The 144179-nt window shown below is 35.8% G+C and overlaps 1 protein-coding gene across 2 annotated transcripts; it reads right to left on the bottom strand.

Annotated features, from left to right (window-relative positions):
- Positions 1-67493: 67493 nt before the first annotated feature.
- GABRG1 (gamma-aminobutyric acid type A receptor subunit gamma1) lies at positions 67494-115870 on the bottom strand. Of its 2 annotated transcripts, XM_065737072.1 has the most exons (9): positions 115705-115870; positions 99407-99555; positions 90644-90711; positions 78491-78711; positions 76155-76237; positions 74801-74938; positions 74549-74701; positions 71889-72100; positions 67494-69449 (listed from the first exon to the last, which is right to left on the bottom strand). In XM_065737072.1, exons 1-9 carry the CDS (start codon positions 115794-115796, stop codon positions 69171-69173), a joined length of 1395 nt encoding a protein of 464 aa, XP_065593144.1. In that variant the 5' UTR covers positions 115797-115870; the 3' UTR covers positions 67494-69170. The 2 variants fall into 2 exon arrangements, with proteins under 2 accessions (XP_065593144.1, XP_065593145.1); XM_065737073.1 differs by lacking the exon at positions 67494-69449 and having other exon boundaries at positions 71996-72100; positions 74549-74664.
- Between the last annotated feature and the right edge of the window lie 28309 nt (positions 115871-144179).

Raw genomic sequence — 144179 nt, 5'->3', positions numbered from 1 at the left:
TTGTGCTGTGTTTGGTTTCAGTTTTTCACTTCAAATCCTGTTTGAATACTTACATTGTTAAATTAATTTACAAAGCTGCTACTTAATTTGCAATATTTATGTGTTTCTGATTTTAAGTTCTGTGGAACTTTTCCTGAAATATCTATGTGATTGTAATAAAAGATTGACTTTAATTTTTGAAACATGCTGCAGAAGTTGTGAGAATGCTTCTGAAATCAGAAAGCTTCTGTCTAAACAGAGAATTCATTCTTTGTTTTAGAAATCTATTTATTCATATATGATGACTGAAATAGACCATGTCCCAGAAATATTTTCAAATATATTCATTTCAATCGCATCCCAAGTCTTCCATTATATTGTTTTGAATAATTAAACTTGAATTGTCTCTGATTTATCCTCAGGTACCATAAAATGTTAATATTATATTCTTGATGCAGTGCATGTTGACCTTAATAAGGATGCAATTATCTTTGACATAGAAGGATGTATTTTCCAACTTCCTCAAAATATGAAAGTATAACTGGAAGGAATATCCTTAATGTTTGGATCCACCTGTTTTGTTTTTCCAGAATGACAGTCCATAAATTCCTTAACTTACACATCTTAATATTAAAAACAATATTATTTACTTCTTTTTCATTCTTATTCTTTTCTATTACTCCATTTACAAGATGATAAATCCATCCTTTTTTTTTTTTCCTAAGAACATTCTGTTTTTTAGATTATTTTTATTCCTGACTAGTTTATATCCATTTATATGTCATTTGTACTTCTCTATTTATACTAGAAGAATCTCACTGGATTACTGTGATTACATATTTCCTTTCCTAATACACTATATATCAATAGCTTGAAGTGGTCTTCTGTCAGTTATCATGTGGAATTTCCTCCTTTATATTATTTGCATGAGCTTAAATTTATATCAGAACTTTTCATTAGAACAAAAATCCTTCATGCAAATGAAGTCCTTTTCATTACTGCTTCATTAAAATTTACTAGTCTCACTAGTACTTCATTAAAATTTATCTCCTCACTGTTACTCCATTCCTTGGTATCATCTGATTCTTTCTGTGTGACATCTTGTATGCTGGTCTTGTCTGGTTAATATAGTGAATGCTACCTGATCTTTTCAGTAAATTTTTCCTGTTCTCTTTGTTATTGTTTGGTTTTGGTTTCGCTTTTTTTTTTCTTGTGTGAATGAAAAGGCTGTCATGCTACCTTGCCATTTTGTTACTGAGATTGAACACTAGAAAACACTGATAAACACAGGATGAGGCTCATCTGGAGAGGTAAATTTCCTATGTATGCCTTGACAATAGCTGCACACATAAGTCAGGATGCCTTGTTTCAATTAATCTTTTTTTCATAACTTCAAGGTGTTTGTTGCATTTTTCACCATCTTTACCTATATTCTGCACAAGCTAAGCAGTCTGCAATATACATTTAGCAAAAAGTACTAGCTGATGACTGACACATGGAATAACTGGAATTCCTCCAAAAACAAATGATGCCAAACATTGCCTTCCCTTTATTGTCACCAGCACTCCCCCTATGGAATGCACTGACTCCTTGTATTAGTCAGCCAAGTGGAGAAGTTCCTTTATATATTATTACAAACTACACTGTATCATAATCTGATGCATGTCTCATCCCTAGCTGGCAGCATTTTTCTTGTCAAAATAGAAGCAGAGTTATAAGAATTAATCCTAGCGCTGTGCCATCCTTTCCCTGAAATCAGAGGGAAACGTGAACTTGGAATACACAGCTCATACCTATCTGTCATTCTCTTCAGGAGAAAATTCTTCCAGGCACTCCTTGTTAGCACAGATGCATGTGATACGGTTCACATTACAAGAGACTTTACTCATAGAAGCTGGTGAGCTGCATGCTGTGCTGTGGGATCCTATTTAGGGATTTATGCTGGACTACCTCTTTATTAGCAGAATGTTTTCAGTTGCTCTATGTATGTAACCAATGTTACAAAGGTGGCATGGAGTTGTAAATCAGTGCCTTTAGTATCCCACACAGCTGACTGCAGAGCTTCCTTGACTGTCATCTGCTCTTTCTCACTGTGGATATTAACTCAATACCTAGTTGAGCAACCTTTATGAAAAACAAACCACTGCTGCTAAGCCTTCTATGGGATTTTTGAGAGTTCTTTTTATAGTTTCCAGAGGGAAATTACTGATTTATGACAGTAATTAAAATTACATGTTTAATTTAAGCCAACCAGCTAAAGCTGTAGTTAATAATATTAAAAAAAGAACTCACCTCACCACCCTGAAATAGATGCACAAGGCAGGTGGGATGAACAAACTGCCAGGGCTGCCTGCACTGAGCACAGAGGAAGCCAAGACTAACAGTAGACGTCGAATTTTTAAACAGATTACTCTCGGGCAAACTCCAGCCAGTGCCTGTTTATTTGAAATTATGTATATTATAACCTTACAGTGTTTATATGTGATACATCATACCAAAGCGATGTGAATGTCTCCTTTAACTAAAATCCTCTAATTACATTAAAAACTGTACCAACATAATTGGGTATTTAGGTGTTGATTTAACAGAATACACTTCATGATGAGCTGTGTTTAACTGGCCTATCTTCGTGTTCAGCAGAATGAACAGAGTGGTTGAAAGCAGGTGACAACAGACAAGACCTATCCCACTTACAAAAATAGGATATGTTTGTATAGGGGCATTCTACTCCATCTGCTCTTGGTATTTACTTTATTTTAATACTTTGTTCTCATCTGGGACTGCACCCTTGCCTCCCAGGTATTTTTTTATTTTCTTCTGCAAAATTTACTAAGGTTTTTTTTTGTTTTTTTTTTTTTGTTTTTTTTTTTACCTTTTCTGCTCATTCTAGCCACTTGTTTCCATTTTCTTTCTCTTACATTACTTTCCCCCACACACATTTTTCCATTCTCTAAAATACTTTTTCCATCTTTGTTACTTTCTTCCCCTGACTAAAAATCCAGATATTTCCACTGAAAGTCCCACATTCAAATAAAAAGATTTGGAATCCTGAGATGTCGAAGTATAATGTTTTCTTTTCAGACATATTCCTTTATATCTGCAATCTACATTTCCATTAACAAAATGCTTCCTATATATATATTTTACCCCTTCAGACTAATGGGGGTTTTTTCTTGAAGCACTACATTTCTGACTGTCTTGTCAAAATGTTTTATTATTGTTTTATTGAATTTGTGTAGCAAAAATAAGCAGAAAAATGACCTTCTATATTCACAGTAACATAGCTGTATACTTCAAATGAGGGTTTTTGGTTTCTTTTCTTTTAATTCCCTAAGCACAAATACATATAAGGCTATTTTGTATGAAAGAACTAAACTTGCCCTGAATAGCAGCAATAGAAAGGAAAATGTGTTTTCCTTTCTTTTATATTCAAACCATTCTACTGGTAAATTGTAAAAAATACACATATTTAATCCCCTTGAGCAATCCACAACAAGCAGCTGAATTAAATAACATGCTGTTTGTAACTTCTAATACATGTGCTATTTTACATTTCCAATAACAAAAATTGGTCATGAATGTATATCTAGTGCTAAATATCCATGTATCTTTCACTAAGGTAGGGTCAGATTTATTTTAGGTTTTGAATCATTGTGAGGAAAAGAAGTGCAGACACTAGTGAGCATGCTTGCTTCAAGAAGACTGCATTTCTACATGCTCAGAATAATTTTATATTCATTTTGATTAGAGCAAACCACTTACACTCAAGGGGTTGACAAACGTTAAAGATTTCACTTTAGTGGTTTACAATGACATCAAAGTGGCCTTACATCTTTGAAAAGATTGTTTCCTTGGCAACATGAGGAAAGCTGTTCATTTAAGAGGTGCCTACAGAGATCAACTGAGGTTTTATTTTCATGTTAAATACCCAAACTTAATGCAGATAATGACATTGTACATAATATGATAGTGAGTCTAAAAGATGTTCAGTCTAAAGGTAAATCATACAAATATCCACTTTTAATATCAATAATTTCTAATTATATTTGGATGACTATTTTTTGGAAGCCAAACTGTGATATGTTTTCATGCCTGTAAAATCAAGTACAATATAAAAAGACAACAAAAAACAAAACAAAACAAAACAAAAAAACCCAATCAAACAGTATAGTGAATGTTAGAAACCACTCGTATTAAAAATATTTTATGGAAAAGTATTGCCCAATAGGTACATTTTAAAGAGTTTGAAATAATTTTTCTGTCAGGAATACCTCTATCTACTATACACAAGCTTTTTGCACACAGCCATATTATGAAAAATAGGTTCAATTTCATACAATCTGTAAATGATTAAAACTTCTTACCTTTTCTCCATTAATTTGTTACGCTCTTTTGGTGTATCTTAGACCTTGAACCAGAAACATGTCTCAGTTTGAACTGAGATTTGAAGCAATAAGCATCCATAATGAAGTCTGCTGAGCTAGGGAAAGATTTGAAGAATCACCATAATGTTGTCACAGCTAAAATTATCACACACATGTACATGTAAACGAATGCTCTTTCTCCAACAAAGCATCTAAATACCTATCAGAACATCTCCACGAAGGATATAAATGAAACACTCCAGTTATGAAAAATAATCACTGAGCTAAAGAGCTCATAATTTATGGGAAAACAATTATCACTTTTTGTTGATACTATACATTTCACTTATCAGAAAGATCCAGGAAGATATTTCATATAAAGTAGATATAGTAATTTAAGCGATGAAAACAGTAACCGTTACAAGATTCAACATGGCTAGATACCCTTGACTACACCTTAAAAGTACAAATTACACCTTAAAAGTACACCTTAAAACTTAAAAAAAAAAAAAACCTTAAAAAAGTAAAAAGTACACCTTAAAACTACAAATTTCTTACTGAGGACCTGTGTTGGCAAGGTGTCACCTTACCAAGGTGAATCTTTGCATAGGCTTAACAAACACTGAGAGGAAGCCCTACTTAAGAGATCTTGATAAGGAGCCAGTTTCCTGCAAAGAACTCTCAAAGGTGCTCTTGGGCTGATTACTATTTATGGCGCAAGGTGATTAACTTATAGTATTTAGTATAGGCATCTACCAAACCAGTTGTCTATAATCAGTTTTTTGAACAACCAGTTTGAAACAGAATTGTAGTCTTTACCCGTCTTTGTGGTAGCTCAGTTATCAATCCCAATAAAGGGCAAGGTCTTTTGCAGCACATTGAATGAGCAAGGCCTTGGGCATTGCAACCAGGGTGAAGGAGGAATAAGGATGGTGTATGGGAACTGTTGAATCACAGCCTGAACCACTAATTGATCACCTGAGGTGAGCACTGAGTCATCCACAGGAGGACAGGTGAAGACATTGTACCTATGTGACCGGAATGGGTGTAGTCTGGCTCCACCTCTTCCAGACCCCATTCAAGGGCTGACCACCACTGGGGAAGGATCTCTTGTTGCAGATCCATCCTGTGTGGAGTTCCAGGTTTGCCCTTCCTAATTTACTTATTGTCTTTATACCATCTCAATAAACCATACTAAAATATACTATCCACCTTCATTATTTTGTGCAGGTACTACTCTTTTAGGGTATTCACCCTACAGATGGGGAGCACACCATCACATATACAAGCTTCTGTACCCTGAACCTCACCTCTCAGCACATGGGGTTCACATAACTCCTCATGATTTATAGTTTGAACAATTCCTTCTGTGGGCTTTACATCAATCAACTAACACAATATTATTCACTGACAGTTTCATACCTAAGTCAATACTGTAGTAGAGTCTGTATAATGCTTCCATGTTTAATGTGAAAAGGAACAGGAGAATTCCCCTCTCTGAGTGAGTAGTTTGAGGAGTGACACCTTCCCCATGAGCTGAACAGAGACAGCAAGAACTATGCCCAGTGTCATGCAGTAGTTCACTGGCTGCATCTGGGTAAAGGTCACCATTTGGCAACAAAGTTGATCATCACAGGCAAAGACCTTGGTTACTGTTCATCTGTTATAAAAATGTCATCTTCAGAACTTCTAATCTTATGTATTCTGCAGAAATTGAGTAGTTTACAAGGCATGACTGCAGCAATGGTGATGATAACAAAAACACTTGTACCGTAGAAAGTTAAATTTCCAGTATAGTCTATCAGTAATGTTTCTTTTGAAGTTGCCTAGACATCAGCAGGAGGCTGCAGTCTTTTTTCCTCTCCACAGGAAACAATTTTTGATGAACAGTACTTTTTTTCTAGTGGGAGATTAACAAGAAAATGATGAAATCTTAATGAGCGATTTTGTAGGAGCACAAGATTTTGCAAACGTTTTAATGTGTTCATACTACACATAGCCACAACTATGCAAAACAAAGATTAAAAGACAAATCTTTAGAATTTAGGACACCTAATCATGCATGAGTTAAAAAATTATTCAATAGTGTAGATATGTTAGTCTAAAAGAGTTAACAATAATGAAATATAAAGCATTAAAAAGAAACAACTATTCAGAAACCATCCATAAACAGAACATAAGAATGTTGAATCATGTTATTTTTTGACTTTTTTTTTTAATGGGAGCCATAGCTGAGTAAAATATAAGATAAAGGTTTAATCGTATGTTTTCTGCATTTTTTTAACTAGCTTATATTCCCTTTGAGTACTTGGTTAATGAATACATTTAATATTTTTTCTTCCCTATACTCTCTATATAGCGAATTTTTCCCCAGATTTTTCTTAAATATTTCTTATTACTATACTTATTATTTTCTTAAATATAAGTATTTCTAAATAAAATGTCATGTGTTGATATTTTTTTCCTTTAAATACCACTAAGAAACTTACCATTGAAAGCATAAAAAAAAACACAGTAGCAAGCAGAATGATTTACTACAAGTCAAATCCATAAAACGTTACTATTAGACCTCTGAGACTTTAATCTTTAGTGTCATGTAGCCTGTTTGCACAGAACTACCTACCTGTTCATGCATATTTATTTTATCCTATGGTGGCTGCTGGTGCAGTTGCAATATATTTCCTCTTGTTATTGAGAAACATTGTAAAAGAACTCCACAGCAATATGTATATATTATTTCCTGAATAGTATACAACAAATACAACACTGGACAATATTGCCAACAGTGTGTTTCAGAGCTTTCACTGCAACCCCAGCTCGATATTTTTGAAACACAAGCATCTGTCAAGAAGGCTACTGTCCAGCTTAATTTCTTTCCATCCAGAAAATATTAGTTCCCTTGTAGGGATTCTATGAAAATAAAATGCCTTGATAACCTTATAAATGCTGTATAAATCTATCTTTGCTATCGAATGTTTTCTCTTTTTCTTTCAGTGCATTATAGCATTTTTCAGCACAATTAGTCATTTCAACTTGCATGCAGCATTTTTGAAGGCATAGCACTGGGAATTCAGGATGTTTGTGCTGACATATGGCTCAGTGGCAGAAGAAAGATTGCCACCAACAAAAAAGCATTTTCTTCTTTATATTTTACCCTCCAGTACTTTTAGAATATTAAAAAATAAATTAAAAAAACTTTATATTTTTTATTTTCCCTCTTCATAAACAAATGTCAACAAGAATTTTGAGTTGCCTGCTTGTGCGGCACATCAGATGCTGTCTCTGCTGAGATTGTTATGTTACAACAAGATTTCTGCTCACTTGAAACTATGTAGATCTTCAGTGATTCTTTTTTTTGCCACAACCCAGAACACTGTTTTCTGCCTCTATGTCCAAGAGGATTCAAATTATTAATGAAAATTTAGAATCAAAAGTCCTCCTTTTATTCTCCCTGCTAGTATCTTTTGTTCTAACTCTACATTTCCTTGATACAATGCAATAACAACTTGTCTGTTCTGGTCATCTCTTATAGGTCTATATGGCTCTAAGAATGCATACTAAAGGGGGAAGTTTTGAGATTTTAGTCTGAAAATCTGAACTGATTTATCTGGTTAGTTCAAGCTAACTAAAAAAAGTATTGAAAAATGTCTGTTTTAGTATTTGCCAGCTTCTATGTACTATTTCTGGAAAATCCTTTTTTGTGAATCCCATGCTTTAAGATTCTGAGTTAATAGTGGTAATAACTGTGATATTAAATTGTTGCTTGTGTGTGCACATTTTCTTATAAAAACATAATCATACAGATGGAAATGATACCTAGAAGTGTTTCCAATTTCAGCTTAGTATAAAGAAAGTGTCTTAGTAAAAGCATCTAAGCAAATCACTATTTGCCTTTTTCAGAGTTTCAATCTAACCATGTAATGCCATAGTTAGCAGTATAATAGCATTACTTGGCAATATACAATAATGCTAAAGCAATTCATAGAGAATGCATTCTACATGTTAAAAGTATACATCACTGCTGATAAAGTAATACCCTAGAATTACTAATGAAAACTTAATTAGCCCTTAAATAAACATATTATAGTTATGATGTGTGACATAAAGAGCAGTGGTGAAGAAAATTAAGCAGTCTCCTAGCTCCAGAAACTGTATCAAAACTTTGTATTTTCAAGTGGAAAGATTAATCCTGGCTATATGCGTTTAATGACTGTCTTGAGAATTAGTCCCTTACCAACATATCAAGACAGGAAGAGTTGTGAACTAAAGTGTATATTCACATCTTAACCAAATTATAATCAATCATTCAGTGAACAAACTAATGAAGTATCACAAGTTAATTATATGAATTTCTAAAAACCTCTGCATTATGGAAAGTAATCAAAAGGCTTCAACAAATGTAAGTAGTTCTGAAGAATAAAATCTTTGTCAGTAAGTACAACATCATAGTATACTTTGTCTGATTTACTATCAGAATCCTTTCTCTCTGAGGGTGAGAATTCAGAGCTTGAAGAGAACACAGGCTTGGTCTTCAGGATTGATAAATACTGCTTTTCTTCCAGAGGTGATGCAGACCCTACATTGCCAAAGGCATTCACCACTATTGGAGGGCTGTAGAAACTGAGTGTGTGTTGTGGTTTAACCTAGCAAATAACTGAGCACCTCACAGTCATTCACTTGCAACTCCTGTCCCATTAGGATGGGGGAGAAAAATTGGAAAAATATAACAAAGCAGAACTAATAAATTGAGACAAAAAAATATTCACTCAGACAAAAAAAAAAAATAAAGGAAGAGGGATAATAGTAACTGCAGTTTTATAGATCTATAAAAAACAAGTGATGCACAGCAATTGCTCACCAATCTCCAATTGATGTTCAACTAGTCCCCAAGCAGCAGCAATCCCACCATTGAAAAATGGTGGGCAACTCCCACCATTTTTCAAGATCTTCCACATGCTATCATATGGCATGGAATATCCCTTTGTCGAATTTAAGTCAGCTGTCCTGGTTCTGTCTTCTCCCAATAGCGTGTGCTTGCTCAGCACCTGTCAGTAGTAGGACAGTACAAGATGCTGAGAAACTGACGTTTCCTTATCTTTATACAGTACTGCTCAGCAACAAGGAAAACATTGGTGTATTATCAACATTATTTTTCTCCTAAATCCAAAACATAGTATACCAAACACTAAGAAGGATAATTAAACTTTGCCCCAGCTGAAACCAGACCAACATGGAAGCATGAAGCAGCCCAACTGTGTCCATCAGAAACAGAAAACAGAATTTCTGTAGCCCACAAAGAGAACAAATATGAGAGACTTCTTCCATTTTCCAGAAGGTCACAGCTTAACGACTGAGTTACAAGAATAATCATAATTTATATGAACCCAAGAAAAATCATAGCCTCCACCAGTAAATAACATGCTTTTTAATACAATTTCCCCTTCATTGCACCCCTACACCCCAAAATGTCACACTGAACCTTAAATCTATCCAGGTTACTGCCTTACCAAAAATTAAAGTAGAAAAGTAAATGCTAAAATTAAACAAATAGCATTGAAAAACGAGCAATGGAACACAAGACAAAAATAAATCACGCATACCAATGTAACACATATACCAAGTTAGGCTGGACAAAGGAGTACAATACAAATAAAAAAAATCTCCAGATTAATCAACTCAAGCCTGTTGCCATTCTGAAAATGTTGCCTACCTTCATGCCTGTTTCTAATTAAAATTAATTAATGAGATACATGCATTCACCCGTACAGAATTTTGTGTCAAGTATTTTTATTAAACACAGATTAGTATAATACCCAGCAGAAGAGATACTCCACACTGAAAGATATATCTTGAGTTCTCAAAGATGGGGACATGCCCCTCCAGAGACAAAAGGCTGTCACACTCAGGAAATGACATCTAGTCTCTTGAAAAAAACCCAAAACATTAACATCTTTAAAAAATTGATCTAACACTGATTAAAAAGAATAAGACTTTCATTTGACTAAGATATATTTTCATTGAGAAAGATTAAATTTACCTGAATGGATTGTAAGAATGGGAATTAGTTGTTTTAGGGCTGGAATGCTTCATGTAAGATCTTTTCTGCATGCAATCTGAGATCTCAGGCTTGTAGAAAGAATTCTTCTGATGAAAGAAATGTCAGAAAAACATCTTTAGGAAGCCATATGCATAAAGAAGGATCAAGAATTTTCATTTCATCACTTCTGATTTTTTGTTAAACCTTTCTAGCAAGATTGCCTATTCAGTTATTACAAGTACTTATTAAACTGACTCAAGGTAAAATGCATCTAAGAGTGATTTCAAGGTAACTGAGTAACATAAAGGCATTTCTCTCCCGAAGGTGATATGACACATCAGTGTATCAAAGTGCTAAAAAACGTCTTCAAAAAATAAAACCATTTTAAAAATACCAAGCATAGTTTGTAAAGTCTTGAAAGATAAACAATACATACCTTGAGCACTGGATGGGCAGTTGACCTCTCTACATGCAGGAAATAAGTATTTTATATTTCTACTGGAAAAAAAATTCCTTATTCTAGAGAGCCTTTATTTTTCCTTCTTAATACCTCACATATTGGCACTGAAAACAAGTCCACATTACAGGTCAGCAGAATCATAGAATTTATGACATGACTAAATTGAGTATTACAATTTTCTTGTTAGTATTGCAATTTAATGTGTGCGCCAAATTTCTCAAAGCTTGTGTCTCCTGCAGAAAAGTATCTCAGCCCTGGGTTATTCCATCACATCTTTACAAAAAAGCCTACTGAGAAAGTTCTACTATGAAGTACGCTCCTGAATTATTTGAAGGCATGTAAAAGAATGTATTATTTTCAGTACCTTGTAAACCCATATTTAAAGTATTCTGATCATTCAAAAATATGACATGCATTTTTCACTTAATGAACTGTTTTGACAGATGCTCAGATTTTGGCCAACATCTCTGAAGTCATATGATTTTGTAAGGTATATGAGGAAGAAATCTGACTTCCTTTGCTCTGGTCCTAGAACATGTTTCCCTCTATGGCAGGACAGATGAAAGTAATTTCATCTGCAAAATCTGGGTTTTATACTGACGTTTTTATAACACAACACAATGGAAAAAAATAACAGCAACTATTCATTAACATGAAGATGACTCCTCTACTTTCCAGCAGCAGCTATTTCGTGTACTCACGCAGTACACAGTATTTTCAGCTTATGTCTTTCCTTTCATCTTCCAAGGAATCACTTAACACTACAGAACTTGAGACTAAAACATCTGAAGTAATAACTACTTCAGTATTTTTCATATCTGCTGTAGCAAGAGACAGTTATGGTTTACCAGTTAAGAATAATATTAAGCTAGCATTCTTCCACATAAATCTGAAAAGGAAAGGGTGAAGATAACAGACTATTTAACGTTATGCAATAGACAATCCTCAGAATACTCCAGGGTCAGTAAGACATTATCTCTAACTCCGCCAAGTTCTGGTCATGTCTGGACTATTTCCAGACTACTGGAACAGTTTCGTTCAGAACTCAGAGAAATACTGCCTTCTTCTTGCCCTGAAATAAATGGATAGCCTTGCTATATTTGGTGTCTACGCAGAGTACTAGACAACACCACAGTTTCTTAACCTAAAGAAAGCATTGTGTGACTACAGTTCAACTGCTACTACCTTGCTACCCCTACTGAAATTTAACTATAGTATACTACCATACAATTTTGCTTTGGGCAGTATACACGTGTCCTCAACGTGCAGAGCAAGTATCCAAGGATAATATTAAGCAGAGACTGTTTTTGTGCTAAGAGGTACTAGAGTAGCTAGGCAAGCTGCTAAGAGAAACTCAGTTCCATAGTGAATATCCTTGCATGCCAGCTCTTCATGATTGTAAAATATAGAGCATTCCAATCCTGAACTTACTCAATCTTGCAAGCACTTCTAGATCCAGTCATTAATGAGGTTTAATCTTATTCTGGCCTTACAAAACTGCTTTGTAGAAAACAAAGATAAAATGAAATGACCAAAAAAGCCACCTCTGTAGAGAGGAACGAACTGAAGACAAGACTTCATTTAGTTGTAGTGATTTTCCTCTAAGAGTCTTAAATATGTTCCTGATCAATCCACTTTCAGAAGGAAAGGTCTTCAGTATTGAAGTCCTAATTGAGTCAACTGAGAGAATCATAGAATGGCATGGGTTGCAAGGGACATCAAGAATCATCAAGTTTCAGTCCCCCTGCCACAGACAGGGTTGCCAGCCACTAGATCAAGTTCTAGATTAAATTGCCCAGGGCCCCATCCAACCTGACACAATAGTTTTAGAATTTAGTTTCCCCAGCATTAAAGTTTCACCAACAAATGATGATCCTATAAAGATACACTTGTGTTCTTAGTGCTTCAGCTCTAACTTGATTCTTTTTTGACAACTTTATGTATAGTCTTGAAGATGATCTATTTGGCATTTAGCATAATAACTTATTTCATTACCATTTTAAATTCCTCAGTCACATCATGCTATATCTGGGTATCCTGGACTTGCAGATGGTCATTCATAGGCATATGTCTTGTTTCTACTGGTATCCCACATCTTAACATCATGCAGCAAGCTATTAGCACTGGAATACAGTACTGTGGAACTGCAAATCCTGGGTCCTAGCTACTGGTAGTTTCAACTATTCTCACATGGTTTCTGGCTCTCCAAGAGGAAGATACGCTGAGAAAAAACAGACTACAATTCACAGTACACCTCATATAATTACTGATTCTGGGTTGGACTAGATGATCTTGTAGGTCCTTTCCAACCTAATGTATCTATGAATCTATGGGTGAAAGAGGTAGAATAACATGGCAACAGGTGAAAACACTCTTCCATTTCTTGTCAGTCTCCCCTTTGTTTACTACTCATAATTCACTTTTATATCCTATTATATTCTTTCACCATTTATAGTAAAACCCGCTGCCCCTGAACATGCTCACATCAGAGGTTCATCTGTTGCTTCTGTGTCCTGTAGCATCCAGCTCAGAGGCTTCCCAGGGGGTTGTGCTGTAGCTCAGGGTCTGGACCATTAGGCTCTGGTTTTTGGTTGTTTTGGTTTTTAGTTTTTGCCTCCTTCTGATTATAATTTGGTAATGTTGAGATTTACCAAACAAACAAACAAAGAAAATTTAGGGAAACCGTTTAAATTTCAGGAAGTCCTTTTTATTGTTTTTTATTATTTTTATTATTTTTTAATTTTCTCTTTATCTCAATCAGGTCACCTCTGTCATTCATGATAGCATCAACTAAACCATGAAAGCACATTAATTTGAAGGATCCTAACAAAATTTTGCTAGTGCAAGGACCTAAATCTCAAGGAAGTTTTAATGTACTACGTAATCTGAGAACATAGCTCATGCTGAGTTTTCAGCCAATTAGAGTGTTTAAGTACGCAAAGTTCTCACAGATCTTAACAGAAATTCAGAACTGAAATTTACAAAGATCAGTAAATTAATTTTTGTAAATTAAGTTTGAGCTTTCTGGGAAAAATAAAAGCAAGCAAAAAAGAAAAGGGAGGGCATTTCATGGTCTTCCTTCACCTTCAGTTAGTCATATCTAATTTAGTGATCACAGAAGTTGAAAAAGTAGTAACAGACATATATATAAATTTATATATATTCTGCTGCTGCTGCAACTACACTTAACTCCAGAGCATACATACAGGTTGGGAGACAACAGTATTCACTAAATATAATTTGAGATTTCAGAAAGTTATCAAAACTTTACTACTTCTGTTCTCCCCAAAGTCAATATCATTTTGAAACTATACTGCCAGTGAAATTAGGGAAAAGGCTGAATGTGCCTGAGGTGATTACCCTAATGATTAAAAGACAGCATAGACAGTGGATGAACTCTTCACCCTTTTTTCTCTTGCAAGTGTCAAATTGGCCATCCATCTCTCACTGTTAATGCAAAACAAAGCAATTAGCTAATAAATATATTCAAGGCATTTATTACTATGAGACTACAAGATAACTTATATTTCCAGAGTCCAGGATTACTTAAAGTTCTGGCAGAGCTTAGATTGAATATTTCAGTCTACCTAACAGCTTTACTGGTCTATGAACTACAGAGACTCCTTCCTTGGGAGACTTTTCAAGATATCATAAGACAAACTCCTGTATGAAATGGGAGTGCAACACAACTTTTCCAATTTTTAATTCAAAGACTGAGCCAATGGCTTTTACCTTGCCTCCAGTGTATAGACAGATGAAAAAGAAAATATCTTTTTTAGACTAACAGTAAAAATCAACAAAACAGTTCAATGATAGCATTGTTTTATTTCTTCTAGAGAAGATGAGAGAGAGAAGAAATCCTACAAGGCAGGTATTGGGCACAGAGATATAAAATAACTCAAAAATATTCATATTCTTAATTACCTGTAAGAGCAGCACTTTCTTTTATAGAACAGAATAGTATCCTGGAAAAAAAAGTAAATGAAGTCCAGAAAATTGTTTTGAAACATCTTAGGTTTTAATCATCTCTTGCACCACTGCCACTGAAATCATTTAACTAAGCTATAACATTGCAAGGACTTGTGAAGCAATACAAGTAAGATTATGATCTAGCAATTTTCAGTGTGCAGAGAAAAATCAAGAACCACTAGTAACTGGTGAATGAGCCACAACACAGCTTTTAACCAATCAAACCTAAGATTGATTGGTTATTGAAGAAGACTTGATTATTGAAGAAGACTCTTCCCCTCTTCCTTGTTAACAGAAGCTTCCATTGGAAACATGCAAATCTTTTGCAGAAGACAGTAGTGTAGAAAGTTTTCAGCTAACCTTTACTACAAAATCTTTCAAATGTCTCTTACTAAGTTAGATATTGAGAAGTACTGGTAAAGAAACAAAAACAGGAAAAATAGGTAAAAATACTGAAATTTATGACTACTATATGACATTAAAACTAGCAGCCCTGAAATATAGTGGTCTGTCTATTCCTAAAATATTAACAAGATGCTCAATAATGTTCCTTATCTATATTTTAGAAAAATAACTATGCATACAATTTCTGATCAATTCTAGGAATAAACATGAAAAGAGAATTAATCAGCACCAGACTTTATCTGCCTATTAATATGATTAATAACACATTGAGAAGGTGCTGACTAGTTCTTCAAAGCTCTCAAATGAAGTTTCAAGGCTGTACAGAAATATTTCAAGTCACTTTTTTTTTTTCAGTAAAATTGTTTATTGAATCTGACATCTTTAATGGGAAGAGTGATCATTTCAGTGAGAATTTTGTCAAAAACCGGGCCTGTTGCAAGAATCTGGAGTCTTTTTGCATACAATTTAGAAGATTGTCACTGAGCCCAGAAAAGCCAAAACTTGCATGCTAATAATTGATCAGTTTCTGTTTGGTAGAGGCTAGAGGATTTGGTTTTTTTCCCCACTAGGAAATAAGTATTTCTAGCTGTGTACCTGGAAACTGCCCCCATCCTATCAGTTGGGGAAATAAAATTAGGAAACTCATTTTCTTTGTTTGCTACCATCTTAAGCCACAAAGTTAAAAGAAATCAAGAAGCCTTTAATAGGTTCTCCTTAAGTCTCAGATATCTGACTTGCTATCCTGATTGAAGTAAAATGGAATACTTTCATCAGGTTCAAGCTTAGTCTTCGATCAAAAAAGTTAAAAAAAAAGAACAACAAAAACCAGCATTTCAATAAATGTTTCAGTCTTGAATCTAGAACAAAGATTGAATGCAGATTGATTTTGATGAAAGGTTATTAAACTGTTAGCGTTTCTTGAAGAATTTATATAATACTGTGTTTAAATGTGGTTTTCATGAATGTTTTTAGATATTTATTTTAAAATATCATGTCCACTACTGTCTCAAATGCAATTTTATAAAGAACATTTTCTTTGTTTAAACAGCAGTAGACAGCTTTCTAAATATTGACTCTGCTAAAGCAAAGCTTTAGATGAAGATCATTTTCTTTTGTGCTGTACATGTTTGCATTTTTAAACCTGATAGATATTAAAGCTAATCATAGATGTCACTTTAAATAATAAACTGTTGTCTATGATAATCAAATTCAGTATTTGAAAGGAGAACTATACTTGATTGCAAAGTAAATGATACACTAGACACGTACTCATAAGTAAGATTCAGAAAGAATACATTGTGAATTTTCTTATCCCTGTTTCTCCTCTTTCCAACATAAATTAATCGTCACATATAGAGAATGAAAACAACCTGGGTTTAGTTCAACAAGATCTGAACAAGCAGAACTACTGACATTGCTCCTTTTGGACAACAGGGATTCACATTCAGCGTACAAAAGGGCTTTCTAACCTTACTGTTTTGTTGTTTTGTTGTTGTTGTTGTTGTTGGTTGTTTATTTTAAAGAAAAGGAGTACCTATATTTCCACAACAGAACTTTGAATATGTTTGTTAACTCAATTAAATTTAAGTAGGTCTTTGCTATCCTCAGGTAAGGAAGCTCATACAGAACACACATGAAAATGAAAGCTGTTTTAACATTTGCATCACATCAAACACACTAATGAAAATCAAAAAAAGAAAGAAAGAAACAAAGAAAGTTCTTAAAGTAAATGTACAGCCTTTCAGGATTTATTGTGGTTTAATCCATCAGGCAGCTCAGTGAATTGGATTGGGATATTCCAGAGAACTGGAAAAAAATAGAAGCCGTGGACTGAGATAAAACTGAGACCAAAAAGGAGAGAGGGAATAAAAACACAACAATAAATATTTGTGCATATGAAGTTGTATATAGGCACTAGATACATCCCCACAATACAATTACTCACTGACATCCCGATAGCAGCATGCTGCCTCACTACTTGATAAGAACAGCTTTACAGCCTTCTGTATGCTGTCAGGTGGTGTGGAATAACCCCTGGCCTAATTTAGGCCCCCTGTCCTGTTTTTGCCCCACCCACTGCCCCACCTCATCATGGTGGTGGCTCTTCCTTTCCAGCCCTGGCCACAAACCATGCCTCAGTAACAACCAAAAACTTTGGTGTGCTACTTACAATCTCTCAACTGAAAGCAGGACAGGATTACTGATATTCAAAGGAAGATCTTCAGATGAGTTTATAAGAAAATCTAAAGTTTAGACATGCAGTATAAGACCAATTCTGATGTTAGTTCAACAAATCTTCCTTTAATTTAATACCATGAATTACAATTTTTGTTTACCGTGGTATGAGTGAAATTGGAATCAAATACTGTATCAAACTAATGAAATCCCTTACTGTTTCAAGTGAAAGGAAAGAAATCAGAGGAGAACAAGGAGATAAACCTGCAGCACAGAAAACACTTTCACATATTCCTGTGTTTGCTTACCCAGTTTACCAAACATGCTGCTCTCTTCAACCCTTCCCATTCTAGCTTTCATAAGCTAAAAGAAGAAAGGAATTAGCTGAATAAAAGACCAGCAAAGAATAAAAGAGAAGGAAAGAATTAAACTAGAAAACAGCTTCTTCAGCAGCATGCAAAAAAGCTGGTTAGAGAAAATTGCATCCTCTACTGATACTCTCCTATAACACTATAATGAACTAATTGATCTAACATCAGTGAGCAACAGCATCTAAGAAGCGACTTGAGACTAAGTAACACTGTTTTGTTTACTGATTTTGTTGATCATGGATTTATCCCAACCATAAGGGCTCTCCTGTATCTCCTCAGTTTCGCCAAAACAAAATACTGATTTATTAGTGGAGTTTGCTGGGATTAGGGTATGACTCACTGCATGAGGGTTTTTTGTTTGTTTGTTTTGTGTGTTTTTGTTTTTTATTTTGCTTCTTTGTTTTCGTTATCTTGTTTTTCCCTGTATGATAAACTCAGAAGACATCTTCTCCTCATGTAACTAGAAAAATAAAATAAAAAATCAGACTTGTGGGGTAGAGGAGTGTTTGTTTTAGGCAGGAATGAGATGACTATTACCAAGCCAGTGGAATCTTAAGCTTACTATCTGTGGGAACTTTTGCTACCAGAACCACTTGAAAAGTAGAAGAAAGAACTGGCTCTGAAAGTTGGGACAGTGTGGGGAGAGAAAACCCTGAGAAGTCCTGAAACCACAAATTCTTTAGCCTGCTGTGAATGTTTCACCCTCTCTCTTTAAAAATGAATCTTGTCACTCAGTGTTCTAATAGTGCTGTACATCATCAAGAGAACATGTCAGATGATTAAGAAATGTGTAGCTGAAAGCTGATGAAAAGTGTTCACCACAAGTGAGGGAGAAGGGTATAATGCAAATGTGATCTACAGGGATCAATACTGTGTTTGAAGTACAAGTACACAGTGAATTAACTGAGCAATCATTCCAGATAAACTATGAGGATAATATAAAGGTTGTAGCATCATAAATAGCAGTAGAGACAGTGCAAAATGAAACAAACAAAGAAAACAAAATAGTGCAGTGTCCCTATAATGATAAGTAGGGCTCATTCACACTGAACTTTTTTACAAGCACTGACAGAACCACACATATTTAATATGAGATGCTGATTAAGTGCTGAAAAAAAAAGACAAAAGTATATACTTCTAAAACATTTTTAAATGTTTTTGAAAGTAGACATAGAATCATAGAATCCTTAGGAAGAGACCTCTGAAGGCCATCTAGTTCCCTGCAATGAACAGGGACATCCACAGCTAGATAAGGTTGCCCAAGGCTTTATCTAGCCTCACCTTGAAAGTCACCAGGGTAAGGAGAAACATAACTAGGATTACTTAGTAAGAGCAGGAAAGTGATTTTCATTTCTCCTTATAGCATGATAAAACCAAGAGAAACATAATGAGTAGCAATGGGGGTTCATGCAACACAAAAACATTACTGCAAAATCACAAAGGGTGCAGAAAAGTATTCAAAGGCTAGAGAAAATACATTTCTGTAGGAAATTTCAATTTCTAAAGAATTCAATCACTACTGTTCATGCAAAAGAAAGTTAATGATAGTGGCTTCACACTGTCATAGAGAGAAAATCTCTGTTATTAAAGGACTTGTGAGCTATAAAAGAAAGGCAAAAACCAATGTCTTGCAGCTGAAACCAGACAAATCCAATATGAAAAGGCACATAGTTTTAATAGTGATTAATGAGTGGAAAAACAATTATCAAAGGAACTGATAGATTTTCTTTCTTTCTTCGTTTCTTTCCATTAAGACTGGGTAGATTGCTACAAATTCAGCTTTAGCCAAATTCAACTAAAGGGGTCAGGAAAGGAATAACAAGATGCACAACCGTTTACTGATCTTTTTCAGACTCAGACATTCTGAGTCTCTAAACACACCTTAAAATTGAGAGATTGAAGGAGGCATTCACTAGCACATGTTCTGCTGGTCTTTGGAAGAGGGAAATGGGGTAAATTTCTCCCAGTATCTGACAAGGAGTTTTCTTTAGTGAAGTTCTTCTGCCTATCATTGTATTTCAAAGTAGCAGCTAGCTGTAGTGCTTTTCTGCTAGACAAGAATAAAAGATTCTATTTGAAAATAATGACAGTCTGGGGGAAAGTTAGTGTACTGTCATGGTTTTATGATTTTTTGTTATCGGTATTCCACATCAGTGGAGGATCCATAGCCATCCTGACTTCAGCTTTAGTGTATGGCCTTTGGTTTCAGACACTCTCTCTTATTTTATTTGATTTATTAGCTTCAACTCCAATTATATTGTATTATATTGTGCTATTTTGCATTCCAATATCTTACTTAGGAAATTAGTTTTCCTCCTCAGATTGTTGCTGATGTTTTGTTTTTATGCCCATCTCTTTACCCACTGCCTTTTCACCCTTCACCTTTCCTGGGGAGTGGGTCCTTGAGTCCTCTGCCCCATTAGTCATGGAACTGGGCCAAACCAGTGCATAAACTGTTGCCACATACTTAAGCCATTGACCACTGCTTTATATGCAGAGGTCATGCGCCATTTCAGAATGGAAAAAGAAGCCCATATTTTATAAGCCTGAACTTTGTATGGCTATAACAGAGGCAGTAATTGTTAACAGTTACCTTTCTTTTAGAGTTAGAATAGTGTCCTTTAGTTTGTACAAAGTTTCATGTGGATATGGACACAAAAACTGTAAAAAGTATGTATTCTTTTGAGAAATATGCCTAAATATAATGACCCATCTTTGGGTTCTAGTGCCCCAGAAATCTGGTCCATGGGTAGCCACAGCATAATTAAGGACAAGAGGTGCTGTCATTATGAATACCTTTGTATTATCCATCTTAGAAAAGATGGATATGTGTTGTCTCTAATGCTGTCAAATATTTGTTAAAAAGGATTCACAATGTCGTTTGTCAATAGATATTTGTTATTTAAACCGCTAGTCACATAGCTGCAGCTTCAGAAAATAAATAGTGTATATATATAAAAACAATCTTCCATTATTCAAAGTGTTAACTATAATCTAGCCTGGGCTTACTTGAAATACAAGCTGCTCTGGGCCTGTTTCAGGATAAGCTTTTTAATAGTTTTAGTAGTTTTAATAGTTGCTGCCTATCTTATTTCTTATTTATTATGTTATGTGAAAGACATTTCAGCTGACAAAGTTCACGATAAATTCAGCAACTGACAATGTAAGTATCCATAGCCATTAATTCACCTGTATGTATCTAAGTAGCAAGATTTCCCCCTTCCTTATAAGGGAATAGCTATGTTTCTTTTCATCTGTCTACTCATTTGATTTTGGATAATATACTGTGTGATTAATGAACTTTGAAAGTAGGAAAACTACATTCCTAGAATACTTTGCAGCACTGAAGAGTGGAAACTGAAGCAACTTACTTTTTAAAATGATGCAGTGATGTCTGAGGAGTGAAGGACAAAGTCATGTATTAACTACCAGGGTATCTGGCAAAATTGCATAAGAAATTTCTGTCAAAATCAGTGAAAAAAAATAGGTCAATTTTAATTTCAACAGCTAGCTTTAAATATATATTTGCATTTTTAAATGAAAATAGATAATATACTTGTACATGCTTGCCTGCATGGAATAACACAGCATACTTACACTGCAGTGATTTATTCACACTATCACCCTGCCCAAACAATACTGCTTTATGTTGAATTCTGATCTGAATCACGCTCTTGGTAGAGCTACATTCTTTCTCCAAGTATAAAGAAGTCTCAGGAGTTTAGCCTTTCTAGGCTAAAGCTAACCTTTATGGATTTAATATAGAAGAGCTTGTGTGCTTGTCATGGTTTTATGATTTTTGGTACTGGTATTCCACATCATAACATCATGTAGTGCATTTAGAGTTAAAGAGTTAATGTTCCAGCTCCATGGATCATCGATAGTTCCAGGTATACCTGTCTCAGAAGAGAAGAAGAACTCCATTCCCCAGAGGACTTTGCGATGCTTTGCGTTCTTATGTGTTTACGCTCAGAGGGAAAGATAAAAACTGTCTGCGGTCACGGGACACTCTCTTTCCTTTGGGATCGACTCAGCAGTGGGTGCTCACTGCCGTCTGCCTTCAGCGTTAGCGTAAGGCCTTCGGTTTATCGGACACTCTCTCTTGCTCATTTTATTTGATTTATTAGCTTTAATTCCAATTATATTGTATTATATTGTGTTATTTTGCTTTCCGATATCTTATTTAGTAAATTAGCTTTCCTCCTCAGATCGTTGCCGCTGTTTTGTTCCTAGGCCCATCTCCCTTTTCCCTTCTCCCTTTCCCCCTTCCCCTTTCCTGGGGCGTGGGTCCGTGGGTCCCCCGCACCAATCGTCACGGAACCGGGCCGAACCTGCCCGTAAACCGTTGACAGTGCTATAATTTAGTATCTGCCCATGAAGAAAATAGTGCTATTTCATTCACTTACTGTGAATTAACTGGTCTATGAAGATAAACTACATGTCACACATACCTTTGAAATTTATACTCACATTTTTAGCTTCACAGAACATCTACTTTCTCATCATAGTCAAACATAATAATCAAAACTTGATGTTTATCATGGTCTAGAAAGCAGCAGTTACTCAAAATTAGTCTTTAGAATTACTCAAAATCAGGTTTTGGAGCAGTTTTCTTTCAATTAATCCTCTGCTAATTCCTAGTCGATTTCCAGTCTTAGCTATACAAAGTCAGTTAAGACAAAAAAGTATCGAATAGCTCACAAATTATATTTACAACACAAGACAATACTGCACGGTGTCAGGCACTTTTTTTCTGTTATGTTAATTTAACATGGATTAATTAAACAGGAATCCTGAGTTTTTAAAATTTTTTGTTGCTATAATGCTTATGAAGTTTGTTATGGGAATAGGGAAAACAGGCATCTACTGAACTCCCAGAGCAGCTGATTTTGATTTGCAGGTCATCCGTCTAGTAGCAAAAATCAAATAACTACATTTATTTCTACTTTTGTTTTGTACCTTTTCCTAATACACGTAAATTGCTTTCACTCACTGAAAGTATTGACAGATGAGGTTGTCATCTGAAATTGTGCAGAATGCTTAACAAAACCAGAGATTTATCAAAGAAAACATACATGATATTGGAAGAGTTTTTTTGTTGTTGTTGTTTGTTTGTTTAACAAACAATATTTTCTTCTATAGCATGCTATAAGTGTTGTGAATCTATGTGTTGTGAAATTAATAAATAACAGTTTATTATTAAGTCTAGAGGTGCTGGGGTATTATTTATGTGCTTGTGTGTTTTGTTGGTGGTTTTATATTCTATGCTTTCCTACTGTGTATGTTAAGGGACAAACATTTTATACGACCAGTTTTGCACCTATGGCTAAAGATCTATACATCTTGCCTGAATTGCTAGTTATGTTAAGAACATTTTATTAGCAAAAAATTCTATGTGTTATCAGATGCATTAGCAAAATTAACAAATGTGTTTCATTTCTAACACTGCTTTAGTGTTGTTCTCCAGACTAAGACAACAGTGAATGTAATTCTTATTAATTATATATAGTTAAGTACACACATAATGAAGGCTTCTGGTCCAAGTACAGACTTTCCATTGGACGGGTAAGGATACTCAATTTGAACCATACATCTGATGCTTACGGATTTGTTATGCAATAATTCTGAGTTTACCAGTCCTGTAGAAACTTTACATAAAATTTGATAACTAGTAAAGGGATGAAAGAGAGTAAAGGCAGATAAAAATAAAATGACCCACTCATGACAGTTTAATATGCCAGGTGATTTAGTTCTGTCAAACTTGCAGCTCCAGGTCTGATGTTTAGAAAACTTTGTAAGTTTAGTAATATCCCTATGGATTTTTGAACAAGCATGTGTAAGATAAAAGCAAGTGCAATTCTTTAAACATTACCGTAGCAACATTATTAGTGTTAGATTAGACTGCTATGATGTTTCTTTTTTAAAAAGAATAACATACAAAGAAATAAAACAACAGTGATTCCTCCTCTTTAGTAGTTCATGAAAAACAGAAAGAATACTGGATTCTTTACATAATGTATTTCTCAGAATGAAAGATTATCATCTCACATAATGTTCCATCACTGCTAACATAGCAGAAATTTGAGTGGTTGGTTATGCGTATTAGAGTTTTAAAATCCTAAAATAAGAGATACAAATATTTTTCTTGCATTTGATCTACAAACAATGATGAAAATTCCAATGAGTCTTGTCATTTTGAGTGCAGATTCAGCATACTTTCCTCCCATTCCTGCAGTCTCTACTGTACACATGCACAGTGAATTTGTTAGGCAGAATTTCTAGTACTTGGCACAAACTACTTCAGCCCACAGATTAGGTACATCAGTATCTACTGCCCTCCTAGCATTAGGACTCATGGAACAGCATTTTTAATTACTGTTTGCAGTTACTCAGATATAACCAATATGATCCTATTTCTGTATATGCTGTACATTTCTGTACATGCTGTGTGCAGCAATGCATGACAGTTACATTTTCTCCCTATTCTAGATTTTTTTTATTACTTTTCAGATGCTCCCTAATATTAACATTCTTTCTTTCCCTGGTAAATTATATATTTAAATATAAATGTGTATTCTTTAATCATGAAAAGGGCGAGAGAAGAAATGTATTACTCAGGAGATTGCTTGGGGGCAGGAGGGGAGATTCATATGCTCTTTTGAATCCTTCATCCTTTTAATATTACATCAACATTTTCAATACATGAAAGATTAACTTACATTAGAATAATATACTAAAAGAGAGTTAGACAACAACTTGGTACTATAAAGCACGCAGACCTCACAGTGAATTGCAATCACAGTTCTCTACAGTGCTCTCATCCACATAGTGCTTGGATAGCTTTGTGTTTCAGATAACTGTTTGAGGTACCTACCATGGAAACTGTTTTGAGAGTAATAAATTACCATAAAGCTGCCATGTCAGCCAGAATGATTGGCACATTGTATGTGTTACTCTTCTTCTTGCATGTACCTCCTTCATCCTAGAAATCATTCTTGTCTGCAAAGAGATTTGAAACATGCTATTATCTGCAATCAGCCAAGAATCCTTGGGGAAAAAAAAAGGAAAAGGAAAGGGAAAAGGGAAAAGGGAAAAGAAGGGAAAGGGAAAGGGAAAGGGAAAGGGAAAAAAGGAAAATTTGTTTTCTATTTTAACTGGAAAAAGGGCATATTTTGGAACAATTTATTGTGGTCAGATTGAAATGTGCAAAAATCTTCATTTGCAAAATCAACTCCACATTTTCATTTAGTGATCTTTTTGCTCTAGTGAGGTTTTCATCTACATGCTCTCCTTTGAATTGACGCTTGTTCTAAACGTGTTCAAGTTCTCAGAATTTGGAAAAACACACAAAAGAGAATTTAATATTTGTTGCTAGGAAATTATTGGATGTTAAGTTCATAGAAGTTGCTAATCCAGAGTAATCGTGTTCCACGAATGTGAGGTGTCAGCAGGAGTGAACTGTACCAGAAAGAGTAAAATTCACTGTTAGACAGCTGTCCCACTACAACACATAGGAGGGAGAGGAGGCTTTTTGATATACATGTACCCAATGGTGAGATTAACACATAATGGGCCAAATGTTAGCCCAACCAGTTTGTTACAAATCCTAGTTGCTTAGGGAGATGGGGAGGGGAAGGCAGGTGATAGAAGAGAGAAGGGAAATAAAAGCAAGGAACCTTTGTAGAAAGCAAGAGAGAGGGAGTCACCACTAGGATTCCAGCATTGTTCATAGTTCAGACATTGATCTTCAGTAGTGATTGGTCATTAGAGGTTGTGTTGTTCAGTTGACAATGACTTTTTTCCAACAGTACAAACATATTTCTAAGTCCAGAGTGATTGAGTCAGCTCTCTTTGGACCTCAGCAGGAACTCCCATCCTCTGGGTCTTGGCAGCCAATAAGGGGGAGCAGGGAGGTGCCCACTTGTATCTTGCCTTCAGAGAATTCAATGGTATCATCCCCCAGTCTCCTGTACCAAGCTGGAGTTATTTGGTCACAGGCCAGATATTCCAATTCCACTAGTAAACACTCTTGGTCTTTCAAAAGTGAAATTGTCTGCAAAGTGATGCTGATTGCCCCACAGAGACACCCACCACTTTCCTCCTAGATAAGTCAGTTAGAGTCTTATCACCAGAAATGCCTCAGAAAGTGAGCTTTGAGACAAAGAAAAAAGAAGGGTTTAGACAACAGCAAGAGACTATGTAACAGAAATTTTAGAAGTGAAGAATGAATCATGCTCTCTGTCCTAGAAAGCTACAGTACAATTGAGCTTTCAAAGAGGGAAAAAAAGAAAACAAAGCCCTTCTAGCAGAATGTTACCCATTCTGCTTGGGTGACCTAGCAGACCACCTCAGAGTTAGAAGGTAGTCAGTGTGCACTGATCTTCTGAAAACAAAAGTTGTCTTTTAAACTCTTGGTGACTGCACATGGAAGAGGTGTAAAAGAGTATGTGTTATACATGAAGTGGAGGTTTTGGTTCTTTAATAATAGTGAACAGATAAGTTCCCTCCCAACTGTATTTCCAGAGATTTTCTAAGCTGATATATTGCAGAAAGCAATGCTGTATTTTTAGTCCGATACATTTGGTTTAAGCACGTTCTTCATTCCTTATAAGGCACAAAAATTTTGTGACACTGACTCAGTTCAGTCCTATAAATTACCTGAAGTAGTAAATTGTTAATAATTACTCCACAGCTGTAATTAGGAACTTAAGATAGCTGCTGGATTACCATACGTAGTCTGATAAGCCATTGTCAATTTCCTTTCAGAACTGCAATTGTCTTTGTAGGTAGCTAATTAAGTATGCAGTAAGTTGGTGCAATGATAGGGATACTGAAGAGGTGTTCTTGGGGCTTCTGTTACCCTACTGTTTTCTTAAAAGCTTCCTTATTCCAAAAATCAGTCTTGCAACAGAGTTAACCTCTTTACAAAGGAATGATTGTCTTGGGTCAGAACAAAGGCCCCCACAATTCTTATCCTCAATGACAATGAAGTTCAGTTGCTGAGGGATGTGTGTTTGAATGGGACAGTCAAGCAACAATGTTCTCTCAGAATACCCTTCTAGCCTTCAATATTTTACCACTCAAGGACTTATTCTACCAAAATCAATACACTTTTACTTAATAATCCTTATGGATTTCACTGATTTGCCCAATTGTTTTTTGAACCTATGCATATGTTAGCAATCACAACATGTTATGGCAAGCAATTCCATAGCTCAATTATCAGTCATGGATAGATGTTCTTCCTTTCGTTTATCTTGCATAAGTCTGTTGATAGTTTCATCTAGCCTCTCACTCATGTACCTCTTTTCCAGGATGTTTGTGTTTTTTATGTATGGTAAACATTGTAATGTTTGCCCCACTTTCTTCACTAAGAGAAAAATCCTAGTCTACCCATTAATTCATTGTAGAAAATGATTCCATGTCCTGGGTCATCCTTGTTGGAACTGAACTTTTTCTAGCTACACCACAGCATTTTTGAGAAGGGAGGAGTGTGGGAGAGGCTATGCATACCACCCAAGATAGAGAAGGACATCAGATTCACACAGTAGGATAAAAAATTTTCCTTAAAAGCCCAAGATTTAACTTCAGAGTACTAGTAGCCAGCTTACAGCACTGTATGTTTTAGATGTGTAGCTCATTCCCTTGTCAGCAATGAAATCTAAATTCTGTTTGTTTACTCCAGGAAAGCACTATGGCAATTAAGTCTTCCTATGTGATTCTGGTGTTGTGTGTAGACAGTCTGTAATATATAATGTTTGATGTCTTTAGTAATATCTCCCTGAGCTTTATGCTACTCACTACTCAGTCAAGAAGAGGGAATAATTGTTCCAGCTGTTCACAGGTCAATGTTATCAGTGATGTAACTTCACTGAATCCAACAGTGACCTGAACAGATAAATTATATTTAAAGGAAATACTGGCTTCTGCTCAGAATCTGAAGGATTTTCATACTATTTCAGTTTATTTCCTTTTGTAAAGTGTACATGGTCCCTGAATTATCTGCAGCATTTTCTGCTTGATTTATCTTGATTATATCATACAGTCCTATTGGTTTAAATATTCCATGTTCTGAAGTGGTGTGCCTCAAACAATGAACTGCTTACTTATATTTGAGTGCAATAAATTTTAATCATAACATATTATGGCTACTATGAGATGTTACTTTCTACCTCAAATCTTAAGGAGACAGAAGTCAGAGCACTGACTCACTGTCATTCTTAAAGATATTCCCGATCTACAAATTATTCACTTCCTTGGATCAGCCAATAGTCACAAATGAGCTCAACAAGAGTTGCCAAGCTTAAAAAAATAAATTTTCCTTTCTGTCCAAAATATGTTTAAAATGGAACTGGATGAGCCTGTACACCAAAACCACATGTAGTTTCAAGCACAGAAGTGGGACATCACTCCTCTCATATCCTATTGAATTGCCTGTTTCCAGTTGTTTCCCATGGTGACTGATGCTCTACGCAGTCTATTTATCATATTATAGTGGGACAGCTCACTGTAAATTCAACGATGCTCAGAATGGCTGGCAAAATGACATTTTGCTTTTCTGTATTCATCGTCTCACAATGCCCTCCAGCTCAATTTTCTCAATTGCTACATAATTTCTCCCAACTGGAAGCCCTGTAAACACATGCAAAATGCATAGGTCACTGCATAGCCATGTTCTTGGAAATTCACTCACAGTAGCACTGAGCAAGGCAAGTTGCAACCCTTAAAACTGCCTTCATACTTCTAAGGAACTCAGCCTTTATGATTATTTATTCTTATTATACTAAATATAATTGAATATGTCAGAATATTAATGTTACTTATAACAGTGTGACACACTGAAGGGAGACATTCGAATAAAAATACCTTTTCTCTTAGTTTGAATTATCATTTTAAAATACCAGTGTAGAGAACCACAAAGCTAAAAAGTGGCACCTTACTGCATAATTTGTATCTTTCAGAGAGAGACTTGAGTTACAGTCAGGAGCAGTTAAAACCCCACTGAAAAAAGAATGTTTTAAGAAAAAGCACTGTAACTCAGGATGATAACTTTTCCATTAGGCTTGGAAACTATGAGTCAGAATCCACTGTAGAGTTGAAAAAGGGAAGTCACTGGCCAGAAGTACATCCATAGGAAGAGCTGTCATATATTTTTTACTTAATATATCTTTTTTTCAAACAAAGGATAATTACATTCAATAAATTCAAGTAGCAGTAGTCAAATAATATTTACATGAATTGTAATGCAGTCTAGATATTATTTTTTTACATTATAAAAGCTAAGCAGTTATTATTTTCATTTTTGTCTAAAAATAATTTGATTTTGTCAGTGTTACTCAGTGTATAATTAACAGTAAATACTGAACTAAATTGTAATTTTTCAACTTTAGTTGGTAGCTCAAGAAAAAAATTAATGTGAAGACCTTGCTACTCAAATTTGGAAATGGAGCAGTAGTTTGTTGCTCTGGATGCTACTCAGGAAAATGGACAAAATAATTGCAATGATTATGTTCTTTAAATCCAATGAACAGTGAACTCAGCATATAAGGAATTCTGATAGCAACGTCAACAATAAAATTCCATTCAAAATGCCACTTTTCTTACACCCCAGAACAACAACTGAACACAGCTGCCACTCTGGGACTTAGTAGCTAACTGAGTTAGTATGTTTTGTATGATGAATTGTTTCCTTTTTCTTGTATTAATACTTTACTTACTTTTTAATCCTTCTGCCAACTGATGTAAGCAGCAATATTATCCTGGTCCCAGGAGATAAGGTTGGTTACAAACCACCTAAATTCACTCACAGCATCTACTTTGAGGAGAAACTGGGGGAAATAAAAAAGATTTTTGAGTAGGAGGAATTGCACATTAATTTTTGGAAACAAATGTTTTCTGAATATAAGAAAGTGCACATTTATTTTCTTTTTATGGAAGGTAAGAAAGCATTTCAGGATAATTCTTAATGTTTTATTTGATACTCTCAGGACAATCAGAACAACAAACATTTCTATACAGTACCATTCTTCTGTATGTTACTCATAGAATCATAGAATAGTTTCAGATGGAAGGAACCATTGAAATCATCTAGTTCTAACACTCTGGTATAGGCAGGGATACCTACCACTAGACGAGGTTTCTCAAATCCCCATCCATCCTGGCCTTGAACACCTCCAGGCTGAGGGCATCCACAACCTCCCTAGGCAACATGTTCCACCCTCACAGGAAAGATTTTTTTTTCTCTAAAGTCTAGTCTACCCTCCTCCAGTTTAAAACAATTTTCCCTCATCCTGTTGCTACATGCCCTTATTAAGAGTCTTTCTCCAGCCTTCCTGTAGTCCCTCTTCAGATAATGTATCCACGCTATAAGGTTTCCTTGGAGCATTCTCCAGGTTGAAGAGGCCCAAGAGCCCCAACTCTCAGCTAGTCCTCACTGGGGAGGTGCTTCAGCCCTCTGATCATCTTTGAGGCTTTCCTCTGGACCTTCTCCAATAACTCCATGTCCTTCTTGTGTTGGAGACTGGACACAGTACTTCAGCAGAGGTCTCATGAGAGCAGAGAAGAGAGGCTGAATCACCTTTGATCTGTTGGTCATGCTTCCCTTGTTGCAACCCAGATTGCTCTTGTGGGCTGCAAGAGCACATTGTCAGCTCATGTTGAGTTTTTCATCAACAGACACCCCCTTCTCCTCAGGGCTGCTCTCAAGACATGTTCTAGCAGTAGTAAGTTGGAAATCCACAGATCATGAAGGTATATTACTGATGTCCTTTCTATGTCAGGAAGCATTGTCTAGCTTTACATAGATATCCCAACATTTCATTCACAATAACAATTTTTGTGTCAATCTCCCTTTCAAGTTCTATAGTTTTGCTTTAGCAAGCATAAAAACACACCTGAGTTCAATTTCACATCAGATCCTCACAAGAACATGAACTCTAAGGACAAGATAATCACTACTCTTTTCTGGAAAACAGTCATCTTTTCCGCCTCTTCCTCAAGAATACAAACCTCTTCTCACAGCCAGTTTCCTTAGTCAGCCATCTCTGACTTTGTGTGGAGTTGCAGTGACTCTCAGAGTCACAAAGTCCTACATAATTAATGTAGAGGAAGGAATATTCCAGTAACTGTATTCCTATCCTGAAACAGGTGAAAGAAGGTGCGTTTTGGACTATTCTCTTACTCCTCAGATCTGAATACTCAAAGATTATTGCTTTATAATTTGTAATTGGAGCTGTATAGTCAAATGTGATATACTCTTAAAGTTACCATCAGGGAAAAGAGTTGTTAAAAACAGGACTGCTCAAATTTTAAACAATCTCAATGCTATTTGAACAGCAGCAGAGTACAGTATATTATTTTTCTTAAATGTCAACATAATAAATTATTTCAATTCTTTCTGATAATTTCCATACATTAAGCTTAATTTTATCTGGGTTGCACCAGGAAGAAAAAGTGAGAAACAGAAAAATACTTGAAATAGGAGAGTAGTAGATCTGCCAAATGACCCTTGAATAACATAAACTCCTAGAGGACAACACAGAAACCCACTACTCATACTGGCTTAGTCCAGAAGAGGTGTGCCAGGAGATAAAGTTGGCTATTTCAGAGAAGTGTTGAGTATTTACAACATATTCCCATTTTAGATTCAGAGAAAAATGTAGAAAAATGAAATAATGAGTATAAGTAAAATGAAGGCAAAGTGATAACAGTAAAATCAGTAGTGTTACTGCATTATAGGTGTTTGTTAGGACCTTTAATATCCTCTAGAGAGTTGCTTATACCAGAGAGTACAGAATAAGAGAGCAAGTTATTTGCAACACATTCAGCAGAAACACATTAACATATGTACACTCAAGTCTAATTGTTTGTCCATCCAAAGATAAAATTATATGATTTTTCATGAACTGTGCAAAAATGTAGATGAAAAAGCCTGTGAAGTGACCCTTTTACAATGCTTAAGCTGCCCAAATGAAGACTATGCAATTTGCTGGAAGATAAAATTAATTCTGAGTCATCCTTCAGCTGTCTAATAGCAAAGATAATGCACTGTACTGGGGTTAATCTGGCTAACATGCATGTTTCTTTGACATCTGTAGGCCTTGAGACAAAACGCTAAATGTCAAAGTGTGTCTGTTAGAAGACTTTTTCCCTCATTCAACAGTCAGAATGTAAATCAATAATAGCAAATATTATAAAAGAAGAAAACGATACAATCTTGCTCCAATATTAGAATTCCTTGAGAATTAGATAAAATATTCATTTCAGAAAAGTAAGCAGAAAGCCCTCTGTAATGGTGTGAGATATGTATCTTATCTCTAAGCTCCGTCAGATACAATGCAAAAAACTACTCCCTTTTCCCAGTCTCTTCCCCCACTTCCCTCAGGCATGGCAGCTGATAGTTCACCAGGATGGTGATACTATTCAGGTACTTTAAGTTGAGATGTTCCAAGAATTGTAATAGTGGCTTTTCACGATGAGGCTTTCCATTTAAACTGGAAATAATCTTACTCTTCTCTTTAGAACTGCACTGATTATCACCATCCTGGTGAACTATCAGCTGCCACGCCTGAGGGCAGTGGGGGAAGAGACAGTGGGAAAAGGGAGTAGTTTTTTGCATTGTATCTGACGGAGCTTAGAGATAAGGGTTGCTATTCCATGATATCAGCAAAAACCTAAGCCTATATTCTGCAAACTGGCAAGGGTGAAATCCTATCTCAAAATTGCTTAATTCGAAGTAGATAGCAGATAGGATTAGGAATCTTTTTCTGGGAATCAGATAAAAGAAATGAGCTTAAATTTGGCTCTGACAGTTCCAAGGAGATGATGAAACATTAGACGCAGTTTTGCTGTCTTAACAAGTTCATTACTATTCAGTACTTGCTCATTGTTTTACTAAAGTTTTGGTCTGAGAAATCATGAATTGGTCATCCATTATTTAAAGGAAGTACCAGATTGCTCGATTTCAACTACTCTTTCAATAATCAACATTTTTCCCAGTTTATTCATTCTTTTGTGCTACCTTAACAAAGAATGTGATCACTGAGTTAGTCAGAAAATAGAAATAAGTTTCATAAAATTGTTTGAATTACCCACATAATGGTCTTTCTGATATAAATGAAAAAATTCTTATTATATGAAGTATGGGTTCATTTCCACATGCATTGAATGAATAAGGAGAAAAGCAAAATAGAACCAGAACTACAGAAAACAGAGACAATTTTTATATATATTAAAAAAAACGTAGCCTGCCCTAACAGAGAGAGCAATCCTTGTTTTCTGAAGAAGTCTTTAAAAGCTAGCCTTCATTTATTCAGGGGCTATTTTTATCTCTCTCTCTTTTTTTTTTTTTTTTTAGGTACTGGTTAATTGTAGTATCACTGAGGTGATAGTATGATACTATTTTTTTATTATTTTATTATTGTGACTATTTTTTCAGAGATAATGGGCAGTCCAGAGAATGTACCACATATTGTTGACTGAGCAAGATGTTCAGTTACAGATTACTGCTTCTGAAGTTACAAGTCAAGCGCAAATCAAGTTTGTATGTCAACTGGACTATATTGCCTCTTACTTATCTTTCAGTGGACCAGAAATCTTGAAAGTTCATGAACTTATTTACGATCAACTGGATGAACAATCTTAGCCTCTCAGATCTCCACAGCACCACACACCTCCTCCACCAAAAATTTTAAGTATACAGAGTTATGGAGTCAGCAAGAGACTCAGTACCTCATATAAAAAGAAGCTGTCATGCTTACTGTATTTCATGCATTTAAGAGCTGAATGGTGCACAGAATTCTATCCACCATCTGATAACATTTCAAAACAGACACCTTATGGATATGCATTTTATACCTATTTTAAAGAACAATATACATTCTCATGAAAAGATGTTCTGCTGCATTGAATACTCCTCAGACTGTAGCAGGCCTTGGCCATATTTCCGTGCAACAAGAGCATCTCCTTTATCATATAGAACCATCTAGTTCTTTCGCAGCTCCAGACTGTCACTGTGTAGCCCTGGATTGCTCAAAAGGCACTTAGCAGTTAACATCTGAGCTAGGGAGAAGACAAGCATTTATCAAGTCTCAGCTACCATCAGACTCCCTGTACTGAAGGTCTTCCTCCACACAGTGAGTATTTGAGTTAATGGGACGCAGGCCTAAAGTTACACAAGTAACAAAGTGGCATTTCACAGACTGTAAACTACCCTGAAAATCCCAAACTGATTTAAGATGGTTAGATGGTAAAACTGCTACATCAAACACACACTGCTCTAAATCTCACTGTGGAACCTAGGTGTTGGACTCGATGGTCTCTAGAGGTCCCTTACAAACCCTATGATTCTGTGCTTCTGTAATTTTTCATAGGATTCAAATAAAGAAAATAGATTTTTTTTCAGGAAAAGTCTTACTTTGAATGAGGAGTGACTTATTGAAGCTTATGTGGAAAAATTTTAAATGGACGTATCTGTCTTCTCCACACAACTCTATGTGAAATAAAAGCCTCTAGCATAGACTTAAAATTTCTGTTACTTGTCTCTAGTTCACAAAAAACAACTCATTTTAGTAGTTTTCTGTTCCAGTATTCCAGTTTTGTTCTGCACACTAGTGAACAGAGTGAAAAAGTAACAGGAGACCCAATTTTGCAGTTACATTTAAAAATCTATATTTATTAATTTACCTGGAAATAAAGAATTTCAAATTAGCACTCACCTGTCTAAATGACAATTTCATATGTGGGTACCCTGAAAAATAGACCATGAGAATTTTCAGTTTTCATCACTGACTTCATGTCAAGCCTTCGTCTGCATTTTTAAATGCATTAAAACAGATCTTCAGACAATATGAACAAGCACACTTTCACACAAGTTGCCATCAGCTGCAGATCCAAATCACTGTCCCTGGGATAGAACTAACATTCTTCATAGAATTTGGTGTGGGGCCATGTTATGGACTTAGGAGGAAAATAAAGTAGATAGTACTACAGTGTTTTAGTCATTGCTGAGCATTGCTTATACTAAGTCAAGGACTTTTCAGCTTCTCATGCTTACCTGCTGATGAGTATCTACAAGATCTGAAAAAGCACCAGGACAGATGTCCCAAACTGGCCAAAGGGACGTCCTATACAAAGGGGCAACACACTTTAAAATAAAACAGGCAGAACTGGTGACAGGAGCTGCCACTGCTCAGAGATCTGATGGACATTGCTTGGTGAGCAGTGAGCAATTGCATTTTCATCACTTATTATTATTATCATTATTATTTTCCTTTTCTTTTCTGCCTAAACCCACAATGTTTAATGTTTTTTCTAATTTTCTCCCCCATGCTTCTGGGGAAAAGTGTGTCAATGGCTGTGTGGTGCTTACTGCCTGATAGGTTAAACCACAGCACCGATAATTCAGTTTTGCTGTGACTATTATATTTTTTTTTATAATTTTTATTATATTTTGCTTCACTGCGATATAATGAAGTGAGTAAATAAAATGTATACTCTTGTGCTAAAAAACAGACTTTGGACAACCAGCAGGAGCAGACAAGCCCTCTAGAAACCACAGGAATATATTTTAGCTCCTGTAGATCCCTCTTCCAAAATATAAACTGGGTATTTGCCACTATGTCTCTTAAGGTTTTCCATAACTAATACAGGACACACAAAAATTAAATTTACCCTCAGAAACAGAAGTGATGTACTCAGTAGGTACTAATAAGTGTATATCTTAATGCTAGAACAATAATTTTAGGATTAAAAATAATTGATAGCTCTTTTCCTGAGACATTTGTTACTTGATTTACTCAAATTTGACAGTTAATCAGTGAGAAATTTATTCAGGCAGCAGGTATCTATAGGAGACTTCAGCAAGTGAACATTAAAAAAAAGATTTTTTTTCATCAGTACTTCTATCTTTCAGAAAGAAAAGTAGAAATAAAAGCTTTTTTTTCTTTTTCACTCCATAGCTGCCTTTTCTTTGAGGTTAAAACCCTGGATTTGGATGTCATTGATGTCAACAGTGTGAGTATATTTCATTTAAACTTAAAGATTTATAAAGATTATTAAACACATTTTCAGATTGTAAAAAGCAATTATTTCTTTTTTTTACTTAGCAGTGAAAAGTAAACTTAGTCCTTATGTTCTCTTAGGTGACAGTGAAGTTCTTTCCACTGAATGTTGTTAGGGAGTAAGTTACCCAGAATGGAACAGGGTTGTCTCACTTTTTCTGGCTTATGTTGGCTTCTACCTTTTCCTTGGTCTTGCTGCAATCACTAACGTCAGTGAATCCCCTCATCAACTGACTTGTGGGAAGTGACAAAAAATGTCTGTGTAAGGATCTGTACAGTGTTGCTCACCTACAGGTTCTGGAGAGACAGTCTATTTTAGTTATTGTATGTTATTAATATGCAACTGTCATTCAACTGTTTTCAAGCCAAAATAACTTTTCTTATCTAAACTGATATATTCTAGGCCATCAACCCTGTTTTATACTTAGGCTTTGGTACCCCAAGCATTATCTTTAGAATCCAATACTGTTGGGCCAATAATCAATGTCTTTTCTGTGAGAGATATTCAGGTACTTTATAAATAAATCTACATAAACTTAGGTCAATAAAGGTCTTAATCAAGATCAGGCTTGCTTCAATATGCTGACACTAATGACCCAAGAGAAGAACATTTATCTATACTAGTGAAATTTAATATTCAATCACACAACCATAGAACTGTCTCCAGTTCTAATCAAAAGGTAATATTAGCATCCATTTCTATAACTGTGGGCAACAGCCTGATAGCTGCTGATAATAGTATTTATATCTCCCAATGCAATTAATTTCACTGAAAAGTTGTCAGACTGATTACCAGCTCACAGTTCTCCTATTTACTGTAATTATTAACTGTGGTAGCACCTCAAAATCCAATTTACAACTAAGCTTCCATAATATCTATTTTTGCTTGTACAAAAAACAAGAAGACCAGAAATAACTCTTGCATGCACTGCAGTTCTGAATTTAAGATTTAGATAGTGTGTGATAGTAAAACCAAAACCAAAAGAAAAATTAAAAAAACTACTTCATGACCTATTTACTCTTCTCTCCATTATTTTTTATTCTTACTTTCATTTGCACAGCTCCATTCAATAGAAGCAACACAGAAAATCAGATTATTTTTGGATTATTTTGCAAATAACCTATTGCACGTTTTTCTTCCATTCATTTTCATAATGTACTAAGCAGTTTTAAATGGTTCCAACAGGGAAAAGATTTGACTTCAACAATATATTTTATTATGTATTATTACAGAAAACATAAGTATCTATAAATTATAGCTATTCCATGTTTGCATAGTACAGGACCTTTGAGATATCTTTGTTATGTTCATGGAGTGCAATTACGGTCCCTGGAATGCAATGTGAAGTACTGACTTCTGTATAATAAGCAATGTTTGCACTAAAATCTCTGATCAGTAGATGCAGGACAAAGAAAATGAAATATAAATGGAAATATACAGACATAATAAATAGACAGAAACCAGTTTTAAAAATTTCCAATGGAATGAATAATCTTTTACCTCTTTTGGTAAGCAAGAATATATTTTGTTGCATTTTGGAGTAAAATTAGCTATCTTTTTAACAAGCATTTTGTGCTTGCATGTATTCATTGTGTTTGTTTCCATTTGAATGCTTTCACATCATTAAATTCCCCAATACTCAACCTCGCTAAGAATTTAAATAACTGCTAGGCACAACTAGTTGAGAAGAGCCATATGGTTTATCTTATGGGCAGTAATGAAGAAATTGTACAAATTCATTTGAAATTTTCTCCAAAAATGAGTTTTGCCCTCCTCTTGAGTTTTAGCAAAGTACACTACTGAGAGAAATGGAACACACAAGCTACAACTATTCTCCATATATTTACGTGTCTATACATATACATTTATGTACACAGCATAAACCTTATAATTAGACAGTAACTTAGACATGAAGGAATTTATTGTAATATAAAGATTATATCCAATCTAGCTTTTGATAAAATGTCTTGTTCATCAAAACAATATTAATTCTAGGTTTAAATATATTCAATAGTCTTGGTTTTAAATATCAGAAATGGAAAATAGTAGAAAAAATGTATACCAATATCGCTATTTATATTGCAGTACTGTACCAAGACTCTCCATAAATATTTATGAAGATCTTATTTGATATTTCTTGAGAATGTTACTAATAAGTTAGCAGCAAGAAAAGTGTATCAGCTTTGTAGATACAACACTACGTATACATGAACTTGTGCATGAGAACAGTGAGTATAATGTACATAAATGCACATTAGCATACCTTTCACTGAGTCTGCTTGTCAAGACAGCCTATGCAAAAAATAAAATTTAAGACAGTTTAAAGTAAAATAATATATATTTATATATATAATATTATATTATATATACTTGTTTTCATACTCTGATAATGAATGCATATTCCTAATTTGGGTTGCTTTGTTTTTAATTTGTTTTTAATTGCCAGTTGAACTTTCTGGATGTAGATGAGGCCTCTGGAGGCATCACAATAAATGGGACTGGCACAGACTCAAAAATGCTGAGCCAGAAAGACATAATTCTTTCCAAAAAAAGTCAGAAGACTTTCAATGTGAGAACTGTTTATTTGCAATCTTACATCTAAGAAGCAACTTCTAGGATTTGCCTGAGACTTTACGAAAGCATTCTGCTCTCCCTGGAGTGAAGTAGAAATCTCAAGAAGGAAGGTTTGTTTTAGTTTGGTTTTGAATAATAGGAGAAAAGAGCAAAATCTCCTACCTAAAGAAAATTCTATGACAGCCTTCTAATATCCTGATACCCAGAGGCCTAAGCATATCTATGATTACATTCTTCTAAATTCATAGGCCATGATAGATTTGTACTGCCTGTACATTTAATGTAAAGGCCAAATATTAATATAATAACATTTCACTGGATTGTGATATCCGTCTTTCTGTCTATCCCAGCAGGAAGAAATATCCTTACTTTTTGCTCATTGCTGCACACATAGGTGATATATAGAATATATTTATAATGTTATGGAATTATAGATTATAGAATATACATATTATAGAATCTTTAAGTGATTCATTAAGTATGTCGCTGAATACATAGAAACAATGGAAGGTGAACCATTATATAGTTACCTGCAAGAACTATTGACTTTCTTATTTTGTCATAGAGAGGGTGTAAAAATTTGGCCCCAGAAACTTCATGAGGTCCAGGTGAAAAGGCATCCCTTTAATCTACTGTGAGAAGAAAAATTCTCAAATTGTGTTCGGAACAGTTACTTCACCTATTTTGAAAGATATTATTATCAAGGACAGTGTAACACATACTTTTAACCAGATTCACAGATCCAAGTTAGATCCACAGGGGTAAGCAAAGCTCTGAGTGATTACATACTCACATTATGTATATAAACTACAGATAATCAAAGTTTGAGATTCTACTTCTTCATGCTTCGATTTTTTCAGTTTATTTTATGTTCTTGACAGTTATTCAATGAAGTTCCCTTTTCTAGTGGAAAAATTGAACTTAATTGGGTTTTCTTTGATTAAAGTCTTAACAAAAAGACTTCTCATAAAATCATAAAAAGATTAGTATCATCTTCTTATAAATGAATACCCACATCTCCCAAAGAGACAGAGTGGCAATGGTCAGATCCAACCAGCTCACTCTACAAAAAGAATCACAGGGTGCATCTATACTGGCATTTCAGTGAGGCTGAGGATTTCACCTTGGAAGCAAATCTTGTTCTTACTACCACCTACTGTGCTCTGGTTGGCATAGTGGAGTTGCCCAAAAATACCCTCACCACACTTATTTTTTATGATGCTAAACTGAGAGACACAGCCCAGGAACTCAAAGACTGGATCTGTTTTGCAGTTACACCCCTGACAATAATATCACAGTCAAGTTCTCACAGCCAAATGTTTCTCACTACAGACCACTTCTATTTAGCTGCACTATTGCTAATTGAGACATAACCTCTAAGAGCCCATCTTTTTCCCTGAATACATTACTTTATTTCATGGAGAGATCTCTTACACTTTCACCCCTCCTGAGAATTGAATTGTCACCTGCTCCACCTCATCTTAAGACCTACAGCTGCTATTAGAGCACTTGTCACAGCTAAATAACTGTTTCTGTTACATTCTGCTATATTTTTTCTTCAAGAAAGCGTGTACAGCTTCTACCTCAGACTTGAAAAGTAAACTATAGCTCTGTGAAGAATAGCTCTAACATGAAGAATCTGAATGAGTCATTTTTATCTTAGGTTTCAAATCCTCATTGCAGATGTTCATAAAGAAAAGGTCATTTGGTATTCACAGGCCCCATATCTTTCAACAAAGGAAGAACATTCTTGAGTATTATGAAGAAAAAATTGCATTTGCTTTTATAAAGAGGTTTTTCTTTATCTGTTATTTTCTTTCTTTTCAAGACATCTCTTAAAAGTTATCTTGTGAATGCACAATGTTTAAATACATATATTTGTGAAGGGAGAGGATAAGAATGAAAAAAAGCATATTTTGTATATGATGACAATCCACACTCTTCCTACAATAACATGAACAACACAATCCAGTATTTCCACAGGTACAAAAAAAAAGGAATCAGAAGTACTGTATTTCTTCCTATAGCATCTCAGGATGGCTGAGGCTGGCAGAGACTTATGGGTCCAACCTCAGCTCCAATAGGGACACCAGGTACCCAGGCCCATGTAAAGGCAGATTAGGAAGATGACCAAGAAAGAAATTCCACAGCCTCTGTGCAGCCTGTGTCAGTGTTCTGACACCTGAAGAAAGATGAAAAGAGTTCCAATTTATTAATAGCAATGTACTTTCTCATGAATTTGGCGTTGAAGGGTAAAATAACCAATTTCCCTTGCATAGAAAAGCTGAGAACGTCTCCATACTCGTAAATTCCCAGAAATGACCACAATCTGCTCGTTGCTGTATATTCTACTTATCTTAATGAGGTACCACCTTATTCCTGCCAAAAAGTATGAAAAAGAATGTTGAAATGTCATCCCTCATAAGCTTCTGGCAGTGAAACTGAAATGGAGTGAGAATTTTAGGAAAGCCATTTTTGGTGACTATTATTAGATCTATGTCCATTTAAATGACTTGTGTGTTGGAAAATTATTATCACTACATTAAATATGTCATATTCTTCCCACAAAGCACAAAATATAGTACCATATAATGAAATAGTTTAAATGTACCTCATTTAATTGTCCCTGCTTGTATTACATAATTGTCAGCATGCAGTCAATGGGATATGCTCACTTAAAAAAGGCATATTGTTTCACCTGAAATTTTTGCATTACCAGCCTGAACTACACCTCTAGATGGTAATATTGAAGACTAAAACTTTTTGTTTAATTGGCTCTGTATCCAAAATAAAGTGTAGAAAAATAAAAATATGTTTCAATTTATCTAACCTCCATGAAAATTTTAAATAGAAGTGAAAATATATGTTGGCCTGAATGTGTACACTGCCAGTGGCTTTTCATGTAGACTCAATATCGCCTTATGAATATATGATGGGTTGTACCTTCTATCAGTAAGTCAACTACAGTATTTGTTCAGATTTTCATTATTAGATATAGTCAAGCACCCAAAAGCATCTGGATCTTAAAGGACTTCAGTCTTGAGTTTTAGTTCTGTCAAGAGCCCTGATTATTCACACTATTATTTTTGGAATGGAGAAATAAAGATAGAAAAAAGATAGGAATCATCTAGACATCTACGTATGAAAATGATAATTTGAATGAAAACCTTACATTTTCAGGCTAATGTCCAATCCTCTGGTATATTCTTATTTTATGTATATTCTCATCCCACCCATCATATTATTGTCATCTTGCACACTCAGAAATACAAAGTGAAGTTTCAAAAGTGTACATCCTCTTGTAATTTAAGACTGCAGTGAACATGACAACTTAAATTGCAGTCGTTTCTTGTGATAGGATCTGTTTCTAGGGCACTGCAAAAATGATATCCACCGTATTAATTGATCAAGTGAATTTACCTACCTTCAGAAGTAATTGTCAGCTTTTAGACTCCATTACAGCAAAATCTTAGTTTCACAGTGTCACTCCTGAACTTTTCACTGGCATAAGACCAACCACATTTACATTTACAATGATTATAATTGTTAGCATAATTGAATGAAAATTGCAAATAGTTTTTCTATCATTCAAGTTATATTCATAACTATGAAACACTGAATTCAAAAATTATAGGGAAACCCATGAGAATTAGCAGCAAACTCAAATCCAGCAAATATCCAGCACTACCTACAACTACTCTGTATTTACTACATTCGAGGCATTTTAGATCTACTTTTTCTCTCTGAATTCATGGCATACAGAATGACTTTATGAAAACTGAATCAGAGATAAATGTCTTCTATGGATTTACACAGGTCTTGGCATAACTCTATCTAGCTGCTAGTAAGCTAGCTTCAATCAGGCTAATATTTGTAGAGAAATCTTTAATTTGTCATTTCATGCCACAGATAACGTGTAATTGAAATAAATACACCTTACACTGAGCAGCTGGATTAGTCATAAATAAGACATGCAATACTGCTGAGGGTAATAGATAGATTCTGTGTTTCACTGGTACTGATATTTACTGACTTTAATAGTTCATGATGATATTGTTTTAATGAACTGGAGCTGCCATAGCGAAATAGAGGGCAGTTTGTGTCATAAGGCTATAGCCCCAACATTTTAGATAATGAGCATAGACTAATTTAAGAGGACACAAAATAATCTGCAACAATTCATTTGTGATTGGGCAAAAAGAAATATACACTCAGTTGAGTAAGTGCAGTTGGAGTTTGATTGTAAACATTTTTACAGAATAACCACAATTACACATACAGATCTTATTTACCACATTCTCCCAAGGGAAAATTTTTTCCATTATTATGAAACTGATTATATATTTATAATGCTATGTTACAGAGAGAAACTGGAAGTGAAATTCTCTTTCTTATTCTATGAGTATGTTTGCTCCATATGAAGGATTATATTAAATAGAGCTTGGGATAAATAAGTAATTTGTTGCAAAGGCAATGCTTCATATAGGGCTGTCACAGACTTCTCTTTGTTTCATAGTTACATGTACATATATATATTTTCACAGGTTTTACAAAGCTATATATAATTATTTATAATATTTATGTAGTTATACATGCATGAATGCACCGCACGTAGACAGATATTTACATTCTTGAAAGCAGCAGTTTATTTTTAATCCTAAGAGCTGGTGAGCACCGTGATATGAACTTTATAAAATAAAAGCAACAGTTACAAACTTTAAAATTCAGCAGAGTTGTTACCCAAATCTTCTCACTGTGAAAAAATAGTTTGCTCTAACAAAGGCTACAGAGGAACTAGAGTGGAGAATGTGGAATACTAGACAAGAAAACACTAGAAGTTATGGACTGTATGAAAGTTTTAATGCAAAAGGCACACAAATAGTTAACAAGTGTGCACAACATCTAAAAGTAAATGAACGTATCAATTAATTATAGATAACCATTTAGTGTGGTTGGCTGCTTGCAAATTGCCTCTATGACCTATAAATAAGTTTGAAATCTTTAACATGGATATAACAGAAACAACAGAGATGTAGCAGAAAGAAAAAAGACAAACTGTATAAATTTTACCTTCGTCTGTAAGTTTTCTCTTCAGGATTCCTTTACCTTCTGTTTTGTTTCTGGGATGTTTTCTGCAGACAGCTCTGAAGAAGGTAATTGTTCTTGTTCAGGAAAAGAACTGTTCAAGGCATAATCATAGCATATTTTGAGCTTTTTGTGGAATTTAATTCTGCGTTCCTGAAGATGGAACAACAAAAATACCCAAGAAGAGCAGTAAAGGTAAAAAAAAAAAAAAAATGCTGTGTCTTTCTGGTGTACAATCTTGTTACTAACACCTTTGCTGGATAATGTGACTTCAGAATTTGGGATATTTTTATGCATTTCAGAGGACTAACAAAAAAAATATTATTTTAATTAATCTTCAACTGTGTACAAGAGAACTAAGATTTGGTACACTTTTTTTTTTTAATTACTCCTTCCTTCTGAAAAAGTACATTCCATAAATCACTTTTAGTGGCTTGTTCATTTTTCTGAGCTTCAAATAATTATTTCTTCTAACTTTATGAAGTTCTTTTTACTTTTCACTGGATTTTCAGAGCATAAATTAATTGTGAAGACCATGCATACCAAGACAATGATTTTTAATGAATCTCAGAACACCTACAAATTAAATATACCTAATTGTAACTTTATTTTGATTACAAATCCAAAATTATGTATGGTCTCTGCATTTGTCCATTCATCCTAGTTAAGGATTTATTTCCCAGAATGCACAAAGAGAATTGAGAATTATTTTAGCATGTGCTGTAAGAAACCTTACCATTGATGAAGAACCCAAGAAGAAAAAAAAGTAGGACACAGATTCACAACAGATTCAAATTCATCTGAGTTCAACCTTTACCAGCTGTTCTTCCATGAGCTCAACTACTGCGTGCTCTAGGCCATTTTGCTAGCAACTGAGGGTTCATGTGATGAAGACTAAGACTTACAATGAACTACCTGGAGATTACTGGTTTCCCAGCCTTCACAGTCTGCCCATCTCTGCTGATCACTGTATATGAATTCTGTGCTAGGAAAATATGTATGGTTTCTGATCACTGCTCTCATCTGCAGAATCTGAAAAATATACGTTTTAACATCTAACCTCTCCATTGCAATACACAGTAAGTTTTTTCAAGAAAATATTCAGTGATTAGACAGTAGTCCTCTGTAAGGTTTCTGAAGATAAAATTTTGTCATTTATGTAGATGCAAAATATCAAAGGGAGAAGAATTAGTTGGGAGCAATTTAAAATGAATGACATGGATTTTAAAATCCTCTTTCTTTTAATAGTTATATTGGCTATTTGAATTCTTCCACAATTATCTCAAAAAATGAAGGTATTCATTATAAAATTTCATCATGCCATGATCATAATTATCTTGGGAAAAACAAACCAGGTAAACAGAAAACATTACAACATAAAACTCTCTTGAACCTCTCTTTTGAATTCCAGCAGATGTCGGTTATCGTCACTCATCACTATAGTTTGCCAAAGCAAATACAGAGCTGCTTGTATCCAAAGCCCATTTGATAAAATTCTGAAATAACATCTGAAAACAACTTTTGGTTTCACTGATTTTTCAGTAGTATTCATAAAGCTTTGAATATAACCTACCTAGTGGTATTTCTGAACATAATAGTTTTATTCTACTGCTCAATCAGCTGTTCAGTAACCAGTGTTAATTGGCTTCTGGAATATGTCCAGAATGATATATATTAATCCATGCTAGTTTGTTTCTTCTCATTATCTTGCTAAAAATCTGAATTCTAAGGAAGGTTATGTAGGAGAATAAAAGTGATTTAAATTCCCAGTGTAAATACCACAGCACAATACATGCCACATACAAAGTGCATTTTGATTATTATTTCAGCTTTTTTTAGAAGAATGCTATAAAAAGAACTTTTCAATGTATAAAAATCCTATATATATCCTATATATAAAAATCTTTCCTAGCGTGGTAGCTTTACTAGATTTCATACTGTCAAACTATTAAATAATGTAATTTCACCTATCATGATTTATTAGAACTAATTACTTAGCTTCCTGCTTGCTCTCCATAAATACCATGGCAAAGAAAAGTGCAGGTACTGAGCTTAGTAATATTTGCAGACTAAGTCTGCCTTACTAAAAACCAAAAACTTTATTGTTTTAAATTTAAATTAAATGTAGTAGACACTTTATTATTATTATTATTATTATTTATTTATTTTTACCAATTAGTAGATGGCAAAAAACACAAATCCATCTTGTAATAGTTTTATTCATTTATTCTAAAGCTCTAAATGAAGCATTCAATTTATTTATTTATTTATTTATTGTGTTTCCTGCTAAAGTAGAGGAAAATGAAGTACAAAGTGAAACTTCTAAACGGGTAGCAGTATATAAGCATTTAGCTATGTAGAAGTCAATGTTGTATTGTAGAAAGTTCTAAACCTCACAGATGAAGACATTCCAAATGCACTCAATGCAGACAAATTTACTACAGGACTACTACATGGTAGGCCAAATCCTTAGTCATCTTTGGATACAGTCTGATCATCAACAGACACAGTTAGCAGGCAGTACTTACTGCTCAGTTACTGATTTTAGACTCATGAAAAGACAGAGCGTTGACCATTTCACTGAGGGACTTAATTTCTAATTAGATTAGACCTGAGGAAACATTTTTTTCTGAAAGAGTGGTCAGGCACTGGAATGGCCTGCCTAGGGAGGTGGTTGAGGCACCATCCCTAGCGCTGTTCAAGAAGCGTTTAGATGATGTGCTAAGGGATTTGATTTAGTAGTTGGGTAGGGATAGTGATAGGAGGATGGTTGGACTAGATGATCTTGTAGGTCCTTTCCAACCTTATGAACCTATGAACCTATGGTGAAAAATGTGCTTTCTTCACAGGAGAAGCAATTTTACATTAAAAAATTCAATCTATTCCCTTTATTACAAGATGTGCAACTTCTCTCTACTTCTTACTGAAGTTTAAGAATTCTTAGGGAATTTTAATGTTTTAATTAGCACTGTATCATCATCTTTTCCTACATTAAATTTCTGGCAATGATTTGCCATATACTTTGAAATAAAGGTCCAAATTTTAACAATGATCCCTTCTTTAATAGCAGTTAATTATCTTCTACTATTATTTGCAAATAGATTTCCTTTTTCTTCTTTGAATCAGATTTTAGCTTGAGCTAACATGTTATGCTGGTGAAGACTCATCTCTTCCATTTTTTCACAGTACCTAAATAGCATAAAATTCCTACTGCCATGAGATCACTGGGAGTATTATTTAACAATACCATTGTCATTCTAGTAGTTTTCATCTTCTAATCACTGTATTCAATCACAGAAAACAAGCAAGTGTGCAGAAAATGGCATATAAATGCAGTCTGTTTTTCTTATTTTTCTACCAGCTGTCTTTATCTGTATGCTGTCACACAGACACTTATAAATGAGTCTGTTTGGAAGCAATTGATCTTTGACTGATATTTAGATGCAGCAAAGATGCTCCAGTATGATCAGAGAGAGAATACTCTTGCACTTCCAGACTTTCAGAACAAAAAGAAAATCCACAATTAAGGGTAATTAAATACAGATCTTCTTGGTGAAATATATTCTAAATTAACTCACTGACCTTCTAAAATTGATTGTTGCCAAATCAGTAAGTTTCAGGTGACTATAGGATGGAATAAAATCTCAGTTTTTCCAGTTGCAATCTAAAGATTTACTTTGTAACAGGCAAATCAGAAACTGTGGATGCTATGAGAAATGTCAGAGATAACTCAAAAGAAAAGATGGATTAAAAACAGACCACATTTCAAATCCAGTATGCTGACCTGGGTAAAAGCATTTAAAAGGTCTGAAGTGAATACTTACATGACTATTTTTTCAGAGTCTTTGCTCTATTCTTACTCTCTTTAAGACCTAAGATTCTCACATAAGCCTAAATTAAACCTCCTGGGAAAAAAAGTGGAAGTTTGTGCATCTGCATTACTGTCATGTCTCCCTTTCTCCAACTTTCCTCAGTAGCAGTGGCCAATATTACCTGATGGTATTTCATAGATCATACCTACATAACCAGAGTTGAAAAAGAATAAAGGCACCTTTCTACTGTGCTGAAATACTGTGGACCTCTGACATTCTGATTTTTGAACACATATTTGGGAACAAGATTTGAGGAACAACACATACATCATCAGTATAAGAACTGATTTTGTACTGACATAAAATTAAGTCTTGGTAATTTCAGACAGCTTCAAGATTGAGGAGATACAATCTGAGATCACAGTTTCATATTTCAGCACTAAGAGACTGCAAGAGAAATGCTTCAGGAATCTTAATGGTTTACTACATATAATAATCATAATCCTGTTAGCCTTGCCAACCCTGGCAAACTTGTATCAGTGTAAGAACACTTTAGGTAGTTTTTTGCTTCCTTTTTAGTCAGAAAAGTAGGGGATTTTTGTTAAACGAAGACTATGTTAGTCTTCCATCCAAACAGTCAGCATAATACAAATGGATTATTATTTATATATAAATGTGGTTGGGAAGGAAAAGAATTAACAAGAAGGGAAAAAATCACAACATAGAAATATTAAACATTAAAATTTAATTTTATAATGATCAGTTGTGGAAATTCTTTAAATTATTTTGGTCAAGACATCTTTCTTGAGGCTGATGAAAGTCTAGAGAGAGGGGAAGAGTTGAAGCTAGAAAGACAAAAGTCACTGTATTGAGTTCCTGTAGCACTACCATCAAGTGAAGGACAAGAATAAGTAGAAAGTCTATTACTTTTTTCCTCAGTTTATCACAAGATTTCTGTTGTTTTGTAGTACCACTTCGTCCTCGACAGACATAATCCTGAACGGGCAAATTCAGTCATCTTTAAACAGTTGCTGAATGTCAACTTTTCTCTATTGAGCTAAGCAGGATTTTTTTTACCTGTGACAATTCACCAAATTTCATATTTCTAAGCATCTACCATTGAGTACATGAGCTTTTATGGAGAATTACATGGGATTTTATGCAGTTCATGCTAGAGCCTCTTAAATATCTATCAAAGAATAAGTGGAGGGAGAATTTTAAAAAAGGGGACCTGTTCAATTTGAAAACTAGCTGGAAGGAGGCAAGCTTCCCTAGACATGAAAGAACAAGATAAAAATGGATCATCATCTTCCACTAGATTGTTAAGACTAATGCAAATCTGGGCAGAGGTCAGATGGAACTCCATGGATAGTATTTTTGATTTAGATCAGTCTTACAGGTGAGGAAAAAGCATAGCAAACTACAAAAGAGGGTGTTGATTCATTTGAGACCTTTTTTATAACTGGAATTGTAGAGGTTTCTAAGGAAATAAGTTTGTCCATGCATGCAAAAAGCTCTCATTCAGATTTAATCAACTTGAACACCTCAGGAAGTAGATCTGGGGCCTTGGGTAAATTAAAGAGACCACTTCTCTTTTTGAAATGGCGTATTTCAGTCTTTATAGGCCAAATTCCCTTTATTCCTCCTACAGCAGCAGTGCTAAACCTCAAAGGCCATTTCTAAACCACATATCTCACTTGGAGCTCCTATTTTAAATTGTCTAAGTCTACCTTCATAGCTTACTATTCCTCCAGATCATATCACCACATAATGTAATGTGGTGTGATGTAAATGTCATCTTCAATCACTGCTGAAAACAAATGACACTTTTGGGGGCAGACTAAGAATTAGAAAAGGGAAACAAATATTCTGTTGTTATCATGTCTCTGTATCAGGCTGATCAACAGATTGGCCTTTTCCTTTTGGTGCACTCTGAGCAGCAGCAGTTCTGCTTTTGTGTTTTAATAATACCAGCAAATAGAATTAAGTGGAATAGAATTTTGAAGTGGTAAAAATTCAGTCCTATGAAAGACGTTCTTATTGAATAAAAAGGGGAAAAAATAACCAGCATATAGAAAAACAAATCAACACAGCATTGTCTGAAAAATTGTTTAGGTTATATAAAACATTCTTTTTGCCGAAGGAAAATGCAATTAGTTACTGGACTACATTGCAATGTTTTGACAGCAGGAGTTTTACCTTACTACTACCATTGTTACCGTCACTCAACTAGTTAGCTTAATCTAATACTACTACAAACACAAATAAATTGACCAGAGGCATGTAGTTTACTGTCAAAAACTGCCTATAAGGTATTAAGTTTACTTGGAGAATCTGTAATTTATCATCAATTTAAATCAATGCTTGTATACTGGGTACAGTGAAGATGAACTATGTTGTGATCAATAGCTACATTTCTAAACTGCAACTCTTGTTCATGAAGACAAATGACTGAATTTTAACCTCCTGTCACAAACAATGCATTGCTTATACAACCACCCCTGTGTCCTGGAGGGTGGTTTTCCCAGCAGAGTTTTGTTGCATTACATTTCTCCCACTACTGTTTCATAGTAAAAGATAAAATACTTTCACATATTTCTCAAAATAAATTTTAGGCAGAGGTAGGCATTTGTACAATACTGCTCATTTTCCTTGAAAATTCCTAATTCATTTGATTAATTTAAACAATTGGCAAGGGAGTGAAGCTAAAACTGCGGAAAGGGGAAAGAAATGTGTTCTTTAAATATTTGTCTTTTTGTTTCCTCCTAGTGTAATCATTCATTATATATTTGTGTTAATTAACAATAATACATTTTCCTCTGGTCTGTTTCTTGCCATAAAGAAGCCTCAACAGCAACTGAGATTCTTTCTTATCTAGCATCTCCAAAGAAGCTGCAATTCATTTTAAGTTCAGAGCAAACTATGTAAGATCCAAACCAGTTCTCCCTAATTTTTATTCTCTTCCAATTAAGTCAAAGAGCTAATCTAGCTGATGTTTTAATTAAAGTTCTACACAATAGACTCCAGCTTTCTAATCAGTTCTACAGATGTTTCTGTGTCAGATTTAAGCTAAACTGGTGTGTAGCAGCACAGATCCAAACAAAAGCTTGTAACTCTGGATGAGCTTATCTCTTTGTAGAGGCATGGGATTTTCTAAACATTCAGTAGTATATATACTCCAAGACCACATTTTTTGGAAGTGAGATCCAGGGAAAATTAAGTTGCCACTTTAAAGCTGGTATGACTACATCACCTCCAAGTTTCCCTACTGTAACTTCTACAACAGGATCCATGTAGACAGAACCTGAGAGTCTCAAGTTCCCAGACCTTTTGTGGAAGTTTCTCTTTTTCTGTTAGCAGATTTCTACACAGTAGACGAAGTTTTCAGAATGCAATAACTTGCTACTAAGGAGAAATCTGATACATTTGTAAATTGCCCATTTCAGATCTACCCCACCCCTAGAAGGTCACCACACACAGCATTACAGGAAAAGATGTATTTCAGAGAATAACATCAGTACTTATCTCCAGCCATTAGTTTTGTTTCAAAAACATAAGCAAAGACAAATCATTGGGAATGCTGCAAAGCGATCCTTCATAGAAGCCTCTTGAAAAATACAGAAGAAACATGGAATGCTATATCAAAAATAAGTCATATGATAAGAGGGGCAGACTATAATATATTCTTCCATGGAATAAAGTGACCATACAGGGTTACTGTCATCCAGAACTGAAGTGTGTACAGTTCATTTGAAGTGGCCAATTTCCCATTCAAATCAAGGATGTATTGAAAAGACAAGTTAGAAGTAAGATATCACTGCAATTATAGTTCATAATAGGAAAATTGTTCCTATAGAAGAGTGCGAAAGACAGAAACCTGGGTATTTTTCAACTTTTTTTTTCTTTCTTTCTATAGCATTCAAAACCAAAATTTAACAAGCATGTGTTTAATGGTTGTGGGTTACTAATGAGCTTTTGACATTCTGCAGAGAACCTAACAGAGTCAGTGTTATCTTTCTTCCTTGAGGACTACCACAATTACAGGTTTAGTATCGCATTCACAGAAACTTCTGTGCCACAGATTTTAAGAGTAGGAAAGGAAAAAAAATTAAAATTGAAACAGAAAAAAAATGCAGTCAAACTCTGTATTATGCGAGTAATGTGTATAGCTTTCACATTTTAGCATTATATTTCATTCCATTTTAGTGTTTTTAAGTCATTTTAACCTTCCTGGATGTGAAGAGGTGAAAAGAATAACAGAGGGAGAATAGAAAAAGGGGGGAGATGTGGAAGGGAAGGAAAAAGCAATGAGGATAGCTGATCTCTTCTCTACATTATCAAGTTAAAGAGTAGCATCCCCACATTCTTAGTTATTAAATCATGAGCAAACATCTTTATGAAATTTTGAAGTATTTGGACTCATGGTTTTCAGCTTCCATATTCTTCTGCAAATTGTGTGAAATTCTCCAATTTATGATAAGCAGTAGGTCACACGAGATAAACTCCTGGAACCTGGACTCTTTCCCCAGATGGCAACAAAGCATAATAAATTTTCTACAAATAAATATATAAATAACATAAACTTTTCAGCAACATTTGCTATTTCTCTCTCAAAGGAAAGACACTATTTGACCAGCAGTTTACCTGTGTTGTTCACCGATTATAGATTTTATCTCCTCAGAGCATCTTTACCAAGCAAATTCCTAGTTGCCCAGACTTAGAGACTATTTATTTAAAGCATTAATACTATGAAAAAGAAAAGTTTTTTTGCAAGAGAAAAATAAACAAAACATGGAAATTCGAAAAAAATATGTCTCACTCTTATTATAAAAAGTTAGTGTCTATCTTACAAACGTTTCTTTACTTTTAAACTGAATCAGAAAGAATAAATAGATGACTCACATTTCTATACCTCAAAATCTCTCCTCTTCAGGTTAGGCCAAAATGTCATTTCTTCAAGATTCTTTTCAGCTTTGAAGTGGAGAATCCTGGCTATGGCATCTAAATCCTGACTTTACAGTTAGACAATCATTTTCAGGAGAAAAATCATCACTTACAGAAGGCGCCTACACACTAACTTGTTGATAAATTGAACTGTGTGTGTACTCAACACTGTGACATACTTGATCACTTGTGTATTCTTTTGTGTCTTCATAAAGTGCATAGGACTGCAGGAGTTCTCAGATGACTTTACTTGGTCAAGTACTCCTTCTCTGTGCAAAGCAAATAGTGGCTGCCCCATGAATGGCACAGCACTACACACAGACTAATCAGTTATGATATAGGGCTGTCATCTTACCTCCAGTTTTGGTATCTGCAGTAATTCAGGGGTTTGCATGCTGTGTAGACCTGCTAACACCATCTATAACTAAAACTAGCAAAATTCTTATTAAATACTGAGATCAATATAAATGAATAATAAAAATTCATATTTGAGAGTTTTCTGACTTCAAAAGAAATTTCTAAAACAGAACAGAAATTCAGAACTATTTTTGAACTGTCTAGAATTCATCAACAATAAAATTTTTAAGACTAACTTCATTTATGAGTAGTTCTAAAGATAATTTGACTTTTTTTTCCCACTTCCTCTTTTTCTTGACTTCCTTTCCTTTCTCTTACTTTTTCCTTCCCTTCCCTCCCTTTTCACTTTCTTTTTGTTCCCCACCAGCTGAAAAGCAAATATTTGAAGGATTCCCCATGAAAATGTTCCCATGAAAATTTCAGTTGGTGAAACTCTTTCCCTCTGTAAAATCTAAATTGCTCATCTAACAATTTAAAGCAACTACTCACAGTCTCCTAAGCTGTAGGAAACACCTTCCATAAGTCTTTGCATCTGAAACACTCCTTTCCTTCCATAACCTGGTCTTAATTCTCTCTTATAACATAGCTGCCTATGTTCTGTTCCTCCTTAGTTTCAGAAAACATTCCTATGCTATTTATAAGCATCCTCACAGGCTTCATAGGCTTCTTCATGTAACTTTCCTGGTTTTGACATTTTCCCAAGTCCATTCAGAGAAGTTCAAAACACATTTCTGCTTCTATTCATTCTGTTGAGGAATTCAGTTATTGAAAGTAGAAGGCTTTGATACACTTCTAGATTTTTCAGTCAGACTTTGGGTATTAACAGCAAAAGCAGTAAACTGTCTCATTCTCTATCTCTTCTCTGTAACAAAATTGTTCACATCTCATATGGTTATTATATATCCCAACTTTCACAATGAGAACTACTGTTAACAAGCATTCTTCTGTAAGTAATATCTTTCACTGAGACTCTGCTTGTCATACAGATGTCATGGTTTTGTGACTTTTGTTATTGATATTCTACATCATAACATCATGTAGTGTATTGGGAGTCAAAGAGTTAATGCTCCGGCTCCAAGCATCATCGAAAGCTCTGGGTATACCTGTCTCAGAAGAGAAGAACTACGTACCCCAGAGGACTTTGAGCTGCTTTTTATTTTTACATTTTCTGCTCAGAGGGAAAGATAAAATCTGTTTGTGTGTCACAAGACACAGGCTCTTCCTTTTCAGATAGACCCAGCAGCAGGTGCTTGCTAGCCATCTCACCTTCAGCATTTAGTGTAAGGTCTTCAGTTCTTGGATGCTCTCTTGCTCATTTTATTTGATTTATTAGCTTCAATTCCCATTAATATTGTGTTATTTTGCATTCCAACATCTTGTTTAGAAAATCAGCTTTCCTCCTCAGATTGATGCCGCTGTTTGATTTTTAGGCCCATCTTCCTTTTCTTTTTTCCCTTTTCCCCTTCCCCTTTCCTGAGGCACGGACCCATGGGTCCCCTGACTCAATCGTCACAGAACCAGGCTGAACTAGCCCATAAATGGTTGACACCAGATCAAAAAAGGATAAATGCAAGAAAAAAAATCCAAATAAAATATTTAGAATATATTTCTGGTAAAAAATATTCCACATTAGAGATATTGCAGAGTTTCTTATTAAATCAGGGAAAAAGAAAAAAATAGATTCAAATGTTTGTTGGTATTTTTTCCATAATATTTAAGATTGCCGTTACCTCAGACTTTCTGAATGGGTTTCAGCCTTTCATTTCCTTGATCCTAACAAGGAAATTTTGTGCCTTTTGGACAGAATTCCCAGCAGCTAATTGTATCTTTGTCAATCCTTTATCCTTTGAAAAGCAAAGCATCTGGTGATGTAAAGAAAACTGCAGTGTCTGCTAATGCCATTTGAAGTTTTGTTTAGCTCCTTCTCTGCTTGGATGTTCCTGCTTTCACCTTCAAGGTAAATGACCCTAGAGTGGGACACTGTGAATGACTATTCCTGAAAAGCTCTAACCTGGGTAGCAAAATGGAGTACTGTAGGCATTATCTCTCAGTGAGGATTTCTCAATGTAAAAATGTTGCCTCCATATGGTCTTCATCAAGGGAGTAATAACTATTACAATGAAGCATTGTTTTGTGCACAGAAAATTATCATTTCTCTGTTGGACTATGAATTATGAATTAGTGGCTTATTTTCTGTCTAAATTATCAGTTAATTATAATTTCTCAGACAAGCAATAATCCTTTTCATGAGAAAAAGTCTTCAAATGGAGTATTTTCAATCAAGAACACAAAGAGCTCAGAAATATAAAGCAAAGAAAGGTTAATCTTGGCTTGGTGCAAGCCTTCCCACTTCTCTAAGCTTTTCAGAGCCTCAAGTAGCTGTAAAGGCCTCAAAAAAAGAGTCTTTCATTTATCATTCTTCTATAATCCATTTACAATCTGTATCTGTGAATCTTATCCATTTGTATTTTGAGAGTAGGAGTCTGAAAGTTAAATGGTGACAGGAAAGATAAAATAGATCGACAGAGTTATGACAATGATGTTAAGAGTGAGTTGAAGTCACAAGGAAAAACACAGTCTGATCAGGACAATAAAAGACGGCATTAGCTAGAAGATATTCTTCACAACTAATTCTACATATAATATTAGTATGGTAACTTTCACCAAGTCAGAAGAATATAAATATTCTCTCAGATACCCATTACTGGTTTCTGTAATGGTTTTCACCAACTAGCCTGAAAAAACAACAGGGACTGATGGGTTGGCATGGAGAAAGAAGGAAAACTAGTTTCTTCCTCCCCCTAAGCCATTGGTCTGAGCAGAAGGCACCACTGCCTTTGTCCCAGAAGGCAGGAAAAGGCAGTGATGGTGGAAAGTCCTTCTTTTGGATCATAGAATCATAGAGTCACCAAGATTGGAAAAGACCTCTAAGATCAGCCAGTCCAACCATCCTCCTATCACCAATATTTCCCACTAAATCATGTCCCTCCTGGTTCCCTGCTGAATTAAATGGAGATGCTGGAAAGTCTCACACTAAGAACAAGTATTCACAAGGGCACTGTGTGTGACACGGGTTGGACATGCCTGCAGCACAAATGCCATCTTAGGGCCAGGTGCTTGGAGAGCTGCCTATGATCTGCCGGGGCTCCCCAACCCTCAGAAATCAAATCCCAAACAATAGGGTTTGTTTGGGTCCCCTCATGGTCTCCCTTGCCTGTCTGATCCCAGGACTGACTCGGGAAAACATATTAGTGTAGCTGTGCCAGGCATAGCTGAGCTCAGGAAAGCACATCTGAGCAGAGGACACAGAATTTTCAATGAGGCTAAAAAGTCATAGCAACTCACATCCATTCCCCTTGCATTCCTTCCATTGTGGTTGGATCAGCTACAATTCCAGTCTTTTAACAGAAATTACAGTGGTGCTTTTAATCAAGCTCTGAGAATAGTGTTTGGCAAAGTGACTGTAGTCATCGTTCCTAAGGCTGGTATTGTGAGCATAGCATGGTACTTGCTCTGTATTAATAGATATTAAAAGGTCTACTCCAAGAGATGCTACTGAAATACTTGGGAATAAAAGGGCAGCAGAGTGTATGGAAAGCTGGTAGGTTTTAGAGGTAACTGTACACTGAGGAATTACTAATTCTCACTGAATGAATCATGTACTAGGTAGTCAAAACAGTCTTATACCATCCATTTCTACTTATCTTCACAATGTCAGCATGACCATTGGCTATATCACAGGACAGTGGCTGAATCAGCTGCCCAGCTATTAGTCACTTATCATAAGTAGTCTAGAGGACAAATCAGTTTTGATTCATAACTTTCCTTAATGTGCTTTTTGGAATACAGCAACAATAACATGCACACATTCATCTTCACTGCTGTTGCTGGGAAATTTTGAAGGGTGTCTGTAACAAGCTTTTCCCATTTAGATAAATTACCACATTAAGATTTTAAAAGGACTCCATGTTATTAGAAGGTAGCAACAATTCTCTAACCTAAGAAACAATAAGTACATTAAGAAAACAGTGTGCTAAATAATAGTTAAATGCCTTCTACTTCACATTGCTGTAAAACTCCAAAGATAGAGTCCCAGACATGACCCTAGTGTTGAGAAACATAAGAACACAATGCAACCAGCTGCACAGATTAAGTAGCACCTATGGATGAGATCAGTGCTGAACACTGGCAGTCTGAACAATGACAGTGATTTCAAAAGTTTACTATGTACTGAGAGGGCTGTAATTCCAAAACCATTACTACTTTGCAAAACACTTGTGCTATTTCTCACCCAAGTCAGAACATACAGCTTTTAGTGATAAAATAATTTAGATCACGCAAAGTTGCAGCTGTTAATCAATGCAATTCTATTGATTTCAGAGGACCAATGCTGCCTTACACTGATACTCTTGTCCTGTCAGTTTTTATACAAACTTAGAGCAGCAGTAAGAACTCTCACTGCAGAAATTAAACTTTGCTATTAACTTCATATTTTTCAGACTTCTTTAATCTGCTCATTCTGTACTGAAGCAGTGCTGAGTTGCATGCATAACCACAGCTTAAGCTGATGCAGTGAGGAATGTCTTACAGTCTTCCAATACTGTCTGTACAACAAACTACAAATAAAGCTAATACTGATACAGTGTTTTGGTACCAACAACAGACCTGAAACATTAAACAGATAAGCAGGATAAAAACTGCTTTTGTGGATTTTAATTAATAAAAACTGAAATGTATCACTTTACCTGGTTTCATATCTTTGCAGGGAGTTTTCATGTTCCAATGTTACTCTCCTGGTAACTCTGCTTCTGGTCAATGCTTGGAGTAAGCCCTGATCTCTTAAGTTATTCTGAGGATCACAGAATCATTTGAGTTGGAAGGGACCATTAAAATTCAACTAGCCCGACTCCTCTGCAAGGAACAGCAACACCTACAGGTAGATCAGGTTGCTTAGAGCCCTGTCCAATTTGACTGTGAATGTCTCCAGGGACAGAACATCCACCACCTCTTTGCAGAACCTGCACCAGTGCTTCTTTACGCTTACTGTAAAAAGCTTCTTCCCTATATCCAACCTAAATCTCCCATCTCTAAGCTGGAAATAGTTTACTCTTGTCTCATCTGATCCTACTGAAGAGTCTGTCCCCTTCTGTATTATAGCCCCCCTCCAAATACTGGAAGGCCATTAACAGGTCTCCCCGGAGCTTTCTCTTCTCCTGGATGCGCTCCAAGAAATTCATCTCTCTCCTGTACTGAGGACTCCACATCTGGACGCAGTACCCCAGCTGAACTCTCACCAGAGAAAAGTAGAGGGGCAGGATCACTTCCTGCAACCTGCTGGCCCTCTTCTTTTGATGCAGCCCAGGATATGGTTGGCTCAATCCAACTCTACCAGCTTTGAAGAATCTCCAGCTGAGAGCTTGCCAGTCTTGACAGTAAAAGTCATTCACAAGGATGCTTGGTCCCTTTCACCTTTTAGCATTCTTAAGAGAGTGCTAGGAAAGATCTGTTGCTTATTTATTGTTTCTTATGAGGTGACTTCAGAGTAGACAGAAGTCTCTGTCCAGCTACTTCAGACAGCAGGAAGATGATGTACTGCACCATCAGACTGCTGGTGGCATTGCAGGGAGGAAAGGTCTCATTTCTGAAGTCAGCAGCACTTTCACAGCTGTCATCTCTCACCTTCCATAATTCTTTCCTGTGAATGTGTGAATTAACCCAGGACTGAACAGAAAATGAGAACATGAAGGTGTGGAAACAGGTGGAAAAAGGATGTGCAGTGCAGTGAAAATTCAGGAAGACACAATGATTTCTAAGGCAGCTGAGAAAAGTTAGAAGAGTAAGGATAGAGATGGTAGGAGGCAGCCATAAAAAAGGAGAAGTGGGGGAAACGTGAAGCAGTATTTTTATTATCATTTTGTCTTACTAATTTTAATAATTGTTTTACTAATTAATACAAAATTATTACTATGATTAGAAATCACTAGGAGAAAGAAGTTGGGAACTCTCTTAAAATCGTATTGCCTTTAATTACCTCTGCATTGACATTTAGTAAATTTAATCAGCAGGGCTTGTCCCCACTCAAATCTTTGCAGCCTAATATTTGTAGAAAATAATGTATTTCAGTCTGTCATTGAGAAGTAAATTATTAGCCTCTCACAGGAATGTTTTGTTGAAGTTCACTCTGTTGACAGTGATAATGAAAAATGTTTACCTTAAAAATATAGATGACAGAATTTACTATGAAGTCTGTACAGAAGAGCTTTGCTTAATTCACTCATTCATCAACTGCTTCAGTAGAGGTTTGATTTTTTGAGCTAGAAAGCTATTCAAGCCATTATGTTCTCAGAGATTTGTTGTTATGCAATACCATACTTCACTCTATTGTTCGTATAACAGAGAGAACAACAATCTTAAAGAAAAAGAAAAATTGATTCCATTATAGCTTAAGCAGCCTTAATAATTTAAATAACACCTTGGAAGATGTAATAATGGAGATGGTTACCAGGGAAAGAAGAACGTATAGCACAGCAAGGAACCTAGGTAATGCTGAGATTAATTGTTTTAATCTAAATGTACAAGAGACTATGGAGATCTCTTTTAGTATCCAGAACTCTGAATGCCTAATGTGACTTAGAACAACTTTGACTTCTTGCCAAGAATTTTTATTTTGAATACATCCTCCTATCATCACCTTTCCACACTCTGTGTAGAATGACTTAAAAATATTTCCTGGGACTGATCACAAGAATAATCTTATACTTACAGGCAGATCCTCCAGTGGGCTCCCAGACCAAAAAGCAAAAAATATCCGAGGAAAATAATTTCCCCAGGCATCTGTATTCAACACGGACTCTGCTCCATGCCTCCTGGCGCATCTAATTGTAAAATACAACCTTGTATAAGATAACATGCAACACAAATAAGATGCAGCCACACGCCAGGAGGGATCCTGGAAGGGGAAGGAGAGTGGGATTAGGCAAGTGCCAGAGCAGGACCTTTTGTCAGGAGCAAGTAGGACATCTTTCACTAGCTCTGTGATATAAAACTGGTCCCAAACAATACAGGATTTAGGCTCCAGAATTTTGTCTTTTCTACAGAATTTTTCTGTAGAATGAATACAGAACACTTTTGTCAAAGTCCTCTATATATCATTATTTAAGCAAGGAAAGGGGAAGAGAGGAAAGGAGGAAAATGAAGAAAAATAGGAGTAAGGAAAGGTATTGCTCTTTGTCAGACTGGTGTGTGAGTCTATTTTTACCAGGACAATAAGAGTCTGTGTTCAGTTCTAAAGGGAAAAGAATGCATGCTACATGGAAAATAACATCATAAAGTAAGTAGCCAGGCACTATTTAATTGTTTTCACAGTTTAACCAATTTCACAACAGATACAATAAAAACAATGCATTACAACTTTTTTATGAAATTCGGAGTTGAAACTTGATTCTTTGAGACATCAGAGCACAAACATCTAATGTGTTCATTTTTCAGAGAACACATGATTTTCAATGGAGTCATTTTATTTATTTTTTTTTTTTTTTAAGACCATGGCTTTCAGAGTTTTACATTAAAAAGTTTGCAAGCTATGACTCAGAGATACCTGTATGAACCATGTGCCAGAGGGCAAGCATATTTCCTTTCAACACACAAGGACAAGTGCAACATTTATAATGAAGATTCAGTAGACATTAACAATCACAGTACAGTCATGAGTTATAAAACCTATTATTCAAATTAACATCAATCTTCTCTTGGCAAGAGGTTACTGAGATTTTTTTCCCTAGAAGTTCTTCTAAGCCAGCTATTTCCCCAAAACCTTACTACTGAATTTCTGTTTTCAAAGCCCTGAGCATTTATGAACTTTCTGATAACGAGGGCCACAAGTACCTCCTTTCTGAGCTTGTTAGTATTATTCCTGCCATCAGTGTTAAAGGACTTTTAAATCAACTTTTAGCAGATGTACTATTCTGCATGAGGTATACCGTCGTCCAAAAAAAAAAAAAAAAAAAGTGAAATACCTCCATTTGCTTTAATCTCTCCTCATATCTCATAGAATAATATTTCAGACAAGATAGAACAAAGGACATGAGCTATACTAGAATATTTTGTAATATACTACAGAAATCTGAATATAGTATATATTTAAAACACTCAGTGATACCTCATTCTTGTGAGTTCCTTGCTTCTGGGGTGCTTTAAACAAAGCTGAAAGGAAAACAGAAAGTGCTAAATATTGACTCTCCAAAAGAAGCAGATCTGAAAACGTATATTGGAAAATAAGGCATTCAAACACAAAGAGTGTGCTAAAACATTTACAAAATTACTCGAGTTTTTATTATAGCAGCAATAGAATTCAGATGAATAGAAGAATCATACTCTGTGAATGCAATCTCAGAACCTCCTTTGGTACTGAAGAAATTCTTTCCTCTCCATATTTAAAAATCAACTTTACACCATGGAGGGAATTTTCCTGTTTACCTTCACTGATATAAATGCTTATATACAGTCACACTATTTATGTTCTCCATTGTTTTTAGCAAAAATGAAGTGAATCCAGAAAACTCTTCAAATAAAGCGAAAATAATATTTAAACTTCTGAATCTCTTCTGCATTTTAGCTCCAGAAAAAAAAACAAAAAAAAAGAAGGGACCCTTTTTGTCGCATGAGAAACAAAGCTTCATAAAATGACAGTTGAGACTTTTTTAGAACTTGCTCCTCAGTCTGCATATAGAAATGTCTTTGCCACTGTCAAAATCATTTCTACTGCACTCCCAAAGTCTTTGTCACGTGATTGATATAAGAGCATCATCAGTTTGTTATCTCTAAAGATTTCTGGTTGAGTTATGCATATTAATAATGCTGTCAAATATTAAAATAACGATGTCAATGTTTTGCTCTAAACTGGCAGACAGAATTTATCAAAGTGGAGAAGCAAATAATATTCAATTTAATAGCTGGAATTGCTTTAGTTTTGGCATTGCACACAAAGCACGATGATACTTCAGAAAGGGCTGAATAAGTCATGGCTTAATTACATTAAAAGCCTATGAGGATACCTTGATGTTTCTGGGTAATTTAATATAATAATGAATGATTGCATACCAGGGTTTTTGGAGAAGTACCAAATAACTGAGTAGAACCGTAAATACCAGCACGCTTAAAATATTAGTCCAACTAAGGAGGCTTCTGAAAGGAAAATTGGAATTGGAGAAAACTGCATCAGTATGATGTGTTTTATGTATACTCCATAGAAGCACTGCTGAAAGTTACAGTTTTTCTCAGTGTTCTTTATTTTTGTTCAGTAAATTACAGCAAGGGTTTTTATATATACTTTTACAAGGAATGTTGATTCACAATACTGCAACATTGCTCACTGGTGCCAAGATGCTATCAAATCAAATACATTGTATGTATGTTCAATTAAGCTGTTTAAAAATGCTAGAATTTTTTTTTAATTTCTTTTAAAGGAAACATTAATAAGGGACAAACTGTGAATTTTTATGTAGACTACAGATTTTGAGACAGAGAACTGCAATAAGAGGGTGTGTGCATTTTAAGCAGAAAGAATAATGAAACCTCAGTCTAATAGACTCACAATACAATAAATTGATCTGTTATTTTGGAATGGTATTTCTGTAAATTTAATCTTAACACCAAACACTGTAGCATAAACTGTACAAAATAATAATAAAAGTGCCTGTAAAACTTCATTACAGAGGAATATGAATTACAGCATTATTATTTAGTTAATTAGAACCTGAAATTATGAAAACACATTGTATTTTTTCATGACAGGCACCACCACAAGATTATCAGATTCCAAATTCTTGTTTTTATTTAAGAGAGTATTTATGTTCTATTATATTTAAATTGTAAATAGATGTATCATAATGCAACCCTTGATGTCTATGGAAAAAGTATGAATGTTCATGGTGGACAACAGTGGGAAAAACAAACAATGGTATGAAGACACACCAGTCATTAAGATTTTGATTAAAATGTGAACAGTAGTTGCATATTTGTGCTGGGTCAATGAATATGCAGATGTCCACATTTACCTGTCTTGGAAAATTGGAGCCATTATACATGTCCCTTCGTTGTTCCTGTTCCTATACCTTCACTGGTCAAAGGGAAAAACATGATTATATCTACTTAACTCAGACTTGCTTTCCGCAGACTTCACAGGTCCAAACAGTTCTTATTTACAGTCTTTGTCAGGAGGAAAAACAATTCAAGGGGAATAGGTTTCTGCAGTGAATCAATGACTTACCTTTCACCCGTGGTAGCTGTTTTGGGTTTTAATTTCTAAATATTGAATTGATAAAAGTAATTCTCCATGGGGACAGTACTGGTTATTACTCCTAACCATACTTAACATTTTCAAGTCTAAATTACAAAGTATTCTTAATGCCACTATATAGAGACAGTCTGCATCTTTAGCTGTGTCCACAGAAAACCACTTTTCTAATGTTTGCTGTCTAGACCTCTCATACTTCTAGTGCCTGGCCAGAGAAACTTGAAATCTTTCCTTTGAATTCAGCAAGACTCGAATCATGATGATAAAGATCATTCTGTGAAACCAGAAATACGAAATTATTATTTCCAGCCTGGGTAATCTTTCAGTTTCAGGTAGGCATGCAGAGATGTACTGCAGAGCAGCTACTACAAAGAATTATAAAAGAGAGGCCTTACTACTGTGAGCAGACTCCTGCCTCTCTTAATCCTATCAGTTAGTGGAACTCAAGCCCTGTTGTCAGTAGCAGACTTACCACATTTACACATGTTCTATGCTTTCTGCTCTTCTGATATTCTCTCCTTGACTAAGAAATGGGATGGAGGAAAAGAGAATATACAATATAGAATAAAAGAGAGGAAAAGAGAATAAACAATATAGAACAGTTTACTGGTGTTACACCCCCTGTCTCTCTCTCACACAACTCAAATTATATTAACCTACCATAAGCAAAATCTGCAGGTAAAGCAGGCTTTGTCACAGTGAAGGAAAATGAGATTGCTTGGCAATTTTACAGAAATTATTTCTTCCTTAAAATGTAATTTTAAAGGCTATTTAGGAAAAATAAATAAATAAATAGATTTTCCAGTGGGCAACAACACCTGCCCATAGATAAAAGGCATAGATCATTCAATCTATTACAGTTGTAGCTAGTTGCCTAACTCAATAGATTTCTGAAGTTTCCTCTGAAGATTTTGTAATGCTTTGGTTTTCTAAGTGAGATTTCCTAGTAAAAACCACAAAAGTTTAGCAATCTCTGCCTTTCAATGTCTGCAACTTTTCACTAATATCATACCAGATCCCAAACTGAACACAATATTTAAGTCCTGTGATCACTTTTGGGCACTCTGCCCAGGAGAGCAATCTAAATCCTCCTACTCTATCATACAGGGAACACCTCAGAGCCTTATAACGTGGCCATCAGCTCAATCAGCATCTGTGCAGAGATAAATACCTGTACCTTTCATGTTTTTCTATCATTTTGGAAGTCACAACTCAGATTCACCTAATGTAGAAAAGCATGCAGTTTCAAATCATAGCCTAGCAGGCAGAAACCTCTCAGTGTTTTAACCAGAAACTATTAACAACATTCTTGGAAAACAGTGGATATCCGTGATCCTGCCTGATGTGATCATAATCCACCTTCCCACTCTCTGAAGAAAGAAGGGACTCAGTGATCTAACTCAGGGTCAGCTTTCCCTTCCCAAATTTTGTACCCCTCAAGAACTACAGCAGTTGTAGACACCTTAGGTGCTAGCTCTCAGTGGCTTTTAAAATTATTACTCAAATATTTTTATAACATTTTTACAGATTTAACCTGAGTTCTGATTTTCTGTCTGATACTTCATTAGAATAGTCACTCAAGAAGGTGGTCTGTTGCTCATTAAGCCTGTAATGAATGTACAGGAAATATTTTTAATAGTAATTATAATAATACAGTAATTACATTGCAGGAAAATCTTGAGCACTGTCACAAATACCACTGAGAAATATATTAACTAAATATAATTCATTCAGATCCATAGAATTGGATTGTGGAACCCTACAGTTTTTTTCCCCACCATCTCTCCCCTTCCTCCACATCAGTTGTCAACTGAACAAAATACATCCATCATAAGAAATATTCTCTCTGCCTCCAGCTGCAAGCTCCCACCACCTGTCTTGGATGAGAACAAATGGCCGAGTGCATCAGCAATCAGATGAACCCATCCATCTGATTGAAATATTAACTTAGGGAAAAGTACAATAAAACATATTTTTCAAGTTTTGGCTCATCTAAAAACATGGTTTTACCACAGCTCTTGCTGGCACAAGTAAAACAGAACAAGTAGACCACTGTAGAAGAACAGTTTTTTAATCTATTTTTTTTTCTTGATTTAAACCACTTGGGGAACAAGTCTCTGCCATGAACCAATTGGCAGGTCTTTTCTACACCCTGGAGAATATTCTGCCTCTCTCAGTGAAACAGTCTTCCCTGTGGCATGTTTAAAGGGCCACATGGACATTCATGAGTTGTTTTTCAGAAATAAAAGCACAGCTGTTCTTTCTAGTTCCTGGTTCTATATTCTAATAAGCTGTAGTTTTCCTGAGGAATTCTATTTTGGTTACTATTTTCACTACGATAGCAACTACAAATACAATTATACTTTGGAAAAGTGAAATGAACATCTTTAATACAACTGAGAAGAACTGCAATGAAATAAAAACAGCTTTTAAAACAACGTTTTTTTCAAATGTAAATTGATTGTATTTGCATTAATCCTCAGTTACGTGGAAACAGTGAACAGAAATGATGACTGATACAACTAAACAAAATCTCTTAGATTATGCATATCGATATTGAAACCCAGACTCCTCCTGGTGGGTTTTCACTTGAAAGGCCAAGGGTGCTCACAAATTGCAAAGTTCAGATACAATTTAAACATAATTTTTACTAGCATATTAAACAAATTACAAAATTGTAAGAACTGTGTTGGAGGAGAGTGATTCTCCTTCAAAGCTTTACACAAACCTATGTCCCTGCCAGAAAACTGGATAAGGTTTAAGCCTTTGAAGCACATCAGTGTGTGAATATAAAATATGCTACTCAGAGCTCATGCTTTGGTCGCAGCACCACTGTTAGTACATTAAGCTGATGCACTCAGACACAGAAGACATGCACTGAAGATCACTGAGTACAGTCATAGACAAAACCTTACCAAAAATATCATGCTGAGCTGTACTCACTACTAAAACAGACAAGTGGGGAACACAAACAGAAATATAAATAAAGCAATTTTTTTAAGAATACATTCCAGGAGATGCAGTTTGTGCAGTATAAACAGTTCCTGCAAACTTGTTTCTCCCCTATCTTTCTGGTAATTTCTCCTCTATGTCTTTTTCTTTCAATGAGAATATTTTTTGTACTGAAGAGGTTCCAATTCCCGCCCTTGTTGCTCAATCATTTGAGCTACAGAACACTCATAACTGAAATTAATGTAAAATAAACATGTGTCAATGGCATCAATTCATGATAACATTACTCCTTATGACACTACATAAGCACCTGCTTTTCTGAATTCTAGCTGTACTACAGTATTGATTAGGAATAGGTATAAGAATGTCCCTAAAACAGTAGTGGTCAAAATAATATGACCTCAAATATTTTAATCCAATCTAATAGTAAATGAAATTTTATAATTGTATTCTAGTAGGTTCATAAACATGACTGCAATATCCAAGCCCAAATAACCACAGTCTCTGTCTTGACCTTTTTTTTGTTTTTTGTTTTTTTTTGGTTTTGTTTTGTTTTTTAGGAGTATCACATAGATTTCTTAGAACTAGGTGTTTACATGCAGACTACAAAGAAAACTCGTAGGACTAAAACAGCACATTTATTACATGCCAAGTTACAGTTCACTGCATTCCCATTTCAATTTGCAATCACAGTACTATGGGAAAGTGAAATGATTTCATCAGAAACAAATGAAATACAAAGAAAAGTTTGTCAACAGACAGGAGAAGCAAGTGTATCTCTAAACTAAACAGCTATAACATTCAATAGCTTTAATACTCTATTACATCGTTTCATAGAAATGAGTGATGAAAGACTTTTTATCCATCCCTTGCCAATTCAGGATGCTTTCTGTTTTCCAGTTAAATCTCTGGAGGCTGATTGGCAACTGACAACGAAATGAACAGAAAAAGCTAACTGGATGTGCTGTGAAATTTGTATTTCCCTTGTCAAGTGCCAAGCTCTTTTAAGTTCTCGTTGTTTAAAGGTGAATTAATGAAAGTCAGGAGTTTAAAAAAATTGAGTCCTGCATTGTGTAACAAGTAGATTGCCTTTCAAGTACACATTCAAACATACTACTGAAACCCCTTCATCCTTCCTACAGAGGAATGTGTTTAGTGTGCTGTCAAAAAGCATTACATTGCACTACAGAATTAAAACTGGCATATTTCCATTGTACTGAACATTTTCTGAAAATGAGACTATAAAGAAAAAATAAGTTGTAGAATCAGTGTTGTTAATGTTGCTGCGCTTCTACGCTCAGCCTAACAGTCAGAAGAAGTTGCTGTGCAGAAAGGTCATGCAACAAATGATGTCTGTCAACCTCAACAGCAGACATTCAGACTCGCTCAACCACCTTCATTTTTTATTGGCTAAATAATGAAATAAAGTTACATTAAAACGGGATCTTCTCTGCAACACCTGCTTCCAGATTCACTGCACAGTCTTGCATCCTTTGTTAAATTTTGGAGCTGAACACTGCAGCAACATTTCACATGCGTACTGAACATCGTATTTTTTTATGTTTGGAACCAACTAGCCTATGATCATGCACTACTTCTTTTTTTGTTTTTTTGAGAAAAAATCAGGAGGGAACACGTTAAAAAAAGAAGAGTGCACGATTGTATGTGGGGAAGTTGTACTTCCATGTATCATTTTCTATAATTAACCATTAATCATATATTTTAGCTCTACTCCCAAGCACCTTAATCTACAACCAAATTTTAATTCCATTAATCCTTTTTTAAGATCTGTAAGGTCTTCTGTGTAGTTCTGACTTCTAGTTAATGCATACCTTAATTTTACAGGGATTTTTGCAAGCTCACTTGAGACTGGTTTCTTTCCGAGAAAGGAAAAAAGATTGCATTTTTCCACAACAGACAAAAATAAAAATGAGATACTAAATGCTGCAATAGTCAACACACAGAGATCAGTCAGGAAAGAGCACTGCTACTGAAGTATTTCTATCAAAGTGAACAGAAACTGTCGTCACAGACTGGAGAACTAATTCTATGTTTTTGAGGGGATATATCCCATCTTGGAGAAAGATCCACAGTGCATAAGTATTATTATTTTGTCCCTGTAAAAGGGATTTTCTTTTAGAAATATATATATATTATTGTTTTTCCTAATGGAATTGTATATATCAAGGAGGTTATTATACAGCAATCCCAAACACAGTATCAGTAAATCTGACTTTGGCTCAGTGAGTAACATAAGCAGTGACAAGCAGAACATACAAAATGACTGTATTCAAAGCATACCAGGTCATGCATTTTACTCTTAGGGATGGAAATTTAGCACAGTGGTTTTGAATACAAATATTGTAGCACTGTAAAAGGGTTCTTCCAAATTCTAATGATACAGAGTCGATTGAACATAACTCTTTCTCTGCCCCTGAGTATGATTTAGACAAAGGAGAGGGAAATTGAGAGGATGTGAAGGGCATTATCTGAACAGCCATAATCAATCAGCTAACACCTGGCTTCCATTAAATTAGAGCAATGGCAAGTAGGTAGGAATTTTTAAAGTTGTAGCCCTCTTGGAGAACTTTGAGAAACACACAACAGTGATATAACAGCAGATGGAACACAGACATAAATGCAATAAAAGGCTGAAAGCCAAAAGTCTATATCAATAGTCAGGATAAGACAAGCTCAGAATTATCTTTGTAGGATTTTTGGTGATATAACCATTAACCATTTGTTGCTCTAATTTCTGTATTTTGTATAAATATAAATGAGATTAATTATGATATAATCATTCCTTTTTAACATACTGCAGAGCATAAATGGCTAGTTGAAAAATAGAAGTGTTTTTTAATTTTTATCAGCTATTTAAAATCAAGAACTAATAAGAATTATCATCTTATAGATTAAATGAATGAAATTAACTAATACCATTTTATTAAGGCTTTCTTTGTTGAAGTGTAAGAGATGCTACAAAATTTATTGGTATTATCATTTAGAATTAAAATTTAAAGATTATGTAGAACTGTCCAGTTCAACAGCTTAGTCTCTTGTCTGTGAATTTTGTTGTACTTGGAAAAAACAGGTGAGTGTTCAGATAAGTTAATTTTAAGAGTAATAATGTTTATATTTTCTCTTCAAAATACTAATATTAGTTCTATTGTTGATCACAAGAAGAGACTATATCAACACATTTCCTGTTTTTTAAATTCTTAAAACATCTACTTTTAGTAATTTTGGATGAGATCTAAACTTTCACTGTTGTCTGAAAAATATTAATGTCAGTTCAGTTAATTATTTTTCTGAGTTTGTCTAGCCAGTAAAATTTATAGATAAAGATAGCCAATCCAATAAACAAGATTAAACAATGCAAAGGCAGTTGGAAAGAAGATTCGAGAATAGGAGTCAATTTTTGCAATACGAATGTGTATTCTTCCTTCTCTCCAAGATCCTGTGCGGCAGTCTTCAAAACAACAGAAAAAGCTAGCACAGTCTTTCCCTTCTAGACACTCATATCCATAATCATCATCACGTTCAGGGAGATGATTAATGTTATTAATTGGAATTAGTGTTGATCCAGGTCGAACAGCGATTGCAGATGGTTTCTTAAGAAAGAAAAAAAGAAGAAAAAAAATAAAGTGTTTGTTTTTGTTCTTCCCTTGCATTAAACAATTCCATATACTTCCACAGCAAGGGCCAATATAAGCACATTCTTCAGTACAATATACAAAAATTCAAATGTTAGAAGAAGACAACACGGCGAGCTTTGCAAATCATGAATTACTCTGTAATTTGCTCACGCAGGAAAAAGATCATGAATGCTTTTCACCTGCAACAGTGAAAACTGGGTTGTGCTAGGGTTTGATAATACTGGATAATTATACAGAGAGGATTAGATGATTCCATCTACATGACACAAATGAACATTTTGAAGTCAGTCACAGCTTGACAACTGGGTCAATAAAGGAGTGCATAGGAAGGATACAATCATCTTTAGTACTAGACTGGATGCTTTGCTAGAAGATACATTTTCACTAAAGCAAGCTAGTGGTATTAGGAGAACATATGTGGTGAAGTTTTAGATACAGATGCAGAACCTCTAGACAGGCTATCACCTAACCTTCTGATGTTAAATCCCTAAACAAACTGCCCAGCCTATACAAATACATAAAGCACCTTAGGAGAATGCCATGACACTGAAAATAATAATTATAATTATTTTAACTCTTAATTCTTGCTTCTAGTTTCCGTGTGCATAACTCAACCTTCCAGAAACTCAGTTAAAACTGTTTGCAATAGGTTCTAAAGTTTATAAATAAATTTCACAGAAATAATCTGGATGCTTTATTGCACCCAGCAGTACATAAACTGGTTGCTTTCACCTTCCTCATGACTTTTTACCTTCCCCTTTCTTGCACTATCCCTGCCCTTTTTACTTCTTTTATTATTTTCTTTCCATGTTGCTCCTCACATCTTGTCCTTATTGTCCCAGACATTCCAAAATATATTCTGTTTTCTTACTTGTCCTTGTTTTAATTTCTAAATCCCAGAGCCTTTTTGGACTACTCCATTATCCTCTTGTATTCTCATTTATTCAGTTCCTTCCCACCTTTTGCATCTCTTCTAAAATTTACTAACTAAAACATAGTAGTTACATTAATACCACTCTTACATTTTCTCCTCTCTTTTCTTCAGTCATCTCCATATTTTATCGTGTAAGGAATAACAACAGTTAGAAATGATGCAGTCAGAGGAAGTAAGGAAGTGAGTTTACAGTGAAGTAAATACTCTGGCCACTGCAGAGTAGAACAGAATTTCTCATGTAATTATAAATGATAAACAAAGTATGAAAAATACATAAAAAGCAAGAAGCCACATTGTTTCAATCCATGTAATGTTTTAGAGACCTATTCTCCTACTTTAAGGGAATTACTTTGACTAGTATGCAGAACTCTGTATGTTGTTAAGGAGTAACTTTATTGCTGTGGGGATATTTTACCACCATCTCAAGGAGAAAGTGTTACAGCTGTGCAGTATTAACCATATTTTTGAATAACCTTTCTAATTTCATTTAATAAGTATTTTTACCAGAGAAAAATTCACACAAACTTAAGTTTCAGCACTTTTAGACATGATGGTCTAGGGAGCTAATTATGATCCTAAATGTCTTCATTATTCTTTTCAGTTATGATAAAATACTGACAATACTAACAACAGCTATATTTGAGACATTACAAACGTTAAGATTTTAGACAAAATTTGCTTTGAACTTACAAACTCATTGCTTTTGAGAAGAAATATAAGGAAAGATGCATATTTGTTATTCAGTTTCCTCTTCTGCTTGATTATACACAGGCAGCATTCAGCCCTCACCCAGGAAAGACAACTGATACAATTCAGATATGCAGTAGCTCTGTTAACTAAATGATCTGAAAAGTGACTTTACAGCATTGGCCCTTTCTCTTACTCTTTCCCAAAGAATATTACAACTAAACAAGGTTTGTAATAAAGAAATAATAAAAAAAATAATTTAAAAAGCTATTTAATACCTTTACTCAAATGTTTTAGTAATCTAAATATTAACTTTAAATATTCATACTGACAGAATCTTCAGAAATTCCAGCATTCTTACTACGTAAACAGAAAATCTCTTAAATGGAGTAATATTTATTTTTAGGATTTGTGAGGATTCGTACCATACAAACCTTGAATTGTAAAAGCAGAAGGATAATTTTACTAGATAGAAACATTGGAGTAAACAAACAAAAAACAGATTATTTTCAGAAACATTATGCCCAGATACAACTGTCTCTAGAGCACATGCCCCAAGACAGCTCGAGAAGCATCAAGAGCTTGGGAAAGGCATGAAATATTATTTTTAAACACTCTCTTAGGCTTATATGTTTTAATTCACTTATGAATGGAATGACCCAAAGTTTTGCATGTTAACTATTCACAAGAAGTGAGTATAAACTCCCAACCATGGTGTTATAATAAAGAATAAATGGCATATTTTTAGTTCTTAGTCATTTGACTAAACTTACTGATGGCTTAGGTTTTGCCTTCTTATCTTTTCCTTTGTCCCCTTTTCTGTTGCTAGTAAAGTAATGCAAGGTGCCGTATTCCATCAAGGCAGCAAACACAAAAATGAAGCAAACTGAGACAAAAAGATCCATTGCTGTCACATAGGAAACTTTTGGAAGTGACTTCCTGGCAATTGTGCTCAGTGTTGTCATGGTCAGCACTGTTGTAATGCCTGTTTAATAAAGAAGATAAGTGAGACATGGAGACAGAATGGGGGGAAAAAAAGAAAAAAAAGGAAGTGTGTGAGTAATTCAAACATACGGTAAAAAGACAACAAAAAAAAATCCCCAGATTAGTCATTAGCTCATTCGTAAGGCACACACAACAACTGAACCACAACAGAGTTCACCTTACATCACACCCACAGTCATCAGTGCTATTGCAAGAAGCCATCCCAATGGATCCAGAGGCCACTGTTCGATCACAGAGAAGGTGACACATTTCAGCTTCAGTTTAAATTCCTTTAATTTTCAACATGTGCTGAAGACACTGAGAATTTTATAAGACTTCTACAGAAAGCGTGCATAAAACAAATACAACAGACAAACTGGTATAAATAAGCACATGTATTTTATAAACAGATTTAAGAACTCTGGCTCTTGAAAGTTTAAAATATATAAAAGCACACACTCAAAAAGGTGCATTGTATAGCAGTAATTTTAAAAACTAATTTTAGAAGTATTAGAAAAAAGGTAATAAAGATTTCAACTGTTTGCTTATGAGGGATAGTTGGTCAAATTAGATAAATTTAATGGCCTTTCTTGTATCATTCTCTAAATTACCATGCATATTTTCAATATTGTGCTTGAAGTAATAGACTATAATTCCCTTAATTCACATATAAGTTAGTTAAATGAACAAGTTGGCCTTATTGGCAACGTGTTTAGTATCTCAACTATATCACTCTTCACTGGTTTAAAATTTAGAAGCTGTTAATGCTTCCTTCTCTTAAGTGATGCTATAGAGAGATATGAAGCTTTTTTCCTAGTACTTCAACAGTAAGATGTGACCTTTCCCTTGGAGAGCAATATATGAACACACAAATAATATTTTTAGTAACATGTCCAGCTTACTGAAAAAATAAAAAAGTGAAGGGTGACAGCAATCTAAGGCTGTCTATGTCTTTCCAGTCAAAGCACAGAATCAGGAGTTGCTATTAGCTCATTAAACAGCAGGAATGTGGTTAAGTGATTTTGCAATAGATTTCTCAAAGAAATTACATGATTAAAAAGGGCATACAGATAACCACAGAGTTTTTTTAAAAGTGCTTGGCTTCCACTAGTTGCTTTTGTGAATCACTTAGGTATATCTCTGCATACTCAAATATCCAAATACATTTAATTATCTTTGACTTTGGGGAATTAATATGCCAGGATCCTTCAACATGGATTCAAGAAAAATTATCAATCACTTTCAGTATACCAGGCTTCAGCACAGTCCCCAGGGTGGAGGTGAAACCCACCATACTGAATTCTGTTCCAAGAGAAGGAAAGATTACATAGACTTTCATAGTCCTCTCCGCTTTGTAGAAGGAATAAAACCTTCCATATATCACAACTTCTAGCCATGATGGACATTACTTAGTTTTGGCTTGTTTTGTTTTGTCTTATTCTTTCTTATCCTTACAAGAGTAAATGAATTTTCTTCATTATTAAAAAAAAAAAGCATAATCAAAAACTACACTAAAATTTAAATCAACACAACAAAAACAACATATCTTCACAGTTTTCCCCCATGTAGTAGTGACATCCTATGTTCCATAATGCTAAGTGAAATTTAATCATACTTGTCAAACTAATCATTCCATATTACCATGCCTGGAGTTGACAAAATTATCATATAGAATAAAAAAAATCTATATGTCTGCGAGAAATGGCAAGTCTACAGGGCATGGATCAAAATCATAGAGTCACAGAATCCTGAAGTTGGAAGGGACCTTTAAAAGTCACCTCACAGAATCACAGAATTGTAGGAGTTGGAAGGGACCTCTAGAGATCATTGAGTCCAACCTCCTGCCAAAGCAGCTCCCTAGACCAGGCTGGCATCCAGATAGGGTATCCAGATATCTAGGATATCCAGATATCCTAGACCAGGTAGGCATCCAGATGGGTACTGAACGTTTCCTGTGAGGGAGACTCTACACCTCTCTGGGCAACCTGTACCAGTGCTCCATCACCCTTACTGTGAAGAAAAACTTGTCCAACCCCCCCAAAAGGAACAGGGGCATCCACATCTAGATCAGGTTGCCCAGAGCCCTGCCCAGCCTGGACCTGAAACTCCCCATGGGTGAGGCATGCACCGCACCTCTGTGCAACCTATTCCAGTGCTTCACTACAACCATTGTAAAAGACTTTTTCCTTGTATCCCTCTAAGCGTGAAAATTGTCCCCTTGTCCTATCACTACAAACACCCCAGATTTACAGATTTCTATTATCAACACTCCCTCCCTTAAATCCTGCCAAGACACTGCAGTGTGATTCTCCTACTCTTAACCTTGTAACTCAACGAAAATGGGTGACCAATGGTCACGATCATTTAATTTAATTAATCCAGTGCTCATGGCAGATTTGTGTTGCTAGCAAGCTCCAGAACCCTAAAGGGTGACAACAAGCTTTCTTACCCAGAGATGTCCTTGCAGGAACTGCATCCTTATTGATCCAAAATGACACCCATGAAAGAACAACTGTGAGTATACAAGGAATGTAGGTCTGGATAGTAAAATATCCCATACGTCTGCTGAGATCAAAGAAGATTGTCATAATAATATAATCACCTATGAATTAAGGAAACAACAATAATTTTTTTTGATTATATCTGTTAATTTTGTTGTACATAGATAGTACATGCCAAAAAAGTTAATTTTTTCCCTTACCAGATAGGGTATGAGAAATTTCAGTTGTATTTCGCAACCCTACAAATGCAAACTGATACAATCTCCAGTATTTTGGATCTGCTACTTCAACAGAGGTTTTCTTCCATTTGTATTCAATTTCATTTCTGGGATATCCATCTAGAATAAAACAACAAATGAAGACTTCAGCCACAGCATATCTCAAAGCACGTACTGTGATCTCTGAAGCTGTTTAGAATCAAAACAAGGGCAGTATATAAAGTGAATCAAAAATCAAGACAAACCACCTTATATACCAAGAATTTAATAACAAAATATATAGCCTCAATTTTAAGCTTAACTGTTAAGATCAGCCAAAAGTTTAGTAAATACAATTGTTCAGGAAATATCTATGCAATACACTGGAATTCAGACGTGAAAAAATGACTCAGAATCACTCTTACTCATTAATAAATGAATGTAATATACTTCAGTATTACAAGTACACAAAGAACTTAGAAGTACATATACTTCTGAGTACATAATTTAATAAAATTCCTATTCCTCAGTATGGATTTCTGTGACCTGATTCATTGTTCAGTAATCCACCTGGAATTGTAGCCTCCTTGATTTTCATGTGCCTCACATGTTGACCCACATTATCTAGCGCAAAAGCAGGAATGAAATCAAGTAAGACTCACTTGTATTTAGTCAACAGAACTACCAAATTTCATTTAGCATTCATGGAGGAAGCACTAAATAAAATATTCATTTAAGAAGATTCACTGAAGTTTGATTTCACTGCCTATTAGATTTTACATTTAAGAATAAATTGTTTAGCTGTGTTCAGTTGGTTTGAGTTTCTTTTGCTAGTAATAGCACAATACTCTTAGGAACAGTATTTTATTTTTAATATATTTAAAAACTAAGCCTGAAAGTTATGTTTCTTGCTTGCAAAAATAAGTCCCACTGAAAGGAGAAGGCGTGTTTATACTGATTAAGCGTTTACGAGAACAAGCTGAAGAAGGCAGATCTTATTTTTCCTCTTAAATATACCACATGGAACCAATTCAAAACTGGCAAGTCTGAAAGGCATAAAAAATAAAGTTCTACCAAGGCAATAGATTTCTGTTAACTGGAACGAGCATTCCATCACATTCCTTAGCAATACAATTGTTTTTAAAGTTACAAGTAAATGAAATGCATGTAATTCAACTCATTCATTATTGCATTTAGTTATGCAATTAATAATGCAAGAATCAAAGCAAAATACAAACACGTTTTTGTCCTTCACTTTGAGGCTTCAAAAAGTAATTTTTAGCTCTCTTGCTGATAGATCTTAAGGAAATTTAAAGTCTGATTATAAAGTGAAATGAAAAAGTATTGTACCACTTACAGCTTGAAAATTCCAGTGGACAGGAGTGTTCATCCATAGGAAAGTTATGAAGCTGAAGGTAACATTCAGCATTAATTGTCAGTCTAATTAGAAAATAAGAACAAAAGAAAGATTATATACATACATTGAGACACTTCAGACTAGATAATAAAATCACGCATAGAAATCAGTTTTGCCAAATAATAGATGTTATGCATATTCAATAGTGTATCTGCAAAAGGCATTCACCATCATCTCCAAGAACAAAATTATCACATGCAACATGACGACCTGTGCCATTTCAATTGCCATATCACGTCATTTCAAAAATGCCAATTGATTTGGAAATCTCTTAGTGCTCTACCAGGAAGAGGAGTAAAAGGGAAGAGCTGAAGGCAGGTCATGGAAAGGAATAAAGCAATAAAATGAAGTTTTTTGAAGAATGCTTTGGAAAGTCGAACAACATTTGGCATCCCTATATCTGATGGCTATATACACTCTTATATAAGTGGGGACTTGAGGTCTGCTCTATATTTATGTAAGAAGAAAAACGGTGAAGAACAATCTTGATATTTCTGCTCATTCAATGTCTAAGGCGCACAGGTTTTTCAAGTAGTTAATATATATTTTAGAAGCAGTTTAGAACTCTTAACATGTAAACAACAGCTTTTGTGGCTTTTGAAAATACTATCACAGACTTCCAAAATGTTTCTAAGCAAGATGGATTTTAAGGAAAAGAGTAGTTCTTGCCATACGCTGGAAAGATAAAAAGCCCCATTTCCAAGTAAGACACTTGCATCTTTCTGGGGGTGCTCTTCAAATTTTCTAACTGTGATATATGATTGTCTTGCCTTAATTTTCCATTTTCAATATTTGGATGGTCAAATCTTAAAGAAAGCAAAGCCTAACTTTCATTATACACAAAGCAACAAGATCTGGAATCTCTGATGAGGGCAATGGAAAAAAATCAAGGTCTAACCTCAGAATAGACTCAGTGAGCCTACTGAGCTTACTGAACCTACTGAGCAGCTAAACATTAAAGAATCACCATGTCTTCTCCCTCAAGTACCAATGGGGAAAGAGTGGTAGTACACAGGAGCCAAAGAACTTGGAGCACTGTCAGATCCAATTCCTTCAGTCACCAACATATGAACTCAGTGTTATTCCAATATGAACTCTCAATGTTATTCCACCTTAGGCTAAATTCAGATCATATCTTTGTCTATATAGATGCTTGCAAGTGGTAGTGTCAGGTGAATACCTAGTTTTGCTGTTGCATTTCTACCTCACTGCACTTCATAACTCAAACTTGAGCACAATAATTCTAAGTTATTGCTTTGAGAGACCTCATGTTTTTCATTGAGTTTGATTGATTTATTAAATCCTCTCAGGACATTTGTATACATTCAAATGAAGCATACTGAGAACAAAAATAAGTGAATGGAATTCCTTTAAAAGCATTTTAATTCTTCTGTTACAGTAGTCATAAACTGTTCTAACAACACTACTAGACTCTATATGAAAGCAGTGTAGGTGATAAAGTAATTAAAAAGTTGCTACTGCTTGGTTTAAGAAAAGTCAGATATATGGTATCTTTCGCATGAACTACTTCTCTATCAGCTTCTAATTTATTGCAAGATTTTTTAGATGTGCTTAAGAAATAAAAAGAAAAATTGAAAGATTATCCTAAAATGCTTTCTGTAGACTACAGCCATTCAAGAACTTTTTGTTAAGTGACTGAGAGATGAGTGCAGATAGTCTAGATGGTAAATTTAAAATTATCCAAAGCATCCCTCATTTGCCAAGCAGAATTACTACCAACATGTTTGCTTATGCCTAACTTGGAGGAACAGATTTGTAGACTTCAATAGCTTGTCAGAGTAAACATGGGAAGCAGAATATGCAGAACTAAGACATTAGCTTTAATCAAGCTCTTTTATTATTTTTACTGCTTGAAGCATTCATCTTTCACTTACAGAATATAATTTGCTGAAAATTAGATAATTAACTGCTTACTGTAGAAAGTCTGTGAAACAATTTATTACTCAGGTTTGTGATAACTTAGTGACAGAATACGACTTCATTGTTTTTTTTTTTCCTTAAACCTTGTCTGTACCTAAACAGGGATTAAAATTTGCTATCCTTTTCAACTATGTTTACCCAATTTTCTGGGTAGCATATTTCATCTTCATCTATTGATATTTTTCATTATCAAATCATTTTTTTCCTTCTTAGCAAACTCTTTGCCAACTCCCGTGGTCAACAACAAAGGAAATTCCAGGGACTTGATCCATCTTTCTTTTCACATTCTTACACATACCAGTTTTATCTTTTCTACTTACTTAATAAACACTCACCTTAGAGTGTATAATACTCTTCCATCACTCCAGATTCGAAGTAAGCGATTTGGAGTTGTAATCCAGTGAGCATCAGATTTTCTTGAGTTCCGGAAGAAAGTGTCTGGAATCCAAATTTTTCCAACCATATTGCTATTAAGCATAAGCACTTTCATTGAGCTGTTAAATTTTAGACGACTGTCATACCAAGTCTGGGCAAATATAATATCTATGGTGTATTCCTAGAATCAGAGAAACAGTATTTATGTACATATTTTCCAAAGCCTGCAAGCCAAGGATTTTCAATTCATACATAAATCCAAGGCTACCTCTTCTATTCTCTTTATTGTGATTTGTATTGCATTCAGCAGCCTGTAGCAGACTAAGGAAAGGCACTCACAGCCTTCTGCCTCTATCTCCTCTCTCCTGGGACACACTGTTTAGCCAAGGAAGAGGAAATCTGATAGGAGCTTGCTGTAACTTGGCAGTCCTCACACAATACAACCACATCTGGGGAAATTGACACAGATTTAAGGACAACCTTAGTTCTTCTGGGCTAGGCCAAGTTTCTAGAGACACAGATTTACATCACTTCAAAAGCAAACCATTTCTTATATTTTCCCACTTGAATTTCACAACATACATCTTAAGATCCTTCAAGAAAGCTATTATCATCTTCAACACTCCCCCCCATCTGCATTTTGAGAAAACTAATCAAACTCATCCACTGACTGAATTTCAGACTTTGAAAAAGGACAGGAAGTAAATATCACTTCTTGCAGAAATAACTTTACCATCTACCTCATATAGTAATCTGCATGCACACAAAAGTATACACTGTCATATTCAGAAAGGAAATTTCCCTAATGCAGTTTCACTTTTCTTATTAGAGTCTGAAGAAAATTTATTTTCTGATACAAAGTCAAATTCTTCAATAGATTTTCTAGTCAAAAGAGTGGAAAATCAAAGATTTTAATGAGACAAATCCTGACACAGTTAAATACAAGGGAATTAAACACTGAAAAACTGTATTTTATTGTATCTCCGAAGGATCCAACCACTTGTTGCTCAATATAGGAGCAAAATAAAGGAGCAAAGCAGCAGACTAATCTCTGTAGCATTATCAGCTCCAGACTAGGACTCTGATTTTTTCTTTATAACAGTCATTTTGTATAGTGGCAGATGGCTACCTCCTGAAACCTTCTATGAGCAACTCAGTATCTCCTCTCATAGCTCAGTCCACAAGGAATAAAATCACTGAAGGCCTAACTTACACACTTTTCATTGGTTGTTCCCTGTCATCTATGAGGGGGAAAAGCTAGAGGGAGACAGTGCTGGCGTGAGCCAAAGGGTTTTATTTAGACAATAAAAATCCACACTGCAGATAGCCATTTTAATTTTTAAATGCTATGAAAATAGAAGGCTCTGCTGATTGGATTAGGGTTTTTTGCACATTTTATTTTTTAATAGCTACAGTATGCAGCTGTATGAGTTACAGACTGCTCTTTCATTTCAGCAAATATTAGCAGCCATCTCCCTGTGAAATTTGTGAAATCTGCCACTCTATCCTTAAGAAGTGCAAAGGTGGACATACCAGGACTGCTTGAAGCTCTCTCCATTTTCCCACTTATTTGGGTGGGAAAAGAGCTCATTTGGAATAGAATAGATATACAAGAGGAAGGCTAGCCTCTGCTCTCCTTTACATGCAAACTATCGTAACTCAGTGACTTACAAAGAAAAAATAAGTTTATGAGGCAAACAGCAGTAGGACAAGGGAACAAAAGGACTGATCAAAAATGCATCCTGGAGATGATTTTACTCTGAAACTTTGCTTACTCCTTTACAGACTTAGTCATCAGGAGAAGTTTCTGCCGGTCAGAACAAGTCTTTGATTATTTTATTTGTATAAAAAAGTCTTCAAGACACCTATGAAAACCCAGGGCCTGTTTAACATCCTGCTTTCTGTGTTCTTCTGCAGATCACAATTGGAAAGGAAGTTTGCCTTAGTCTTTTGTAAATTAATACACAAGACAATATGCTAAAGAAGTATTTTAATAATTAAATGAAGCAACATGAACAAAGATTTGCTTGTTGTCTTAACAATAAAAAATAGAAAAAAGAAGTCAGTGAGTAAAATCAACAGAAATGACTGAATGTATGATAAGAGCAGGCTGTCTGAAGGTGCTACTCTAAGCAGCCACTTCACAGTGGCACTGCATTGTCTGAGAAAAAGAAATATATCAGTGTCATTACAGTCAAATACACCCAAGGCAAGAAAACTCAGACTACCTCAGAATACCAACAGCCCTATCAAATTAAGATAAAAAGGAAGAAAAGCTTGATGATTTTGACTAAGCAAGATACTTGTATTCTTTTACCTTTCAGTATTAAATATGCAAGTTTTATCAGAACCATGTATTAAACAAGTTGTTTAAACAATATTTTAAAGGAAAAACAAAAACAAATAAAACAGGAAATGTTCACATCCTTCATTAATCATTTTTCTCTGTTCAAAAATGAACTGATACATACTAATTCAATATCATAAAATTAATAACTATTCTCTTACAATGCTGAATGCATAACAATAAATTCAATCACTAGCCTCTTATCTGCAGAGAGTGGTCCTGTTGAATCATGCACCTAGATATGTCCATCTTCCCTCAGAGTTCACACAGCCAAAGGCATAATCCTACTCATTCATCCCAACTGAAAGATTCACAACTTGTCTCTCTCTGATTTCACTCAAGAGCAATTATTCCACTTCTAAAATCTGCATTGTTCAACATTACTATCTACTTCTTCAGCAGAACTACTTGTCCTGTGCATCACTGAGACCCTGATGTCTTGGAGGATCCATAATACATCCTTTAGGCAACATATGTTCGTTTCCTGTCTCACACTCTCAGCTCATTTCATCTATACCAGCATTCACTCAAGTGGACTTGAGCATAAAGACCAAGCATATGCATGTTGTGTTCACATGTGTACATGAAAAGCATGAAGATGGGACTCAGGTGGTTGTTAGCTTCCCTTCTCAACAAAAGTTCCTTCACAAAGAGGCCAAGTGTTATGGGTCCAGACAGGTCTTGTACAGCCTCCAAGCACAGGTGCACTTTACAGGGTAACTAGGCAAATGAAGCTCAAGTAAGTTTGTCAGCATGCAGCTGTGAGAGCAAAAACCTGAAAGGGTAATAATCAAGAAAGTTGGATAAATTCTGAAGATCTAGTTTTGAAATAGATCTGAAGTTTTAAAGTTTAATGTATTCATACAATAAATTCCTTTAAATCTGCAGTTCCTGAAAAGCAATTCATACTTTCTAAAGAGAAGGGAAAATCTGGACCCTCAAAGAATGTTGAAAATATAGTAGAAAAATGACTACACTAAAGAAGCACTCTGTCTCCAGAACTAGATGAACAAAAGCGCTATCTTTGTTTATACACCATATTAACAAGCACAACAGCACATCAGAAAATACAATTTTCTTTGAAAGTAATAAATCTTTCAGAGCAATTGCTTTGTTTTCCTCGTTTTCTTAGAAAAAAAGTTAAATTTAACACTTATTACTTTTATTACTTATAAAGCTCACCATTCAATGCCGTTCTGTAACCATAAAAACTGGTTTACTACTCTCTCTTTCAAATGAAACTAATGATAAAACATCCATGCAGAATAAAATGAAATCAACCCATGGCTGCATTAGTCACAGCCAGAGCAAAATGTATGCTTATTCATATTCAGCCTCACAGGGTTCAATAAACATTGCACATGTTAGCTCATATTTGGTGTTTGATTAGATCACCAAACTCTTTTGCACAGCTGGCATAAAGAGCCCACCTGCCTAATTATTTCCAGATAACTGCAATCCTCCTTCATCTCTGTCCTCTCTAAAACATAACAACAGTCTCCAAAGGCTGGGAACACAGTGACTAATCAGAGAATGCCATTAAAGGGCTAGGCAGTGAACAGTCTGTGAATATTGACAAGCAGGTGTATAGTCTCAGAGACAAATAGTTAATAAGGAGAAGCAATTACTTCAAATTGAGTAGGAACAGCTACTGTATGAAATATACCACATTATCAATGTTAGTTTCTCAAAAAGAATTAATACAGTTCAGTAACAGTCAAATATGAAGATAGACCTCTAGATTCTTGATTTATTGGAATGCCATGAAAGAAAGGGAGGCAACCATCATTCACTCTATAAGATTACATCTCAGTACACCTGCAACATGGCAGTTCCAACATAACATCAATAAGGGTGAAAAAAACTGCACAAAGCAGAAAACCATTTTTCTTGGATATTTTGTCTGGCACTCCCACAGCTTATTTGATATTTCACAGCAAAAACTTCAGAGAACTGACTAGGTAAGTTGTTGCCTGGATCTTTTTAACATGCAATACATTTGTATGATACTAGGAAAAAGCCCAGCTTTCTCAGGCTAAATACAAATGGAATGAGATGTCCCAACACCAAAAACAGAGCTGAATACTACAGTCCTACAATATAGATAATTACCAGTGAATTGCAGAGAAAAAGAAAGAATAAAAACGTCCTTCTCTTCCTGAATTACTATTACTGAAGTAAAATGAAGTTTTCTTCATTTAGGAAACAGTTTTGGTTTGCTTACTCATGGACCTACAGCAAGATCTAAAATATCTGACAAATCACAATGATTCTAATAAGTACATGTGTATTAGATAAATGATCCTACTGTAGTGGAAGAATTGGGTGTTGCCAGGAATATAATGAATATAGCATCTGCTCCAGGAATCTCTTTACCAGTCAGATTATTATCAGATAATCACACTGGAAGATGCTATAAAAGCATATGCACATGGTAAGTGGAAATACTGCAAATCTTATCCACAGAAGGTGAGGGAGTACAGAGAGACTTAGAGTCACAATACAGAAGAAATTCACTGCTCCACACCATAATTTGGCATCTGTGCTTATCCAGTCCTTATTTTGAATGCAAAGTGACAGATGCAAGCCACAATATGAATAAAAGGCAAGATGTATTTAAATGCTTTGTAGATTAGAAACAATAATAAAAATCTTACTAAGTAGTAAAAAGATTAGCTAGATAAGTATCTAAAGCACTTCAGCAAAATCTCTGCTGATCAGCTATGATTACGGCTATTTGAAGAGAGCAAAAAAAAAGAGGAAGTAAACACTATATATACATTTGCTCATTGAAAATGAGACAAAAAGGGGTGTCTTTTTTTCAATTGTCATTTGAACATTTGACTGCTATTTGTAAGCAAATCTTAAACTACAGAAAAAAACAAAATTCAGAAATGAAAAATGAGACACGAATACAACTTATATATTAAAAACACAGGATGGAATACAGATAAGCAGTAGGGCTTGGCTTTGAGGCTATCTAGAGTGATTTATCAACTCAATTAACTGTACTTTCTAAATTCTGGACCTACATCTACCTTCTTATAACAAGAGAGACTTGAGCAGTCAAAATTAATCCCACATAAAATTTCAGCTTTGCTGAGCATCACCAAAGCATACACAGTTTGCTACAATTTCATCAAATAAATAAGCTACAAAGTCTCAAAAACAAGGTTTCACCATTCATATGGTTACAACTGCTTTAAAGCCAGATCAATTATACTTATTAAATAGTTTTTTCTTTTGCTTCCCTGGTTTTTCTGCCATATCCCAAAATCCCAACATTGGTGGCAAAACCAGGAGAGACAGTTACCCGGGTTTGGTTCTCACCTTACAATTCCTGTAGGTTACATAATCCTGTGTGAAAGAGCACTTCTAAACAGCTTTGTGTTTGCTGAAGCAGTCAGAAGTCTCCAAATACCTACATGCTACAATGAAGATAGAAGAGCATGGCAACTGCTAAGAACTTCCTAAAAGGGCCTCATTAACCACTGACCCCAGGGAAAAGTGTGTAACACTTTGTGGGAATAAATCATTGCAACAGCCAATACTCTTCTTGAAGAAAGTAAAATCTCACACAGCACTTACCATATGCCAGTGAATAATAAATTACAAATAACCCAAATTTTTTGTGGTGGTTGAAATAAGCAGCAATAACCTGACCTGACCAAACTGATAATTATACAACAGAATAAACAATATCAAAGCTAAGATCAACTAACAGCAAAGTTACACTTACTTAGCAAAAGCTCATTGCATTTTCTAGCTATTTTATAAGCTCACTCACACATACATCAACAAAGGAGCAGGACAATAACTTCTTCCAAAAATGGGTTTGCTTCCTTGGAAAAAAACCTAAAGGTGCTACTGTAGGAAAGGTCATCCAGATGGTTTTGCCCTTTGACTATCACTGGACTTTCCAGAGCATATATTATGAACAAATAAATCCTGCTCATGAGATCGCTCAGCTTTCAATAGAGGGTGAGTTGTCATAGAGTCAGCACAGATCCTGGCACCATCCAGGGCAGTTTTCCTCTAGAGTGCAGTAGTGAAGGAGGCAATGATAACCTTTGTTGTAGAAGCCATTTCCAAGGACACTTTCTAGATGACATCAAGCAGCTCTAACAGTAAAAGCACAACCTTTACCTTTCTCCCCAAAACTCTGCAAATCTTGGTCAACAGAATCACTCCAAAAACTCATACAAAAAACAATACAGGCCCACACTTCCATACAGACAAATGCATTAGACATTAATAATGAAGGACAAGCAAGCCACGTTCTCCAAAATGTGAGATATACAAGACAAAGAACTAAATGTATCTTGTCTCAGCTACAGAAACAAGAGATAACCCCAGCAAAAGCTGACAGGAAGGGTTTGAAGCAGATATTAAGATAATAACAATAAAGCATACAACAGAGCAGCCAAGCAGACTGTACAGTTGGGGGGAAAAAATGGGAGAAAAATACTGACTGATATAGCTTTAATGCCAGTTGATACCCTTCATCTTTTTACCAAAGACCTGGAAAGACAATGCAGGCAAAAACAGGAGGAAACAGAGAACCTAGTACCATTAAGAACTGCAGGTAGCACAACACAAGTTTAAATGTTCACACTTTGTAGCCTCCACAGAGAGAGAAAAAGAAACTTTAAGAAGGAACATGATGAGAAACAGTAAAACAGCTTTACAGACATTTAAAGAAGGTTTCTTTGAAGCATAAGGGGCAGACTGGGAGAAAGCATATGGTATACTAAGTTGAAAAGTTGAAAGGATGTGAACAGAAACTATTGAGATCTCAGGTAGGAATTGGCCTCTTGGGAGGGAGAGGGGAGGTGGAAGGCTGCAAATAGTCTTTGAAGGAATTAGTTTATGTGTGAGATCCAGAGTAAGAGGAGCCTGAGGAGGAACATGAGCAAGAAATAATTCAATAGAAATACAGGAAAATTCTCTCAGTAGGACATCTCTAAGTAGTATGACTGGAGCAAGACTGCAATTGCAATCCAAAAATTTATCATCAGAATAATGCAAATGTGGACAAGAGATTCACCGTGATAAATGGATTAAGAATAAATAAATAAAAACACCTGAAAGCTGCTTTACAGTCAGAATTTGCAAGACTGTCTGAGACCTTGCTCCAGGGTCTAGGATCCATCATATCATAGAAAGATTTTAGACTTCGATGCCATGCAGAATATCCACAGAAATGGAGAGCACGGAAGGGTAAATATGAGAAGATTCAAAACTATGATTTAGTCACTCTGACATACCTAAAGATTTGTTAACAGATGTGAGGTACTCAAGGTGGTATTTTCTGTGGGACAGAAGGAGACATGCAGAGTTACAGACAGCAGAAAGGCAGCTGAATTTGTATAGGATGCTATCAAGAAGTTGCTGATAGCAGAGAACTACCATGGAAGATACTCTGCATGGAAGAGCTTTAAAAAGTAGATTTACATCTACAGTTAAATAGATAAAGTACTGAAAACATAGGAGCAAGCACCTTGATTTCATAACACACTGATCACAGAGAAAAAGGAAAAGATTTTAAGCAACTTTTTCCAGCCCTAGCCATAAACAGCCATCTCAGCACTTCTACTGTTTCATTTAACAAATTATCCTTATGCAAATACAGAACACTGGCATCTGAAATCTCAAATACTTCACAGACCATTTAGTTATTGCTCTGGCTGTTGATGTGGGTGATCTGACATTATATAAAATGGGTTTCAACCAGCATATGCTGGCATACTCTAATGAAGTCAAGGGATTTAACGTAAGTCTCCTTATAATTTACAGTAAACCATCTCATCTATGGCTTAAATGATATAACAGACCCATTCACAAAAAAAATTATCTCCTGAAAAACACAAGATTTGAGAACGAGCAACAGCACTAGAAGTCTGCAGCCTCAGATTGAATTGTTCCTAAACAGCACACACAAATTAAAGCACATTTTACAGAAAAGAGCACAGATTTTCTGATGTTTTGTGTGGGACCTTAACTACCTATTCTGACTTTGTATCTATGGAGAAACAAAGGGTAAACTGCAGTTGAAATACCAACAAATAGTGAATGCTGTTTAAAGTGAGGGTTGAAAAGATGGTTCTGCTTTGGTTTTCTTTCAGAAAAGATACTGCAATATCTCTCTATCATACAAAGGCTGGCTTTTCCCTCATCCCTTGTCATTCTCTTCAAAATGATCACAGAAATTGCAAGTGACATCAGAACTGCTGTGCTGAGCCAGTATGAGGAGGATATTTCTTGTACTTGGCTGATTCCCCTGAAACCAGATGGGATAAGCTTAGAGCTACCTTGCAACAGCAATAGGCAAGCTTACTACCTGCAACAGGCGGACTAATCAATTTAAGCTCTTTTCTTTTTTATCATGAAAAACAGAGCATTTATAAAATTTTATTTATGAATTATTATTCAAGTTTCTATAGCTGGCAAAATAAGTCATATAAATAGACATGTTTTTTTAATACTTAAGTGTATTTCATAATGAATTAAGAACCATATTCAGGATTACTGAAGGAATATTTACTCAGCTCCTATAAAATAGCAGTCTCCAGGTGCTCATATGGTTAACAGCCTGTTAACTCTGACCACTTTAGTGTCAACAGGTACCAGAGCGATTGAAATCTATCTCCCTAATCAAAATAAAGGAGCGATTCAGGGAAAAATAATGTGTCATTCTTGTTTACTCCAAAGAAGACACCATACAATAAGCTACAGGTGACAAACAAAGGCTTGTTGATACTTCTGATTTTCAAAGTACTGTTCCTACCACATGAAAGAAAACTGAATGAGTTTTCATAAAATGCACACACTGTACTCCAAAAAATCTGCAGGGCTTGCATCCTGTAACCACAAACTTACGAAATTTCATAAATTCTCAAATGTGAGAAGAAGCGGTCATATTATTTCTCTGACTCAGTAATCACAAAACTCATAGTGGCAATGATTCTCCTCTAAACATGTTTCTCTTCTTCAAACATGAAAGGAATTTCAACCAGAACTGTCAGATCACAAAAGCTGAAGTCCTGGCATGGTTCTGTCACAGGCAGCAGCAGAGGACGTCTGCAACTAGACTGGAATATCACAGCACAAAACAGTGATAAACACAGAGGGACTGGGTGATGAGAACAGGGCAGAGGAAGATCATGAGGTCCAGACAGCATGGATGGACATAATTTACATACACAGGCTATACTACCCGTACCTCAAGAGAGTTTTTTTTTGGCTTGTTTTTGTTGATGTTTTTTTTTATTGTTGTTGCTTCTTCTGTTGTTGTTTTTATTTATTTATTTTGAATGCTAGCCCTAGCTTGAAAGGAAAAAAGTAGTAAGAGTACATTTGCATTAAGTGCTCAACAAAATGAGCTTCCACATAGAGAAATACAGGCTCTAAATATTCATCGTATGTCTAAATTCCATTAAGAAAATGCCAGACCACTGCAGAGCTTTTGGGGACCACGACTTTGGCCATAAAAATGCACTCAGATGTAGTTTATATGACTGCTGCAAGATGCATAGTGCAGGGTAGCTTTAAAAAATAAATTCAAAAATCTTTAGGCTTAATGAGTATTAGAAGCCTAAATACTTCACTGATCTAGACACTTGTTAAGAATATTTACTCAGACTGCAGATGCCTAGAGAGACCACATGCTGCAGGAAGACATCTTTTATGCATGGGGTGACTATAGCATCTGGAATTTTATGTAGATGTTTGTTAAATTAAATACTGAAAGCCAGACTCCAAGAGCCTTTAAAAATAAATTCTAATGAATGTCATACATATACTTAAAACTTCTGTTTTGTGAAAGCAAAAGAGTCTCTTACATAGCAAGAGGAAAATAAATTGAATTATAAAAATGAGTCAGTTTCCTCTCTTAAAGAGGAGCTTTTAAAGCTTTCATAGGAACATACTCCCCTGATATCACGATATGACTGTCTCTATATTGTGCCATTTTGTTTCCATACTAAATAGTTAAAGGTTATCATTTTACAGTGAATTAACCTATCTGGGAAATGACTAATCCAAAGGGGAATCACAGATATGAGTTCTCCCATTACATAATAATATGAGGGCTAAGAACAGCCCTGGAAACTGAAGCAAATTTTGGAATATTGGCTAACAATCACAAACAACATTAACTCCTGGAAAACCACCTCTTTAATGAAATAGCTCACATAAAGAGAGCTTATAAGGTCACACCTGTAATTATTTTTTGCTGAGAATGTTGTTTCCTAGATTAAAGACATTTTTGTTGGAAACTTTCATAAATTTGTATATTATTTTTAATTATTTTTCATAAGTGTTTGATTTTTGTGATATTAGATTCTCATACAATCCAAGTTCCTAGCATGAAAGCTTAGAGAAAACAATTGCTATTTGATAAAGGAAACTTCTACTGTTTGCTTGTCTCTATTAGAAGTAGCAGCTTATCCATGCATTTTGCTCCCACGTTAAGTTCCATCAGAGAGCATACAATGGGGAGAAGCAGAGAAAAAAAACTGGAGTAGGAAAACAGATGAAACCAGAGGAAGCATTTACACTGGACATCAATATACCTCCCCTACCCCATCTGCTTCCTGCTCTTTCATGCAGCTCTCTACATACAACCCTGGCTTGAGACAGACTTCCCTGCCACAGTAAATGATGACAACCCTAAACTTGGTTAGCTGTTATGCTGGAATGAACATCTTCCATTTTTAACACCTTTACTCCTGCTAAATACCACCAGTCTTCCATGTCTGCTATCTTATCTCTCATATTTCCCACCTGAGCATGACGACACACTTGCAACTCATACATTTTTAATATACTTCTGTAATTTGCATCATTTTGCCAAATGTGCAGAAGTTCCCTGCACTGGCATAGTCTAGCATACCTGGACTGGACAAAAAGGTCCTTCTGCACACAAATGCAAAACTGAGCAATTCTGCAGGGAGGTGCTAAATGAGAAAGGGGGCTGATCACCAAGTCATTCAGGTGCAAGTCCCAGCCTCATTCCTTCTGCCCCTGAGCTACTGAGAGGAGCCACTGCCACTGTACTGTCCAGGAGAAGTCATGCAGACAGGCCTCTGATGCCTCGAACTCAGGCAGAAATGAAAAAAAATCTAGGCGATTTGAGGAAAAGGCCACAGACTCAATTTCCTCACAAGTGCTGTTTCTTCCCAATTCGTACCAAACAGCAAGATCTAGCCTTAGCAGATCCCCCCAAAATTAGAAGTGTTGCATTGTTTAAATTCTGAAGAAATCAGCTACGCATACACTATGAGGATGACCTATAACGCTAAAAAAGTCATGAAAGAAGGAATACAGTAGAATTTATTTCTATTTTTTTTCTCCAATAAAATAACTAAATAAATAAATGCACTGAAAAGAGTTTTATTCATGAACGTTAGGTCAAACATTACTTTTCCTTATCTCTAAAGAGCAGCTCTAGGAAATATTGTATACTGAACCATAAGTAAATCAAGTATAGATAAACATAGTGAAAATGTTTAACATGCACCAAATTCATCATCCAAAGCAATGTCTTACATGTGGTCTCATTAACAAAAAAAAAGTTATTAAAATGATTAAAACAATTTCAAATAGCTAGTCTAAATTAGATTCTGCAATAATCACAATTATATCCAACAGCAAAAGAATATACTTTAAGAAATAACAAGTCTATCTGAGTGAGATCAGAAATATATCGTAATACTAGCCCACACCATCTCTCAGGTAATGTTTTCTGTCAATAATCTGAACTTACCATATTGATTGGGTCAACTGGGCCAATGCTGTTAACATAGACATCTGTTTCAATTACAGTAGTTCTCACTAAAAACAAACAAAAAAGTAACCAAAATAATTACATGTTCAATGTATTCTTTATATCAATAATGTATTTTATTAAAACAATAAATCTAATATTTTGTATTAGATTTGGAAAGATGACATCTCTAGTTTGTGCATTCTGTGAAGAATCATATATGACTTGGCTCCTTTATCTCACATGAATTAAATTACAATTGTCAAGATGAATTTTTTGTATCTTAATGTCACCTACATCCCAACTACTCTTTATGAATAGATATAAGATCAATATAGAAGGTATTAAAGGTATAGGAAGTGGGGAGGAAAAAAAAGATTCTTCCAGCATAAAATATGATCATAAGCAGAAATAATGTTCAGGAAAAAAAAACAAAATAACTTTTGTATAATAAACCAGAAGGTCTGGGAGCAGGCATATTTACCAGCTGCAAGAAATCAATATGCAGCATTTCATACTGAAGATACCTAACAAAAATATCTTTTAACCACATTTCTTTGCACAATTATAGTGCACCTATGGATTGCTAATATACTTTCATTGACTTGATCAGTATATTGTTCCACTAACCAGATTGAAAGTTCATAAAGAAAATCCAGTCAAATTACTGACCCTGAGCTGACAAAATTAATTGTTTTAGAAATATATTTTTATAATGCATTTACAGAAAGACACCAAGTCTAAGCAAATTTCCATGAAGGTCACATCTGATATATGTGTCACTGATAATTTTGTTGTTACTTCCAGGCGGGCTTGTAGAGGAAAAAAGATACAAATGGAAGAGGTCAGGATGTGGTGCAGGAGAGGTCAGCATTTAAACAACATCAATTTACCAAGCCCTTTTTTTCCCAGCTTGTATGATAGATGGAATGACAGTAAGTGGATACAAGAGGACATGTCCTCATCTCCAGAGTAACAAGAGGGTTAATTCTGAAGTTCTACTGGTCTTCCTCCCAAGATCTAGCACATTAAAATGAAGTCCCCCTGTTCATTTGTAGATAGAAAGGGGAAAGGTAAAAGTATACATATACATATATATATATATATATATATATATATATATATATATATATATACATACTTTGATTTCATAGAAGAGGGATTCTACTTCACAAGATTTGACTGCTTCTCACTGAAAACCATTAGAGACCTTCTAAGCCTTTTATAACCAATGTAAAATCTTATGTAACACAGGATTTTTCAAATCTCAGAGACCTAGAACTCAGACACACAGAAAGAAATAAGGGACCATTAACAACACTGCCTGCTATGACAAAAGGAAAGATACATTTCCTAATTATCCACTGATACCTTATCTCTGCCAATCTCACTTGACAGGAAACTTCCTGATCCTAAATCTGATCACTGATTCCCTGAGCTTGTGACTAAGACGTGCCAGTCAGGCTGCACAAAGGGTTTTCTGTACAACCACAAAGTGCTGAGTTACTTGATCACTCTACTGTATCCAGAGTGCTCCACAGAAAGTTTAAATGGACTCTGGAAATCAATTTGTTTCCTGAGGATAAAAGATAAGCATTCCCTGAACTGCAAATGTCTTAAATATCTGCAATGCTCAGAAAGGGGGAGAGCACAATAACTCATAGGCTCACACTGAAATACTTAAAAAAAGATATTTGTTTGCATACATATAATGTAACATATACAAGTAAAATGTAACATATACTTTATGTATGTCACATCTCACAAATACACATCCACTGCCTTTTATCTTGCGAACTGTACTTAACTGAAAAACTCTTCAATTTAATCACTGCCAGACTAGAACACAGGAAGCTGGATCAAAACCTATCTTTCCTCATTGCCCTAGCAATGCTGAATTCAATATTTTTCCCTTAGATTTGTAGGAAATATCTAATTCTCCTTAATGCCAGGAAATCTGTTTTATTTTGAGGTTCAGTTCTTTGACTGACTTTCAGTACTGCTTAGCCATATGCTAAACCTGTTCCTCAAACACAGGTATCTGCACAGAGTGATTAAGGTCACCTCTCAAACTTGGATGTGATGAGCAGTTCATATCACATACTGAAAATGGAATTCATGGTCTATCTGTTCAGCTTTAACATCTAAACTTCCACTGTTTCTTCTAGACTCATCTTAAAATTTGGACATCAGAACTGGCATTCTTTTTAAACAGTCTATCAGTGTTTCATGAACACTTCTAGTTTTCTACTTAAAACGTCTCTTCTCTAAAGGGATCAGTCCTTAGAACAGTCGTCTGGGAGATATATACCTTAAAACTTACACTACACAAAATAATCACATTTTCTCCTAAATCACTGCCATTCTGTGAAGAACCTCTCACCTTGAAATATAAGCCACCAGCTTTCTTTCCACGCTATTATCTCCATTTTTTGTTTGTTTTTGTTGTTTCTTTGTTTTCAATTAGCCTTTGTCTGTATCTCTGATTTCACTGAAGAAGAGGATTACTCTGCAGATACAACTTCTCTCTTACCAACAGTCTTTGTGTCACTTGCCAAATTTATTACAGAAATTCATTGATGAAATCATTCAATATGTCATTATCCTTGATCAAGTCATGCCTGCGAGATCCAACAACAGACAGTCCTATCATTGATATTTTCTCATTAACAACTACATTTTGAGATCTGTCAGTGAGCCAGTTTTTAATATGGGCTGTGTCAACTTTGCGAAATTCCAGCATGCAGCAAGCAGTACTTGATCTGCCACAAGGGCTCTCCTGTAATGTGCCACAGAGTTCAATTTACCTCTTCTAAACTGCTCTGACTAAGATCATTAGAGCTATTAAGAGCCAGTGAAGGATCTGAAAAACTGCCTCTGTTGAAATTATTTTAATTGACCCAAATGATACAGAGCAACAAATCCAATGCGATAAGATTGGAAGGGGCTGTTTTGTTTCCCTAGTTCTTCTGTGCAGAACTGATCCCAGTGCTTCTGTGAATTAGAAGAAAGAATTCATTCTACTCATGTTTGTGAACTAGAAGAGATATGAGTCCATGAAAATGATAAAAGCAGTAAGAAAATACATTCTTGATACTAATTTGACCTCCATATAATTACGGCAGCTCATTTGCTTTCCACAAAGAGCTAACAGCAAATGATGGTTTTGAAAGATATTTCTCCTTATTTTCTCCTTATTTTATACAGGAAATACAGTAACAGCCTTGAAAAAACTATGAGTAGGAAGAAGGCTATTTAACAAATCCTTAGTGCAAAGCAGTACAGTAGACCTTATACATTTCTGAAGAAGAGGAGAAAATGATAGCCCACTTTAAACATTTGTAGTGAAAGAAGTAAGAGTAAACAAGAAGGTCAGCAGACAAAAGTTCTCTCTGCATATTAAATAGGTTGAGTGAAAAGCACCAAGCAGCTGCCCACCAGCTCCTAATGTAGGTGAAGCATGTGAGGAATGCTATGCCTGATCTGAAAAAAATACACTCACACTTCTGATTTCCTGCTTTGACATATTTTCTTCGCTAGAATAATAGAGTCATTTGAGTTGGAAGGGATCTTTGAACATCATCTAATCCAATTCCTATGCAAGGAACAGAGGACACCTACAGCTTGGTCAGACTGCTAAGAGCCCAGTCCAGCCTGACCTTGAATGTCTCCAGGGACAGAGCATCCACCACCTCTCTAAACAACCTGGTCCAGTGCTTCACTACCCATACTGTAAAAAGCTTCTTCCTTACATTTAATCTAAACCTTTCCTCTTTTAGTTTGAAATCGTTTTCCCTTCTCCTATCACCACAGACTCTGTTGAAGAATCTGTTCTTTTCTTTCTTATAGCCTTCCTCTAGGTACTGGAAGGACACTATCACAGGTCTCCCCGGAACCTTCTCTTCTCGTCTGAACAGTCCTAGCTTTCTGAGTCTGTCCACACGGGGGAGGTGTTCCACCCCTTTGATCATTTTTCTGGAACTCCATCACGTCGATGCCGCTCCTGTACTGAGGACTCCGTATCTGGACGCAATACTCCATGCCTCCCTCACCTTGCTGGCCCTTTTTTGTTGACCTTTTTTTGATTCTTTTGGGGCAGTCCAGGATACCGGACTGAGAGAGCACATCACTAACTCAGGTCCAGCTTACCATCTACCCCTGGTCCTTTTTGGCAGGGCTGTGCTCAATCCTTTTCTCCTCAATCCTTTATCTTTAGGAAGTTTAACTGGGATTTGTCTAGTTTTGAGCATCATTTAACACAAGCATGTAGCTAAGGACAGGCTTATTCTCTGGAAAGAAGTAACTTTTGCCTGAAGTTTAACAGTGAGAAAGAACCTCCCCACACAAAGCAAGACACGGAAAGGAGTGGTTCTTGGAAGACATGACCACTGCTCCCCTAGCAAGGGAGGATGATGTATAATCCCCAGGCATATTCTGAACACCAGTTTGGGTTCAAAGTTCATATTTTGGAATATGTTAACTATGGATTTTAAAAATCACACTCATATGTATCCACCTCAACCACTGACAAATTACTTTAGTAATTGCACTTGCTATTGAAAATGCCTCTCATTTTAGACTGTATTTAACCAGGTCCAGTTATAAGCCTTTTTTATCTGAAAGCTCACTGCTTGCTACATGAAAAACCTCTCTTTATCCTGACACAAGCTATAGTCTAGATTTTAAAACCACAGAGCATTGTCCTTTCTATTGCTGAATATTGCTCTGTTTTCATTAATCAAGTCCTCAATATAAACCAATAGCAAGTTAGTCCATCTAAATTCACTTTGTTCATTTAACTTAACTATCTTTATTTATCACATTTTTTAATTTAAACAAATATAGTTAATTTCAATCAAACTTTTTTTTTTATGAGCAAGTTTTCAGTAACTCCTCAATAATTGCCTAAAGTAATCAGTCATAAAGCAGTTATTAAAAAAATAAGGCGATAACCATATTCATGAATAACAGGGGTTTTCAGTACTTCGATACTACTTTAGTAGTATTCAATACAACAATACAATTCTCACAAGAATTTAAGAATATTACTTATACAACTATCTGTATTAAAATTCAGCTTCAAGTGTCTAAAGCAGGCTTCCAGCTCCATCTATAAAGATTTTTTTCAATGTGACTTTGATGAAAGTAGAACCCTGTTCTCCACTCATTCTTCTACCTGTTTTGATTTAAAAGGAAACCCATTTCCAGTAAAGGTTCCTACCCCACCATTTTTTATTTCCATTATTTTCTATGCAGGGTACATATCAAGTACGTTTTAAAACTCACCACATATGCTCTTCTACACATAGCTCTTGTATTTCAATTTCCTTCAAATCTTGTAAAATATTACTGATATGAAAATAGACATCCCTCTATTTTCATCTGCTATTTTTGTGCTTGTATCAGTTTATTACTTTTCTACCTACATCACACTTTTGTTTACACTACACTAAAAGCACCAGTTCAAGGATAGTAGGGGATACTTTCTTTTCAGAGTTAGCACTTTTATCAGTCTCTAGAAATGTTCACTTCTTGTTCTTGCATCCTTTATACTTCTCATTACATAACATTTCACATTAGTGCACTGAGATGCAATTATTTGCCCATGCCTTGCTAACAGGACAATTACAATTATTTAAACTTCTCTAGGTAGGATTTTCTCTTACATTCATGAGCTACCATCCTCATCATTCTTAAAAGCTGTATCTTCCTTAAGTTAGAGATTAAAAATGCTACATTAGGGAACCAAATTGTGATTATTCCTATTTCTAACTGAATTTTCAGACTATTAGTTATGTTTCACTCATGTAATTCAACAACACTGGACACGAGAGATAGCTGGAAAAGAATAAATTGATAGAATAACACTAACATGCTAATATCCCAAAGTTGTGAGGGATGGAATAGCAAGTAGACAGAATTCCTTCCTTTAAAAAGAGTGTTTAAAAATGCCAACTTGATCTAGGACTGAAGCTAAAATAGTGCAGTTATAAGTTATATACATATATATTCTTATATACAGTAAAAATAATTTTGTTTTGTTAATATATCAACACACCAAGGTTGTATTAGTAATTAAAAGGATTTATACTACAGGATCAGAAACTCCAGGTGGTAACTGCTACTATTTCATACTGAGCAAAATGTACCTTAGTAATAGTATCTTTGTGCTCCACACATCTAAGAATGTTGTATACAGTGAGTTAAAGTCTAATAAGTTTAATAAACATAGTAGAGTAGCAATTAACAAATCAATACAACTCAAGGATATTACTATGAGGAACAGAAAAAGACACACTGTGGTTTTCTGCAATAAAATTTCAGTATTGCAAAGGATTTTTCAATTTTCATTTGGTTCTCCTTTATCATGTCACTCTGCGTATTCAACAGTGAAACCCCTTTTCCTATTCTGAGATACTGTGTCAACATGAAGAAGAAAAAATAAATTGACTCTGCTATTCAAACCCCAAAAGTCTAGGCTCAAAAATATACAAAAGTCTTCCAATTTTAACTGAGCTTTGTAATTCAGTAATAACGTTGCATGGGAAATTATTACCTTGAAAGATAATTATAATTCTAGTCAATAACCTTGTCGTAGAAATACTGACATACTCTGAAGATGTGTAATCTGACACTCGATTTTATCCACAAAATAGACTAAGATGAATGTGCCACAGTCTGATTTTATTTTCATATGTTTAGTATCTGTTGTTAAACATCTCAAACAGCTGGACAGAATGTGATACCTGTATTCAAAGCTGGAAATTTCAACTTACTTTTGCCAAAACACTGCAACTTCCCCTCCATCCAAAAGAGAGCCAGAACATTTGTTCTCTAGTCCCTTAGCTTTTCATGAGCCTTTCAGTGTTTGGATGGAGGCAGGACCCAAATAGAAAATGTAAAAAATACAGCATCCAGAAATTGAAGAAGAAAAAGAAAGGGAGCATTTATGTGAGAGCACCTAGATGCTAGAAGGTACTTTCTTTCAGAAATGATAATTCTACCAATAAATGAAATCCAGAAAGCTGTATATCAAGGTACTCTAAAAGACTCATGAAAGTTTTTGCTCGACCAAAACTCAGTGCATCAGCAAAGCAAATGTAAGGATTACATTACTTTTTTTTTTTATGCCCGCTCAAAGTCCATTGGACATCTAATAATGAGCTCCTCTTCCTCTCTTTTCCCTTTCTTTATTTCAAAGTTTTAAGGGGAGAAAAGAGAAGAATAATCCTCACTACTTTCATCGCCACCTACCAGCTAATTAGAAGGAATCCTAGTGAATAAAGTTTTTCCCTCATAATTCTTTTCTTGTCCTTTGCATCAAACAATTGAGGAAAAAAACAAAAAGATACTATATATCTTCTATGAATTGAGAAATTAAGATAGTAATTCATTCAAATGAAGGTGAAGGAAAAGACAAGGGAAGGACTTCTTGTAAGTACTGTTAGCAACAGGGCAAGGGGGGCTGGGGGAGGGGGTGCAGTTTAAACAGGAAGAAGGTAGATTTAGACTAGATATCAGAAAGAAATTCTTTACTGTAAGGGCGATGAGACACTGAAAAATGTTACCCAGAAAGGTTGTGGATTCCTAACCCCCATGGAAGCATTCAAGGTCAGAATATATGGGACTTTGAGCAAGCTGGTCTAGAGGAAAGTGTCCCTGCCTATAGCAGTGGGGTTGGAACTAGAATCCAGACTACTTTATGATTCCATGACAATCTTCATGAGATTCCATATTGTGACAGGGAAAGAAAAGATTTCCGTTCAATATCTTCATGGTAACAGTTGACAATAAAATAGAACTAAGAAATTTAGGGAGGAAAACAATTTTTCAGAAGCTTTCACAAGAAAATACTTAGTCTGAGACTGCACCTCCCTGTTTTCCTACCTAAACGAAACAAGTCTAGATTGTACTATTGTTTATTGTATAAACAGCTAATAGACTTACGTTATATTCCTTTCATAGGGAACACCAGGTATTAAGCAAATAATTTTGTCCTCCACCTCTGTTCATGATTCAGAAAATAAACTTAAGGAAAATATTTCTTTGTTTGATCCAGCAAGCACATGGTAGATAATGGCTGGTGATGTCTGCATGTATTCCGGGATTTCAACATGAATGCTTTCAAATATTAACAGTTACATTTGAATTGACGATTTCATTATTGAAAGACAAAATTGACTTCCTACTAGCTGCAAAGTTTAAACTAAAGTAAGGTAGTCTTACTTTCTATAATCCTCCTGAAAAGTTATTGCTCTAAACTGACTTTGTAGATTCTTAAAGTTTTTCAAAATTTGAGATAAGGAAAAATGAGTGCTGAATTGAGTTATCTCTCTATAAGATACACACATAGTGCATTTTCTAAAGAGGGAGCAAAAATATCTAGAAATAATACTTAAAACTCCTGTAAACTTAATTTTTATTTTTTTCAAAATTGTGAAGAATCATATATATGCTTGTGTTTGTCAGAAGATCTTAAAAGTACCAAGGCAATATATAATTATCTTTTAATGATTTTCTATATATATTGCTCATCGTCCTTTCAAAAAAGTAGGAAAAAGGAAATGGTTAAAACATAAAAATTCTGCTTGTTCACAAATCATTATTTTTACCAGTTCTAGAAAAACACTGCATTTTACTGATGTTATATTTACATTATTACTATTTTTACTATTATTACTATTTTAAAAATTCATTTGTCATCATTGAGTAAGTGAACTTTGCTTCACGTCTTCTGTTTAGTGAATTATTTCAAGTGCTTACCGCCAATATCTGGCCGAAGCTTATTGTCATATCCTTGAAGTAAGGAGTCCAGTATGTGAGTCACATCCCCGCCATGAATCTTTGGTGCAAGGACCCATGTTTTATTCACAGTTAGGTCTTCGTCATCTTCATCATCTGCTTTATCAGCTCTAGTAGTGATTGAATTGAAAAAAGAAAAAAAACAAGCTTAGAGAAAAACAGTGAATCCAAATAACAAAGAGATGAAAGGAAAACTGGAAAATACTGAGCACTTATAATGCATTCTAGTGCCAACAGAAAGATGCAAACCCTTATTTCGAACATCAACATTTTATTTTATGACTGAAAAAGTGTAAGCTAATATACACATTGATAGAAGTGTTGACACATTACACATACTGAGCTCAAATAAGTAATACTCACAAAAGTATTCTCTTATTCTCAGCCTTTTCCTGCCCTAAAACTCAAAAAGGAATTTCCAAGCTTTCCCCTATATATACCCCATTTTCAAGTTATGGCACTTGTATTTTTTAGTGATGCTCATTCATCATAATAGACTCACCTTGGTGTCAACAACATTAATAGCATTTCTTACTTCGTAGTCTCTTCTTCTTGCTATTATATAAAGAATTAAACCTACATATCTTCACTCAACTCCTTTGAAACATTAAGAAAGCAAACAAACACTGCATTTATACAGTATGACTAAACAGCTGCAGTCGTGTCAATATGTAGATGTGGTACAGTTGAAATCTTTTATCACTCCTTTAACTTATGCTTATTTGTTAGCTACCTCTTTTATCAAGGTGGCACAATTGCACAAGAAAAACACTCATGTTCATTTATTGCCTATCTTTTAAATAGATAAGCAGCAATATGTATTTTATCACTAAGTCATTAGAAAAATGGCAATACCTTAATTATGTCTGCAGATTCACTCAGACATCACCAAAAGGTCAAAGAATGCCTGGAAGTAGTTTTCTTTCCATTTGAATCAAATGAGTGTGGACTTAAATATTCCTCTAGTGCTAGTTTGCAATCAACATTACTCATCCAGCTCATTTCAGGGAACTGCTATGAGCGTCAAGTCAGGCAAAGTGCATCAGACTGATAGCAGTAACTCTGACAGTCACACAGCGTATCTTCACAAATGGACACTAGCTATTATTACTGGGGGTGTGCAATTCATATAAATCAGTTCCAGTGTTAGCATAAGCTTAGCTATTCCAGTAAAGGAATTAAAGTACTGTTCTTGTACCAATTTGCATTGTACACTGAATCAAAAAATGTTACTGATAAATTATTAGAAAGGGATTTTCAAGAGTTTTTACATTACTTACACTTACACTGTCTTCAGGACTAAGGGTAACACTTTCAGTGAATCTTCTACAGGAGTGAAGATCATGAGACCTTCCAGGGGGAGACAACACTGAATTTACAAGAGTAACAGTCAGAAACAGTCAGGGAAGGACAAAGATGGAAGTCATGCCTGGCTATTACTGTATTACTGTAGTCCTTTGTGAGAATGCACCAAAACAGTCTGTATTTATAATTCTTTGCACCACCTCCCAGATAACACTAAGTTTCACTGAAGTTCAAGATATCACCATTGTGAAAACTGCTCTGTTTTCAGCATGCCTGCATGATTTGGGAAGTGCCACAGTAATTCGGGAGCTTGCCACAACTCAGTGAGTTTCCATAGGGTGAACGAAAGGCACTGCTAATATATCAAGGCTTTTATACCTAGCTTGCTGCAAACAACTCACAAGAGTCTACTATAGCTGGAAGTGATGTGCAGTCTAAATACAAGGTTCACCATCAGTTTTCCCTGTAGCAATCTAAAAAGTATTTTCATTCTTTTAAATTGAAATGTATTGTATAATACTGGCTATATATTACTGCACAACATAAACATTATAGAAATGTCAGATATTAAATATTAAACATCTCTAATTAGCAGGATTCTGCGAATGTGAGCACTAAAAGAAGTAGAAAGCAGAGTTTTATAAGTGTATGCCCTGTACCTTACATCATGCAAAGCTATCTATTGCCATCTCTTTCATGTTTCATTGCCTTGCTGCTTTTTTATTATTATTATTTTTGGCCTGGTAGTTATCTTACATCATCTAATTGCTATGTAAATTTGCTTAAGGTTTCTAAGAATGCAGAGGTGATCCTTGCTTTTCCCCTGAGGCATTAAGATGATGAGGAGTAAAATTTAACTTATAAACAGCTCTCTAAGAAAAGAAATGTTCACTACAAAACTGATCTTTTCTTTCTCACTATTTTTGTTCCCCAGCCTTCAAACAGCAGAAAGTACAGAAAAACAACCTAAGATCCAAGAGCTCTGTACAGACTGATGCAGAATGACAAGCATGCAGTTCTATCCTTCTTTTGTCTTCCTTTTGATTGGCTGGGTATTAAGCAAGGGTTCTTCATGAGAGGGTGGTGGGTGTGGAGCAGGCTCCCAGGGTAGTAGTCACAGCCCTGAGGTGCCAGAGTTCAAGGGAAGTTTGGACACCACTCTCAGACATAAGGCTTGACTTTTGGATGGTCAGGAGTTGGACTTGATGATTCTTATAGGTCCCTTCCAACTCAGGATGTTCTACGATTCTAAATTAACAAAAATAAAAGAAAAACATAAGTACATTTCAGGTTTTCACTTACTATTTTATCTAATGAGATCTCTCTGAACTTGCAGTCTTAAAACTTGGAACTACAGATTTGTATATAGATGAGGACACTAAGAGCTTACTAAAAGTTATTAATAATGCAGTATCAAGGTGAAAGGAAGAATTCCATCCCATCATCCAACTGCTTTTTCCAGTCACTACTAAAAAAATCTGTTCAACAAGGTACAGAAACTATTTTCTAATTCCATACCAGTACACTACCTTGCAACTCACTTATCCATTAACTAAACCAGTAAAGAAAATATTGCAAATTTGAAATTAATATAACCAAATATGGAGAAAATAAGCTCACACTGTACAAAATAATAATAATAATAATAAAAATAAACTATAGCCTAACTTTTTCTACTCCAATCATACTGGCCTTTTCAGTGATGACACTAATGTCTTGCTACAAGAATACCATCTTTTTTTCTTAAACTATACTTTAAAACGTGACCAAAATCAAGCAAGTAATAAAGGCTATAATTTCTCTGTAATACTATTGGCAGCCAGTTCTGCACTTCTGATTCAAAGGCCATACCTGCTGATGTGCAGTCACATAACAGAGATAAGACAGAAATAAGTCTGGCTGAAAAAAGGAAGCGACCAGAATATATAGGATACCTTCCGTATGCCTTCCAGTGAAGCAGAGCATATACCACCTGTCAAACCTGAGTTTTCCATCGAGTTTTTGATGGAAGTTGGATAAAGCAGCTAGCTCCCAAACAAAGCACACAGACCCAGGAATGCGATATGCCACACAGTAGGTACGTATTTGTTTCCTGAAATCAGAATTACTTTTGTCATGCTAAATTCATTGACCAATTGCATTTCAATGGTAGGAAAAAGCTTCAGAATTAAGAAGTCAGCAGGATTTGTTGAGATGCTGTTACCAGAATCTAACTGAGGGTGTTGGACCATATTCTTTAAAGAAATATTCACTTTAGAGAGCAAGATGGTCCAAAAATGTTTACCTTTCAACACATTTTCTGTGCTACTCAATCCACTTTTCAAACTCCAGCTTTTTCCCCAGGGTTTGGAATGGAATAAAAAATAGAAGAGAACAAAATTTGGTCTGAACCAGAAAACAAAATGTTACATTTAGCAGTAACAGTTAACCTTTGCACCTTTTTACTCCTTCATAGCTGAAATAAGATTAATGCCAATCAACTCCATCCCAATGTTAAGAGTAGCACCTTTCTCTCTCTCTCACAACCCCAAGAGGCAAAATTAACTTAAGAGGAATTATTTTCCTTTCCAAGCTCTTCTAAAGTTCATATCACTATACACCGACTATCACATTTGATCCTCTCACCATTTACTGTAATTATTTCAACACAGTTCACTCAGTAGGTTTTCTACAGACAGGAAAAATCTGAGCACAAATATGACAACAGTACACTGAAACACCTCTTTTGCAGGGCACAGTGCTATCTTACATCTATAATTAACTATGTTAATCCTAATTTTACTAATTCTATAAGTATGAAAGATTTCATTTCTTAACATGCTTGTTGTTATGACACTTCAGCTAGACTTATAAACTCAAGAGTAACTAAACTACATGTATACAGTGAACAGTAATTAGGCACAAAGTGCCCTAATTATCCTCTCTGTCCTTCAACTAATTGGAGACATTACCATGACTAATAAATCCCTCTGTACAAGCAACTAATATCTGAATAAGCCTTTTCAACATCAGACAGTGATCATCTTCAGACATTAATATCATAGGTCTTTGTTCTACTTTAAATATGAGAAAAAACAGTCACATGAGCTTTAAGATGCAATTAAAATCTGGCAGATCATGTAATAAACTAAAAAAAAAAAAGTGGCTATAGTTATTGTTGCTACTGCCATCTGCATAATGCATATTAAAAGTATTACACATAGAACCACACATATACCAGAAATGTCATATTCAGTTTTGTTTTCCTCTCCTAGGTTCCTGCTCCCATACAACACACACAAGGGTCCACAGTTCCAGGAAGAGTTGATCTATGTGGAACCCATAGAACTTCAGAAGAAGCACTAGAGACTGACCAGAAAACAGTTATCTCAATTGCCTTTTCATGCTTGTGCACAAGCAATATCAAGCTCCAGGGGCCATGAGGTTTAAATAGTAATGCACAGTAGCTTTGTCCATTTGGAGATAATGAGTTCCTTCCTTACATACAATACTCTGTCTGGTGAGCACTTAAAATAAATATAAATGCATACTTTATATCATATACATATATAATGTGCATATACAGTGTTTCAGATAAGTTCTACACTGAAAGAGCTGAAAGGAACGTCATTTTCCGTTGTGCCTTATACACATCAATGAAACCCACAAGAATAGTTGTGTTAGGCCATTTCACTGAGTTAACTTCTCCAGCCACAGTCAAAAGCAAGTGCTTTATGAATTTTACAAATATAAGGTCAGTGACTGCAACACTTCTCTGGCATATTCATTCAGTTGCAAAAAAAAAAAAACCCATGATCAGATCTCTCATCTGAATAAAATCAGCATAATCCTGTCTTACTGCAGAAGCACTACTAACTTTCTCTGCTGTTAATAAGTTAAGGAATCCACTACCTTGCAGAGGGCATCTCACACATCTGACCTCTCAAGATAGGCTAAAAGAACAAAAATAAAAGCAGAAGACAAAAGTAAAAGCTCCTTTTAACGAGCAGATGTTGGAATATTTGCATTTCTAGAAGATCAGTCTCAGTTCTGCTCTTCTGCCCAGCAAGTGAACAGCTTCAGCACTAAAGATTCGAGTAGAGCCTTTACAAGGGAAAGGAGACAGATAAGAGGAGAGAATCAGCACTTCACGTGCCGCAGTGAAGCAACAAAAGGCTGACACTAGATACACTGAGTGGGACTTGAGAAAGAAAGCACCACAGATGGGTCTGCTCCTTGCACACACTGCCTGCCCAGCTTTCAAAAGCTTGTATAATGACAGAGCACGGCAGAAATGGGAAGATCACGTCTTGGCCACCTTCACAAGAATAAAAGCCACAAGAGAAAGTTTAAAAAACTGCAAGACTCCACAGTCAACAATTACACTCTGCTTCTTTTTATACTTAAGATCCTAGCAGTCCATATGCTTTTGTCATACTTTAGGATTAATTGGATGATTCTTGTTTATAATATGCTGTATTCACTAGTTGTGCTTCCAGTATATTACTACTTTCAAACCAAACAGCTAAGTTTTCCAGGGAAGCTTCCAGCAGGTCAGACGTCTAACCAGACATAATAACCAGACTCCGTAACACCAAGCATGATACAGTTGCACTAAGGATGCACATTTCATTGTACCATCAATGAGAATACAGAGTCAGAGGTCCCAGCCAAATCCCATGAAAAAGACCTGAAGCATTTCTGAAAAACAAGACATGGAACTCTCAAGATTTATTTTCAAAACTTGATGTCTGAATTCACACTTACCTGTTACAGGAAATTTCAGTGGAAGTTAACTACTATGTATTTCTTTATCTTCATCACTGGTATGCTTTATTCATGGAAGAAATTTTCTGGAAAAATACTACAGCTGCAAACAAAGAAATGCAGCTACTTAAAACATGATTCCAGAAAGTGTTACTAGCTCTTTCCAGTACTTTGGGATAGAGCTGACGTGTTTCTTCATCTTTATTCTTCCTAAACTGGTTTGACACTGATTTGACAAAAACATCTCTTTTCTTTTCTTCCCCCCCCCCCCATCCATTTAATCTCAGATGCTTTTATCAATTTATTCTCTTCTCTCCCCCTTTTTGCTTTGCTTTGCCAGAATCTGGCATCTCCTTTTCAGTATCAAAATAACTTTATTTATCCCCCTGAAGTAATCAGATTATTATTTTTTTCTCTACATACTTTTTTTTTTTAGTGTGTCTACCACATATTATTGGGATAATTCTTGTATATATACCAACTCTCTTATGCTCTTTTCCTTCCCTAATCTCATACTTCTCAGACTGTTCATATTTTTCTGTCCTGTTTCCTCTTCCTCTCTGAGTTTTTACTGAATAAATGAATCTGGACCTTAAGTCAGATAAGTAAAAAATAAAAATCAGAGAAAAGTGTGAAAATGACTTTTAAAATATCTGAGATTCTTATAATAGAGAAAGAAACAATACATTCTTAGGATAAACAGTATCAAATAGGTAAAGTTTTGTTAAAAAAAAAAAATCAGAGTCCTAACATAATAAAAGGTGGTGTCTCATCAATCCTTTCCCTGTAATAAGAAATATTGCCCCCAAATCTGAAACTTGAGATTATCAGACTTGTGTATCTTAATGCATATCTCAAGTATTGTGTGATCAAGCTCTTCAAAGACATAACAGCTTTGAATTACATATCTGAAATACATAAAACATTTCTCCCACACTCAGTAAGTTTAGTACAATTAACTTTAGTCATTGCAAGATCATCATTTAGAAGCATTATCACATTTCTTATAAAATGATCTTCAAATTATCTGTGATACTAATACAATAAAAACTATCAAGAACAATTCAATCAGATTTAATTCTGATCACTTAATGAAGGCACAGTCCAACTGCAAATAACATTTATAGAAATGCAAATTTTTGACATTCACAACAACAGGTATTATTAAAGATACTTCACTGAAATAATTTTTTTTTCTAAACTAACACAAGTTTATCTCCTCCTATGTCAAGTGTAATTAAATGCTCTGTAATATTTGAAATGACATTTTTCATATTTGTTCTTATTAGTTCAAATAGCTTCAATGATCTCCTAGAAATTATCACCTGGAATCAAAGCATCACAGTGATTCTTTAACCATCTGTCATCTCATATAACAGTGAGTTAATTTACACTTGAAAGTTAATCCAAATATTGATGTGCTCAACCTGGTATAACTGCTACCACTGTTCCTACCAAGTCATAGTCCAAAAATCAAATGAAAACTTTTTTCACATATTTCTGCCTTCACAGCAGAGTCCAGTTGGGTCTGTTCCACTGCTTAGCTATCCTTCCAGTGATTATTTTTTCCTTTATACCTTACTGGGACTTCCCCTATTGCAATTCATCATCATTATTCCTCATTCTCTTACCATGCAGCACTGAGAAGAGACTACCTATGTCTTCTCAGACACCCTCTTGTAAGTGCTGGGGGCTGCTGATGGGTCCCATCAAGGCTGTCTCCAGGCTGAAGAAGGCCCAATCTCATAGCCCCTCCTCACTAGTCAGTCTCTAGCCTGACAAGCTTGATGGCCCTCTGCTATGTTCTCCAATTTAGACCCAAAACTGGGTGCAGTATCTCTCCACATGGTTTAACAAGAGCTGAGCAGAGAAGGCCAAGTCGCTTCCTCCAGTTTCCAGAGTGTATTCCTGTTCAAAAAGCCCTGAAATGCTCTCCTGGCAAAGCACAACCTCTCTCTGACAAAGCTGCTCCCCAGCCTGTCCAGCTGCCAGGAGTCTCCCTGCACAACTTACAATTCAGCCTTGACTAAATTCATAACATTCCTCACAACCTCTCCAGGTCCCTCTGAATGGCAGCCCTGCCCTCAAACACATGAACCTTGAATAAGCAGTCTCTCAATAGGTTAAACAATATTAATTATCTTCAGCAAAGACCTTGCTAACATCATTACTCCAGAGCAGACATTTTCTGCTCTAGGTAAGTGAGGAAAACAATCACACTTCTCACCTTGTCCTGTTTTTTTTCACACCAATACTCAATGTTCTGATTACAGACTTGCAGAATGTAATGCATTTTGTTTTGGCTAACAAAGCTTGGTAAATTATTGACTGTAACACCCACAATCCCAGTGAAAGTACTCCTTCTATTCTCAGAAAATCATTAGTACAATATCTTAAGGCAGTTCTTTGTCTAAAGAAGTACTTGAAAATGCCCATGATCTTCAGTAAGTTGGTAATTTTTTAGTACAAACATTTCTAATTCTAGTTGAAAAGTTAGCTGAGTGACCCTATGCTATCAAGAGTATTTTGCCTTTGTAGAAGTTTTAGACAAATATAGATCAATCTTATTCTACCAGATGTCTTCTAAAGAAAGCTTTCCCACCATTGTATACAATGGAAAATAAAACTTATCAGGAAGATAAAGTAGATCTTAAGAAAATCTGTAGAGTCTTGACTGAAAACAAAGAGTAAATGAACTAAAAGTCTTCAGGAGACTTACTTCAGATGGATTTCAATGAAACCTAGCAATGTAGATAGGTAAGTCATACCTTCTCTATTGTTTTTATCTTCTTTGTGAGCCTTGGCCAGACCATAAAAATGTAAACAGCCATATTCAGCTGCTCAGTCAGATCAAATAATGTGGCAGAAATTGAGATTAGGAGAAGAGAAGAAAAAAGGATAACCATAGCAAATTATAAAGCCTAAGTAGATGTAACTAAATAGAGACAAATAGTACCAAATACTAAATAAAACCACTAAGGAAGGACATAATAAATAGGCTTCACGCTTCTGAATATCTGAAAAATACTAAGCTCAGTAGTATCTGATCTCCTAGGAGTGTCAGACTAGAATCATCACAAACACAAATAAATCCATGTGCCACATGTGCCACTCCATTTGAGAGACTGCAGATTTTTATCTGCAGTTGACTGATGGAAGTTTATCATCAAGCTCAGAATGAACTGATGTATTGTTGGTAGGTTAAGTGCTTTGATTAAAGAAACGTTTTCAAGAACAGGCCTAGGCCTAAGCCAAGCCTAGTATAAATGAACACTGAGAAACAGAACCTCCAAAAAAAAAAAAAATCATTTACTGTAATTAAATTACATCCTATGATTACTACAGAATTCTTCTAATCACAGATTTTAGCTTACTTTATCAATTTATAAAGTGTCACCTATGTCACAGTAAAGTTTTCTCTTTTGAGGTATTTTCAATTATTTCAGCTGCTGGTATTTCTACATCCTCATGTGAATATTTTTTCTAACAGAATTCACTGTATATTTCCTTCAGAATCATCAGGTAACTGCAGATCTACTACAGAGATAAAACACAAACCAAACAAGCTTATTGAAAATGCTTGCAAGATCTGGCACAATCCTGAGCAGGTACCACACTAAGAAATATATATAGACTGAAGTAGTAACAGAAACAGAGACTTATATTGAACTGCATACCATAATTGCAGTATATAGATGAAACTGGCTTATTATAGAAAAAGCTGAAAAACTACAATAACCAGACAATTACAACATATCTCTAAGAGAAATACAGTTAATAGGATCTACTAACATTTTAGTGTAATTGCTGTTAGGCAATTGTGGACTAATCTGAACATCAATGGAACTAATGAGTAATCACATGAAGAGGTAAATATACTCAGTAAGGGCTAATGCAAGTTCCTAAACTATGCAATAAAAGGTTTGCTGTCTCCCTCCAAGCAAAGTTTTCTCTTCTCCACTGTACTGCACTGTGCATATATTTTACAAGAGAAGAGTCCTACTTCTTGTTAGATGATAGATAAAATTTATGGCTGTCAGAGTAGTTCCCTACAGGACGCAGTCTGCAAGCCATTGGATAGATGGTCTTCACTGAAAAAGCAAAATGCTAGGGTACGCCTCCACAGTTCACCTGCATCGGGTCTGACACAATCTGGTACATATTCAAAGGTTGTGTGCTAGAGAGGTCAAATTTCTCCCTCAAGTAAAACTTTGGGCCTCGTTTATCTTTAAAAACATGTATATAATTTTTTCTAGCATGTAAATGTGACATTGCACAACGAAGAAAAAAATCATCAGTGGCAAAGTTAGCAACATAAATTAATACTTAATATACAACTTTTGCTAATATAAATTTCATCCAGATGAACTTTGTTCTGAAAGACAAATTGGACTTTGGTATTAAATTATTAATAATAAGACTTAATGCCTCATGGTACACTGCCTTAAATAGGAAGAAAACCGTATTAAATGGATTAACCATCAGCAACTCTATAAAATCTTGAATAATTTAATCCAGTGGGAATGTATCTCATGTTACCTCAGATCTTTTCTATCTACAATATCTGTCTATCTTGGTGAAAACAAGAAAAATAACTACATATAATTTAGGAGCCCAAGAGACATTTATACCCTACCACGGATGAGGAAAAGGATTTGAGGATCAAGGCAGAAAGCAAAAGGAACACAAGATACACTCACTGGGGCAGTACTGGAGCTAATCCCAGGACGTATTATCTCAGGAGTAGGGAAGTAATATTTTGTGTGTATATACCATTAGTGAGGCTAATATTTGTATAATCTGACTATTTTTAAGGTCTGTTCTTCAAAGAAAAATCGCAGAGGGTTTACAAAGTGGATAAACGAATAATTCAATATTTGCTGAAGAATTTAAAGTAGTTCAGTTTACTTATCTAAGAGAAAAATGTAAGCTGCTGTCAAGTTTCCTCTTAAACTAAACGTGCCAAGGAAATACTTCCAACAGTAGACTGTATCTTGGGTAAATCCAATTCAATGGAAAATTCCACTTTGCTCTGAATATCTCTAACTGCAGCACATTTATATAAAACTTTTGTTTTGGACTAGATCATTCATCCCACAAGAACTGCAAGGCAGTTTTGCATTCCTGGGAGGTGAGGAAGTTTCTCCAAGCAGGGAAGCAACCTACAAGATGCCGTGAGTGACTATGCTGAATACAGAACATTGAATGCTTTCTAACAAAAAAAAAAAAAAAATCCCTTTAGAATTGTGAGGATGAATTTGAGGTTTTCTAAGAGCTCTCTTCAAGGCAAAACTTAACCAATGCACACTGGACAAGAACAAGCTTTTACAACTGGCCTTTCTGATGAAAAGCAGCTTGTGTAGACCACTCCTCCATTCCTAAATGGCAACTGCAAGCATGGGTTGTAGTACGGAACCAGAGGTACAGAGTCATAGATTTCCTTGGAAATGGACCAAAGCACATGGGATCCAGTGTTTGGGCCAGATGTAGCACATGGCACAGGGGAAAAAATATGGCTCTTGCAGCTACCAGAAGGCAGCAGAAGATCCATCAGCAGGAAACTAGAAAAAACTGATTACAAATATTGCAAAATATTTTAGATTCCTCACCAAATCTCTATGCAGGGACATAAGACAGTTATACTGAAGCAACAAGTTAATGAAGAAGCCAGGTGAAGTTTCACAGCTTATTCTGATGTTGGACCAGATTATCACAGCAGATCCTGCAGATTTAAACATCCATCAATGAAAGTGTATTTCAGAACGTATGTGTTTACATCTTTGCCATCTGAGAATTTACTTCTTCAAAGTAAATTCCTTTCTGACCAACTCCTGATGAACTGCAGTCAGCTCTATCACAACAACACCACCAGTGTTGTTGCACAATTTAACGATTTAAGTTTAAATATGCAAAACTGGGTTTTTACATAGGCCAGTAGGCCACTGAACACAGCAGACTATTTCCACTCTTATTAATAAAAGCATACACATGAGTAAAACTGAAAAAATCAGAACTTCCATGTCACCTCAAGATTAATTCATTTGCATCTGAGTTACTCCTCCTTACAAATTATTACTGTTAAGTGAAGTTGTTAAGAAATAAAACTTAGTGACACTGCCATCCACCACTGTTCAAAATGCTGTCAGTGTACTACCATTTATAATTACTCTCTGTCACTTTTTAACAAATATGTTATATTATTATTTAATCCAAGTACGTGCTCAATTCAGTATGCTGTGCAAGAAAGAACTACACAGATAATTAAAAAAGCCAAGGCACTCACAATTCTCTCATAAATGTTACTATAAAAATGATTCTTTTCATATCTTGGGAGATGTTCACCTTTTTTTTCCCTGTATGTTCAAAACATACAACCTCTTCAGTACATATATGACAGCACATACCAGGGCAACTCGCTTCATCACAGAGTATATACCAAGAAAATCAGTTTCCCCATTTCAGCAGTCCTGCCTACTGACCGTGGAAACAAGATTATGTTGTATTCAACCCAGATTGTTGCAGTTCCTCTACAACTTTAAAGAAAAAACACAGGTCCTTCTACCTCTTGTAATTCACTGTGGTCACACTGATAAATCTGTGAAAAAGCTGACCAAAGTCCGTGTGTGACCACCTATAATATTTTCTACCCAACTTCACAAGGCTTAACTTGGCAGCAAGAACATTCTTATTTAAAAACACAATATTTAACTAACAGGAAGTTAAAAGCAATTCAAAATGTCATTGAGTTTACTATGAGAATTTTTTTTCTGATTACCATAGTTTGAGGATTTCCTTTAAATCCATTACAAGAAAAGAAAACAATGCACAACAGTAGTATTTTTTTAGTATTTAACTATTTCTACTTAGGAAACAAATAAATTGCTAATAAATTGTACATTAAACAACTGACTGTACTAAGAAACAAGTTCTTCCTGAAAAAGGAGTAAGGATAATAATGAATAAACATCACACGTGTTCAAACGAAATACCCAATCTTTATCATCAAGCATTAGGAAACCAATGTTTTTATAACATGTTTAACTTGGATTCAGAAATTTATCCAAGTAGAAAATGTAAGCTGTATTACACATAAATTGCTCTGAAATTAATGCTTACTATTTGTGTGGAAACTGCAACAGATACAAAGAGTAAAATAACAGTGTTTGATAGAGCAGATTTTTAGCACAGTCACCACCATTAGCTATGCAATTTCACCAGCAATGAAAAAAAGCCTGTATGCCATGCTTGTAAATATCTGCATAGCCATCCAGAATGTGGTTTGTATTCCACGTCACTGTCACCACTGTTGACTTAAACCACTCACCACCTCGCTATGCTCACTGTTTGCTTTCCACACATGTTCAGCAAGTTCTGTTGATTGTCAATGGATGTCATTTTCTCTGCATGGAAGAATTCAGTGACACACCTTTGCTTCATATGCATTTCCAAGCCAGATGCCATTTTGCCCCTCTGCTGCCATATGCCACATAGCAACAAAATGTAACAGAATAGTGGAGGGAAGGTTCAACCTCTATCTGCCATACCACCAACACCTGCCTCTGACATTGTGATCCAACATAATAAAATAAGAAGCATTACTTTCAGAGCAACCCTCACATAAGTATTTTCCTAACAGTTGCCAAGAAGCGGAAAATAAAATGTTGACATTTACCCCTGCTGCCAGTCAGATAGTGATAAAGCATTTATAACTTGTTTTTCAGAACATACAGGTAAAAAAATCTAAAGAGAAGATAAGGGAAAATTAAGTGAAGCTGACAATAGATTCTTACAAAAGCTGAACAACACATCATTTGAATAGTAAAGGCCTTAGGAGGATGCCTTCATTAATATGCTCTAACTTATGGTTAGCTCTGAAGTGGACAGGCAGTTGGACTTGATATTTGAAGGTCCCTTCCATGTGAGCTATTCCATTCTGTTCTGTAGAAATTAGAAGAAATGTTGCAGTTTATCTGTACTCTGTACCTGTATACTAAAAACTAAGCAATATTAATTATGTTGTCAGCCCTCATAGTCTCCACATGAATTATCCATTTATTTGAGTTCAGTAAAATAATGGGTGTGCCAAACATGTAAGACTGCAGTGACTGGGAGGAATATTCTTTTCCAAAGCATACGCACTGGAAAGGCTCACCGCCCTAATTCTGAGAAGAGATGTAGCTACTGAAGAAACACCCCTGAAATGTACTGGCTCCTAAGTCCAGGTCTGTAGTGTATGTACTAAACCATGGGAAAACAGCTGCTTTATAGGACAGAGTTCAACTGCTGCAAATTCTTTCAGTGAAGGAAGTTTGGTCTAATGATACACTACAGTTTTGGGAGTAAAACACTAAAACAGTTAAACTCTTGGTTGATGTCAACCTCTGATTTCTTCACTTAGCCTTTAGCTATATGTTATATCTCAAGTAACTTCTACCAAGACTTATCACAGAATATTTGGTGTATTAATGGGGGTTTGGAACCAGGTGGTCTTTAAGGTTCCTTCTAACCCAAACCATTCCATGATCTGTGAAATGCACACGAAAACTTCTACAATTTGCAATCTTTTAAATATCTCTTGAAATGTGGATTGGCCCCCTCAGGATGTTATTTAAAACAAAACAAACAAAAAAAACTTCCAGCCCAGCCTATTCTTGAGAGAGATGTTGCTTCTACATGTGTTTGTTTGAACTTCAAGGAAAGGCTCTAGCTGAAACTACAGAAAGGAATCCAAAGCAGAAGAGCGTTTCCATCCTACTTTGTGGCAGGCTGCTAAAGGGCATCGAAGCTCCTGAGCTCTCTGCAAATGCCCTGAGTTGTAATGCAGCACACATCAGAGAACCAGGATCTGAAAAGCATGTCCATTTGCAACCACTTAAAATAATGACAGAGATTTCTCAATAGCCACCATTTTCTTACATAGCCTCTGAATGAAAAGAAAGGCTGAAAAGCATTCATTTGGATATATGCGTATTTATAATAAATGTTACATTTGATCTGAGTTGTTTGAAGCACAAAATAAAATAATGTGTGTAAGTAAATTCTTTTTCTCACAGGAAACTTCTCATCAACTTCTTTATAACTACTATTAATGAGATGTATACATACCATTCTACAAGTAGTCCTGTAATCGCAACCACTTTGACAAACCAAAAAGTAACTTTTTTTTCAGTTAGTCCTCCTCCCTGTAACCAAGACTTTGAACTGATCAATTAGCATGCATAATCTTTTCACTCAAACCGCTTGATAATTTATTTCATACCTGAGGTACAATATGTTCATTAAGAAGCTTTCTGAAATGCACAGCTGCACTGGTATAATTTCCATCAATGCTTTTGAAAAATATTTCCATAACACGACAAGGTTTTAAAAGACAGAGAAGTATAATCAATGGTGTCTCTAACTGGGATAACACAGTAGCCTTATGGAGATGCACTGAAATCAACATGCTTCACAGAGATTGATACAAGATCAGTCTGTTTGGAAGGGATATAGGCTCTAGTGGACTTGGGAAAAAAAAAAAAAAAAAGATTGTTTATAGGTTTTTTCTTTTGCTATACCTGCTTTAGCCTCTCAAAATGATAATTTGGTTTTCCTTCAAAAAGATTGAGTGACAGCTGAATTCCCAACACTGCCCTGTGATCGTTATAAGTATAACCTGTGGAATGATGCACATTATCACTGAATTATTAATGAAGTTGAACAATCAGATCGCTTTCGTGGGCGCTAATAACACATACACACAACAGCACCCAACTGTTGTGCTTTCAGCCCTCCAATTTAGCAACACCACTCCCTCCTCCCAAGTGACCGTCTCCAACTTCACGGAGCCGGGCACGCGTGGGGCCCGACCTCGCTCCTGGGGCCGTGCACGATCGAGGCCAGCAGCCCCCGACCACGCACTGCCCACTCGTTCTCCTGCAGCCACCGCTCGCAGCCCCGCAGCGCGGAGCCAGAACCTCGAGGAGAACGCGAGTGCACGGCGGCTTCGGCAGCTTGTTGCGTGGGGAGAGCGAGCGCTGTGAAACTCTCCCCGCGAACAAGTGGGATGCGGCAGAAGTTTTACTTTGCCGGTTGCCTCTTCTCCCGCAGCCTACCGTAGTACCTCTTTAATTATCGTTTCTTCCATTATTATGCTTTACTTTTCACTTTCGCAGCACGCCCTCTCCTCCCACCCCGAGGCACCCCCCCGGCCGGCGCCCCGCACTCACCCGCTCCCCAGGCGCACAGTGAGCAGCAGCAGCAGCAGCCGAGCCCCACGGCGGCGGCTCCAGCGGGATGCGGGCACCCCCCACGCATCCATAGGAGCGCGGGCGCTCTCTCGTCCCCGACTTTGTTCCGAAGAGGCTGGGGAACGGCGACCCTGCCGATCCCACCGCCCCCCCCTCCCCCCGAGCGGCACACGGCGAGGAAAGGGAAGGGAGGGGAGGGGGGGCGGGGAATAAATAAATAAATAAAACACCCAAACAGGTAGGAACGCACTCTACGAGGACGGAGCAACTCGCCCAATAGGCTCATCAGGTTGCTCCATAAATTATCCTAAAAACTGCCGGGCGAATCAATCCCTAGCAGAGGTGGAGCTTGCTTTACTAGAAGGGAAACACGCTTGGGGGGAAAGGGTGGCATTGATTTTCTATTTTCTCCAAAGAGGGAAATTAAACAGATCCTTAGGATATAGAAACGTGGGATATATAGAATATTAAATGTGCATTTAAAACTACGTACGTATATTTAGCCTTTTTCTTCCGTACACAGAAGACGGGAACATTGCGAGAGGATAAGCCGCAGCCCCACTGCCAGGAAAAGAGCCCCGGGGCTGACGTGCGCGGAGCTCCGCGGGAGCTACGGGGCCCGACAAATCTAGGGGGATGGCGGCAACGGCCTCGGGGATGGAGGAGCCCCCTACTCCCAGCTCGTCCCCAGAGGCCCTCCCCTCCCTCTGCCGCCCCACTGGATGCTGGCCACTCGCTTGGCGCGTAAGGGTGAGTGCGGAATCTACGCGCAGCCGGGGGAGGAGAGCTGAGCAAGCTCGGAGGCTGCAGGAAGCTCTGCGCGGCCGCGGAGCGCCCCCGGGGGGGAAGCGGAGGGTGCGCGAAAAACGCAAAACGCCCCCTTGTTGTTATTATTTCCTGTTTTCCCCTTTTTATTTTTCTTCTTTTTCTCCCTCTCCTTATTGCCGCTTTCTCCTCCCTCTTTTGGGAGACCCGAAGGAAAAAAAAAAAACCAAAAAACAGTAGAATATATTTCTGAACCTTGGAAATCCGCACGATGGTGCAATAGCAGAAACTCTGCGTCCGTTCTTCACCCGCAGAAGCCTCCGACTGGTGGTTATGCCTCAGCGGGATCAGAGCGTAAATAACTCGTATTTCTTCCCAAGGCTTTGTGGGGGACGGACCCTGTATCCTGCCCCTAACCTCTTCCCTGGCCCCGGAGGCGTCCCGGCATTCAGTTCTCTATGGGGTACTCCTGGAGCAGTCAGCTCTGCGGGAGGAACAACCTGCTTTATTGTCATCATCACCCTTTACGTCAAAAACGCAGCTGTATCACAAAGTAAATAATCCCCCATTCCGTGATTATTCTGACGAAAGGTAGTGTTTGGGGTTGGATTCTTTTCCTCATTGCACCACCATCCCTCTATTTTAGGCATACAGTTTACAAAATTCACCACACTTCAGAGAGCTTCAGTACATTAAGTGAAAATTCAACGACTTGAAAACTAATAACCAGTCCTGAGGGTGCTGGCAGAAGGTAAAAGCACACATTACTGCATGACCCGAGTTCTCTGTATTTGTGAATTAACGCGGCATCCTGGCGTGATAGAGGCATGAGCTCAGAAGAGAGAACATGAATTTGTTGCAGTGAGCGTAGAAGTAGCCCTGCTGTAGCTGGTGGCAGCAGCTCCGGGGAGCAGCTCTGCTTTCTCCACCAGCAGTGAGCAATCTCAGCCCCTCTCCATGTCTCCCTCTCTCTGCGAAGTCCTTCCACCCTATAAACAGCTATCGTCTTTAGGTCTGTTGTGGATTGATCCTTCAAGTGAGCTGTGCTTCACAAAAAGCCAGTGAATTCTCCTTCTGTCTTTAATTCCAACATTTATGGAGCCATTTCAACTCTTACCACTCTATAAAATTTAATCTCACCATTAAGATGTTGTATAATTAACGCAACTACTTAGAAAGTTTGACATAAGAAGTAATACTGCTAGTATCCTGGAAGAAGAAAACTTCTTTCTACATGAGCAGTTTGGAACAACGATTTAAAGATATTCAATTTTCCTCCTATATAGGTCCAACAGCCTGCTAGCATTAAAGGAATATATAGAGGATTATAGCTAAAACAGCATGTAGCTTCAATAGCGGGACAAAAAAGAGAGAGAAAAATCATTAGATTTCTGGGATTAGAATTCTAAGGAGAATAAAAGTGCCAATAAAAATAGTTTGAAATAAAATCAGCACCAATGAGGTTTCTCAAGTGACGGAACAATGATGTAGAGGCAATATAGAATGTGCTGGTTTTGGATAGTCCCAAGTCGGAATTTTCCTGTTAGTGTAAACAATAGTAGTCTACCCTTCCTGAAATTAATGGAAAAGAAAATGTTCTCTAAGTAAAATATTGGCTGAAACAAATGGGTTAAAAAACTTTGAAGGTTAAGCTCAAAATAATAGTAATAATAAAATAAATCTTAAACTTTTAGAAGAAAACCTGAGGATGAAAAAAAAAGTCATACTATGGATTTCTGCAGAACAAGATGCTGATACAGGATAACAAACTAAAGGACAACAAGTTATCTAGACTTGCTGATACCCGTCACCCACTTGATATTGGAGCAGCTGAACTAACGACATTTGAATTTTCATTTGCAATCATATTCTTCAGCTAAGATTGGGAGGGTAGTATTCAAACCAACCAATAAAAACAAAGCAAACAAACAGACCACCACAGGGTTCATCTATGCAATTTCACATCTATTAGGGAACACTTCAGAAAAAGAGCAATGCTAACATTCAAGCAAAAGTTTAGGATTCAGATCACTGTTGTTATTAAAGAGGAACAAACCAGAATGGCTTCTGCAAGGGAAGAATAGTATCTCTCTAACTTTCTCCAGTCATATTTAATGAATCCATGAAAAGAGGAACGAGACCTTTCAAAACTTTAAGTCTCTCACTTAGTTATTAAAAGAAAAATAAAATAAGCATGTGTATTCTGTATCTGGGAGGTTTCACCCCTAATATTGAAAGCATTTTGAGTCCTCCAAGTTTCATTGTTCAAAACCACTGAAGAACCTGAAAGTACTCATACGTGATCGTTCATAGCTGTGTCACACTTACCATATTTCTCTGGAACATAGCTACTTTCCTGACAGAAACACATGAAACTTGGCAGGTCTGGCTGCTTCCACACCACTTGGAATGCATAGAGAGCTTTGAAAAGCTGGCACTAATAGGTGGCTCACCCTCATTCACTGTGCTCGAGGAAAGTTGGTGGCCCAGACTCTGGTCCTCGTGTAAGGAATACTTACCCTGCTGAAAGCAAGTATGTCCCATACATGGAGAGGGAAGAGAAAATGATTACATAATTCTGTCCTCCATAGAAATAAAAGTGCATATAACGTCAAGAGCCAGAGGACTATTGCAGCTATTCCTTAAAAGAGTACATTTACTAAGTACATTTTTTCGTGAAGTTACACATGCAAACCCTAACTATGGATGCACAAAGTAGTTAGTTGCGCATGCCTTGCCCCTCAGAAGGCAGAGTATGCACGTGTAATGTACATAAGCATTCACAAATGCAACCAGATGCACCGTATTTTGAAAACGTTGCCCTAGTGGAAACAGTTACATTATCTGTGGGACAAATCAGAAAAAGTGGCTTTAAATATACAATAAACTTTCATACTTAATCCTACCCGAGTGTTTACTGTGTAATAAAATTCAAGAATGGTATGACAAATAGCACAGTAGCCTGCTGTTGCATCTGCTATAAAAAGCATCTCAAGAACAAAGAAAATGAATACAAACATTTTAGCGCTGACCTTTTAAAATGTACCTTTAAAGATGAATGTGGTAAGTTTCCATGCAAGAACTGAAAGACATAGAAACATCACTTCAGTGTAGCTTTCATATTATGATTAAAAACACACAATGATTGCATTCAGTGAAACGGTCAACATCTTAATAGAAAATAAATTATAAAACTCTCACTTCCCATAGCTAAATACCATTTTAATTAAGATTTCATCTCTGATACATTGATTTAACTGCTCACTCACTTATGTTATTCATTAAAATGATTACTAACAGTACGACTTTAGCGGCACTTAAAAATTAAGTGGGAGAAATAATCTCAAGTAGAGAACCATGGAAGTGGGCAGAAAAATAAGGGAAAACCAGGGGAGAGCCAGAGGGTTAGATCATATAAGACTACATCCTTTACAAATAGCATTTTTTACCATTCTCCTTTTATGCCACGATGAAATGAAACACACTGACGTGTGGGCAAATACAGGGTAACAAGGCTGAAGTGCTTAGGTAAAGAAAGATAATTTCAAATTGCACTAATTCCCTTGGCCTTCCTAGTACCTTTCAATAGACCTTGAAGCGTTCCAAAATGAGTCAGAAAACAGAAGGTAAATACTTCCTTGCCCCACTCTCTTTTTCAGGTTATAAATCAACACTCTACCTTCTGCTGTTTGAAAGTATTTTTTTTCTCCTCAGTCTCCCCCTCACCTTTCAGGACCATGTATTTCCTATCTTTCAACACAAGTGGGCTTTGTTATAGAAGATGGCAACAAACAGGAAGAGAGCTGCATCATAGCTGCAGCTGTGTGAGACAGCGAGGCCTTTGAGCATATGGGATATTTGCAGCATCTTTTGAGGAGCAGCTAAAAGAAAGTAAATTGCAGGAGTGCTGGAACCTATTGTGTTCTGATGCTAATGGCTTGTCACCCTGCGGAACTGGATTAGCATTACTCTAAAATAAAAACATATGAAGTGTTGGATCCTCAGCATCTATGTATTATCTCAGACTTTCTTCTGTAATACCACTGTATTTGCCAATATAGCCATAGCCATATTTCATGATTAGAGGACAAGAACCCTGGAATGAGTCATGACAAATCAGCCTGCTAATGTAGGTGCTCCCATACTTTCAAATCATACAGCAAAGAGCACTTTTCTTTTTGCTGTTTCCCTTTGTCTTCAGGCAGGATGGAAATTCTCTGAAAAAGATAAGAACAATAATTTTTTCACAGCTTACAGGATGCTCTCAGGAGACTAACATTTGATTATCTGTCTGGTCTTATTTTGTTAAAGGCTAACAGGGCAGCTGTCCTATCTGACTACTGTGAGCACTTGCTGTTCCAGCTAGAGCAGGAGGACAAAGACATGTGAAAATGAAAAATAATGGGGCAGGCAAAAGACTGTGGTCTGCACTTTTCCCAGTTTCAAAAATATCTGGTTAATACTTGGTTCAGCCTCTGTTGGAAGTTGAAAGTGGCTTTTAAGTATACCCTATCCTGATCGATTCGTCTTAGGGTCTAAGAAGTTTTTTAATCAGCAAAGCATAAGACATAGAAAGGTGAATCCCATTCATAAAACTGTTCTGTCACATAATTGAAAACTCTCTCCAGAATGCCAATTTAAAATCTCAGTAACAGAATCCCATAGCAAATCTAAATGAAGGGTAATATAATTGCTGTCCAGAACATTCTCTCTCTGCATTATGTCACTTGCTGAACTTCTGGAATTATTAATTGAACTCTGGACCTTTCAATTGTAACAAAAGCCCGAGATATTTAGGAGAATGCATTTTGGCATATTAGATTGCATTTCCCTGCATATTGCAGAGGGCATACATTCTTTGAGGGTTCACTAATTTTTCCCTTTCTTTTGCATCTTCATTTTTCTTCTTAAGGGTTTTTTTTAATGTTTGTTTCTTTTTTCCCATTTTCCCATTATGGGTTATGGTAGGATACACTAAAAAAATATGTTCAATTTTCATTTTGAATTAATCACAATTATCAGTATCTCCCATGTTTTCTAGGATAAGGAGAGACCTTTCTGAGCTGTAAATTATTTTAATTGTTATTGAGTATTCACAAAATCACCAAACAAATGTCCCATGATGTAGCTTGCTGTAAACTTAACTGTCAGATCAATAAATTTGTTTGCTGTGGTGGGAATAGGTCAAAAAATGTAATGTAAAACCAGCAGTGGTTTCAAGCTTAATTACTGAAACCAAAACAGTAAAAATAACCTTCCTAGTAGTGTGTCATGGCAAGTCCTCACAAGATTGTACAGTGATAATACTATTAATTACCAGATCAGAATTAAGCAGTGTTGAGTCAGAGCAATGTTTAAAGAGTAAAGAATATAATAATGAATATTGCATTTATCAAATTTGCTATCATATTAGAAGATATTTCACGGTTTGCTTTCAAAACTACCTAATCTTGTAAATAGTGCAGAAGTGCTTTGATTTTGTTTCTTAACTTCTCCCAAAGAGTAGTTTTCTCTTTCAGTGAACGTTGGAGGGGTGGGATTAGACTACTCTTAATTTCAGGATTTTTGCTCCTCTTGGTTGTACAGTCATTCTTTAATCACTGAGTTTCTTAATCTAGCATCTGCATGAGATGAAAATTCATCATTTTAGCATGACAAAAAAATATTGCAGTGCCAAGATAGTTCTAAGGAGTGACGTAGAAATAAGCTACTTTAAAATGCGAAAGCATTATCTTATTATTTATCATATGCTCTCAGGAAAGTCATTATCGGCTGTGATTATAAATACCAGTTCATTCTTTTGATTGGAGAGTGAGAGAACAGATGTTTCAGTTTGTATCATCGATGACTCTATTATTCTTGAGCAGGATCTTACCCCAGGGTAATTCAATCATTCTCCTGAAATGATTCCACTGATAAGACTGGTGATATTCATATTATCTGGTGCTTCAGCTGGTACTTTGGATGTTTTAGGCTTTGATTTCTCTAATAACAGAGAAAAGCAATGCATGTTTTGGGAAAGATCAACACTGTTATCAAATTGTATTAGCCATGTAAAAGAGTTTCCTTATTTAGTATGAAAAATATAAATTTAACTTAATTTGATTTCATAAAATGCAATTTAAAATTAAATTTCTAATTAATTTTGTCTCATTTCTTTATTTTAAAATATTTATTCTAAACTGCTAATCCTTTTTCATCATTAAGTACTCGTTAGCTCCTCGCAAAATGTCATCCACCCAGAGGCTAGCCCGTTTCCTTATGAAGTGCTGCAAATACCACAATCTGTTATTAGCTGCAAATCACAGGTCTACAATTGCTGTCAAGTAAAAGCTGTCACTTTCTGCATGAATGCCAATGTATACCATGGCTGAGGAATCTCCATCATACATTTTACACAGCTTTTTATCATAATCCTCACCTCCTTCCAGATCAATACCAGCATACAGATGTCCACTTACAAGTAGTTCGATGCTCCTCCTGGGTCACAATATTTCTGCTGAGAAACTTTATTTTAAGAGAGGTACATCCCCACTTCCATTTTCCAAAATTGTGTCTTTCTCTCCACATAGTTTCTTCAAACTACCTACCACAATCTCAGTGGTTTTGTATATGCTTTTTTGGTACTTTTAAAAATTTAATTGTGGTTTGCATACACTCTAGTTAATTGAAAGCACATGCCTTGAACATAAAATCCTTCTAGAAATACAGAAGACAGAAAGACAGTCACTCTTCAGTCTTATAGAATCATGGAGTGGTTTGGGTTGGAAGGAACCATAAAGCCCACCCTGTTTCACCCCCCTGCCATGGGCGGGGCTGCCACCCACCAGCTTAGGCTGCCCAGGGCCCCATCCTACCTGGCCTTGAATGGCTCCAGGATGGGGAATCCACAGCTTCTATGGGCAGCCTGTGCCACAGACTCACCACCCTTGTCTTTCTGCAGAGCCTTCTGTCCATCATGAACACTGTTTGCCTTTGTTCATTCTACAGATTTCTTACTATAAATTATTATATGATCTTCTGATAAAGTTCTGCCTCCAGGTTGTGACATTTACAGTCTGGGTTGTCAGCTGGACCTGAACTTCATCTGCACTCTCTTGGTGAATGCTGGGAAGAATGAGAGACTTTGCTTTTAGATAGTCTCAGACTTTGCTGTAGCTTTGCAGACTATGTCCATAGCAGAATGGAATCTGTCCCTCAAAAAAACAAACAAACAAAAAGTATCACAGTTATCACAGTTGAAAAGCACACTTTCATGCTTTCTTGTCCATGATTCACTGACACATTATGCCCAGCCTTATTCCCTGCTTAAGCCCCAGATAAGGTGAGTCAGAGTTGCACAAATACCAGAGACTGTAGAAGCACACTGAAATAGCAAAATAATTCTTGAATAGCACTGGTGTAGTCCCCTGCCAAATAGATATAACAGAGCATTTTTCTCCTGGTGACTAAACAGTAAAAACTGTCTTTAAAAATTAAAGCCACTGGCCTTCTTGAGATGATGGAGATTCTTGCTTGCAGCAAGTATTCTTGCTGGAACCTTATGTGAATGTCCTCGCCAGAAGCACATATTTCTTGTTCAGGCTGAGAGTAAGCTGTCTTTTCACAGGCATAGCATCTTTAATGATTTGTATCGAATGGGTGACCCTACACACTACTTCTGTTGAGGACAGATGACTTCATTAATACTATTCAAATTTCTGATGATTGAGAAGGCGTTGAAAATAAATCCATAGACTAACATTGAGCTTTCTGATAACATAAAACGATGGGCCACCTTACTAGATTAACCTAATGTAATCTTACATAATGTATGTAGCTGTGATGGTATTTCTTTTTTTTCTTATTTAGAAGCATTTCAAGAAAGCAGAATATGCTTTTATTCAAGCATGCTTCTTGAAATATTGTCAAATTTTCTCAGAGGAGTAATATAGGTAACATTTTTCACTGTGCTAAAATAATGTTTTCTGTTTAATCTATCCATAGGATAAAAAAAAGAAAAAAAGAAAGGTTTTTAGAAGTCATCTCTATATTTTGCTTCTCTTAAAGACACTATGTAACCATTAATATCAGGCTCTACAAGTGGAAAGATGCTGACAGTAAGGAAAAATATGTCACTAGCAAAGTGATAAGATAAAACTAAACTGATTTGTTGGATTAAATATTTAAGCTACATTTTTTTATTTTTTTTATTAGTACATGTACCTTAGAAGTACCACATTGCAGCAGCCCTAGCCTCTCAACCATAAGTATGGCAGGATGACTCTAAAACTTCAATGACTCTGGGAGGAACAGGTCAGAAAAGGGGAAGAACCACTCCTGTATTTTAAATTTCAGTGTTGGCTTTTAGTAGTAATTTTCTTATCAGCAAAAGAGAAAATCATGGTGCCAGTCTTTCTGATATTTTATAAAGATTCACCAGTTACTTTTTTATTTATCTTTTGCAGAGGTTTTAAGAAAGGAAAATAGAGGATACAATGTATTTGCTGCTGTAGACAGTTTCAAAATTTTTGGTTCTGTTTTGGACACACAGATCACGATAGCACCTCACACGATTACCTCTGGACTTTTCTCCTATTTATGTGCAAATAGATACAATACATATAATTCTATTGCACAATACCTTCCTACCTGTGGCGTGTAAGAGTGAAAGCCTAGCTCATCCTTCTGGTCTAGAAATTTATGCTGTTCTCTGAATTCGAACAATACATAAACTCTGAGAGTCATTTTTCATACTGAAGAACTAACATTTCACAACAGCAAGAATGACTTCTTGCACTTACTCTGGTGAAAACTAAATAGGTGATTGTTCGTAGATCTCTGACTTTCAATTCTTCACTGACCCACTGAGAATAACAGGATCTTTACCATCATATTGTTCTACCACCCAGGATTCAAGAATCAAATCTATTGTAATAGTATTTGTCTTTCATAGGAAACAAAATATACAGTTTTTGACAGCTGAAATAGCTGGAGAAAGGAGAGAAACTTTTGCATACACATTGTCTTTACCAAGTCTGAAAAAAACTTTGAAAATTTCCAAGCAAAATAGAGGTTAAATACAGTTACTATCAATTTAACGTAGTTTTATCTGTCAAACAGGAAAGCTGAAAGGAAAACACACTTTGCACCTATTAAGTGAGATAAACTGTAGAGGTAGATTCTGCTACTAAATCTTCAGACACTATTTTTCAAACAGATGTTGTAAATCTTAGTAACTTTATGTCTTCAGAACTAAATTCTCCTAAACTTGCAGAATGTATTCAAATATTCATTTTATAAATCAGTTGAAACTTTTGTCCCCTGAAGAACTCCCACTACTTCGGCTACTAGGAGTTTGCTTCCCTCCCTGATCTCCTGCCTGCAACAATACTTCTGCCCAGAACCTGTCCTGGTAGCCAGAATGTTTTATTTTTAGTCCTCTCCTTTCTCATAAAAGAAGTCAGTCTGCTGCTTTTGATAAAGGATTCCAAATTTTATTTCAAATATGTAACTGTTAAAATATTGAGTCTTCAATGGGAGAAGTCTTGCTAGCAGGCATTTTAAGCTGCCATTGTTACAAGCCCACAAAAGGTGATATCATTATTTGTGTGAAGCATAAATGGATTTTAAACACAGCTGTTATGTTTATGAGAAGAATTAATTCATGCTGGTAATAACATTGAGTTGGAATCAGTGGTTCAGGAATTGCATGCCAGTGCTACCCACCAATGAATTTTACATATTCATTGCATTCACACAAAATCACTTCAGTATTCTTACACAATTTTCAATAATATGTGAAGTACACTAAGGATTTGAGTTTAGTTCCATAAATCTCTGAACTCCTGATGCCAAAACATTGCACTGTCAAGTTACATACACCAGGGTGATGACCAAAACTAACATGCTATAAACTTTCAAGAATAGCTACTAAAATTTTAGTGACTGAAATGCCTCCTATTGTAAAGGATTTTGATTATAGTGATATTGCCATAACTAATATATATTATTATCAATTAGTCACTAGTGCATATCTGTGTAGAAATAGTTGTATGTGTGGAGCATACTTCCTGTGGAACAAATTCTTTAATAAGCCTTCTACAAGGATGTATGTTTGCCTAGGTTGTGCTCCATCAGAAAATAATACTTCCGAGGATCTTGAAAGAAATACAGCAGATACTAGAAGTTCAATATTATTGCTCAGGCCTTGAAAGTATCAGTGTAGGATGACACCAGAACTGCAGGGCTTAAGTCTCAAATCACAAACAGCCAGCTCCTGGTTACTAAAGAAATGAAATCTTGCATCTAGAATAGTTCTGGACTGAAGAATAACCAAGACAAAAATGTCTAATACATGAAAAACGAGGCATGTATACTAAAACCCAATAGTAATGCTGAATTTGTAAACCACTGAGAGAAGGATCACATAAGTTCATTAACAAACATATAAAAGTAATACCAAACAAAACAAGAGATGGGAAAAAAAGAATCCTACCTTTAAAGCACAAGCCTTCACAACAAGAGCTGAATGCAGTCACTGAGCAGTAGTCTCTGAATTACACAAATTAGGAGCTATGTCACACACGCATAAGTTCATGATGCCCTCAGTTCATCCAGACAGACACCATTTGAGCTCCTGTTCAGCTCTGAACTGTCTGCATACTCCCATTGCTGCAGTTGCTGACGGCCAGATAGTCCCATCTTGATACAGACTGGCTGGAGGCTTTGTGTTTGTCCAGACACAGTCCGTCTTGCGATGGTCTCAAAGAGCCCTGTGAAGGTACAACTTCCCCTTTACACAGAAAGCCTCATTTTAGACAGAGAAGCCTTCTAACATTATAAAGTTTCTGAGAGCTAAGTGAGAAAATGAGAGAGACAGTTCCTTTATCTCAGTCTTTCACCAGTAGAGGCAGTTTGGAGAAAACAAATGTTTATAAAGTAGTGGTAAATACTTATTAAATGAACAGTCCTTGATAAAAATACTTATTAAATGAGCAGTCCTTGATAAAAATCACAGCCCATCACATGCAGACACTGAAGAACGATGAATCACTTGGTATGCCACAGCACATTTTTATAATATATCCTGAAATTTTGCAGCCCCCTAAATACATAAATCCCCAAAGGTCCTTCCTAGGCAACCAATGTCTTTTTTACCCCCATGATGTGTCTGATTCTCTCATTTCACATAATTTCTTAAATAATCTCTCATCCTAACATAATTCAATAATTTTTGAGCAGAATGTCTTCAGGAAATCTCCCTCTAAGGGGGTAACACAGTAGCTCATGATTAAATATAACAAATTATTAATGTGTTTGCTTGTTCCTTTTCCTATTATGAATTGCCTAAGTATAATTATTTTATTTTTTGCCCTTTATCTACATTGTAGGCTTTCTTTCCCCTTCAAAATAACTGTGTTAGTCATAAAGCATAAAAGAGCTATAAAAACTGACTTTAAGTGGTGTCCTAAAATCCCTTAGGGACCATCCAGCATTCAGCAGATTAAAGTAGCAGTTCTTCAAGACTGAAATGACATCTAAGTGTGGAAACACATTTTATGAAAAAAACACCGTTGGATACGAGAGCAGAAAAACAATCATTTAAAAGACAGCTCTTGTGGAGCACAGTAGCTACCCAGATATTAATATATGTCTCACATAATTTTTCATACACTCTAAATGGAAGTACCTGGGATAAGAGAAGGCGGCATGTGCTCCCTCATCATTTACATGACAGAGTTGAACATGACTATTGCTTAGTCATCTCCCCACTGAACCTGTTGCTGTGTAGGAGCTGTGCTGTTGGAAAACAAACAAATCCCACCTACAGTTCACTGCAAATTCACAATATGAGCTTTAAAAACAGCATCCTGAAGACACCATGGTGCTTGGATACCACGTAGCATCTCTAACAACTTGATGTGTGGAGTAAATAACTCCCAGTGATGGTACTCTGCAAAGAGATAGTATAGGGGATGGTATATTTTAAGTAGTTCTATATAAACAGTATACAGATAATACAAAAGAGAAGATGGCTCACCTTGATGATGATAAGGCTCGCAAGGAACTCCACGTGGGAGGGATCTCCAAGAAGAGATCCTTCCCTGGTGGTGGTCAGCCCTTAAATGAGGTTTGGGAGAGGTGGAGCCAGGCTCCACCCCTTCCACTCACACAGGTATATCACCTTCACCTGTGCCCCCGTGGCTGACTCGGTGCTCACCTCAGGTGACTAGTCAGTGGTTCAGGCCGTGATTCAGCAGTTCCCATACATGATGTAACTGTATACGTTTACAGGCAATGGAGTTATAAATTCTAGAGAAGAAAATGACAGGATCATTTCACTCTTTCTAGCCAGGCTAAAGGAAAGTATCATTGGGTGTTCTGTACATCCAAATTGAGGGAGTAGAATTTTTTTGAGGTAACATATAGGACAAGCAAAATATAATTATTTTTTATGTAACTCAGGCTGACTCAACTGGGAATAGAAAAGCTGAAGGAAAGGAAACTGTAAAAGCCCAAGCTTCATTTTATCAAAAGCTACAATGTGATTTGCTTTAAGAGAATTCTCTGAAGATCGGTCCAAAGCATTCAAGTGCAAGAATTAATATACTCTCACTCTACATTTCAGAAATAATTTGAGCATCAGGCAAGTTGGAGAAGATAGAAAATACCTTAAATAAACTTAAGTTAAATAACCCTTGTCAGAATATTGTGAATTTTATGAGCCAAGAAGCTCCTTTAGGGCTGTTTAATACTTGTTACAATTGCTAATTGTTTCCCACATTATTCCAACACTGAAACCATCCCGGTTGTTTCTAAATGGAAAAAAAATAACAAGCTTCTTTGCCAAAACATATCAAGTAAAATGATTTCAAACATCTGATACATGGTAGAGGGAATTTTATTCTCAAAGGCACTTCTAGGACACCTAGTATCTTGCTACTAGAACAAATGTTCTCATTTATTTTTATTTTAAAGAACTAGCATGGGACTTGCTGGGAATTAATATTGGCTTGAATGATTTCTAGGCACAGCTTTTCCTTCTGGGCAAACTTTGTTTTTATAGAAAAACATTGAATGATCTGAATCCTCTAGTTGCTAAGTGTGCATTATTTTTTCCATCCTGGTATGATCTCCCATGTTCTCCAGCAACCTCACTTCTGTAGAAGGATGGGGCACACTCACGTGCAGCACATCTTGAACAGGAAAAATGGCCTTGTAAGCTCTCACCCTTTTAGAAAAGGAAATGTGATGTTATGTACTAAAGCTAAGGAAAAAAAAATCCTATCACAATAGCTAATGAAGGATATAACAGAATGCAACATACTGGGAAAACAATTGAAATTCAAACTATAGTGAATCCCTAAACAAATAAAATATAAGAAAATTAATTTTGGAAAAGCTTGAAGCTTGAAAGGATTGGAAAATTCTGGAAAAGGCTGATGATAAGAAGGAATTTTTTTTAATAAGCTAAGGAAAAGAATCATGAGGATGAATTATGCAAAGAAAAGAAAAATTATCCATCACACATATGGAATTTAAACAAGCCAGTTTTGGAGAAAGCTATTCTCCTTTAATTGCTCTGCAGGTTTTCTTTGAGAATGTCTAACTGCAATAGCATTCTTTTTTCTGACCTTCTGCAGTTAAAAATAAATAAGCAGGAAATAGAAATATTTTTTCTTTTGATAAAACCCTTCTTGCCTTCTACACATATTACAAAGAGCTGAAACACAATAACAACTGCCTTTATCCTGCACAGGTCACCTTGAGAGGTGCAGTCTAACCCTGAATTTATTTATGGTGACTATCAAGTATAACTATGAAAGGGAGATATAGTACTGAAGAATGAATATGAAATACATTTTACTTGAAGCAGTACAATATTACATAACCTCCCCTTTGTTATATAGCCTCTTATAACCTGATCAAAGGCTGTAAGAGCAAAAAGGGAGGCACTCTGTGTAGAGGAAGGTTTACTAGAAGTTGAGTATGTGAGCTCACTTTTAAGTACAACATCCCATTCAGTCCAGCCCCCTCTTCCAAACAATCCATGTCATAGCTTCCAAATAAAAGGCAGATCTAACTATTAATCTTTCTTGGAAGAAAAATATATAGGAGAGAGAACATTTCACAAAATCAGAAAAATATTTCATTGTTGTGTAAAATTAAAAAAAATAAAATAAGAAGAGTATTTCTCTTTTCTCACATGTGCCTCTATTGCTAGGAAATTTGACCAAGTAAGACTTATGCGGCTGAAGGGTGTTTGATCATTCTTATCAGCTGCCTCTTATCCCAGTTGTCACAGTCTGCCCATCTCTAACAAAGCCCCAGTGGAACCCATTGCGAGCACCACAGGACATATACACTTGGTCCATTGCCACAAGAGAAGCCAAAGAAAGTTAAAAGCTTCACCTGAAACACAATCTGATCTTTTCCTCCATTACAGCTGAAGGTCTAGGCCATGCAATTTTAAACAGCAGGAACAGCAGATCTGTTCAGGGTGCTACTTAGGCCCAGTCTCCAGCTGCCCCTTTACTGACAGATAGCACCATTATTCTCATGCAGAAGAAAAGTAATTACGAATCCAACTACTTAGAGATTTCAACAGGATGCAAGTCCATCACAGCAAGACAATTTTCCAAACACTTGGATACCAATTTTAAATTATTCAAAAATGATGTAGATACTGATATCCATATTCTGCTGTGTTAGGTGTGAGATGTCTTTGAGATACTCCCTAATTATTGAACTAATGACAATTGCCTAAAATGAGCTTATGATTCAGAATGAGGGAAATATACCATGAAATGAATAAATGATTCTCATCCCACATTAAATTTATTGAAATTCAGGAACCTGTTAAATACTTTCATGCTTTAAAGAGCTTTACAATTGCATGTGCTGGGAGGATGCAAAAGTTACAGTCTCTTATTTTTGTAAATACCAGTGACTATTACTTTTAAAGTGAACCTTAAAGCATCAGCAATCTCCATTATAGAAAACTTTTCCCACTTATTTTGGTTATAGATGCTTTCTACAAATGACAAACATTACTTTCATGCTTGTGGATAGGATGTGGTTTGTGAAAACCCCATTTTAAACCATAATTTAACAGTGTACTGAAAAAGTCGTATTTCAGGCTTAGTGAGAAAATATCTCCGTTGTGCTTTTTACAGACTTACTTTTTAAAAACCAGTGTATCAATATATCATATCATGTTACTTCATCTAGTCATATTTTGTGAAGTGAAGAAAAAACATACAAAGACTGAATTATTTGAAGATACATCAGTCTGGGAGACAGGGTGAGAAATAAGATTTTCCAAAAATTTTAGTTTAGTTTAAAATCCATTCCAAATAAACATCCAAATAACATATTGCTTGTCTAAGCAATTTGTAACTTGCTATGAAAATAGTGTGAGTCATATTCTAAAGTCTCCTTCCTTTACAATTCTCCCCTTCAATTTGTTTTCCTATATAAGTAATTATTTTCTTAGCTTATTTTCACAGTCTTCCTCTTATTTGATTCCCTACAGTACTGTACCATACAACAAATGTGAAATTCATAATTTTCCTGTGTTAGTGAAACTTTTTTTTTTTGGTAGGTACTTGACTGAAATACAAGTGGGTTATATGGAGATTATTTTATACCCTATAGACTAGATAAAGCCTTCAGGTTCCACTGTTAACACTTTTCCCTGATTAGGTAGATAGAAAACAAATATTGATAAAATTCCTATGAAAAAAAGATATTGTTTTTCCTGCAACAAGTCTGCATGGACCACTACAGAAGTAGAGAGGCCTCAGCCCCACTGCATATCACCTGCACAGTGAAGTGCCTCTTCATGTTTAGATGGAACTTCTTGCCTTCCAGTTTGGTTCCATTGCTTTCTTTTCTTATCCTTGGGCACCACTACAAAGAGTCTGTCCCTAACCTTTTTGTACCCTCCCTTCAAGTATTTTTACACACTATTGAGATCCCCTTGAGCCATGTCTTCTTCAGGCTGTGTAGGCTCGGCTCTCAGTCTCTCCTCACTGGAGAGGTGCTCCAGTCACTTCTTGTCCATCTTTGAAGGCCTTTTTAAATTATATATTATCATAAATTATATATTATTATAAATTATATATTATTATAAAAATTAATTCCGATGCAGGAGGCTTATGAATATTCTGAACAGCAATGTTCATTGTTATATTGCAACACATAGCAAGATGTGAAAAAAATATATATTGTTACTGGAAAGTGTAATTGAATGCAAGGTTATAATATGCAATTTGTACTCAAGCAGGTGTAAGGGATTCAAGTATAATTCCTACCATGAGAATTCAAATGCCAACATCCATAAAAAAATAAATGTCAGAAGCATATGTGGAAAGGGAATAGTTTTACACATCTTCCAAAAAATAAAAATAAAAATAAAAAAATCAGTCAATAAAAACAGGTGGAAACTCTGAACAAGAAGATCAAGATCTGCAGCAGGAGCCAGGTGAAATGAATAGTTTAGAAATTTTCTGTCACAACCTAAATAAGTTGCTGAAATTAACAAGTATCACAGCTTATTTTTATTAGATTATTATTTTTTTCTCTAGCTAGCAGTGATGATTGTCATCTCACTACTATTTTAATAATTTAAATAATAATGATAAATACCTTATACTCATTGGATTTGAATGTTGACACGTTATCATCAATATAACTTGGCAAAAAAGCAACCACTATTTAGGCATAAATACTTAGCAACCATCTGATCTGATCATTAATGCTCTGCAACAGAAAAAAGTAATTTATGAACTTTCATTGTGAACAAGGGGAATGAATAGCAGGAGATCAGGACATGGAGTTAGTTGCAGGACTGTAACATGAAAGGATTAATCCAAGTTACAAGTGGAGTAAGGGATCAAGCCATGAAATGAAAAAGAAACTGCTGACAACCTGGAGCATGTCATGAAAATCTTCCTCACACACTATCTTCTCTGTTTTGGACAAAAGAATACTCTACACCAACATATAAACATGGTGCAGGTGTAGTTTTGGTCACTGTCCCACCATGGGATATGGCCCTTATTGAAGTGTTTGTATTGCTGGTAAGATCTATTGCTTTTGCAGTAACTTTTAGTAACTTATTTAGTAACTAAATAAGTTCTTCCTTACCTTACAATCGGGACTTTTTAGTTGTTTGATTCAGGATATTGTTGCAATGCATAATTTCTTCTTTTCTAATTTCTTCTTCTTCTTTTCTAATTTCCTCCTTTTGATCTCCTAAGCTCCACAGAGAATGAGAAGTATGTATCTGTAGCCTATCAGAGGAATCAAACCTCTTCCCTACCCAAATTACTTAAATTATCCTAATTGGAGCACCAATTAAATAATTAACTGATTAGTCCACAGCTCACTAAAATGACACTTCTCAGAAGTGATCCATTGAGTCAGACTGTGTGTAGATACAGAGACTGCTGTCACTTTTGATTTTGTACTTACAGCTCAGAGACTTTCTTTAGAACTATAAGGAATTCAAACTATTTTTCTAAGGAAAATTTGAACATCAGTGTATCAGCTAGGAAATAATGAGCAATTGCAGTGGGTTACCTACTGTGTTGACTGCCATGTGAATGCAAACTATCCAGCTAACATTTCTTAAATTCCTTTAATGGAGGAGAAATTATCTACAGAATTACTAAGAAATCCTAGCAACCCCAATGATACTGTTCTGCTGCATACCCCTATTGCTGGAAAAGTTGCAGTCCTTGATGCAGCTCTTGAGTGAGTAACATCCCACCCACACTGTAACAGAAGCTGGGCAGATCTGCATCAGAGAATTTACCCATCTCTGTAGCAGGATATGGATCATGGTCATAGAGAGCAGACTCTGCTTTACTGGCTATCTACCCACCAAAACTCTGAAAGCATACTGGTGAGTATAAGGAGAATTTGAGTCAATAAAGGAGCTGCTGACAGACAAGAGAGATGCCTTCTCTGAAAAATATCATATAAAAAATATCATATGAGTTTAACATATTTGTCAAAAGACTAACCTGCAGACAAAAGAATATGCCAGTAATACGGTAGGGGTCAAACTCTAGAGGCAAAAGGAACTTCACAACATAACAGAATCAAGCAAGGATTTGATTCAAGAATTACAACCACAACAGAGCAAGGAAAGCTGAAAGATATGGAAAGCCCTTCCCTCAACTTTAGTTGCTCATTTCCCTTGCTTCCTTTTAGCTGACACTTGCCCTCTGTTTTAGCTCAGCTGGCCAAATCAAGGAATTAAGCCAGCCAAAATAAAAAAATAAATCAGCTCTTATTTCCACAGATTGATTTTAGATCAGATCAGTTCCCAGCTCACCACTGAGCAATCACCAGGCATTATAAGTGCACAGCCAGAGGTGAGGCAAAAGCAAGATTTCTGCCATTACCATGGTTTGGCATCATCTTTTACATAACATGGAAGCACAGCCTGAGAGGGATGCATGTCAGGTTAGATTTATAATTGTATTAATATTTGAACATTATGTAATATTACATCAAACCAGATTAGGAAACTTTCTCACTGATGTAACTGTTTGTTTCAACAGGCATTAGCTGTTCTACACACGGTTTTTATAAATGTGATCCAAGCAACAGGTTTTAGCCACTCACAAGTTATAACACAAATGTACTTTCCATTAAGCCATATCTTTGGCCCATTGCTTTTGCAGAATATTTCTTAAATAATGCATGGTGAATTGACATCAATATCATATTAATATCACTCATAACTTTTTGGTGTGCCTCAGGTTTTTTATTACAGTTCACTTTGCCATGATATTATACTCACGATTTACATAAAAGTGTAAACTTGCATAACAAAATGTAAGCTGTATCATATTTACAAAATATGAGTATTACTTCTGATAAAACACACATGGATCAACACTGATGTGGCACAGTATATTGAATTCTTGGGTTTGCACCTATTGATGTTACATACATTTGTTTCCAGGGGGATGTGTGATCCGAAAGCAGGTACTGACTAAAGGGATATGGAAAAGCTTGTAATTTGATCAGCTTTATCAAAATTGAAAGGTCCATGTTAACTCAAGCTGTGCTGAATGAATTGCCTCTAGTTACACTCAACACTCATGTCAGGCTCCTCATGTCCTAAAGGAGAAAGTAAATCACTCCCTGGACTATAGCAACCTATGTTTATTCCCAGACTTAAAAGTATTTCCTCTGATGCACACAGCAGTTTCGTCAGTGCTTTAGAATTTGAAGATGGGAATATATGCATTTGTATATAGCCAATACAGTTTCCCATTTTTAACAGTGCGGTGCTTTTATTAGTTTTAATTTATTTTGTTCATTTGTTTTGTTTGTTTTGATCAAGACTATTCTTAGCTTACCATTTATGTGACAGTATATATATAGAATATATATTTATTCATTTATTTATTACCATATAATTCCCCAACATGAAAATCCTGAATGTTTCAGAGTGGCTAGGTTACTTGGAGGGTGACAGAAAGCATGATGAGTCATACACTGCTTCAGGCTTAGTCGTAAGGCTCAATATATATTTGGGAAATTGATAAATTAAGCTCTCAGTGTGGATTTTAAAAACACAGGTATTCCTTTATTTTTGCAATAGATTTATATTCAAGTCAATATACTTCTTGAGCTAAAGAGCTATTATTGCGACTTCCAGCTTATTCACTCTTTCTATACATAATTTGTGTTTGTAGTGGGATCTGAAGAAAACCTGGCTGCAATTCCTACAGATTTTGAAAGTGAAGAAAGGATGAATGAATGTATAGATTTGCAGCCATGTGTTATGGGGAATGCCATCACTTGTCCAATATTCACCCCAGCAAACAGCCTTTAATGGAGATGCATGATTTGGGAGGCTGAAGCGATTTCCTCTGGTCAGAAGCAGAGATCTGCAGAGCTGGAAATCACCCATCTTATGGACTCGTACTGCTCAAGTTTAATACAGAATTTGGAGTTGGCAAATTCCAAGGGAGAAAGCTAGGAAAGTTAAGAATGCGCTCACAGAAGAGGAAATAGGATTGAACCTAGAGCTTGTTTAATTTTGTGCCATAAGATACAAAGCAATCTACTTGTCTCTTTCTTAGGATGATTAAGGATAATTCAGCCCTCTTTCCAGCATTAGCTTTGACAGCTTACATAGACTGAAGCTGAACAGAACTTCTGGAAGTGATCTGTTTCAACTCCCCTTCTCCATGCAGGGACAGTCAGCACAGGTTGCTCTCTGTCATACCCATTCAAGTTTTCAGTGTCTCCTCATGAGGAGTTATCCATAACGTCTCTGCACAACCTATGCCAGTCAGTGCTTACTAAAACAGGGATTTTGTATGTTTAAGCACAATATTCTGTATTTCAATTTCTGCCTCTAGTCCTTTCACTGGGTACCTCTGAAAATAATCTGACTTGATATACTTTACTTTCTTCCATCAGATGCTTATCTACCTTGATAAGGTGGTCCCCACGCCTTTTCTGTGTTGTTCTTTTCTAGTTCTCTTGACCTCTCAGATTTCAGAATTCCTAGGATTCGAGCATGTCGAGATTCCCCTGAAACACCAATAGAAACCCCAGGTGTATCAGCCATTCCCTCTGTTTCTGTATTGTCTGAGAACTAATTGAGGGCACACTCTGTCCCGTCAAACAAGTCACTTTTCAAGATTTTACACAGTTTTGGCCCCAATACCAGCCCATAGTGATTTGCCTCCAGCTGGACTTGGATCTGCTGATCACAGTTCTTTGAGCCTGGCAGTTCAGCCAGTTTTCAGTGCACAGTCCTGGCCTGTATTTCACCAGTTTTTCTATGAGGATGCTATGGGAAACAGTGTCAAAAGCCTTAATGAAGCCAAAATAAACAAGTCCAGCAGTACATCTTCCTCTGTTGGCCACTGTATCACCTGTTTGAGGAAGTTCTCATCAAGGCATTCTAGAAGCCTCTTGCACTTCTTTGTTTCTTTGTCACTTTTTATTTATTTTTTAATCTCTCTCTATGAAAAGTGTGAAATACTCTCACCTTTGGTAAATGCCAGCATGACCATATGTGTCTTGTCTTTGATATTCCCAGTACCACCTGGCCGCTGGCTCATTGCTGGACACTTGTTTTAGTGTATTAGTTCTTTCAGAACATGTTTTTAAAAAACAGAAGCATTGACTGCTGTGCACAGCCCACGATCTGTTAAAGCAGTTGAATTCTAACTGTAATGCAGTGTGAAGTATGGTTTTACTTGAAATGCTTGTTTAAACTCACTGTCATTACTACAAACGATAGACTGGTGTGAGATGGCTGCAATAGAAAGGAAGAGGAGATTTTGAAGGAAAATGTATTTAATTGAAAAGGCTGAACAGCAACATGCAAGGACAAAACTGAGGAGAATTTTCATTGCCAGTTCTAAGTGTCTTGAAATATTAACAATGAATATTGGAGAGCAGCACTTAAACAAGTTGCTTGGCACAAACCAGTAATCTTCATAAAACTCAGCCAATATCTTCTCATTTGCCACACAGATACTATGTTAGAAAAAAAAAATGATGCTAGTCTTCGGAAAGTAGAAGAGAAGTCAAACTCCTTCCTCTTTAATAATTTACACAGTCTCAAGAGGTCTGCAAAGAAATTTAAAGCAGAGTTGCTTTCAGTATTTAAATACTATAAATACTCAACTTTCACTTTCACTGTTGCTTCTATCCATCACAGATACAAAGGACAACTCTTCAAAAATGTTTTAAACTCTTTATCTAGATAAACACTTTTTCCATGTGATTTGCAAAGTCTTCAAACATTACTCAGGCCTGCTGTTTCCATTCTGTCTGTACGTAAGCCATACCATTTAAATAATCCTTACTCATCCGAATCAGATTTTTGGTATAAAAATTTTCAGTAAAAATAATAATCTATGTAATAGAAAGCTTTCTGCATTGTTATTCATCTCTTGGCACTTAATAAGAACATTAAAATACTCTGATTTCTATAAAATGTTGAGGGAATAAAAAGATCTAACTAAAGAAAAACACTTTCCAATGGAACAACAGCCATTTTGGGCAGCTGCTAATAAGCGAGTATTACAAGTATAAGTTGCCCTCCAAACATATTTTGTCTGCATACATTTTTGCAACCAAAAAGAAGGAAATGTATGAGTAGACAAGCAGAACTAAATGCTTCTTAACCAATAACTTCATCTTTATTTTTATCTTGGCATAAAGATATTGCCTCGCTTTAGGTTATGGTATTGTCTCTGCAGGGGAAGAAATGAAGAGGAAGTCAAATTCATCCTGTGGCTCCAGGAGGTGTTATTTGCAGTGTCCTAATAGATCAGTAAATCTCTTAATAAGAAAATGCCATGAATAGATACATAAGAAATACACTAGTCATGCAACTGAGATTGGTCCCTGTCTATGCAGGGTTTAAAGGGATTTACAGATCTAGGGAAAAGCAGGGAGCAGTGCAGAAATGGCAGAGAGATCCACCTACCAGTGCGTTTGACCAGCCCTTAATTGGCTTCACCCTAGTGTAAATCTGGTGTTTTCTGGGGTCAGCAAAAGTCTCAGCACTGCTCCAGTCTTGGAAAACAGGGAGAAATGCCAGGCTAGAAAGTGATTAAGAATGAGCCTCACACATTGCCCTGCATATTGCCTAATATACATTGCATGTGTCCTGCTCACAGATTTTTCCTTGAAATTTGTTTGGGGCAGTGTTGCACAAGGAGTGAAGCTCACTGAGAGCATAAATGCAATTCTCAAGAAGCTCAGGAAACCAAGTTATCCAGACACCAGTATAAATAGATAGGAGGAAGCAAGGAATAAGGAAAGCAAACTCAGTATATCAGCAAAACTGAGTCAGTGTAAGAGTGCTGTGAACTAACGTACAGTTTAGGAGTTATAACATACAGGAGTCACAAGCTGATCCAGCAGAGAAATGCTTTCCTTACTGCAAGCATTTGGTGGTTGTGTTGACTATGGCCTTTGACTGAGTGCAGCTGTACTTGGAGAAGTAACCCCTGTGAATAGATGTTATGAGGCTAAGAAAGGATGTAGCATTACATATTGTCTCTCCACTATGTTGTACTTCTACTTCAGTCTCTAAAAATGGTCTCTTTGGAACCCATGCAAAGTACACTACCAAGCCAACCAACCAACCAAACAAATAAACCAAAACGCCAGAAAGAGTCCATTCCAGAAACAAAAAAAAAAACCAAAACCACTTTTGAGCAATCTCAAAGCGATCTAGGAGAGAGCTAGTCCATTAACAGTAAGGCAATGCCCTTACTCAGTGTGCACTTATCAGCAGATGGAGTTTACCTTCCAGTGCAGGATACAGTTAAACATGCTGCAAATAACATTTTGATCTGAAAGACTGGCCAATTTTACTGACATTTTTTCACTTCTCACTTTTTGATTTTCCTTTCAAATCTAGCAGACTGAGAAGACAGTTAGAAGTAGGCTATATTCTCTGACAGACACCTACAAATGCATTTGTTCCTTCTTGTTGTTGCCTTATCCACTCACCAGCCACCATGTGGTGGTATCATTCCATCTTCCATGGGCTCTATTAGGAATGCAGCTCTCCATAGTCAAGTACCTACATGCATTTGAAATTAAAAATATAATTACAGTCTTTACCTCATGAATGGCAGCACACAAAAGGGAGGCTTTTCCTTACCTGATATAATGTGTATTTCTTAGCACCAAACTAGATTAGAAGTGACTGTCATAAAGCAAGTGTACAATCACCTAGTGTGATTATCTAGGGATATGTGGTAGCAAGTATCTTCCTCTCCATCACTTTGATTGCTCAGACATCAGACACACACATAGAATATTGTCCTAAGTCACAATGTAACGTAATGGCTGTAGCTTGGACTATATACATGTAGAGACTTGTCTCACAAGTCTGAAATGACAAAATGCAACCTGGGAAATTCTAATAAAAATAAAAAGAATAAATGTGGGATTTTTTTTATTAGTTTTTTGTTATGAGGGTAGTAATAGAGGAACATAGACCCAGAGATGTTGTGGGATCTACATCCTTGGAGATACTCAACACATGAATGAATGAGGTCTCATAAAACTTGATGCAAAGTGTCTGTGCTTTCAGCAGTGAATTTTATAGAATCACCTGCAGAGATTCTTCCCAGTGTAAAGTACTAAAACTCTACTATATTTATGTATTTTCAGTGTATATTGCTCACCCACTGACCTGACATTCCCAAGTATTCCATGAGAGCACTGCATAACCCCAGCTGTTACACAAGGAGCCCCACATGCCTGCTTATCAGCCAAGTCACTTCCATCTTCCTTGAAGAACATTAGCAAACCTGCCATCTGAAATTGCAACTGCTCAGGAACAGTATTCAGAGTATCCTGAAATACTTATAGCCCATTCTACTGAAAGACCTGGAACGCAGAAAATGCATCTAAAAAAAAAGCAGAACACCCTTCTACACCGTCACAGCAACTCTTACAATATGCATTAACCCAGATAGCTACATGGAGCACATATTTGGTTGGATTTTTAAATTTTCAACATACATACTATTTCTATTCATGAGCATATGTATATAACCTATACTGAGGTATGTGTATACTGCACATTAAAAAAGAATATAAAGGAAGGTATAGATTGTGAGTGAAACATATATGGCAATATCACATTAGAGCAGATTAACAAGCTACTAAATGGCTGTGGTAGCTGACAAACTGAGCTGTTTCAAGTAAGATTGACTGCCTCCCCATCTAGTCCCATTGACAAACTAAGCTCTGTTAGGAAGTTTCTTATATCCCTCATCTGCTGATATTTAGTATGTATCCTACAGCATTAGGTTTTATAACCTTCTGAAATCATGAAACACCATTACATATAATGCGAATACATGAGGACATCGTCATTTTATAAACAGAAAAGGGTGTTAAATGCTAATGAAGCCAAGGAGCATTTTATATCCAAACTACTGTTTTCTTCCTCTGGGAAATCTTATCTGTAATAAAAAAAAAACACCTTTGTGGAGGCTGCAATGGATTGCTTAAAAACAAAGAGGCAAAGCAAACTAAAAAGAAAACCCACACAAAAATCCTGGCAGAAAAGCTATGAATTGAACATTTGTGCCATCAAAGCATTAAAAACAAAAATACAAAGTGAGCTATATTTAAATTAACTTTAATAAGAAGTACAAAAAGATAATGTTAAGCAATATTTTGCATGTGATTAATAAATATTCTTCAGTAGCAAGCAAAGTGACACGTTCAAACATAAATCCAGTTATTTCTTTTACATTTTAGAAAAGTAACAACTTTTTCCAGTTAAAACAAGGTCACAAATTACAGAATATTATCATCCTCTTTAATTATTTGTAACTATGAAACCTACTAAATAAGTGAACTTTCACCCGGAATTTTTTATATGACATTGATGTTCAAGGTTAAGAATACTTACATTTATCATGCAGTTTCTTACTGTGTATATTAGATTGGTGTTCAGTTTTCTTCAGAATTACTGGTTCCATTCTTCCTTTTTCCATATTTCTTGTTAATACACTGGAAACATTTATTTTCACATCTAAGTGACTCACTAAAATAAATGTTTTATTCAATATATAAATGTTTTCTGACTGCAGTCCAGCTGAGAAATTGTTAATGTCTGAATCAGACTCCACATTATATTTATTTTTTTATAGATTTAATCTAATCACTTTCATTAAAATTAAAGTGCCTTTAAATGTTTCCTAATAAAGTGACAATGCTGGAAGGTAGAAGGTGAAGGAATGTTTAGGAACTGACTTTTTAACAGCTTATAGATATGGTGCATATTGTATGTGTGTAATAGATGTAAAGTACTACATTGCATTGCATGCTAATGCTAAGCTATAGTAGCCTATAAACTGATAAATTCAGCAACAATGAACATCTATTAAAGAATATCAAAAGCAGTTGATCAAAGCATTATCTTGTTCCATTCTCTCCATCTCCAACAGAATAGAGAGAGAGATGAAATACTGGAAAACAACTTGCTGAATCTTACCTCTTTGTATTTCAGATGAATGAAAGCACTAAGTGCAATCGTGAAACATCTTGAATGCATAAACACGTGCTCCAGGCAACTTGATCAAGTGAAGAATTGTTATATAAGGACTTTGAATTTGAAAACATAATATAACTTTTAAATCATACAACAATAAAAATATATTCCTATATATATTTATGTAGACACCAACACTACAGGAAGAGTATACATAATCTTGCATATTTTAGAACACCCTCCAAATTCCTTTTTGAGAGTGTTGGCACTCACTCCTAACTCACAGCACTTTCAAAATACTCTTAAAAGGCATTAATATGTAACAGGGTTAACACTGGCGTCAAGTCTCATATTTCAGTGTGGTTGGTTCCTCTTTTAAGATTTTTTCTTGGGTTAAAGAACTCTCTATCCAAAGGAGGGTCCAAGTGTACTCCAAGGTGTATTGCCCTTCTGAAAAAAAGACTTAGTGACTGCAGTGTTATAAAGTAATATCCTTAGGATCCCAATCAGTTCTCCTTTAAATTCAGTCCAAGTTTTGCCCTGATCTGAGGTCAAGCCCTCAAAGCTTAGCCTCTCCCAGTAAGACTTGATTAGGCCTTACTGAGTACAAGAATTCATCCAGAGCAATCTAATCTAGAAGAAAAATAAATGAAGTAGAGGAAAACAAACTTTTTCTATATTTAACATATGCCATTCACTGAAAAAAAAAGTTCTGAGATTTTAATTTGAAATTAACTACTTAAGTTCAAAAGCAATAAAGACACTTACTGATCCTTGGAAGGCTGGAATTAATGTCTGAATTCATAATAGCAGAATTAAAAGTTCTGGTTGGTAGGGATTTTGGGTTATCTACAGAAATGAAGCAAGGGAGGATCCCCAGGACTAGAAAAAATATAACAGAAGGAAATATTAAGGGGATGTTTAAGGTCATACTGCAATTGACAGCATTCTAGTTAAAGATCACTGTCATTTTTGAAGGGGTAGAAAGAATCCCAAAAGTCTACTTTTGAAAGAGCCACCTCCTTTATGGGAGAGTGTAGTGTGACATAACATTTATTTATTTATTGCTTATTTTGATGTTTCAAGGTGACAACTTGCCATATTTCAAGATTCTACTTTATTTTAGATTTTTTTAGACAAATGCATTTTTGTCATACTTGGCTTTTGTTTTGCTTCGATTTTGTCTTTATGAATCTATCTAATTTTTGTGGTTCATTTCTGAATGTCATCTTACTCTGTTTCAAAACTCATGGTATCACTTAACTACTTTGCACATAATGGGCTGACCTCTTCACATCTGTACTAAAATTCCTTTTCATTCAAATTTGCTAGGAATGGACAGAAGTACAACTAACTATTTGTAAAAAAGACAAAACAAGAATTTGTGCCTTACTAAGCTTTCAGAATAGGAATGAGAAGTATGGAGGATGAATATTAGGCTATCTGTGCATAGGAGGAAGTCACTGAAGAGTTAATGCTCTTGGGCTACTGGTTAGGAGCCAGCATTCTCACCAGGTAGCCTGGGTTCCATTCCCAGACAGGAATACCCAGAATACAGCTGAAGCATTAACTCTTCAACTCCCAACACACCACATGATGTGGAATATCAACAACACAACAAAAACCACAGAACCATGAAAACCTCTTAAGGAAACAGAACCTGGTATTAACAAATTTCTGCTTC

This window comes from Cyrtonyx montezumae, unplaced genomic scaffold, assembly GCF_038088225.1.
Source record: "Cyrtonyx montezumae isolate F1298 unplaced genomic scaffold, pur_monq_1.0 scaffold_2, whole genome shotgun sequence".
Lineage (NCBI taxonomy): Eukaryota > Metazoa > Chordata > Aves > Galliformes > Odontophoridae > Cyrtonyx > Cyrtonyx montezumae.
The sequence above is the reverse complement of the archived record's forward strand: the minus strand, read 5'-3'. Positions and strand labels throughout refer to the sequence as shown.

What these genes read in the sequence shown, in the direction of transcription:
- GABRG1 (XM_065737072.1), bottom strand. Translation starts at nt 115,796, where the DNA reads ATGGATGCGTGGGGGGTGCCCGCATCCCGCTGGAGCCGCCGCCGTGGG. An exon ending in GCTTCGGCCAGATATTGGCG is followed by an intron (nt 90,712 to 99,406) that starts GTAAGCACTTGA and finishes GTTTGTTTTTAG; the next exon opens with TGAGAACTACTGTAATTGAA. An exon ending in TCCTGCAAGGACATCTCTGG is followed by an intron (nt 72,101 to 74,548) that starts GTAAGAAAGCTT and finishes TTTATTAAACAG; the next exon opens with GCATTACAACAGTGCTGACC.